Below are 143,762 nucleotides of genomic sequence, written 5' to 3'. Positions count from 1 at the left end.
CCTCCCCGTGTTCTGTCACTGTGTCACCCCCCCGTGTTCTGTCACTGTGTCACACCCCCCCCCCGTGTTCTGTCACTGTGTCACACCCCCCCGTGTTTTGTCACTGAGTCACACCCCCCCGTGTTCTGTCACTGTGTCACACCCCCCCCGTGTTCTGTCACTGTGTCACACCCCCCCGTGTTCTGTCACTGAGTCACACCCCCCCGTGTTCTGTCACTGTGTCACACCCCCCCGTGTTCTGTCACTGTGTCACCCCCCCGTGTTCTGTCACTGTGTCACACCCCCCCATGTTCTGTCACTATGTCACCCCCCCCCCGTGTTCTGTCACTGTGCCACCTCCCCGTGTTCTGTCACTGTGTCACACCCCCGTGTTCTGTCACTGTGTCACCCCCCCCCGTGTTCTGTCACTATGTCACACCCCCCGTGTTCTGTCACTGTGTCACACCCCCCCGTGTTCTGTCACTATGTCACACCCCCGTGTTCTGTCACTGTGTCACCCCCCCCGTATTCTGTCACTGTCACCTCCCCGTATTCTGTCACTGTCACCTCCCCGTGTTCTGTCACTGTGTCACACCCCCCATGTTCTGTCACTGTGTCACCCCCCGTGTTCTGTCACTATGTCACACCCCCCCGTGTTCTGTCACCCCCACCCTCCCCGTGTTCTTTCACTATGTCACACCCCCCATGTTCTGTCACCGTGTCACACATCCGTGTTCTGTAACTTTCACCCCCCCCTCCCCGTGTTCTGTCACCGTGTCACCCCCACCGTGTTCTGTCACCGTGTCACACCTTTCCCCAGGGGCCATAAGACACTGGATAATTTGCTTGCTGCACAATAATTATCCTAAATAATAAGAATTTACTTACCGATAATTCTATTTCTCGGAGTCCGTAGTGGATGCTGGGGTTCCTGAAAGGACCATGGGGAATAGCGGCTCCGCAGGAGACAGGGCACAAAAAGTAAAGCTTTAGGATCAGGTGGTGTGCACTGGCTCCCCTCCCCCCCCTATGACCCTCCTCCAAGCCTCAGTTAGGATACTGTGCCCGGACGAGCGTACACAATAAGGAAGGATTTTGAATCCCGGGTAAGACTCATACCAGCCACACCAATCACACTGTACAACCTGTGATCTGAACCCAGTTAACAGTATGATAACAGAGGAGCCTCTGAAAAGATGGCTCACAACAATAATAACCCGATTTTTGTAACTATGTACAAGTATTGCAGATAATCCGCACTAGGGATGGGCGCCCAGCATCCACTACGGACTCCGAGAAATAGAATTATCGGTAAGTAAATTCTTATTTTCTCTATCGTCCTAGTGGATGCTGGGGTTCCTGAAAGGACCATGGGGATAATACCAAAGCTCCCAAACGGGCGGGAGAGTGCGGATGACTCTGCAGCACCGAATGAGAGAACTCCAGGTCCTCCTTAGCCAGGGTATCAAATTTGTAGGATTTTACCAACGTGTTTGCCCCTGACTAAATAGCCGCTCGGCAAAGTTGTAAAGCCGAGACCCCTCGGGCAGCCGCCCAAGATAAGCCCACCTTCCTTGTGGAATGGGCATTTACATATTTTGGCTGTGGCAGGCCTGCCACAGAATGTGCAAGCTGAATTGTATTACACATCCAACTAGCAATAGTCTGCTTAGAAGCAAGAGCACCCAGTTTGTTGGGTGCATACAGGATAACAGCAAGTCAGTTTTCCTGACTCCAGCCGTCCTGGAACCTATATTTACAGGGCCCTGACAACATCTAGCAACCTGGAGTCCTCCAAGTCCCTAGTAGGCGCAAAGCACCAAAATAAGCTGGTTCAGGTGAAACACTGACACCACCTTAGGGAGAGAACTGGGGACGAGTCCGCAGCTCTGCCCTGTCCAAATGGACAACCAGATATGGGCTTTTTTGAGAAAAAAACCACCAATTTGACACTCGCCTGGTCCAGGCCAGGGCCAAGAGCATGGTCACTTTTCATGTGAGATGCTTCAAATCCACAGATTTGACTGGTTTTAAACCAATGTGATTTGAGGAATCCCAGAACTACGTTGAGATCCCACAGTGCCACTGGAGGCACAAAAGGGGGTTGTATATGCAATACTCCCTTGACAAACTTCTGGACTTCAGGAACTGAAGCCACTTCTTTCTGGAAGAAAATCGACAGGGCCGAAATTTGAACCTTAATGGACCCCAATTTGAGGCCCATAGACACTCCTGTTTGCAGGAAATGCAGGAATCGACCGAGTTGAAATTTCTTCGTGGGGCCTTTCTGGCCTCACACCACGCAACATATTTTTGCCACATGTGGTGATAATGTTGTGCGGTCACCTCCTTTCTGGCTTTGACCAGGGTAGGAATGACCTCTTCCGGAATGCCTTTTTCCCTTAGGATCCGGCGTTCCACCGCCATGCCGTCAAACGCAGCTGCGGTAAGTCTTGGAACAGACATGGTACTTGCTGAAACAAGTCCCTTCTTAGCGGCAGAGGCCATAAGTCCTCTGTGAGCATCTCTTGAAGTTCCGGGTACCAAGTCCTTCTTGGCCAATCCGGAGCCATGAGTATAGTTCTTACTCCTCTACGTCTTATAAGTCTCAGTACCTTAGGTATGAGAAGCAGAGGATGGAACACATACACCGACTGGTACATCCATGGTGTTACCAGAACGTCCACAGCTATTGCCTGAGGGTCTCTTAACCTGGCGCAATACCTGTCCCGTTTTTTGTTCAGACGGGACGCCATCATGTCCACCTTTGGTATTTCCCAACGGTTTACAATCATGTGGAAAACTTCCCGATGAAGTTTCCATTCTGCCGGGTGGAGGTCGTGCCTGCTGAGGAAGTCTGCTTCCCAGTTTCCATTCCCGGAATGAAACACTGCTGACAGTGCTATCACATGATTTTCCGCCCTGCGAAAAGTCCTTGCAGTTTTTGCCATTGCCCTCCTGCTTCTTGTGCCGCCCTGTCTATTTACGTGGGCGACTGCCGTGATGTTTTTCCCACTGGATCAATACCGGCTGACCTTGAAGCAGAGGTCTTGCTAAGCTTAGAGTATTATAAATTTACCCTTAGCTCCAGTATATTTATGTGGAGAAAAGTCTCCAGACTTGATCACACTCCCTGGAAATTTTTTCCTTGTGTGACTGCTCCCCAGCCTCTTGGGCTGGCCTCCGTGGTCACCAGCATCCAATCCTGAATGCCGAATCTGCGGCCCTCTAGAAGATGAGCACTCTGTAACCACCACAGGAGAGACACCCTTGTCCTTGGATATAGGGTTATCCGCTGATGCATCTGAAGATGCGATCCGGACCATTTGTCCAGCAGATCCCACTGAAAAATTCTTGCGTGAAATCTGCCGAATGGAATTGCTTCGTAGGAAGTCACCATCTTTACCAGGACCCTTGTGCAATGATGCACTGATTTTAGGAGGTTCCTGACTAGCTCGGATAACTCCCTGGCTTTCTCTTCCGGGAGAAACACCTTTTTCTGGACTGTGTCCAGAATCATCCCTAGGCACAGCAGACTTGTCGTCGGGATCAGCTGCGATTTTGGAATATTTAGAATCCACCCGTGCTGTTGTAGCAGTATCCGAGATAGTGCTACTCCGACCTCCAACTGTTCCCTGGACTTTGCCCTTATCAGGAGATCGTCCAAGTAAGGGATAATTAAGACGCCTTTTCTTCGAAGAAGAATCATCATTTCGGCCATTACCTTGGTAAAGACCCGGGGTGCCGTGGACAATCCAAACGGCAGCGTCTGAAACTGATAGTGACAGTTCTGTACCACGAACCTGAGGTACCCTTAGTGAGAAGGGCAAATTTTGGACATGGAGGTAAGCATCCCTGATGTCTCGGGACACTATATAGTCCCCTTCTTCATGGTTCGTTATCACTGCTCTGAGTGACTCCATCTTGATTTGAACCTTTGTAAGTGTTCAAATTTTTTTAGATTTAGAATAGGTCTCACCTAGCCTTCTGGCTTCAGTACCACAATATAATGTGGAATAATACCCCTTTTCTTGTTGTAGGAGGGGTAATTTGATTATCACCTGCTGGGAATACAGCTTGTGAATTGTTTCCCATACTGCCTCCTTGTCGGAGAGAGACCTTGGTAAACCAGACTTCAGGAGCCTGCGAAGGGGAAACGTCTCGACATTCCAATCTGTACCCCTGGGATACTACATGTAGGATCCAGGGGTCCTGTACGGTCCCAGCGTCATGCTGAGAGCTTGGCAGAAGCGGTGGAACGCTTCTGTTCCTGGGAATGGGCTGCCTGCTGCAGTCTTCTTCCCTTTCCTCTATCCCTGGGCAGATATGACTCTTATAGGGACGAAAGGACTGAGGCTGAAAAGACGGTGTCTTTTTCTGCAGAGATGTGACTTAGGGTAAAAACGGTGGATTTTCCAGCAGTTGCCGTGGCCACCAGGTCCGATGGACCGACCCCAAATAACTCCTCTTCCTTTATACGGCAATACACCTTTGTGCCGTTTGGAATCTGCATCACCTGACCACTGTCGTGTCCATAAACATCTTCTGGCAGATATGGACATCGCACTTACTCTTGATGCCAGAGTGCAAATATCCCTCTGTGCATCTCGCATATATAGAAAATGCATCCTTTAAATGCTCTATAGTCGATAAAATACTGTCCCTGTCAAGGGTATCAATATTTTTAGTCAGGGAATCCGACCAAGCCACCCCAGCTCTGCACATCCAGGCTGAGGCGATCGCTGGTCGCAGTATAACACCAGTATGTGTGTATATACTTTATGATATTTTCCAGCCTCCTGTCAGCTGGCTCCTTGAGGACGGCCCTATCTATAGACGGTACCGCCACTTGTTTTGATAAGCGTGTGAGCGCCTTATCCACCCTAAGGGGTGTTTCCCAACGCGCCCTAACTTCTGGCGGGAAAGGGTATACCGCCCATAATTTTCTATCGGGGGGAACCCACGCATCATCACACACTTCATTTAATTTATCTGATTCAGGAAAAACTACGGTAGTTTTTTCACATCCCACATAATACCCTCTTTTGTGGTACTTGTAGTATCAGAAATATGTAACACCTCCTTCATTGCCCTTAACGTGTGGCCCTAATAAGGAATACGTTTGTTTATTCACCGTCGACACTGGATTCAGTGTCCGTGTCTGTGTCGACCGACTAAAGTAAACGGGCGTTTTAAAACCCCTGACGGTGTTTCTGAGACGTCTGGACCGGTACTAATTGTTTGTCGGCCGTCTCATGTCGTCAACCGACCTTGCAGCGTGTTGACATTATCACGTAATTCCCTAAATAAGCCATCCATTCCGGTGTCGACTCCCTAGAGAGTGACATCACCATTACAGGCAATTGCTCCGCCTCCTCACCAACATCGTCCTCATACATGTCGACACACACGTACCGACACACAGCACACACAGAGGGAATGCTCTGATAGAGGACAGGACCCACTAGCCCTTTGGAGAGACAGAGGGAGAGTTTGCCAGCACACACCAAAAACGCTATAATTATATAGGGACAACCTTATATAAGTGTTTTCCCTTATAGCATCTTTTATATATTTCTAACGCCAAATTAGTGCCCCCCCTCTCTGTTTTAACCCTGTTTCTGTAGTGCAGTGCAGGGGAGAGCCTGGGAGCCTTCCCTCCAGTCTTTCTGTGAGGGAAAATGGCGCTGTGTGCTGAGGAGATAGGCCCCGCCCCTTTTTCGGCGGGCTCGTCTCCCGCTCTTTAATGGATTCTGGCAGGGGTTAAATATCTCCATATAGCCCCCGGAGGCTATATGTGAGGTATTTTTAGCCAAAAAAGGTTTTCATTTGCCTCCCAGGGCGCCCCCCTCCCAGCGCCCTGCACCCTCAGTGACTGCCGTGTGAAGTGTGCTGAGAGGAAATGGCGCACAGCTGCAGTGCTGTGCGCTACCTTAAGAAGACTGAGGAGTCTTCTGCCGCCGATTCTGGACCTCTTCTCGTTTCAGCATCTGCAAGGGGGCCGGCGGCGAGGCTCCGGTGACCATCCAGGCTGTACCTGTGATCGTCCCTCTGGAGCTAATGTCCAGTAGCCAAAGAAGCCAATCCATCCTGCACGCAGGTGAGTTCACTTCTTCTCCCCTAAGTCCCTCGTTGCAGTGATCCTGTTGCCAGCAGGACTCACTGTAAAATAAAAAACCTAAGCTAAACTTTTCTAAGCAGCTCTTTAGGAGAGCCACCTAGATTGCACCCTTCTCGGCCGGGCACAAAAATCTAACTGAGGCTTGGAGGAGGGTCATAGGGGGAGGAGCCAGTGCACACCACCTGATCCTAAAGCTTTACTTTTTGTGCCCTGTCTCCTGCGGAGCCGCTATTCCCCATGGTCCTTTCAGGAACCCCAGCATCCACTAGGACGATAGAGAAAATAAGACTTTACTCACCGGTAAATCTATTTCTCGTAGTTCGTAGTGGATGCTGGGAACTCCGTAAGGAACATGGAATAGCGGCTCCGCAGGAGACTGGGCACAACTAAAGAAAGCTTTAGGACTACCTGGTGTGCACTGGCTCCTCCCACCATGACCCTCCTCCAAGCCTCAGTTAGGATACTGTGCCCGGAAGAGTTGACACAATAAGGAAGGATTTAGAATCCCGGGTAAGACTCATACCAGCCACACCAATCACACCGTATAACTCGTGATACTATACCCAGTTACCAGTATGAAACATAACTGAGCCTCTCAATAGATGGCTCACAACAATAACCCTTTAGTTAGGCAATAACTATATACAAGTATTGCAGACAATCCGCACTTGGGATGGGCGCCCAGCATCCACTACGGACTACGAGAAATAGAATTACCGGTGAGTAAAATCTTATTTTCTCTGACGTCCTAGTGGATGCTGGGAACTCTGTAAGGACCATGGGGATTATACCAAAGCTCCCAAACGGGCGGGAGAGTGCGGATGACTCTGCAGCACCGAATGAGAGAACTCCAGGTCCTCCTCAGCCAGGGTATCAAATTTGTAGAATTTTGCAAACGTGTTTGACCCTGATCAAGTAGCAGATCGGAAAAGTTGTAAAGCCGAGACCCCTCGGGCAGCCGCTCAAGAAGAGCCCACCTTCCTCGTGGAATGGGCTTTTACCGATTTAGAATGCGGCATTCCAGCCGCAGAATGCGCAAGCTGAATTGTGCTACAAATCCAGCGAGCAATAGTCTGCTTTGAAGCAGGAGCACCCACCTCGTTGGGTGCATACAGAATAAACAGCGAGTCAGTTTTTCTAACTCCAGCCGTCCTGGAAACATACGTTTTCAAGGCCCTGAGTACATCCAGTAACTTGGAATCCTCCAAGTCCTTAGTAGCCGCAGGCACCACAATAGGGTGGTTCAAATGAAAAGCTGATACTACCTTAGGGAGGAATTTGGGACGAGTCCGCAATTCTGCCCTATCCACATGAAAAATCAGATAAGGGCTTTTACATAATAAAACCAAAAATTCTGACACACGCCTGGCCGAAACCAAGGCCAACAGCATGACCACTTTCCACATGAGATATTTTAAATCCACGGTTTTGAGTGGCTCAAACCAATGTGACTTTAGGAAACCCAACACCACGTTGAGATCCCAAGGTGCCACTGGAGGCACAAAAGGGGGCTGAATATTCAGTCCTCCCCTGACAAATGTCTGAACTTCAGGCAGTGAAGCCAGTTCTTTCTGGAAGAAAATCGACAGAGCCGAGATCTGTACCTTAATGGAACCCAATTTTAGTCCCATAGTCACTCCTGCCTGCAGGAAGTGCAGAAATCGACCCAGCTGAAATTCCTCTGTTGGGGCCTTCCTGGCCTCGCACCACGCAACATATTTTTGCCATATGCGGTGATAGTGTTTTGCAGTTACATCTTTCCTGGCTTTAATCAGCGTAGGAATGACTTTCTCCGGAATGCCCTTTTCCTTCAGGATCCGGCGTTCAACCGCCATGCCGTCAAACGCAGCCGCGGTAAGTCTTGGAACAGACAGGGAGCCTGCTGCAGCAGGACCTGTCTGAGCGGTAGAGGCCATGGGTCCTCTGAGATTATTTCTTGAAGTTCCGGGTACCAAGTTCTTCTTGGCCAATCCGGAACAATGAGTATAGTTCTTACTCCTCTTTTCCTTATTATCCTCAGTACCCTGGGTGTGAGAGGGAGAGGAAGAGGAGGGAACACATAAACCGACTGGTACACCCACGGTGTCACTAGAGCTTCCACAGCTATTGCCTGAGGGTCTCTCGACCTGGCGCAATATCTTTCTAGCTTTTTGTTTAGGCGGGACGCCATCATGTCCACCTGTGGCCTTTCCCAACGGTTTACAATCAGTTGAAAGACTTCTAGATGAAGTCCCCACTCTCCCGGGTGTAGGTCGAGTCTTCTGAGGAAGTCTGCTTCCCAGTTGTCCACTCCCGGAATGAACACTGCTAACACGTGATTTTCCGCCCATCGGAGAATCCTTGTGGCTTCTGCCATCGCCAACCTGCTTCTTGTGCCGCCCTGTCAGTTTACATGGGCGACTGCCGTGATGTTGTCTGATTGGATCAGTACCGGCTGGTTTTGAAGCAGGGATCTTGCCTGACTTAGGGCATTGTAAATGGCCCTCAGTTCCAATATTATGTAGGGAAATCTCCTGATTTGTCCCAGGAAGTTTCTTCCCTGTGTGACTGCCCCCCAGCCTCGAAGGCTGGCATCCGTGGTCGCCAGGATCCAGTCCTGTATGCCGAATCTGCGGCCCTCTTAGAGATGAGCACTCTGCAGCCACCACAGCAGAGACACCCCGGTCCTTGGAGACAGGGTTATCAGTCGATGCATCTGAAGATGCGATCCGGATCACTTGTCCAACAAGTTCCCACTGAAAAGTTCTTGCATGGAACCTGCCGAATGGAATTGCTTCGTAAGAAGCTACCATCTTTCCCAGGACTCGCGTGCAGTGATGCACCGAGACCTGTTTTGGTTTCAGGAGGCCTCTGACTAGAGATGACAACTCCTTGGCTTTCCCCTCCGGGAGAAACACTTATTTCTGGTCTGTGTCCAGAACCATACCCAGGAACAGTAGACGCGTCGTAGGAACCAGCTGTGACTTTGGAATATTCAGAATCCAGCCGTGCTGTCGTAGCACTTCCCAAGATAGTGCTACTCCGACCAACAACTGCTCCCTGGACCTCGCCTTTATAAGGAGATTGTCCAAGTACGGGATAATTATTTCCGGCCATTACGTTGGTAAATACCCTCGGTGCCGGGGACAGACCAACGGCAACGTCTGGAATTGGTAATGACAATCCTGTACCACAATTTTGAGGTACCCCTGGTGAGGAGGGTAGATAGGGACATGCAGGTAAGCATCCATGATGTCCAGTGATACCCTGAAATTCTCCAGGCTTGCAATAATCGCCCTGAGCGATTTCATCTTGAACTTGAACGTTCGTATATAAATGTTCAAGGATTTCAATTTTAGAATGGGTCTCACCGAACCGTCCGGTTTCGGTACCCCAAACATTTTGGAATAGTAACCCCGGCCTTGTTGAAGGAGGGGTACCTTGATTTCACCTGCTGGAAGTACAGCTTGTGATTTGCCGCCAGTACTACCTCCCTTTCACCGAGAGCAGCAGGCAAGGCTGATGTGAGGTAACGGCGAGGGGGAGTCGCCTCGAACTCCAGCTTGTATCCCTGTGATACTCCTTGGAGAACCTAGGGATCCACCTGTGGGCAAGCCCCCTGGTCCCCGAAGTTCCCGAGACGCGCCCCCACCGCACCTGTCTCAACCTGTGGAGCCCCAGCGTCATGCGGTGGACTGGAGGAAGCAGGGGAAGTTTTCGATCCTGGGAACTGGCTGTGCAGCTTTTTCCCACTTCCCTTGTCTCTGTGCAGAAAGGAAGCGCCTTTGGCCCGCTTGCTTTTCTGAAGCCGAAAGGACTGTACCTGATAATACAGTGCTTTCTTAGGCTGTGAGGAGACCTGAGGTAAAAAAAAAATTCTTCCCAGCTGTTGCTGTGGATACGAGGTCCCAGAGACCATCCCCAAACAATTCCTTACCCTTATAAGGCAGAATCTCCATGTGCCTTTTAAAGTCAGCATCACCTGTCCACTGCCGGGTCTCTAATACCCTCCTGGCAGAATGGACATTGCATTAATTCTGGATGCCAGCCGGCAAATATCCCTCTGTGCATCCCTCATATATAAGACGACGTCTTTAATATGCTCTATGTTAGCACAATATTATCCCTGTCTAGGGTATTAATATTATCTGACAGGGTAACAGACCCTGCTGCAGCAGCACTATTCATGCTGAGGCAATTGCAGGTCTCAGTATAGTACCTGAGTGTGTATATACAGACTTCAGGATAGCTTCCTGCTTTTTATCAGCAGGCTCCTTTAAAGTGGCCGTATCCTAAGACGGCAGTGCCACCTTTTTTGACAAGCGTGTGAGCGCCTTATCCACCCTAGTGGATATCTCCCAACGTGCCCTATCCTCTGGCGGGAAAGGGCACGCCAGCAGTAACTTTTTAGAAATTACCAGGTTCTTATCGGGGAAACCCACGCTTCTTCACACACTTCATTCACTCATCGGATGGGGGAACAAAACACTGGCTGCTTTTTCTCCCCAAACATAAAACCCTTTTTTAGTGGTACTTGGGTTAATGTCAGAAATGTGTAACACATTTTTTATTGCCGAGATCATGCTACGGATGGTCCTAGTGGATTGTGTATATGTCTCAACCTCGTCGACACTGGAGTCATACTTCGTGTCAACATCTGTGTCTGTCATCTGAGGTAGCGGGCGTTTTTGAGCCCCTGATGACTTTTGAGACGCCTGGACAGGCACGGGCTGAGAAGCCGGCTGTCCCACAGCTGTTACGTCATCCAGCCTTTTATGTAAGGAGTTGACACTGTCGGTTAATACCTTCCACCTAACCATCCACCCTGGTGTCGGCCCCACAGGGGGCGACAGCACATTTATCGGCATCTGCTCCGCCTCCGCATAACTTTTCTCCTCAAACATGTCGACACAGCCGTACCGACACACCGCACACACACAGGGAATGCTCTGACTGAGGACAGGACCCCACAAAGTCCTTTGGGGAGACAGAGAGAGAGTATGCCAGCACACACCAGAGCGCTATATAATGCAGGGATTAACACTATAACTGAGTGATTTTTCCCCCAATAGCTGCTTGTATACACATAATTGCGCCTAAATTTAGTGCCCCCCCTCTCTTTTTAACCCTTTGAGCCTGAAAACTACAGGGGGGAGCCTGGGGAGCTGTCTCCCAGCTGCACTGTGAAGAAAAAATGGCGCCAGTGTGCTGAGGGAGATAGCTCCGCCCCTTTTTCGTGGACTTTTCTCCCGCTTTTTTAAGGATTCTGGCAGGGGTAATTATCACATATATAGCCTCTGGGGCTATATATTGTGATTGTTTTGCCAGCCAAGGTGTTTTTATTGCTTCTCAGGGTGCCCCCCCCCCCCAGCGCCCTGCACCCTCAGTGACCGGAGTGTGAAGTATGTATGAGGAGCAATGGCGCACAGCTGCAGTGCTGTGCGCTACCTTGGTGAAGACTGAAGTCTTCTGCCGCTGATTTTCCGGACCTCTTCTTGCTTCTGGCTCTGTAAGGGGGGCGGCGGCGCGGCTCCGGGAACGAACACCAAGGCCAGTTCCATGCGGTCGATCCCTCTGGAGCTAATGGTGTCCAGTAGCCTAAGAAGCCCAAGCTAGCTGCAAGCAGGTAGGTTCGCTTCTTCTCCCCTTAGTCCCTCGGTGCAGTGAGCCTGTTGCCAGCAGGTCTCACAGTAAAATAAAAAACCTAAACTATACTTTCTTTCTAGGAGCTCAGGAGAGCCCCTAGTGTGCATCCAGCTCGGCCGGGCACAAAAATCTAACTGAGGTCTGGAGGAGGGTCATAGTGGGAGGAGCCAGTGCACACCAGGTAGTCCTAAAGCTTTCTTTAGTTGTGCCCAGTCTCCTGCGGAGCCGCTATTCCATGGTCCTTACGGAGTTCCCAGCATCCACTAGGACGTCAGAGAAAGAATGTTAATGTGTAAAAAGGCTCTCTACCTGCCGTAATGTGTGTAAAAGGGGCTCTACCTGGTGTAATGTGTGTAAGTGGCACTGTGTGGCGCAATTTGAATAATGGAGACTATTGTGCAGCCTAATATGAATCTGTATTATTTTTTGCCCACACCCCTTCCACATGAAGCCACTTCCCTATATTTTTGGCAAGTGGGGCGAGCTGCTATTTTGTATGTGGCCCTCGGATACTGACAGGAAATGTCAAGTGGCCCCTCAGCTGAAATAATTGCCCACCCCTGCTCTACGGACTACTAGAAAAAGATTTACCAGTAGCTAATTAAAATCATATTTTCTCTTACATCCTAGAGGATGCTGGGAAACCATTTAGTACCATTGGGATGTAATGGACCAAAGCTCCCAAACCGGGTGGGAGAGTGCTGAGGTTCCTGCAGAACTGATTGACCAAACTGAAGGTCCTCAGAAGCCAAGGTATCAAACTTGTAAAACTTGGCAAACGTGTTTGAACCCGACCAAGTAGCTGCTCGGCAGAGCTGTAAAGCCGAGACACCCCGTGCAGCCGCTCAGGCGTAACCCACCAACTTAGTAGAGTGGGCCTGTACAGATTTTGGATTCGGCAAACCTACCGTGGAATAAGCATGTTGGATAGTGAGCCAGATCCAGCGTGCAATCGACTGCTTTGAATCAGGACACCCATTCTTGTTGGCATCATAGAGAAGGACAGCGAGTCCAATTTCCTGGTACGAGCCATTCGCTTTACATATACCTTCAAAGCCCATACAACGCCCGAGGACTTTGAAACAGTAGAGGCGTCTGTAACAACCGGAACCACAATTGGCTGGTTGATGTGAAACGCCGACACCACCTTAGGAAGGAATTGCTGATGAGTCCTGAGTTCAGCTCTGTCCTCATGGAAAATCAAGTAGGGGCTCGTGCGACAACGCCCCCAGTTCAGATATGCGTCTTGCTGAAGCCAAGACCCTCAGCGTGACAGTCTTCCACATAAGATACTTTACGTCTACCTCCAGTAACGGTTCAAACCAGTCTGACTGGAGGAATCGTAGAACCAACCTGAGATCCCAGGGTTCTGTGGGAGGCACAAAGGGAGGTTGGATATGAAGGACACCCTTCAAGAACGTCTGTACTTCAGGCAGAGAAGCCAATTGTTTCTGAAAGAAAATAGACAAGGCCAAAACCTGAAACCTAGGCGTAGGCTCACATCCACTCCCGACTGCAGAAAAAGCAGGAAAACGTCCCAGATGAAATTCTACCGTAGAATAGTGTCTGCTCTCACACCAAGAGACATATTTCTTCCAGATATGATGGTAATGTTTTGACGTTACCCCCTTCCTGGCCTTGTCAGGAATCCCTCTCTGGCTAGAATCAGCAGTTCAACTTCCATGCCATCAAACGTAGCCGTGGTAAGTCTTGATAAACGAATGGGCCCTGCTGCAGAAGATCCTCTTGAAGAGGCAGAGGCCATGGATCTTCGATTAGCATATCGAGAAGATCCGCATACCAGGCCCTTCGTGGCGAGTCCGGAGCAATCAGGATTGCTTGAACTCTTTCCCTTTTTATTCTTTTGAGAACTCTTGGGATCAGAGGAACTGGAGGAAACAAGTACACCAGCTGGAAGACCCACAGAGTTGTCAGGGCGTCGATCGCTACAGCCTGTGGGTCCCTCAACCTGGAACAATACCGCTTGAACTTCTTGTTGAGTCGAGAGGCCATCATGTTGATTTTTGGATAACTCCACTGATGTGTCAGCCACTAGAACACCTCCGAGTGGAGGCCCCATTCCACCGGGTGCAGGTCGTGTCTGCTGAGGAAATCTGCTTCCCAGTTGTCTACTCCCGGAATGAAGACCGACAACAATGCCACAGCGTGTTTTTCCTCCCAGAAGAGAATTCTTGACACCTGACATTGCGGCACTGCTTTTCGTTCCGCCCTGACGGTTTATGTATGTCACCGCCGTCACATTGTCAGATTGGACCTGAATGGCCCGATTCTGAAGAAGATACGAGGCCTGCAGAAGAGCGTTGTAAATAGCCTTGAGTTCCAGGATGTTTATCGGAAGGACGGCTTCCAGATTTGACCATCTTCCCTGAAACTATACCCCAACCCCCTGGTGACTGCGCCCCAACCTCTGAGAATAGCATCTGTGGTTAGTAGAATCCAATTCTGAATACCGAACCTCCGACCCTTGACTAGGTGAGAAGTTTGTAGCCACCACAGGAGGGAGATCCTGGCTTTTGGCGACATACGAATCCTCTGGTGCATGTGAAGATGCAATCCGGACCATTCAACAGATCCAGCTGGAAGGGCCTCGCATGAAACCTTCCGTACTGAATTGATTCGTAATAAGCCACCATTTTTCCCAGAAGTCAGACCTGAGATTCTGGTCGGCTTCAACACGGCCCGAACCATCGACTGGATTACCATAGCCTTTTCCAAGAAAAGGAACACTTTCTGAGACTCTGTGTCCAGTATCATTCCCAGGAAATGAAGCCTCTAGGTGAGATTTTGGTAGGTTCAGAATCCACCCGTGATCCAGGAGTAGTCTGGTTGATAGACCAATGTTCTCCAACAACTGCTCCCTGGACGGTGCCTTTATCAGAAGATCGTCCAGGTGCAAATTATGTTCACTCCCTGTTTGCAAAAAGTAACATCATCTCAGCCATCACTTTGGTGAACACCCTCGATGCCGTGGAGAGACCAAATGGCAGGGCCTGGAACTGGTAGTGACAGTCCTGCAGTGCAAACCGTAGATAAGCCTGATGAGGCGGCCAGATCGGAATGTGAAGGTACACATCCTTGATATCCAGAGACACTAGGAATTCACCCTCTTCCAGACCTGAGATCCCTGCTCTCAGAGACTCCATCTTGAAATTGAACACTTGTAAGTGCGGGTTTAGTGACTTGAGGTTCAGAATCGGTTTTACTAAACCGTCCGGTTTCGGTACCACAAACAAGCTGGAATAGTAACCTTTGTTTTGTAGATGAGGTGGAACTGGAACAATGACCTGGGTCTGTACCAATTTTTGAATGGTGTCCTGTAAAGTTATACATGCCTCTTGTGAAACTGGTAAGCCTGATTTGAAGAATCTGTGAGGTGGGAGCTCCTGGAACTCCAGTCTGTATCCCTGGGATATAAGATCTATTACCCAGAGATCCTGGCACGATCTTGTCCAGATGTGACTGTAGAATTTTAGCCGGGCTCCCACCCGCCAGTCTTCCAGGCATCGTGGTCCACTGGTTCTGAGGAAGCAGAGCCTGACCCCAATTCCTGTGAACCAGCAAACGCCTGGTTTTCGTGGTTTTTCTCTAGCGCCTCTGGTGGCGGTAGAACCACCTCTGGCCTTGCCCCTAAACTTGGCAGTCTGAAAGGACTGTAATTTGGGTCCTGAGAAGGCCTTCCTAGTTGGAGGAGATGCAGAAGGTTGGTATGTGGACTTACCCACAGTAGCTTTGGAGATCCATTTGCCTAGTTCATCTCCAAATAAGGCCTCGCCTGCGAAGGGTAGGCATTCTACGCCTTTCGTGACGTCCGCAGTCCACTGGCGTAGCCACAAGCCCCTGAGTGCCGGCACTGCCACAGCCATAGTGCGTGTATTAAGCAATCCTTTTTCTTTTATGGCTTCCACCATATAGTTCGCAGAGTCCTGTATATGTTGCAGGAACAAGATTACCTCCTCTTGAGGTAAGGTGTCCAACCAGGTTACCCGACCATTTAGCAATGGCTTTTGTAATCCCCCCACATGCTATAGTGGGTCTGTGGGCGAACCCAGCAGCTGTATACAAAGATTTGAGGGTAGTCTCAATTTTACGTTCAGACGCATCTTTTAGGGAGGCTGCACCCGGGACAGGAAATACAATTTTCCGTGAAAGCCTGGATACTGATGCATCCACTATCTGTGAATTTTCCCATTTCTTCCTTTCCTAAGAAAAGGAAAAGAAGATACCAACCGGATTTTATTTTTTTGTTATCAGGATTAACCCACGGTTCTTCAAACAGGATATTTAGTTCCATTGACACAGGAAAAGTGGCTGAGGATTTCTTCTTTATATTAAAATAAGATTCCTCACACTCCTCTGTCACCATATCAGGGAGATGCAGAACCTCTCTGATAGCCTCTATGAGAGCTCCTATTCCTTGTGACAGAGTGCAGTCCCCCATCTCTGAGTCCACCTCCCCCTCCTCCATGTCTGACCCATCATCAGTCAGACTGCAGGATATGGCCAAAGTAAATTTTTGCGGACAAATAGCAGGGGACTGAGACGCTGGCTTGAGTACTGAGTCATTTTTCATCAACTCATCCATAGACTGCCTTAAGTATTGTGTCTCTTTCTCATTTCGCGATAACTTAGTAGAAATGGAGTAAATCATTCCCCTAATGGAGTCCAGCTGGTTCTGCCCCACTAGCCTGGGAAGGTACACTACCCAGAGTACACACTAGTGAGCCCCCTGGAGAAGTGGAACACTGTGACTTCCATGAAACACACTCTTTGCCTGACATACTGTAACAATGACAGCACACACAGGAAAAGGTGAAATGCACAATTAATCCACAAAGAGCCCTTCCAGGGAGACACAGAGTATGGAGGCAGCACACGGCACCCTTATCGCTAATGCCAAGCTTAGCCGGGTCGCAGACTAAGTACCAAGATTAGGGACTTAGGGGGTTTTCGCACAGCAGCAATCGGGTCTGAACTGCGCATGCGCCGGCACCGCAGTACAGCGGCGCATGCCAGTCAGCCGACGGCTGTCTTTAGCTAGTGATCGCCTTTGCCTGATTGACAGGCAGAGGCAGTCGCTGGGCGGGAGGTAGCGGGACGATGGCGTTAAACCACCGTTTAGGGGGCGCGGTCCAGCCAACGCAGGCGTGGCCAGACCGCTGGGGGGGGGGGGGGGGGGGGGCGGCGATTGCGTGACCTCACATGCAGCTGCTGCGACGAGTAGCTCACGGCCAGCATGCAGGAGCTGCGCTGGCTGGGAGCTACTCCTGAAGTACAAAAGCATCGCCGCTGTGTGATGCTTTTGTACTTCTGCGATGGGGTAGGGACTGACAAGCGGGGCGGATTAGCCCTGTGCTGGGCATCCACCCGCATGTCAGTGTGCCTGATCGTAGCAACTCTGAATCACCCCCTTAGTACACTAATAATCCAACCCCCCCCCTCCCCTCCCCCCACTATGACCCCCTGGTACCGCTGAGGTAATCTGGAGTCTCTCTGTCAGTCGACACCTGTGTCAGCTGCAGAGGGAAAATGGCGCTGGTGAGCTGCTGAATCAGCTCATAGTGAAGCCCCGCCCCTTCAATGGCGCGCGGTCTTCCCGCTCTTCTTATACTGGCTGTATGTGTCTATGTGCATAAAATAGCTATGTCTATGGCTATGTTGCCAGTCTGGTTACCTCTGTCCGCTGCTCAGCGCCTGTGTTCGTACACAGCGGGAGACGTAGTCCGCCCCGTTTAGAAGCCGTGCGTCTCCGTACCTCATAATCACCACTCTTCATTCTTCTGGCTCTGTTAGGGGAGGAGGTGGCATGCTGCGGGAATGTACACTCGCCGTGGTGGGGCTTGCAAATAGTTCCCCCAGGGCTGTCAGCGGGAAACGGGACAATTAACCATTCAAGAGGTTTGCCCCCCCCCCCCTAAGTTCCTCGAAGCAGACAGTCCGGTGCCATCCAGCCCTGCCTGAAAATAACAAACCTATAAAATAAATGCAGAAAACTCTTCAGGAGCGCCCCTAGTTGTGACCGACTCCTCCGGGCACATATTCTAAATGGAGTCTGGTGGAGGGGCACAGAGGGAGGAGCCAGCGTTCACTATATACAGCTCTTAATGCATTCCCATGGAGGGGGAGGGGGGTAAAACATGGGAAGATACCAGACATTACATACTTATTAGCTCATAAGCAGATGCATTTACCCTGTCATCACCTGTAATTAGGTATTGTGATACAGGATTATTATCTGCTGTGTCTCTGCCTAGCACTGTAGCTGCTCTCTGGGTGAACGTGCAGCAATGCAGCTGCATCCACTGTAGTGATTGGGAGTTCCTCCTTCCTGGCTGCACTGTAGCTGCTCTCTGGGTGAACGTGCAGCAATGCAGCTGCATCCACTGTAGTGATTGGGAGTTCCTCCTTCCTGGCTGCACTGTAGCTGCTCTCCGTGTGAACATGCAGCAATGCAGCTGCATCCACTGTAGTGATTAGGAGTTCCTCCTTCCTGGCTGCACTGTAGCTGCTCTCTGTGTGAACATGCAGCAATGCAGCTGCATCCACTGTAGTGATTGGGAGTTCCTCCTTCCTGGCTGCACTGTAGCTGCTCTCTGTGTGAACATGCAGCAATGCAGCTGCATCCACTGTAGTGATTGGGAGTTCCTCCTTCCTGGCTGCACTGTAGCTGCTCTCCGTGTGAACATGCAGCAATGCAGCTGCATCCACTGTAGTGATTGGGAGTTCCTCCTACCTGGCTGCACTGTAGCTGCTCTCTGGGTGAACGTGCAGCAATGCAGCTGCATCCACTGTAGTGATTAGGAGTTCCTCCTTCCTGGCTGCACTGTAGCTGCTCTCTGTGTGAACGTGCAGCAATGCAGCTGCATCCACTGTAGTGATTGGGAGTTCCTCCTACCTGGCTGCACTGTAGCTGCTCTCTGGGTGAACGTGCAGCAATGCAGCTGCATCCACTGTAGTGATTGGGAGTTCCTCCTTCCTGGCTGCACTGTAGCTGCTCTCCGTGTGAACGTGCAGCAATGCAGCTGCATCCACTGTAGTGATTGGGAGTTCCTCCTACCTGGCTGCACTGTAGCTGCTCTCTGGGTGAACGTGCAGCAATGCAGCTGCATCCACTGTAGTGATTAGGAGTTCCTCCTTCCTGGCTGCACTGTAGCTGCTCTCTGGGTGAACATGCAGCTATGCAGCTGCATCCACTTTAGTGATTAGGACAGTGATGACTAACCTTGACACTCCAGCTGTTGTTGAACTACACATACCAGCATGCCCTGCATCAGTTTTAGCATGGACAAATAGCAAAACTGTAACAGGGCATGCTGGGATGTTTAGTTCAACAACAGCTGGAGTGTCAAGGTTAGCCATCACTGGATTAGGAGTTCCTCCTTCCTGGATGCACCGATTGGTGCGCTCACCTGTTAAAAGGCCGTCAGCTCTGCACCACCCTGCCAGCCATAGCTTGTTCCTCGCCAGTATAAGCTGCTGGTCCCTGTCCTCAGATCCTGCAGATACTCTGCCCGTTTACCTGCCTGTCTGAACGCCTTGTGCTCAGCCTGCAAGTTATAAAATCTGCACAGTGCCTCACCTGCCCTGGCTGAGATCCTGGCCCAGCTTCTGACTTTAACCCTCTGTGCTCCAGTGTGTCTTGTACCCTTAGTTATTCTCCAGTTCAATATCCACTGGTGTCCAGCCCGTTGTGCACTAAGGGAACAGCGAGGATAGGGGGGGCTGTTATTGGCAGAAGACCCTCTCACCGGCTCTAGGTGTCTCACGCATATAGGGCCGGAGTTCCCTAACAGCCTCTCTCTCGCAGGAGCTCTATTTGGAGGGTTACACTGATACCGGTGTGTTTTTGCTCCGGAGGTGAAAAGGAGCAAATAGACATCCTGTATTACAATTGTTCATATTGGGTGGAATTCAATTGTTTGAAAGGTCAGCTGGGTGTGGTTTTTCCTGTCTATTAGATAGGGAAAAAACAGACTCCCAAATGACTTTTCAAACAATTGAATACCCCCATTGTGTGTATCTTGGCAAACCTAACGGAAGGTGATGACGGGTGAAATGTATCTGCTTATGGGCTAATTAGTATGCAATGTCTGATTATATCTACCCATGGGAATGCATTAAGAGCTGTATACTTATTGGCAGCAGATGACACACTTGTGTGACCACACAAATTGGCATCTATGTTGGTAATTATTCTATAGGAAAGGGCATATGTTTACACCAGCTAGTAACGGCATTTCACATATAATAAATTGTGACAGACTGTGCCAAGGCTCCCCAAGATTACACAGTGGTAACCAGTCACCATGCAAGATAAAGAAGCATCTGTAGTCCCACCAGCAGTACTGCCACCCAACCACATACATGACCATTCATCTTCACCTCAGGCTTTCATTCGCTGTGCCACCCAACCACACACAGGACCATTCATCTTCACCTCAGGCTTTCATCCGCTGTGCCACCCAACCACACACAGGACCATTCATCCTCACCTCAGGCTTTCATCCGCTGTGCCACCCAACCACACACAGGACCATTCATCCTCACCTCAGGCTTTCCTCCACTGTGCCACCCAACCACACACAGGACCATTCATCCTCACCTCAGGCTTTCATCCGCTGTGCCACCCAACCACACACAGGACCATTCATCTTCACCTCAGGCTTTCATCCGCTGTGCCACCCAACCACACACATGACCATTCATCTTCACCTCAGGCTTTCATCCGCTGTGCCACCCAACCACACACAGGACCATTCATCCTCACCTCAGGCTTTCGTCCGCTGTGCCACCCAACCACACACAGGACCATTCATCTTCACCTCATGCTTTCATCTGCTGTGCCACCCAACCACACACATGACCATTCATCCTCTCCTCAGGCTTTCATCCGTTGTGCCACCCAACCACACACATGACCATTCATCTTCACCTCAGGCTTTCATCCGCTGTGCCACCCAACCACACACAGGCCCATTCATCCTCACCTCAAGCTTTCATCCGCTGTGCCACCCAACCACACACATGACCATTCATCTTTACCTCAGGCTTTCATCCGCTGTGCCACCCAACCACACACACACACATGACCATTCATCCTCTCCTCAGGCTTTCATCCGCTGTGCCACCCAACCACACACATGACCATTCATCCTCTCCTCAGGCTTTCATCCGCTGTGCCACCCAACCACACACATGACCATTCATCCTCTCCTCGGGCTTTCATCCGCTGTGCCACCCAACCACACACAAAACCATTCATCTTCACCTCAGGCTTTCATCCGCTGTGCCACCCAACCACACACAGGCCCATTCATCCTCACCTCAGGCTTTCATCCGCTGTGCCACCCAACCACACACAAAACCATTCATCCTCTCCTCAGGCTTTCATCCGCTGTGCCACCCAACCACACACATGACCATTCATCCTCTCCTCAGGCTTTCATCCGCTGTGCCACCCAACCACACACAAAACCATTCATCTTCACCTCAGGCTTTCATCCGCTGTGCCACCGAACCACACACAGGCCCATTCATCCTCACCTCAGGCTTTCATCCGCTGTGCCACCCAACCACACACAAAACCATTCATCTTCACCTAAGGCTTTCATCCGCTGTGCCACCCAACCACACACAGGCCCATTCATCCCCACCTCAGGCTTTCATCCGCTGTGCCACCCAACCACACACAGGACCATTCATCTTCACCTCAGGCTTTCATTCGCTGTGCCACCCAACCACACACAGGACCATTCCTCCTCACCTCAGGCTTTCATCCGCTGTGCCACCCAACCACACACACGACCATTCATCCTCACCTCAGGCTTTCATTAGCTGTGCCACCTGACCACACACAGGACCATTCCTCCTCACCTCAGGCTTTCATCCGCTGTGCCACCCAACCACACACAAAACCATTCATCCTCTCCTCAGGCTTTCATCCGCTGTGCCACCCAACCACACACATGACCATTCATCCTCTCCTCAGGCTTTCATCCGCTGTGCCACCCAACCACACACAAAACCATTCATCTTCACCTCAGGCTTTCATCCGCTGTGCCACCGAACCACACACAGGCCCATTCATCCTCACCTCAGGCTTTCATCCGCTGTGCCACCCAACCACACACAAAACCATTCATCTTCACCTAAGGCTTTCATCCGCTGTGCCACCCAACCACACACAGGCCCATTCATCCCCACCTCAGGCTTTCATCCGCTGTGCCACCCAACCACACACAGGACCATTCATCTTCACCTCAGGCTTTCATTCGCTGTGCCACCCAACCACACACAGGACCATTCCTCCTCACCTCAGGCTTTCATCCGCTGTGCCACCCAACCACACACACGACCATTCATCCTCACCTCAGGCTTTCATCAGCTGTGCCACCTGACCACACACAGGACCATTCCTCCTCACCTCAGGCTTTCATCTGCTGTGCCACCCACTTCTCTTTTCTTTGTTGGTTCTGTAGGGAAATCGAAAGAGGCAGAATCTCTCTCCTCTTGTCCATCTTCTGCCATCCTCCAACTTTGCATGTCTCTCCTATCTTCAGCAGTCAAAGCCATCTCCTCTAACCTTTCAGCTAACAGGGTGGCCAGGCCTCCAGCACCTAGCAAGGCCAGGGCAGCAATGTCATGACAAAAGTACAGAAATGCTACAGTAATTCTGTGGTGAAAAGACTGATATTGGGGATTATGCAGCAGATCTAGAAGTATTTCTAATCCTCCAAGCTCCCGCACCCGGATACGATTGAGTGCTTCACGGCAGCAAAGACACAGGGCTCTCAGCAGTGGAAGGCAGCGTGTAGGAGCATCCTGTAACGCTTTGGCTTCTGCTATAAGGAGATGGATTGTGCCCGCATTACCAAGGATAGGCCGTAAAGCTCCTTGGTTACAAAGATTGCAAAGAGTACCAAGTGTAGCCTGACGCACGGCAACTTTTACTTCCTCTCCGCTGGCTAGTGCCACCAAGGTTGGTACAACAGGACTCAGCTGCTCTGCACAGTCCAGGGAACACCCGCGGCTCAGCTCACACACAGCACGTACAGCCGCACACACCAAGTTGGAGTCTGGAGATGTAAGCATTGGAACACAAGGGGCCAGTCCACCCTGCTGACAGATAGAAAGTCTGTGTGAGGCGGAATCCCCCAGGATACGGAGGGCTCGCAGGCAGCTGTGCAGACACCCAGCATCTTGAGAGCTTTGTAAGATTTGTACCAACGTGGAGACTGCACCTAAATGTGAGGAGAGAATGGGTGGAAATGGTGTCAGTATGTAGTGATCAGAGAGACCTATGTCATTCACTTCCTGTCCCAGCTCCCACATCAGTGTCCACACCCCCCAGCATGAAATTACACCCCCATCTCCTGTACCCAGCCTCGCACCTCATTCACTGTACCCAGCCTCGCACCTCATTCACTGTACCCAGCCTCACACCTCATTCACTGTACCCAGCCTCACACCTCATGTCATTCACTTCCTGTCCCAGCTCCCACATCCGTGTCCACACCCCCCAGCTCCTGTACCCAGCCTCACACCTCATTCACTGTACCCAGCCTCGCACCTCATGCACTGTACCCAGCCTCACACCTCATTCACTGTACCCAAACTCACACCTCATGTCATTCACTTCCTGTCCCTGCTCCCACATCCGTGTCCACACCCCCCAGCATGAAATTACACCCCCCCCTCAATCTCCTGTACCCAGCCTCACACCTCATTCACCGTACCCAGCCTTGCACCTCATTCACTGTACCCAGCCTCGCACCTCATTCACTGTACCCAGCCTCACACCTCATGTCATTCACTTCCTGTCCCAGCTCCCACATCCGTGTCCACACCCCCCAGCTCCTGTACCCAGCCTCACACCTCATTCACTTCCTGTCCCAGCTACCACATCCGTGTCCCCACCCCCCAGCTCCTGTACCCAGCCTCACACCTCATTCACTTCCTGTCCCAGCTACCACATCCGTGTCCACACCCCCCAGCATGAAATTACACCCCCATCTCCTGTACCCAGCCTCGCACCTCATTCACCGTACCCAGCCTCGCACCTCATTCACCGTACCCAGCCTCGCACCTCATTCACTGTACCCAGCCTCACACCTCATTCACTGTACCCAGCCTCACACCTCATGTCATTCACTTCCTGTCCCAGCTCCCACATCCGTGTCCACACCCCCCAGCATGAAATGACACCCCCATCTCCTGTACCCAGCCTCACACCTCATTCACTTCCTGTCCCAGCTACCACATCCGTGTCCACACCCCCCAGCATGAAATTACACCCCCATCTCCTGTACCCAGCCTCGCACCTCATTCACCGTACCCAGCCTCGCACCTCATTCACCGTACCCAGCCTCGCACCTCATTCACCGTACCCAGCCTCACACCTCATTCACTGTACCCAGCCTCACACCTCATTCACTGTACCCAGCCTCACACCTCATGTCATTCACTTCCTGTCCCAGCTCACACATCCGTGTCCACACCCCCCAGCTCCTGTACCCAGCCTCACACCTCATTCACTTCCTGTCCCAGCTACCACATCCGTATCCCCACCCCCCAGCTCATGTACCCAGCCTCACACCTCATTCACTTCCTGTCCCAGCTACCACATCCGTGTCCACACCCCCCAGCATGAAATTACACCCCCATCTCCTGTACCCAGCCTCGCACCTCATTCACCGTACCCAGCCTCGCACCTCATTCACCGTACCCAGCCTCGCATCTCATTCACTGTACCCAGCCTCACACCTCATTCACTGTACCCAGCCTCACACCTCATTCACTGTACCCAGCCTCACACCTCATTCACTGTACCCAGCCTCACACCTCATTCACTTCCTGCCCCAGCTCCCTCATCCGTATCCACACGCACCAGCATGAAATTACACCCCCATCTCCTGTACCCAGCCTCACACCTCATTCACTGTACCCAGCCTCGCACCTCATTCACTGTACCCAGCCTCGCACCTCATTCACTGTACCCAGCCTCGCACCTCATTCACTGTACCCAGCCTCGCACCTCATTCACCGTACCCAGCCTCACACCTCATTCACCGTACCCAGCCTCACACCTCATTCACCGTACCCAGCCTCACACCTCATTCACCGTACCCAGCCTCACACCTCATTCACTGTACCCAGCCTCACACCTCATTCACTTCCTGCCCCAGCTCCCTCATCCGTATCCACACGCACCAGCATGAAATTACACTCCCATCTCCTGTACCCAGCCTCGCACCTCATTCACCGTACCCAGCCTCGCACCTCATTCACCGTACCCAGCCTCGCACCTCATTCTCCGTACCCAGCCTCGCACCTCATTCTCCGTACCCAGCCTCACACCTCATTCACCGTACCCAGCCTCACACCTCATTCACCGTACCCAGCCTCACACCTCATTCACCGTACCCAGCCTCACACCTCATTCACCGTACCCAGCCTCACACCTCATTCACTGTACCCAGCCTCACACCTCATTCACTGTACCCAGCCTCACACCTCATTCACTTCCTGTCCCAGCTACCACATCCGTGTCCCCACCCACCAGCTCCTGTACCCAGCCTCACATCTCATTCACTTCCTGTCCCAGCTACCACATCCGTGTCCACACCCCCCAGCATGAAATTACACCCCCATCTCCTGTACCCAGCCTCGCACCTCATTCACCGTACCCAGCCTCGCACCTCATTCACCGTACCCAGCCTCGCACCTCATTCACCGTACCCAGCCTCGCATCTCATTCACCGTACCCAGCCTCGCATCTCATTCACCGTACCCAGCCTCACACCTCATTCACTGTACCCAGCCTCACACCTCATTCACTGTACCCAGCCTCACACCTCATTCACTGTACCCAGAATCACACCTCATTCACTGTACCCAGCCTCACACCTCATTCACTGTACCCAGAATCACACCTCATTCACTTCCTGTCCCAGCTACCACATCCGTGTCCACACCCCCCAGCATGAAATTACACCACCATCTCCTGTACCCAGCCTCGCACCTCATTCACCGTACCCAGCCTCGCACCTCATTCACCGTACCCAGCCTCGCACCTCATTCACTGTACCCAGCCTCACACCATATTCACTGTACCCAGCCTCACACCTCATTCACTGTACCCAGCCTCACATCTCATTCACTGTACCCAGCCTCGCACCTCATTCACTGTACCCAGCCTCGCACCTCATTCACTTCCTGTCCCAGCTCCCACATCCGTATCCACACGCACCAGCATGAAATTACACTCCCATCTCCTGTACCCAGCCTCGCACCTCATTCACTGCACCCAGCCTCACACCTCATTCACTGTACCCAGCCTCACACCTCATTCACTGTACCCAGCCTCGCACCTCATTCACTGTACCCAGCCTCGCACCTCATTCACTGTACCCAGCCTCGCACCTCATTCACTGTACCCAGCCTCGCATCTCATTCACTTCCTGTCCCAGCTCCCACATCCGTGTACACACCCACCAGCATGAAATGACACACCCCATCTCCTGTACCCAGCCTCGCACCTCATTCACTGTACCCAGCCTCGCACCTCATGTCATTCACTTCCTGTCCCAGCTCCCACATCCGTGTCCACACCCACCAGCATGAAATTACACACCCCATCTGCTGTACCCAGCCTCACACCTCATGTCATTCCAGTACCAGGCTGTGCCTCACCCCATCTCCTGTACCCTCAAGCCTCATGTCTCTCCACCCTATACTCTATGCCCTATACCACTCATGTTTCTCCACCCTATGCCCTGTACCCAGCCTCACGTTTCTCCACCCTATGCAATATACCCAGCCTCACGCCTCTCCACCCAATGCCCTATACCCAGCCTCGCGCCTCATGTTTCTCCACCCTATGCCCTATACCCAGCCTCACGCCTCATGTTTCTTCGCCCTATGCCCTGTACCCAGCTTCACGTTTCTCCACCCTATGCCCCGTACCCAGCCTAACGTTTCTCCACCCTATGCCCTGTACCCAGCCTCACGTTTCTCCACCCTATGCCCTGTACCCAGCCTCACGTTTCTCCACCCTATGCCCTGTACCCAGCCTCACGCTTCATGTTTCTCCACCCTATGCCCTGTACCCAGCCTCACATTTCTCCACCCTATGCCCTATACCCAGCCTCACGCCTCAGGTTTCTCCACACTATGCCCTATACCCAGCCTCACGTCTCAGGTTTCTCCACACTATGCCCTATACCCAGCCTCACGCCTCATGTTTCTCCACCCTATGCAATATACCCAGCCTTACGCCTCCACCCTATGCCCTATACCCAGCCTCACTCATGTTTCTCCACCCTATGCCCTGTACCCAGCTTCACGCCTCATGTTTCTCCACCCTATGCCCTGTACCCAGCCTCACGTTTCTCCACCCTATGCCCTGTACCCAGCCTCACGTTTCTCCACCCTATGCCCTGTACCCAGCCTCACGTTTCTCCACCCTATGCCCTGTACCCAGCCTCACGTTTCTCCACCCTATGCCCTGTACCCAGCCTCACGTTTCTCCACCCTATGCCCTGTACCCAGCCTCACGTTTCTCCACCCTATGCCCTGTACCCAGCCTCACGTTTCTCCACCCTATGCCCTGTACCCAGCCTCACGTTTCTCCACCCTATGCCCTGTACCCAGCCTCACGCCTCATGTTTCTCCACCCTATGCCCTATACCCAGCCTCACACCTCAGGTTTCTCCACCCTATGCCCTATACCCAGCCTCACGCCTCATGTTTCTCCACCCTATGCCCTGTACCCAGCCTCACGCCTCAGGTTTCTCCACACTATGCCCTATACCCAGCCTCACGTCTCAGGTTTCTCCACACTATGCCCTATACCCAGCCTCACGCCTCATGTTTCTCCACCCTATGCAATATACCCAGCCTTACGCCTCTCCACCCTATGCCCTATACCCAGCCTCACTCCTCATGTTTCTCCACCCTATGCCCTGTACCCAGCTTCACGCCTCATGTTTCTCCACCCTATGCCCTGTACCCAGCCTCACGCTTCATGTTTCTCCACCCTATGCCCTATACCCAGCCTCACTCCTCATGTTTCGCCACTCTATGCTCTGTACCCAGCTTCACGCCTCATGTTTCTCCACCCTATGCCCTCTACCCAGCCTCACGCCTCATGTTTCTCCACCCTATGCCCTGTACCCAGCCTCATGGTTTTTCCACCCTATGCCCTGTACCCAGCCTCACGCCTCAGGTTTCCCCACCCTATGCCCTATACCCAGCCTCACGCCTCATGTTTCATGTTTCTCCACCCTATGCCCTGTACCCAGCCTCACGCCTCATGTTTCTCCACCCTATGCCCTGTACCCAGCCTCATGGCTCATGGTTTTTCCACCCTATGCCCTATACCCAGCCTCACGCTTCATGTTTTTTCCACCCTATGCCTTGTACCCAGCCTCACGTTTCTCCACCCTATGTCCTATACCCAGCCTCACGCCTCTCCACCCTAAGCCCTATACCCAGCCTCACGTTTCTCCACCCTATGCCCTATACCCAGCCTCACTCCTCATGTTTCTCCACCCTATGCCCTGTACCCAGCCTCACGCCTCAGGTTTCCCCACCCTATGCCCTATACCCAGCCTCACGCCTCATGTTTCATGTTTCTCCACCCTATGCCCTGTACCCAGCCTCACGCCTCATGTTTCTCCACCCTATGCCCTGTACCCAGCCTCACGCCTCATGGTTTTTCCACCCTATGCCCTATACCCAGCCTCACGCTTCATGTTTTTTCCACCCTATGCCTTGTACCCAGCCTCACGTTTCTCCACCCTATGTCCTATACCCAGCCTCACGCCTCTCCACCCTATGCCCTATACCCAGCCTCACGTTTCTCCACCCTATGCCCTATACCCAGCCTCACTCCTCATGTTTCTCCACCCTATGCCCTGTACCCAGCCTCACGCCTCATGGTTTCTCCACCCTATGCCCTATACCCAGCCTCACACTTCATGTTTTTTCCACCCTATGCCCTGTACCAAGCCTCACGCCTCTCCACCCTATGCCCTATACCCAGCCTCACGTTTCTCCACCCTATGCCCTATACCCAGCCTCACGCCTCTCCACCCTATGCCCTATACCCAGCCTCACTCCTCAGGTTTCTCCACCCTATGCCCTATACCCAGCCTCACGCCTCTCCACCCTATGCCCTATACCCAGCCTCACGCCTCTCCACCCTATGCCCTATACCCAGCCTCACGCCTCATGGTTTTTCCACCCTATGCCCTGTACCCAGCCTCACTCCTCATGTTCACGCCTCATGTTTCTCCACACTATGCCCTGTACCCAGCCTCACGCCTCATGTTTCTCCACCCTATGCCCTGTACCCAGCCTCACGCCTCAGGTTTCTCCACCCTATGCCCTATACCCAGCCTCACGCCTCAGGTTTCTCCACCCTATGCCCTGTACCCAGCCTCACTCCTCATGTTTCTCCACCCTATGCCCTGTACCCAGCTTCATGCCTCATGTTTCTCCACCCTATGCCCTGTACCCAGCCTCACTCCTCATGTTTCTCCACCCTATGCCCTGTACCCAGCTTCACGCCTCATGTTTCTCCACCCTATGCCCTGTACCCAGCCTCACTCCTCATGTTTCTCCACCCTATGCCCTATACCCAGCCTCACGCCTCATGTTTCTCCACCCTATGCCCTGTACCCAGCCTCACGCCTCATGGTTTTTCCACCCTATGCCCTATACCCAGCCTCACGCTTCATGTTTTTTCCACCCTATGCCCTGTACCCAGCCTCACTCCTCAGGTTTCTCCACCCTATGCCCTATACCCAGCCTCACGCCTCTCCACCCTATGCCCTATACCCAGCCCCACGCCTCTCCACCCTATGCCCTATACCCAGCCTCACGCCTCTCCACCCTATGCCTTATACCCAGCCTCACGGTTTTTCCACCCTATGCCCTGTACCCAGCCTCACTCCTCATGTTCACGCCTCATGTTTCTCCACACTATGCCCTGTACCCAGCCTCACGCCTCATGTTTCTCCACCCTATGCCCTGTACCCAGCCTCACGCCTCAGGTTTCTCCACCCTATGCCCTATACCCAGCCTCACGCCTCAGGTTTCTCCACCCTATGCCCTGTACCCAGTCTCACTCATGTTTCTCCACCCTATGCCCTGTACCCAGCCTCACGCCTCATGTTTCTCCACCCTATGCCCTATACCCAGCCTCACGCTTCATGTTTCTCCACCCTATGCCCTGTACCCAGCCTCACTCCTCATGTTTCTCCACCCTATGCCCTGTACCCAGCCTCACGCCTCATGTTTCTCCACCCTATGCCCTGTACCCAGCCTCACTCCTCAGGTTTCTCCACCCTATGCCCTATACCCAGCCTCACGCCTCATGTTTCTCCACCCTATGCCCTGTACCCAGCCTCACACCTCATGGTTTTTCCACCCTATGCCCTATACCCAGCCTCACGCTTCATGTTTTTTCCACCCTATGCCCTGTACCCAGCCTCACGCCTCATGTTTCTCCACCCTATGCCCTGTACCCAGCCTCACTCCTCAGGTTTCTCCACCCTATGCCCTATACCCAGCCTCAAGCCTCTCCACCCTATGCCCTATACCCAGCATCACGCCTCTCCACCCTATGCCCTATATCCAGCCTCACGCCTCATGGTTTTTCCACCCTATGCCCTGTACCCAGCCTCACTCCTCATGTTCACGCCTCATGTTTCTCCACACTATGCCCTGTACCCAGCCTCACGCCTCATGTTTCTCCACCCTATGCCCTGTACCCAGCCTCACGCCTCAGGTTTCTCCACCCTATGCCCTATACCCAGCCTCACGCCTCAGGTTTCTCCACCCTATGCCCTGTACCCAGTCTCACGCCTCATGTTTCTCCACCCTATGCCCTGTACCCAGCCTCACTCCTCATGTTTCTCCACCCTATGCCCTGTACCCAGCTTCACGCCTCATGTTTCTCCACCCTATGCCCTGTACCCAGCCTCACTCCTCATGTTTCTCCACCCTATGCCCTATACCCAGCCTCACTCCTCATGTTTCTCCATCCTATGCCCTATAGCCAGCCTCACGCCTCATGTTTCTCCACCCTATGCCCTGTACCCAGCCTCACGCCTCATGGTTTTTCCACCCTATGCCCTATACCCAGCCTCACGCTTCATGTTTTTTCCACCCTATGCCCTGTACCCAGCCTCACGCGTCATGTTTCTCCACCCTATGCCCTGTACCCAGCCTCACGCCTCATGTTTCTCCACCCTATGCCCTGTACCCAGCCTCACTCCTCATGTTTCTCCACCCTATGCCCTGTACCCAGCCTCACTCCTCATGTTTCTCCACCCTATGCCCTGTACCCAGCTTCATGCCTCATGTTTCTCCACCCTATGCCCTGTACCCAGCCTCACTCCTCATGTTTCTCCACCCTATGCCCTGTACCCAGCTTCACGCCTCATGTTTCTCCACCCTATGCCCTGTACCCAGCCTCACTCCTCATGTTTCTTCACCCTATGCCCTGTACCCAGCCTCACGCCTCATGTTTCTTCACCCTATGCCCTGTACCCAGCCTCACGCATATTTCAGCACAGTGTTAGGCTGCATATTACTTTATGCCATGTACTCATCCTTTGCCTAATTTTTCAGCCCAGCCTCAGGTTGTACCTCACTTCTATCCCCAAGCCTTATGCCTCACCCTACTCCCTGTACCCGCAGACACTCATCTCATGCCCAGCACCTAGTAGCTAATGTTCCCTCTCTACCTGGCCCAATCATGCCTTCTCCACTGCGTAGGATTACTTCCACCATCTATAGCCATGTTCCTGCAGTACCACAACGCCCAGCTTACCGGAATCATGAATGATTACACTGTTCTGTGGGTCCAACGCCAAATTTCCCAGAGCCCGGGAGACCCTATTCCATATGGAGGCTACACACACAGACTGCAGGATACTGACTGGAAGAAAACACACAGCAATTACTACCCAGAGAGTGCAACAGTCACTGCACACCGTGTGTATAATAACCAGAGAGTGCAACAGTCACTGCACACCGTGTGTACAATAACCAGAGAGTACAACAGTCACTGCACACTGTGTATAATAACCAGAGAGTGCAACAGTCACTGCACACCGTGTGTATAATAACCAGAGAGTGCAACAGTCACTGCACACCGTGTGTATAAGAACCAGAGTACAACAGTCACTGCACACCGTGTGTATAATAACCAGAGAGTGCAACAGTCACTGCACACCGTGTGTATAATAACCAGAGAGTACAACAGTCAGTGCACACCGTGTGTATAATAACCAGAGAGTGCAACAGTCAGTGCACACCATGTGTATAATAACCAGAGTGCAACAGTCACTGCACAACGTGTGTATAATAACCAGAGTACAACAGTCACTGCACACCGTGTGTATAATAACCAGAGAGTGCAACAGTCACTGCACACCGTGTGTATAATAACCAGAGAGTACAACAATCACTGCACACCGTGTGTATAATAACCAGAGAGTGCAACAGTCACTGCACACCATGTGTATAATAACCAGAGAGTACAACAATCACTGCACACCGTGTGTATAATAACCAGAGAGTACAACAGTCACTGCACACTGTGTGTATAATAACCAGAGTACAACAGTCACAGCACACTGTATGTATAATAACCAAAGAGTACAACAGTCACTGCACACTGTGTATAATAACCAGAGAGTACAAGAGTCACTGCATACTGTGTATAATAACCAGAGAGTACAACAGTCACTGCACACTGTGTATAATAACCAGAGAGTACAAGAGTCACTGCACACTGTGTATAATAACCAGAGAGTACAACAGTCACTGCACACTGTGTATAATAACCAGAGAGTACAAGAGTCACTGCACACTGTGTATAATAACCAGAGAGTACAACAGTCACTGCACACTGTGTATAACAGGCCTGGCCAACCTGTGGCTCTCCTGCTGTTGTGAAACTACAAGTCCCATCATGTCCTGCCACACTTTTGCTATTAGGGAATGCTAAAACTGTGGCAGAGCATGCTGGGATATGTAGTTTCACAACAGCTGGAGAGCCACAGGTTGGCCAGGCCTGGTGTATAATAACCAGAGAGTACAAGAGTCACTGCATACTGTGTATAATAACCAGAGAGTACAACAGTCACTGCACACTGTGTATAATAACCAGAGAGTACAAGAGTCACTGCATACTGTGTATAATAACCAGAGAGTACAACAGTCACTGCACACTGTGTATAATAACCAGAGAGTACAACAGTCACTGCACACTGTATGTATAATAACCAGAGTACAACAGTCACAGCACACTGTATGTATAATAACCAGAGTACAACAGTCACTGCACACTGTGTATAATAACCAGAGAGTACAAGAGTCACTGCATACTGTGTATAATAACCAGAGAGTACAACAGTCACTGCACACTGTGTATAATAACCAGAGAGTACAACAGTCACTGCACACTGTATGTATAATAACCAGAGTACAACAGTCACCGCACACTGTATGTATAATAACCAGAGTACAACAGTCACTGCACACTGTGTGTATAATAACCAGAGTACAACAGTCACTGCACACTGTGTATAATGGCCCTCATTCCGAGTTGTTCGCTCGGTATTTTTCATCGCATCGCAGTGAAAATCCGCTTAGTACGCATGCGCAAAGTTCGCACTGCGACTGCGCCAAGTAACTTTACTATGAAGAAAGTATTTTTACTCACGGCTTTTTCTTCGCTCCGGCGAACGTAATGTGATTGACAGGAAATGGGTGTTACTGGGCGGAAACACGGAGTTTCAGGGGCGTGTGGCTGAAAACGCTACCGTTTCCGGAAAAAACGCAGGAGTGGCCGGAGAAACGGTGGGAGTGCCTGGGCGAACGCTGGGTGTGTTTGTGACGTCAACCAGGAACGACAAGCACTGAACTGATCGCACAGGCAGAGTAAGTCTGGAGCTACTCTGAAACTGCTAAGTAGTTAGTAATCGCAATATTGCGAATACATCGGTCGCAATTTTAAGAAGCTAAGATTCACTCCCAGTAGGCGGCGGCTTAGCGTGTGTAACTCTGCTAAATTCGCCTTGCGACCGATCAACTCGGAATGAGGGCCCATAATCAGAGAGTACAAGAGTCACTGCATACTGTGTATAATAACCAGAGAGTACAACTGTCACTGCACATTGGGGGTAATTCTGAGTTGATCGCAGCAGCAAGTTTGTTAGCAGTTGGGCAAAACCATGTGCACTGCAGGGGGGACAGATATAACATGTGCAGAGAGAGTTAGATTTGGGTGGGTTATTTCGTTTCTGTGCAAGGTAAATACTGGCTGCTTTATTTTTACTCTGCAATTTAGATTTCAATTTAAATACACCGCACCCAAATCTACCTCTCTCTGCACATGTTACATCTGCCCCTCCTGCAGTGCACATGGTTTTGTCCAATTGCTAACCAAAACTTGCTGCTGCGATCAACTCAGAATTAGGCCCACTGTGTATAATACCAGAGTACAACAGTCACTGCACACTGGCGGTAATTCCGAGTTGATTGCAGCAGGATTTTTGTTAGCAGTTGGGCAAAACCATGGCCCTCATTCCGAGTCGTTCGCTCGGTAAATTTCATCGCATCGCAGCGATTTTCCGCTTAGTGCGCATGTGCAATGTCCGCACTGCGACTGCGCCAAGTAAATTTGCTATGAAGTTTGGATTTTTACTCACGGCTTTTTCTTCGCTCCGGCGATTGTAGTGTGATTGACAGGAAATGGGTGTTACTGGGCGGAAACAGGCCGTTTTATGGGCGTGTGGGGAAAAACGCTACCGTTTCCGGGAAAAACGCGGGAGTGGCCGGAGAAACGGGGGAGTGTCTGGGCGAACGCTGGGTGTGTTTGTGACGTCAAACCAGGAACGACAAGCACTGAACTGATCGCAGATGCCGAGTAAGTCTGAAGCTACTCTGAAACTGCTAAGAAGATTGTAATCGCAATATTGCGAATACATCGTTCGCAATTTTAAGATGCTAAGATACACTCCCAGTAGGCGTAGGCTTAGCGTGAGCAACTCTGCTAAAATCGCCTTGCGAGCGAACAACTCGGAATGAGGGCCCATGTGCACTGCAGGGGAGGCAGATATAACATGTGCAGAGAGAGTTAGATTTGGGTGGGGTGTGTTCAAACTGAAATCTAAATTGCAGTGTAAAAATAAAGCAGCCAGTATTTACCCTGCACAGAAACAATATAACCCACCCAAATCTAACTCTCTCTGCACATGTTATATCTGCCCCCCCCCCCCCCCCCTCCAGTGCACATGGTTTTGCCCAATTACTAACAAACTTGCTGCTGCGATCAACTCAGAATTACCCCCACTGTGTATCTGGCTTTTGGCTACTACACTCCATCGAGACTGCCCTGGTGAAAGTCACCAATGACCTGCTTTCAGCCAAATCCAAGAGCCACTTATCTCTACTCATCCTTCTGGACCTCTCTGCTGCCTTTGACACCGTGGATCACCCTCTCCTCCTCTGCACACTCCAAAATGTTGGCCTCTCTAGCACCGTCCTTGGCTGGTTTACCTCTTACCTCACTAACCGCTCCATCTCCGTGTCTGCCTCCGGAAAGACCTCACACCCTTCCATCCTTCCTGTTGGTGTCCCTCAGGGTTCTGTTCTCCCTGTACACATCTTCCCTGCGTGCGATCATTAATTCCTTTGGCCTTTAATACCACCTCTATGCTGATGACACACAAGTCTACCTCTCATCTCCTGATCTTTCCTCCTCGGTTCTCTCAAAGGTCTCCTGCTGCCTTTCCGGCATCTCCTCCTGCATGTCTGAGTGCTCTCTGAAGCTCAACATGGACAAAACTGAACTCATTATCTTTCCCCCATCCAGAGCAACACCCCCTACCAATATCTCTATCACTGTTGACAACACAATCATCTCCCCCGTTCCCCAACTCCACTGCTTGGGCGTCACTCTTGACTTCTCCCTCTCCTTTGCACCCTACATCCAAGCTCTGGCGTAATCTTGTCGGTTCCAGCTACGCAACATTGCACGTATCAGGCCATTTCTCTCCCAGAGTGCAACTAAACTCATCAACCACTCACTGGTCATCTCACGACTTGACTACTGCAATGTTCTCCTCACTGGCCTCGCTTGCTCCCATCTCGCTCCCCTTCAATCTGTCCTCAACTCCGCAGCTAGGCTTATCTTCCTCTCCCGCCGCTCCACATCTGCCACTCCGCTTCAACAAAATCTACACTGGCTCCCATTCCCCTACAGCATCCTCTTCAAACTCCTCACCCTCACATACAAGGCCATCTCTAACCTCCTCTCCCTTCATACTCCCGCCCACTACGGTCAGCCGATGACCATCACCTCTACTCTGCCCTGGCCACTGCTTCCCATGCACAAGTTCAAGATTTTTGCCCGTGCTGCACCTCTTCAGTGGAACACGCTCCCCCACTCCTTTAGACTTTCCCCAACCTTGCAAAGCTTCAAACGGGCACTAAAAACCCACCTATTTATCAAAGCATACCCCTCCGATGCATAACCTAGTCCTGAGGCTGCTCCTCCATCCCCCTGCCTCATGCCTTGACATCTCTGCTTTGCTTGCATACTGCCATCAGGCTACCTTCCGCTTGCTTGCACCTCATGTCATCTGTCTGTCGCCCCTCCCCACCAGATTGGTAGCTCTTCGGAGCTGGGCCCTCTTTCCTCTTGTTGTCAAAGCCCTCTTCTCGACACATTTCACTCGCAGCTCTCTCCTACTCAGCGACTATCTTTACCGCTTTCTCTCCTACTGGTAAAGACTCATCTCTCTATGGCGCTAGCCCCAAGTAGTACAATGATTACTCCCTCACTACTGACATCTTAGCTCTATTATGTATGAGAATTGTGGTGCTCTTTGTTACCTGTACTCTCTTTTTGTTATTTACTGTAATGCTAAGTTTTGTCTCCCGGTACTGTCCTTTGTACGGCGCAGTGAAACACTTTTGGTGCCCTATAAATAAAAATAATAACCTACCTGCCTGTAATTCTATAACCTTGTACAGTTACCATACCAGTAAAAAGCACCGCCACCCCACCGTACGGCTCGGCCGCAAGAGACCAGCAAGAAGGCCCACGCCTCCTCTCTCTCTTCGCTTTGTGTAGGGCAGTGATGGCTAACCTTGACACTCCAGCTGTTGTTGAACTACACATCCTAGAATGCCCTGCATCAGTTTTAGCATGGCCAAATAACACAACTGTAGCAGGGCATGCTGGGATGTGTAGTTCAACAACAGCTGGAGTGTCAAGGTTAGCCATCACTGGTGTAGGGTGTCCAACTTAATTCTAGTCTCTTGCAAAAACAAAAAAAATCAAATCTCAATCGTATTGAAAAAAAATCAAAAAAGTTATAAAACGAGCTTGTTCGGAAACTACAGAAGCCACATTAATAGTGACACATCGTATGGGTTGGGGATCTATGTTTCTTTGGTTATAGAGGCAGGACCTTGCTCACTTTTACTTAACACACTTTGAAACCTCCATAGAGGATCCACACTCTTGATATACTACCTCCACAGAGATATTATCACCCTCCTCAATGACTGAAATCATTCCATCACCGTCCTCCCCCACCTGTCTAGAACTATCCTCTAAAGGATCAGGTGGCTTATGGGCAAATCTAATTACCTGCCATTGGTCACCCACTTTACTACTTTGTAATGTACTACTGGGGCCAACCACAGACCCTGAGGATACAACCTCCTCCTCCAAATTTTGGGTTTCTTCCACCACTATGGCCTCTACTTCCTCCTCTACCAAATCCGTCCCTACTGGGTCCCATTCTAGGCTTTCCTGTCTGTCCTCCTCTGTATCCCCCTCTTCTCTCAACTTTCTTGTCATCTTTTCTTTACTCTTTTTCCCTGGGACTCCAACTTCAATTAAACGTTTTGTCACTTTTCTTGTTTTTCTTCTGTTGACCCTGGGCACAAAAGAGAGGTCACCACCATTTCTTACAACTTCACCAACCTCCTCCTCATCTGTAGTAAAAGCATCGAACCGATTGCTAAATACTACTTTTATTTCTTCTCCTTTCCTTTTGTTTTTATTGCCTCTTCTTACCTCCTGAAAAGGAACTTCTCTACCCACTGAACCTTCTGTTACCATCACCTCACAGGCCTCCTTCTGACTTTCCACCCTCTGAACCTTAATCTGGTTTTCTTTCTCCTGGCCACCTTCCTTCTGCACTTCCTTTCTCCCTTTGGATGGCTCATCTCTCTTGATCTTTTTCTTCTCCCAAATTGTGGTTGGCCCATGGACATTGACTATAAGGGTGACCTTCTTCCCCACATAAATTGCAGGTAACTTTATTACAATCTTTGGAAATATGACCCACCTTCCCACATTTGATCACACTGCAATCACTACTTAGGTGTCTAAAATCCCCGCACCTGAAACAAGTTCTTGGTTGTCCTTGGTAAAAACACTGTACGCGATCCCTTCCTATGTATGCAGCGGAAGGAATGTGGAGGAAACCTCTATCAGTGTTTCTTATACCCCTTTTCCACTACTAAGCACAGGACACAGCCGGGAGCCTGACACGGGTGCTATCCGGCTGCGGCCCATGCTCAGCTCCCTTTCCCACTGCGCTCACCAACCCAGCATATTGCCGGGTTGGTGACGCTGCTAGTGACGCGGCAGGGGCGGCACTGGGAGATCACATGATCTCCCAGCGTCGCCCTTCCATACAGTGTAAACGGGAGCCATGTCGCATTGACACGCCTTCAGTTTACACTACAACCCTACCCGGATCATTCCCGTGTCCTACCCAGGTAGCTACCCGGGTAGGATTCACGAGTCACTTGATCTGGGTTTTTGCGGAGGGACCCTTTTCCACTAGCAAAAAACACGGGTAAATGCGCGCTCCCATGTATTTACCCGTGTTTTTTGAGCTAGTGGAAAAAGGGTATGTTTCACCATGCCAGCCCATGCACCGCCCCACACTGGGGGGTAAAACCGACTTTAATCAGGTCAGACTGCACATCACAAAACCTAGAAAGCCTATACAGAATATCTTGTAGTGGGATCGATTCATTTCTGACAAGGATTGTCACCTTCACTTTATCCTGTTTGGTTACTAAGACAGCTTTAAATGCATCATATGGTTTAGAAGATCTGCACGCCTGCCACTTCACCCAGAAAGCCTGAAGTCCCTGATTAGAAATAAAGCTTAAATCAAAATCTTGCGTACAGATCTGAGGCGTAGAAATCTAAACCGAAAACCATCTGTAAAAAAAACAAAAAAAACAAAAACTTTTAGCTAGTGTCTTGCCTACACCAACCCACTTATACTGAATCAAGTTCCTTCTCTTCCCTACTTGCCCTGACCCTACATTCATTTGGGGCATACTGGAACTTGTACTGGGTCTATTTACCATAGTTGCATAAGACATAACCCCTAGGACAGGCTGTCTGTTCACATCAGATGCTGCGTTTTCTGTACATTGTTGCACATTTCTACTTTCACCAGAAACAGTCACATTTTCCCTTCTTTCTCTTTCCTTATTTAGCAGTTCAGCAGCCACCTTTGCTCTGTTAGGAGCACCCATCTGACCATACACAATATTAATCACTTCTTGCTGACCTACTGACAGTGTACTTTTGTCCAAAGCCGGCATTCCCTGCACAGTGTGTTGCTGGGGCAGACCCTCTGCTGTCTCAGTTCCAACTGCACAGGAGAGAACACACACTTTTCCTCCCCTGCTGCAGAACTTGTATTAACCCAGGCAGCACTGGCAGAAGGGCCAGCAACAGTACCTTTATCTTTGTTCTCTGCTTTGGCCTTCAGCAGGAGTTCGGCTTTGATTATTTGCCTCTCCAATTGTAAATCTGACAATTCGTCCTCTTCACATCTCACAGCTGTTTCTACATGCTGGACAGGTTTATGCAGATTGGCTGTCAGTGCGGTAGGTACAGTACAGTGTTCGCAAATACGCGCTATAGCGCGTATTTTACCCTGATCTGTGGTCCGGGGACTCACTTTTCTAAACTGTGTGGGTCCCCGGGGACGCGCTTCGCTGAAGCTGGTTGTTTTGTATCAGCTTCCTGTAACAGACGACAGAAGCGGAGCCTTAGCAGTCCTCTAGCGGCGCCCTCCCCCCCTTCCCCCCCTCGATCACCTGCTGCAGCATCATGGGGGACGGACCGAGAGTGAGGACGGCTTCCTCCTCCCCCCCCACCCACCCCCCGGCCGATCACCTGCTGCAGCTCCACGGGGGATGGACAGCGAGAGAGTGAGGGCGGCTCACCCCCCCCCCCCCCCGATCACCTGCTGCAGCTTCACGGGGGACGGACAGCGAGAGAGAGTGAGGACGGCTTCCCCCCCCCCCCCCCCCCCCCCCCGCCGCAGATCACTTGCTGCAGCTTAACGGGGGACGGACAGCGAGAGAGTGAGGACGGCTTCTCCCCCCCCCCCCCTGATCACCTGCTGCAGCTTAACGGGGGACGGACAGCGAGTGAGTGAGGACGGCTTCCCCCCCCCCCCCCGATCACCTGCTGCTGCTTCACGGGGGCTGGACAGAGAGCAGGGATGGCTCTGCAGCGCGCTACACACTGTGTTGCGGGTGGAGTTGAACGCCGGTGACCGCGTCCTGTGCGGAAGGGTGAGCTGGACTTGGGGTGGCGGCTGGGGGGCTGCTCATATCGGTGGGAAGGCAGAGATGGGGGATGCATGGCGCCGGCAAGCAGGTGTTAAACACCACAAAAATGTTGCATGGGGTGGGGGTGAGTGCTGCCTGTAATTTATGTGCTGACTGATCAACTTCAGTGACACTCACTGTGCTGGCTGTCTTTGTTGGTTGCCATTTGTTACTGTAAAGACAGCCAGCACAGTGAGTGTCACTGAAGTTGATCAGTCAGCACATAAATTACAGGCAGCATGACTCGAATCCAGTGGTTGCACCAAGTGTCCGAAGTCGGCGGTCAGGATGTTGGCATTTAGTATACCGACACCAGCATCCCGATCGCAGCAAAGCAGACAAGAGTGACGAGTGCAGAGGGTACCTTAACCTCCCACCCCTAACCCTCCGTTTCCCACAGCCTAAACCTAACCCACCCCCTTAGTGCCTAACACTTATACCCCCCCTCTGCAGCCTAACCCTGACCTCCCCAACACCATATACTAAACCCCCCCCCCCCCGACCCGCACGCTAAACCAGTGGCGGCATTGCATACTTACCTTCAGGATCCTGACTATCGGGATATCGTTGGTGGGATCCTAATCTTCTCGGGATGTCAGCGTTGGTATTCTGGCGGCTGGCGGGATTCCGGCATCGGTATTACGGCTCCTGGGATCCCGACAGCCAGGATTCTGAACGCATACTTCCGATATGATAACAGCATTGTCACCCTCCCTCCTCCACAACACTTCTGTAGTGTCTAAATCCAGTCTGAGGCTCCTATTATAGCGGCACCATAAAGCCATTACATATAGAAAATAAGAATTTACTTACCGATAATTCTATTTCTCGTAGTCCGTAGTGGATGCTGGGGACTCCGTAAGGACCATGGGGAATAGCGGCTCCGCAGGAGACTGGGCACATCTAAAGAAAGCTTTAGGACTAACTGGTGTGCACTGGCTCCTCCCCCTATGACCCTCCTCCAAGCCTCAGTTAGGAAACTGTGCCCAGACGAGCGTACACAATAAGGAAGGATTTTGAATCCCGGGTAAGACTCATACCAGCCACACCAATCACACCGTATAACTTGTGATCTGAACCCAGTTAACAGTATGATAACAGAGGAGCCTCTGAAAAGATGGCTCCCAACAATTATAACCCGATTTTTGTTAACAATAACTATGTACAAGTATTGCAGACAATCCGCACTTGGGATGGGCGCCCAGCATCCACTACGGACTACGAGAAATAGAATTATCGGTAAGTAAATTCTTATTTTCTCTGACGTCCTAAGTGGATGCTGGGGACTCCGTAAGGACCATGGGGATTATACCAAAGCTCCCAAACGGGCGGGAGAGTGCGGATGACTCTGCAGCACCGAATGAGAGAACTCCAGGTCCTCCTCAGCCAGGGTATCAAATTTGTAGAATTTAGCAAACGTGTTTGCCCCTGACCAAGTAGCTGCTCGGCAAAGTTGTAAAGCCGAGACCCCTCGGGCAGCCGCCCAAGATGAGCCCACTTTCCTTGTGGAACGGGCTTTTACAGATTTTAGCTGTGGCAGGCCTGCCACAGAATGTGCAAGCTGAATTGTACTACAAATCCAACGAGCAATAGTCTGCTTAGAAGCAGGAGCACCCAGCATGTTGGGTGCATACAGGATAAACAGCGAGTCAGATTTCCTGACTCCAGCCGTCCTGGAACATATTTTCAGGGCCCTGACAACATCCAGCAACTTGGATTCCTCCAAGGGGTATATGCAATTGCGGTCGAATTCCCGAAATTGTCGAATTTCGGGTCATTTTCGACCAAAAAAAAAAATCACCTATGCAATTCAGTGCTTTCCGACCAAAAAACGGACTTTCAAAATTCGACTTTTTGAAATTCGACTTTTTGCAAATTCGACTTTTCTGCAATGATACAAGTGCTGCAATTCGACCAAAGCATATTCAATTCAAGTTTGGAAATTCGACAGCAGTGCTTTTAGACAGCAAATTCGTCATTTTCAATCCGCCACACTTTGGAGGGTGAAAACAAAGAAAAAATTTTTAAACATGTTTTTTTTTGTGTTTTTTTGGGGGGGAATAGCAGATCTATTTATATTAGAAGGGATTAGGTACTTTTTTTTTTTTTTTTTTGGAGGCACAAATATTATTTATATATTTTTTAAAATATTATTATTATTTTTTTTTTTTTTTAATGCTGGAACGGTGAAATCATAAAAAAAAATGGCGTGGGGTCCCCCCTCCAAAGCATAACCAGCCTCGGGCTCTTCAAGCTGGTCCTGGTTCTAAAAATGCGGGGAAAAAATTGACAGGGGATCCCCCGTATTTTTAAAACCAGCACCGGGCTCTGCGCCTGGTGCTGGTGCCAAAAATACGGGGGACAAAAAGAGTAGGGGTCCCCCGTATTTTTAACACCAGCATCGGGCTCCACTAGCTGGACAGATAATGCCACAGCCGGGGGTCACTTTTATGCCGTGCCCTGCGGCCGTGGCATTTAATATCCAACTAGTCACCCCTGGCCGGGGTACCCTGGGGGAGTGGGGACTCCTTCAATCAAGGGGTCCCCCCCCCCAGCCACCCAAGGGCCAGGGGTGAAGCCCGAGGCTGTCCCCCCCCATCCAATGGGCTGCGGATGGGGGGGCTGATAGCCTTTTGTGATAATAAAAAGATATTGTTTTTTCCAGTAGTACTACAAGTCCCAGCAAGCCTCCCCCGCAAGCTGGTACTTGGAGAACCACAAGTACCAGCATGCGGGAGAAAAACGGGCCCGCTGGTACCTGTAGTACTACTGGGAAAAAAATACCCAAATAAAAACAGGACACACACACCGTCGACAGTAAAACTTTATTTCATACGTCGACACACACATACTTACCTATGTTCACAAGCCGACATCGGTCCTCTTCTCCATGTAGAATCCACGGATACCTGAAAAGAAAAGATCAATATACTCACCTCAGCCATGGTCCAGAGATAAATCCACGTACTTGGCAAAAAAACAAACCGAACACCCGCTCCATGCCGGACTGAAAGGGGTCCCATGCTGACACATGGGACACCTTTCCACGAATGAGACCTGTCAGTGACAGCTGTCACAGAAAGGTCTCTAAGCCAATCAGGAAGCGCAACTTCGTTGCGCTCACCTGATTGGCTGTGCGCTGTCTGTACTGTGACAGCACATCGCAAAGCCGCTCCATTACTTTCAATGGTGGGAACTTAGCGGCTAGCGGTAAGGTCACCCGCCGGTCAGCGGCTGCGCCGTCAAACGCAGCCGCGGTAAGTCTTGGAACAGACAGGGTCCTTGCTGGAGCAGGTCCCTTCTTAGAGGTAGAGGCCACGGATCCTCCGTGAGCCTCTCTTGAAGTTCCGGTTACCAAGTCCTTTTTGGCCCATCCGGAGCCACGAATATAGTGCTTACTCCTCTCCATCTTATCAATCTCAGTACCTTGGGTATGAGAGGCAGAGGAGGGAACACATACACTGACTGGTACACCCACGGTGTTACCAGAGCGTCTACAACTATTGCCTGAGGGTCTCTTGACCTGGCGCAATACCCGTCGAGTTTTTTAATCATGTGGACGACTTCTGGGTGAAGTCCCCACTCTCCCGGGTGGAGGTCGTGCTGAGGAAGTCTGCTTCCCAGTTGTCCACTCCCGGAATGAATACTGTTGACAGTGCTATCACATGATTTTTCCAGCGGAGAATCCTTGCAGCTTCTGCCATTGCCCTCCTGCTTCTTGTGCCACCCTGTCTGTTTACGTGGGTGACTGCCATGATGTTGTCCGACTGGATCAACACCGGCTGACCTTGAAGCAGAGGTCTCGCTAAGCTTAGAGCATTGTAAATGGCCCTTAGCTTCAGGATATTTATGTGAAGTGATGTATCCAGGCTTGACCCTAAGCCCTGGATATTCCTTCCCTGTGTGACTGCTCCCCAGCCTCGCAGGCTGGCATCCGTGGTCACCAGGACCCAGTCCTGAATGCCGAATCTGCGGCCCTCTAGAAGATGAGCACTCTGCAACCACCACAGGATGGATACCCTTGTCCTTGGTGACAGGGTTATCCGCTGATGCATCTGAAGATGTGACCCGGACCATTTGTCCAGTAGGTTCCACTGGAAAGTTCTTGCGTGGAATCTAACGAATGGGATTGCTTCGTAGGAAGCCACCATTTTTTCCCAGAACCCTTGTGCAATGATGCACTGAGACTTGGTTCGGTTTTAGGAGGTTCCTGATTAGCTCGGATAACTCCCTGGCTTTCTCTTCCGGGAGAAACACCTTTTTTCTGGACTGTGTCCAGGATCATCCCTAGGAAACAGAAGACAAGTCGTCGGAACCAGCTGCGATTTTGGAATATTGAGAACCCAATCGTGCTGCCGCAACACTACCTGAGATAGTGCTACACCGACCTCCAACTGTTCCCTGGATCTTACCCTTATCAGGGAATCGTCCAAGTAAGGGATAACTAAAATTTCCTTCCTTCGAAGGGATATCATTTCGTCCATTACCTTGGTAAAGACCGGGGGTGCCGTGGACCATCCCTACGGCAGCGTCTGAACTGATAGTGACAGTTCTGTACCATAACCTGAGGTACCCTTGGTGAGAAGGGTAAATTTTGACATGAAGGTAAGCATCCTTGATGTCCCGAGACATCATGTAGTCCCCTTCTTCCAGGTTCGCAATCACTGCTCTGAGTGACTCAATCTTGAATTTGAACCTCTGTATGTAAGTGTTCAAAGATTTTAGATTTTAGAATCGGTCTCACCGAGCCGTCTGGCTTCGGTACCACAATAGTGTGGAATAATACCCCGTTCCCTGTTGCAGGAGGGGTACCTTGATTATCACCTGCTGGGAATACAGCTTGTGAATGGCTTCCAAAACTGGCTCCCTGTCAGAGGGAGACGTCGGTAAAGCCGACTTTTGGAAACGGCGAGGGGGAGACGTCTCGAATTCCAATATGTACCTGTGACAGGACGGTACCGTACGGAAGCACTCGCCGCTTGCCGCGTCCCGTCGACTGCGCACAGTATGGAAGGTCAAGCCGCACGAGGCCTGACCACATAGGGGATTCCCGCTTACCGTCAGTAACCGCCTGTTACTGACTCCACCCACTGCGTTGTGGGCGGGTTCTTGCTGCCACCACCAAACTCCTAACCTGCCGTGGCGTTTGGAACCACGGTTCTGCTCTGTATGTGCCGACGCACTGCCTTACCACAGCTGTGTGGTGCTGACGAATCCCCACTAGCCACTTGCTAGGCCTCTACCGGTAGCTGGCGGAAGGCGGAGCTTGGAGACGCTAGGTACTTCCCTGGACAGCCGGAGGACGGGGCTAGGTTTGGCCTAACCCTGTTGGTCACAAGATGAAGCAGTCTTCTTGAGGCAAAGATGTTTATTTGCTCAATAGTTCTAAAGAGAACCCTTCCCTATTGCTAGGGGCAACAGCATACAGCAAGATGTTCCAGCAGAGCAGAATAAAGATGGTACAACTACAACCTGGAGGCACGCAGGTCTCCTTTTTATGTCAGTTTTCCACACAGTATCACAGGGAGGTAAGCCCTCCCTGTCTTCTCCAACCAATCAGGTTATTTTACAAAATACCAATAAATCACATTTTACAAGGATATAAGTGCAATAAAACAATATCCTCCTTCCTCTGACACAGGCGTTTGGTATCAGATTAACATTCACTATTGATAAATTTATCACATAGCTTCAAAACACAATGTTTCTGTCTCATTCACATCTCCAGGCAAACCCAGAGTCTGAGACCACAACAGGAAGGCTACAATACAAACAGTCTTCCTTCCTGCATAGGTCGCTCGCATGTCAATTAAATCAGGTACATGAAACAAGTTCCAAGCCCATAAACCCAGTGATTAGCATCTCTATCTAAAGAACTTACACATCAAAAGGTATTGTCCTTCACACCTCTCTGCTAGGAAGTGGCATGCTAAGGGCCCTGTCCCATTCCCAAAGGATAAGACATGATTATTCAGACATCTATAATAGTAAGTGCATTTTCCTCTTTAAATATACAGATGACCACATCTTGAATATAAAATACAGTTAAACATGCATTCCTGCAATTGTGCATAGAGCACTACATATGACATGTTAAAACACATCATTAAACAAACTTTTAAACAGTCCGTACCCAGCGCCGTAAGTACGTTTAACAGTGACGCCCAGCGCCCATTGTCCCTTAATATGGCGCCAGGCACAAGGGTTAACACCTTCAGTGCCGCAGCCGCCATTACACGTGTGGCTGGTTGGTCTCTCCGGCCACAGTACCCCTGAGATATTACCTGAAGGATCCAGGGGTCTACTTGCGAGTGAGCCCACTGCGCACTGAAATTCATTGAGAACGGGCCCCCACCGTGCCTGAGCTTGTAAAGCCCTAGCGTCATACTGAGGGCTTGGCAGAGGCGGGAAAGGGTTTCTGTTCCTGGGAACTGGCTGATCTCTGCAGCCTTTTTCCTCTCCCTCTGTCACGAGCAGAAAAGAGGAACCTTTTGTCCGCTTGCCAACAAAGGACTGCGCCTGATAATACGGCGTCTTATTTGAGAGGCGACCTGGGGTACAAACGTGGATTTCCCAGCTGTTGCCGTGGCCACCAGGTCTAAAAGACCGACCCCAAATGTCCCCTTTCAAAGGCAATACTTCCAAATGCCGTTTGGAATCCGCATCACCTGACCATTTTACTGGTAGAATTGGACAACGCACTTATACTTGATGCCAGTCGGCAATTATTCCGCTGTGCATCATGCATATATAGAAATGCATCTTTTAATGCTCTATAGGCAATAATAAACTATCCTTATCTAGGATATCAATATTTCCAGTCAGGGAATCCGACCATGCCAACCCAGCACTGCACCTCCAGGCTGAGGCGATAGCTGGTCGCAGTATAACACCAGTATGTGTGTAAATACCTTTTTTTGGATACCCTCCTGCTTTCTATCAGCAGGATCCTTAAGGGCGGCCATCTCATGAGAGGGTAGAGCCCTTGTTCTTACAAGCGTGTGAGCGCCTTATCCCCCCTAGGGGGTGTTTCCCAACGCATCCTAACCTCTGGCGGGAAAGGGTATGCAGCCAATACTTTTTAAGAAATTATTAATTGTTATCGGGGGGAAACCCACGCATCATCACACACCTCATTTTATTTCTCAGATTCAGGAAAACTACAGGTAGTTTTTCCCTCACCGAACATAATACCCCTTTTTTTTTGGTGGTACTCGTATTATCAGAAATGTATAAAAACATTTTCCATTGTCTCAATCATGTAACGTGTGGCCCTACTGGAAATCACGGTTGTCTCTTCACCGTCGACACAGGAGTCAGTATCCGTGTCGGCGTCTGTATCTGCCATCTGAGGTAACGGCCGCTTTAGAGCCCCTGACGGCCTATGAGACGTCTGGACAGGCACAAGCTGAGTAGCCGGCTGTCTCATGTCAACCACTGTTTTTTTATATAGAGCTGACACTGTCACGTAATTTTCAACAGTACATCCACTCAGGTGTCGACCCCTTAGGGGGTGACATCACTGTTACAGACACTCTGCTCCGTCTCCACATCATTTTTCTCCTCATAGATGTCGACACAAACGTACCGACACACAGCACACACACACAGGGAATGCTCTGATAGAGGACAGGACCCCACTAGCCCTTTGGGGAGACAGAGGGAGAGTATGCCAGCACACACCAGAGCGCTATATATATATACAGGGATAACCTTATATAAGTGTTTTTCCCCTTATAGCTGCTGTATGTTTTAATACTGCGCCTAATTAGTGCCCCCCTCTCTTTTTTTTAACCCTTTCTGTCTGCAGGGAAGAGCCAGGGAGCTTCCCTCCAACTGAGTTGTGAGGGAAAATGGCGCCAGTGTGCTGAGGAGATAGGCTCCGCCCCCTTTTCGGCGGCCTTATCTCCCGGTTTTTTGTATATTCTGGCAGGGGTTAAATGCATCCATATAGCCCAGGAGCTATATGTGATGCATTTTTTGCCATGTAAGGTATTTCTGTCATGTTTTATTGCGTCTCAGGGCGCCCCCCCCCAGCGCCCTGCACCCTCAGTGACCGGAGTATGAAGTGTGCTGAGAGCAATGGCGCACAGCTGCAGTGCTGTGCGCTACCTTATTGAAGACAGGAACGTCTTCTGCCGACGATTTTTCCGGACCTCTTCGCTCTTCTGGCTCTGTAAGGGGGCCGGCGGCGCGGCTCCGGGACCCATCCAGGCTGGACCTGTGATCGTCCCTCTGGAGCTAATGTCCAGTAGCCAAGAAGCCCAATCCACTCTGCACGCAGGTGAGTTCGCTTCTTCTCCCCTTAGTCCCTCGATGCAGTGAGTCTGTTGCCAGCAGGTCTCACTGAAAATAACAAACCTAAACTAAAACTTTCACTAAGAAGCTCAGGAGAGCCCCTAGTGTGCACCCCTCTCATCGGGCACAGAAATCTAACTGAGGCTTGGAGGAGGGTCATAGGGGGAGGAGCCAGTGCACACCAGTTAGTCCTAAAGCTTTCTTTAGATGTGCCCAGTCTCCTGCGGAGCCGCTATTCCCCATGGTCCTTACGGAGTCCCCAGCATCCACTTAGGACGTTAGAGAAAATGTATTATTTAATAATGTTGTACTGGTTTTTAATCATATAATTAAGTGCTCTGCCTGGCGCAATGTGTATAATGTGCTCTACCTGTGCAATATGTATAACGTGCTCTACCTGGTGCAATGTGTATAACATGCTCTACCTGGTGCAATGTGTATAACGTGCTCAACCTGGCGCAATGTGCATAATGTGCTCTGCCTGGCGCAATATGTATAACGTGCTCTACCTGGTGCAATGTGTATAACATGCTCTACCTGGTGCAATGTGTATAACGTGCTCAACCTGGTGCAACGTGTGGCGCAATGTGTATAACGTGCTCTACCTGGTGCAACGTGTGGCGCAATGTGTATAACGTGCTCTACCTGGTGCAACGTGTGGTGCAATGTGTATAACGTGCTCTACCTGGTGCAACGTGTGGCGCAATGTGTATAACGTGCTCTGCCTGGCGCAATGTGTATAACGTGCTCTCCTTTGCTCAGTGTGTATAGGAGGTTCTACCTGGTGCAATGTGTATAAGTGGCACTACTGTGTTGAGTAATGTGAATTGGTACTATTATGTGACCACGCCCATTCACCACGAAGCCATGCCCCTAAAAAATAAGAATTTACTTACCGATAATTCTATTTCTCGTAGTCCGTAGTGGATGCTGGGGACTCCGTCAGGACCATGGGGATTAGCGGCTCCGCAGGAGACAGGGCACAAAAATAAAAGCTTTAGGACTAGGTGGTGTGCACTGGCTCCTCCCCCTATGACCCTCCTCCAAGCCTCAGTTAGGATACTGTGCCCGGACGAGCGTGCATAATAAGGAAGGATTTTGAATCCCGGGTAAGACTCATACCAGCCACACCAATCACACCGTACAACTTGTGATCTGAACCCAGTTAACAGCATGATAATAGAGAAGCCTCTGAAAAGATGGCTCACAACAATAATAACCCGATTTTTGTAACAATAACTATGTACAAGTATTGCAGACAATCCGCACTTGGGATGGGCGCCCAGCATCCACTACGGACTACGAGAAATAGAATTATCGGTAAGTAAATTCTTATTTTCTCTGACGTCCTAAGTGGATGCTGGGGACTCCGTCAGGACCATGGGGATTATACCAAAGCTCCCAAACGGGCGGGAGAGAGCGGATGACTCTGCAGCACCGAATGAGAGAACTCCAGGTCCTCCTCAGCCAGGGTATCAAATTTGTAGAATTTTGCAAACGTGTTTGCCCCTGACCAAGTAGCAGCTCGGCAAAGTTGTAAAGCCGAGACCCCTCGGGCAGCCGCCCAAGATGAGCCCACCTTCCTTGTGGAATGGGCATTTACAGATTTTGGCTGTGGCAGGCCTGCCACAGAATGTGCAAGCTGAATTGTACTACAAATCCAACGAGCAATAGTCTGCTTAGAAGCAGGAGCACCCAGCTTGTTGGGTGCATACAGGATAAACAGCGAGTCAGTTTTCCTGACTCCAGCCGTCCTGGAAACATATGTTTTCAGGGCCCTGACAACGTCTAGCAACTTGGAGTCCTCCAAGTCCCTAGTAGCCGCAGGCACCACAATAGGTTGGTTCAGGTGAAACGCTGACACCACCTTAGGGGGAAACTGAGGACGAGTCAGATATGGGCTTTTGTGAGACAAAGCCGCCAATTCTGACACTCGCCTGGCCGAGGCCAGGGCCAACAGCATGGTCACTTTCCATGTGAGATATTTCAAATCCACAGATTTGAGCGGTTCAAACCAATGTGATTTGAGGAATCCCAGAACTACGTTGAGATCCCACGGTGCCACTGGAGGCACAAAAGGGGGTTGTATATGCAATACTCCCTTGACGAATGTCTGGACTTCAGGAACTGAAGCCAATTCTTTCTGGAAGAAAATAGACAGGGCCGAAATTTGAACCTTAATGGACCCCAATTTGAGGCCCATAGACACTCCTGTTTGCAGGAAATGCAGGAATCGACCGAGTTGAAATTCCTCCGTGGGGGCCTTCCTGGCCTCACACCACACAACATATTTTCGCCAAATGCGGTGATAATGTTGTGCGGTCACCTCCTTCCTGGCTTTGACCAGGGTAGGTATGACTTCTTCCGGAATGCCTTTTTCCCTTAGAATCCGGCGTTCAACCGCCATGCCGTCAAATGCAGCCGCGGTAAGTCTTGGAACAGACAGGGTCCTTGCTGAAGCAAGTCCCTTCTTAGCGGCAGAGGCCATGGGTCCTCTGTGAGCATCTCTTGAAATTCTGGGAACCAAGTCCTTCTTGGCCAATCCGGAGCCACAAGTATAGTTCTTACTCCTCTCCGTCTTATAATTCTCAGTACCTTGGGTATGAGAGGCAGAGGAGGGAACACATACACTGACTGGTACACCCACGGTGTTACCAGAGCGTCCACAGCTATTGCCTGAGGGTCCCTTGACCTGGCGCAATAAGTGTCCAGTTTTTTGTTGAGGCGGGACGCCATCATGTCCACCTTTGGTCTTTCCCAACGGTTCACAATCATGTGGAAGACTTCCGGATGAAGTCCCCACTCTTCCGGGTGGAGATCGTGAACACTGCTGACAGTGCTATCACATGATTTTCCGCCCAGCGGAAAATCCTTGCAGCTTCTGCCATTGCCCTCCTGCTTCTTGTGCCGCCCTGTCTGTTTACGTGGGCAACTGCCGTGATGTTGTCCGACTGGATCAGCACCGGTTGACCTTGAAGCAGAGGTCTTGCTAGGCTTAGAGCATTGTAAATTGCCCTTAACTCCAGTATGTTTATGTGAAGTGAAGTCTCCAGACTTGACCACACTCCCTGGAAATTTTTTCCCTGTGTGACTGCTCCCCAGCCCCTCAGGCTGGCATCCGTGGTCACCAGGACCCAGTCCTGAATGCCGAATCTGCGGCCCTCTAGTAGATGAGCACTCTGCAGCCACCACAGAAGAGACACCCTTGTCCTTGGAGACAGGGTTATCCGCTGATGCATCTGAAGATGCGATCCGGACCATTTGTCCAGCAGATCCCACTGAAAAGTTCTTGCGTGAAATCTGCCGAATGGAATCGCTTCGTAGGAAGCCACCATTTTTCCCAGGACCCTTGTGCAATAATGCACTGACACTTTTCCTGGTTTTAGGAGGTTCCTGACTAGCTCGGATAACTCCCTGGCTTTCTCCTCCGGGAGAAACACCTTTTTCTGGACTGTGTCCAGAATCATCCCTAGGAACAGCAGACGTGTCGTCGGGATCAGCTGCGATTTTGGAATATTTAGAATCCACCCGTGCTGTTGTAGCAGTATCCAAGATAGTGCTACTCCGACCTCCAACTGTTCCCTGGACTTTGCCCTTATCAGGAGATCGTCCAAGTAAGGGATAATTAAGACGCCTTTTCTTCGAAGAAGAATCATCATTTCGGCCATTACCTTGGTAAAGACCCGGGGTGCCGTGGACAATCCAAACGGCAGCGTCTGAAACTGATAGTGACAGTTCTGTACTACGAACCTGAGGTACCCTTGGTGAGAAGGGCACATTTGGACATGGAGGAAAGCATCCTTGATGTCCAGGGACACCATATAGTCCCCTTCTTCCAGGTTCGCTATCACTGCTCTGAGTGACTCCATCTTGAATTTGAACCTTTGTATGTAAGTGTTCAAAGATTTCGGATTTAAAATAGGTCTCACCGAGCCGTCTGGCTGTGGAATAATACCCCTTTCCCTGTCGTAGGAGGGGTACTCTTATTATCACCTGCTGGGAATACAGCTTGTGAATTGCTTCCAATACTGCCTCCCTGTCGGAGGGAGACGTTGGTAAAGCAGACTTCAGGAACCTGCGAGGGGGAGACGTCTCGAATTCCAATCTGTACCCCTGGGATACTACCTGTAGGATCCAGGGGTCCACTTGCGAGTGAGCCCACTGCGCGCTGAAACTCTTGAGACGACCCCCCACCGTACCCGAGTCCGCTTGTAAGGCCCCAGCGTCATGCTGAGGCCTTGGCAGAAGCGGTGGAGGGCTTCTATTCCTGGGAAGGGGCTGCCTGCTGCAGTCTTTTTCCCTTTCCTCTACCCCGGGGCAGATATGACTGGCCTTTTGCCCGCTTGCCCTTATGGGGACGAAGGACTGAGGCTGAAAAGACGGTGTCTTTTTCTGCTGAGAGGTGACTTGGGATTTTCCAGCTGTTGCCGTGGCCACCAGGTCCGATAGACCGACCCCAAATAACTCCTCCCCTTTATACGGCAATATTTCCATGTGCCGTTTTCGCATCACCTGACCACTGTCGTGTCCATAAACATCTTCTGGCAGAAATGGACATCGCACTTACTCTTGATGCCAGAGTGCAAATATCCCTCTGTGCATCACGCATATATAGAAATGCATCCTTTAAATGCTCTATAGTCAATAAAATACTGTCCCTGTCAAGGGTATCAATATTTTCAGTCAGAGATTCCGACCAAACGCCCCCCAGCACTGCACATCCATGCTGGGGCGATGCTGGTCGCAGTATAACATCAGTATGTGTGTATATACTTTTTAGAGTATTTTCCAGCCTCCTATCAGCTGGATCTTTGAGGGCGGCCGTATCAGGAGACGGTAACGCCACTTGTTTTGATAAGCGTGTGAGCGCCTTATCTACCCTAGGGGGTGTTTCCCAGCGCGCCCTAACCTCTGGCGGGAAAGGGTATAATGCCAATAACTTCTTTGAAATTAGCACTTCCTATCGGGGGTAACCCACGCTTCATCACACACTTCAATCAATTTATCTGATTCAGGAAAAACTACAGGTAGTTTTTTTTCCACCCCACATAATACCCATTTTTTTTGGTACTTGTAGTATCAGAATATGTAACGCCTCCTTCATTGCCGTGATTATGTAACGTGTGGCCCTACTGGAAAATACGTTTGTTTCTTCACCGTCGACACTGGAGTCAGTGTCCGTGTCTGTGTCTATGTCGACCGACTGAGGTAATGGGCGTTTTAAAGCCCCTGACGGTGTTTGAGACGCCTGGACAGGTACTAATTGGTTTGCCGGCCGTCTCATATCGTCAACCGACCTTGTAGCGTGTTGACACTATCACGTAATTCCATAAATAAAGCCATCCATTCCGGTGTCGACTCCCTAGGGGGTGACATCCCATTACAGGCAATTGCTCCGCCTCCACTAACATCGTCCTCATACCTGTCGACACACATGTACCGACACACAGCACACACACAGGGAATGCTCTGATAGAGGACAGGACCCCACTAGCCCTTTGGGGAGACAGAGGGAGAGTTTGCCAGCACACACCAAGGCGCTATAATTATACAGGGACAACCTTATAGTAAGTGTTTTCCCTTATAGCAGCTTAATAATAAGATTTTACTTACCGATAAATCTATTTCTCGTAGTCCGTAGTGGAAGCTGGGGACTCCGTCAGGACCATGGGGATATAGCGGCCCTCCTCCAAGCCTCAGTTAGGATACTGTGCCCGGACGAGCGTGCATAATAAGGAAGGATATTGAATCCCGGGTAAGACTCATACCAGCCACACCAATCACACCGTACAACCTGTGATCTGAACCCAGTTAACAGTATGATAACAACGAAGGAGCCTCTGAAAAGATGGCTCACAACAAGAATAACCCGATTTTTGTAACAATAACTATGTACAAGTATTGCAGACAATCCGCACTTGGGATGGGCGCCCAGCATCCACTACGGACTACGAGAAATAGATTTATCGGTAAGTAAAATCTTATTTTCTCTGACGTCCTAGTGGATGCTGGGGACTCCGTCAGGACCATGGGGATTATACCAAAGCTCCCAAACGGGCGGGAGAGTGCGGATGACCCTGCAGCACCGAATGAGAGAACTCCATGTCCTCCTCAGCCAGGGTATCAAATTTGTAGAATTTAGCAAACGTGTTTTCCCCTGACCAAGTAACTGCTCGGCAAAGTTGTAAAGCCGAGACCCCTCGGGCAGTCGCCCAAGATGAGCCCCCTTCCTTTTGGAATGGGCTTTTACCGATTTTGGCTGTGGCAGGCCTGCCACAGAATGTGCAAGCTGAATTGTACTACACATCCAACTAGCAATCGTCTGCTTAGAAGCAGGAGCACCCATCTTGTTGGGTGCATACAGGCTAAACAGCGAGTCAGATTTTCTGACTCCAGCCTTCCTGGAAACATATTTTTCAGGGCCCTGACAATGTCAAGTAACTTGGAGTCCTCCAAGTCCCTAGTACCCGCAGGTACCACAATAGGTTGGTTCATGTGAAAAACAGAACACACCTTAAGGAGAAATTGAGGACGAGTCCTCAATTCTGCCCTGTCAGAATGAAAAATTAAGTAAGGGCTTTATATATGATAAAGCCGCCAATTCTGACACACGCCTGGCTGAAGCCAGGGCTAATAGCATCGTCACCTTCCATGTGAGATATTTTAAGTCCACAGTGGTGAGTGGTTCAAACCAATGTGACTTTAGGAAACTCAAAACAACATTGAGATCCCAAGGTGCCACTGGGGCACAAAAGGAGGCTGTATATGCAGTACCCCTTTTACAAACATCTGAACGTCAGGCACTAAAGCCAGTTCTTTCTGGAAGAAATTCGACAGGGCCGAAATTTGAACCTTAATGGACCCTAATTTTAGGCCCATAGACAGTCCTGTTTTCAGGAAATGTAGGAAACGACCCAGTTGGAATTCCTCTGTAGGGGCCTTCTTGGCCTCACACCACGCAACATATCTTCGCCAAATGCGGTGAAAATGTTTTGCGGTTACATCCTTCCTGTCTTCGACCAGGGTAGGGATGACTTCATCTGGAATGCCCTTTCAGGATCCGGCGTTCAACCGCCATGCCGTCAAACGCGGCCGCGGTAAGTCTTGGAACAGACAAGGCCCCTGCTGGAGCAGGTCCTTTCTTAAAGGTAGAGGCCACGGGTCTTCCGTGAACATCTCTTGAAGTTTCGGGTACCAAGTCCTTCTTGGCCAATCCTGAACCACGAGTATCATTCTTACTCATCTCCCTCTTATGATTCTCAGTACTTTTTGTATGAGAGGCATAGGAGGGAACACATACTCTGACTGGTACATCCACAGTGTTACCAGAGCGTCCACCGCTATTGCCTGAGGGTCCCTTGACCTGGCGCAATATCTAGTTTTTTGTTCAGGCGGGACGCCATCATGTCCACCTTTGGTTTTTCACAACGGTTTACAATCATGTGGAAGACTTCCCGATGAAGTCCCCACTCTCCCGGGTGGAGGTCATGCCTGCTGAGGAAGTCTGCTTCCCAGTTTTCCACTCCCGGAATGAACACTGCTGAGAGTGTTATCACATGATTTTTCGCCCAGCGAAGAATCCTTGCAGTTTCTGCCATTTCCCTCCTGCTTCTTGTGCCGCCCTGTCTGTTTACGTGGGCGACTGCCGTGATGTTGTCCCACTGGATCAATACCGGCTGACCTTGAAGCAGAGGTCTTGCTAAGCTTAGAGCATTGTAAATTGCCCTTAGCTCCAGTATATTTATGTGGAGAGAAGTCTCCAGACTCGATCACACTCTCTGGAAATTTTTTCCTTGTGTGACTGCTCCCCAGCCACTCAGGCTGGCATCCGTGGTCACCAGGACCCAGTCCTGAATGCCGAATCTGCGGCCCTTTCATAGATGAGCACTCTGCAGCCACCGCAGAAGAAACACCCTTGTCCTTGGAGACAGGGTTATCCGCTGATGCATCTGAAGATGCGATCCGGACCATTTTTCCAGCAGATCCCACGTAAAGGTTCTTGCGTGAAATCTACCGAATGGGATCGCTTTGTAAGAAACCACCATTTTTCACAGGATCCTTGTGCAATGATGCACTGATACTTTTCCTGGTTTTAGGAGGTTCCTGACTAGCTCGGATAACTCCCTGGCTTTCTTCTCCGGGAGAAAACATCCTTTTCTGGACTGTGACCAGAATCATCCCTAGGAACAGTAGACGTGTCGTCGGAAAAAAATGCGATTTTGGAATATTTAGAATCCACTCGTGCTGTCGTAGAACTACTTAAGATAGTGCTACTCCGACCTCCAACTGTTCTCTGGACCTTGCCCTTATCAGGAAAGCGTCCATATTTCTTTTAAGAAGAATTATCATTTCGGCCATTACCGTGGTAAAGACCCGGGGTGCCGTGGACAATCCAAACGGCAGCGTCTGAACTGATAGTGACAGTTCTGTACCACGAACCTGAGGTACCCTTGGTGAGAAGGGCAAATTTGGACATGTAGGTAAGCGTCCCTGATATCCAGTGACACCATATCGTCCCCTTCTTCCTGGTTCGCTATCACTGCTCTGAGTGACTCCATCTTGATTTGAACGCTTGTATGTAAGTGTTCAAATATTTCAGATCTCACCTAGCCGTCTGGCTTCAGTACCACAATATAGTGTGGAATAATACCCCTTCCCTTGTTGTAGAAGGGGTACTTTGATTATCACCTGCTGGGAATACAGCCTGTGAATTGTTCCCAATACTGCCTCCCTGTCGGAGGGAGACGTTGGTAAAGCAGACTTCAGGAACTTGTGAGGGGGAGACGTCTCGAATTTCCAATGTACACCTGGGATACTACGTGTAGGATCCAGGAGTCCACTTGTGAGTGAGCCCACTGCGTGCTGAAACTCTTGAGATGACCCCCTACCGCACCTGAGTCCGCTTGTACGGCCCCAGCGTCATGCTGCGGACTTGGCAGAAGCTGTGGAGGGCTTCTGTTCCTGGTGATGGGCTGCCTGCTGCAGTCTTCTTCCCTTTCCTCTACCCCTGGGCAGATATGACTGGCCCTTTTGCCCGCCTGCCCTTATGGGGACGAAAGGACTGAGACTGAAAAGACCGTGTCCTTTTCTGCTGAGATGTGACTTGGGGTAACAAAAGGTGGATTTTTCAGCTGTTGCCATGGCCACCAGGTCCGATGGACCGCCCCTTTATACGGCAATACTTCCATGTGCCGTCTGGAATCTGCATCACCTGACCACTGTCGTCTGGCAGATATGGACATCACATTTACTCTTGATGCCAGAATGCAAATATCCCTCTGCGCATCTCGCATATATAGAAATGCATCCTTAAAATGCTCTATAGTCAATAAAATCTTGTCCCTGTCAAGGGTATCAATATTTTCAGTCAGGAAATCCGACCAAGCCCCCTCAGCGCTGCACATCCAGGCTGAGGCGATTGCTGGTCGTAGTATAACACCAGTATATGTGTATATACTTTTAGGATATTTTTCAGCTTCCTATCAGCTGGCTCCTTGAGGGCTGCCGTATCTGGAGACGGTAACGCCACTTGTTTTTATAAGCGTGTGAGCGCCTTATTCACCCTAAGGTGTGTTTCCCAACTCGCCCTAACTTCTGGCGGGAAAGGGTATACCGCCAATAATTTTCTATCGGAGGAAACCCACGTATCATCACACACTTCATTTAATTTATCTGATTCAGGAAAAACTACAAGTAGTTTATTCACACCCTACATAATACCCTTATTTGTGGTACTTGTAGTATCAGAAATATGTAACACCTCCTTCATTGCCCTTAACATGAAACGTGTGGCCCTAAAGGAAAATACGTTTGTTTCTTCACCGTCGACACTGGAGTCAGTGTCCGTGTCTGTGTCGACCGACTGAGGTAAATGGGCGTTTTTACAAGCCCCTGACGGTGTCTGAGACGCCTGGACAGGTACTAATTTGTTTGCCGGCCGTCTCATGTCGTCAACCGACCTTGCAGCGTGTTGACATTATCACGTAATTCCTAAATAAGCCATCCATTCCAGTGTCGACTCCCTAGAGAGTGACATCACCAATACAGGCAATTTGCTCCGCCTCCTCACCAACATCGTCCTCCTACATGTCGACACACACGTACCGACACACAGCACACACACAGGGAATGCTCTGACAGAGGACAGGACCCCACTAGCCCTTTGGGGAGACAGAGGGAGAGTTTGCCAGCACACACCAAAAACGCTATAATTATACAGGGACAACCCCTTATACAAGTGTTTTCCCTTATAGCATTTTTATATATGTAATCATATCGCCAAATAAGTGCCCCCCCTCTCTGTTTTAACCCTGTTTCTGTAGTGCAGTGCAGGGGAGAGCCTGGGAGCCTTCCTCACAGCAGAGCTGAGCAGGAAAATGGCGCCGTGTGCTGAGGAGAATAGGCCCCGCCCCCTTTTCGGCGGGCTCTTCTCCCGGAGTTTGTGAGATCTGGCAGGGGTTAAATACCTCCATTTAGCCTCAAGGGCTATATGTGATGTATTTTAGCCATAAAATAAGATTTTACTTACCGATAAATCTATTTCTCGTAGTCCGTAGTGGATGCTGGGGACTCCGTCAGGACCATGGGGAATAGCGGCTCCGCAGGAGACAGGGCACAAAAGCAAGCTTTTAGGATCACATGGTGTGTACTGGCTCCTCCCCCTATGACCCTCCTCCAAGCCTCAGTTAGGTACTGTGCCCGGACGAGCGTACACAATAAGGAAGGATCTTGAATCCCGGGTAAGACCCAAACCAGCCACACCAATCACACCGTACAACTTGTGATCTGAACCCAGTTAACAGTATGATAACAATGAAGTAGCCTCTAAAAAAGATGGCTCACAACAATAATAACCCGATTTTTGTAACAATAACTATGTACAAGTAATGCAGACAATCCGCACTTGGGATGGGCGCCCAGCATCCACTACGGACTACGAGAAATAGATTTATCGGTAAGTAAAATCTTATTTTCTCTATCGTCCTAGTGGATGCTGGGGTTCCTGAAAGGACCATGGGGATTATACCAAAGCTCCCAAACGGGCGGGAGAGTGCGGGTGACTCTGCAGCACCGAATGAGAGAACTCCAGGTCCTCCTCAGCCAGGGTATCAAATTTGTAGAATTTTACAAACGTGTTCCCCCCTGACCACGTAGCTGCTCGGCAAAATTTTAAAGCCGAGACCCCCTCGGGCATCCGCCCAAGATGAGCCCACCTTCCTTGTGGAATGGGCATTGACAGATTTTGGCTGTGGCAGGCCTGCCACAGACTGTGCAAGCTGAATTGTACTACAAATCCAACGAGCAATAGTCTGCTTAGAAGCAGGAGCACCCATCTTTTGGGGTGCATACAATATAAACAGCAAGTCAGACTTTCTGACTCCAGCCGTCCTGGAAATTATATATATATATATATATATATATATATATATATATATATATATATATATATATATATATATATATACTTGTGCTTTAACCCCGGCACTCGCTTGATCCACAGCGGGATATAGCTTGCTCCTGTGCCTTCCCCATCCGCAGGTTCCCCTCCGGTGTAAATAAACCAGATAAATAAGAGGCGGCACTCGGAGACTTGTAGCAAGAAGTGTATTCACAGTGACATCTACGTTTCGGGGACCAAACTCCCCTTCGTCAGGGGAGTTTGGTCCCCGAAACGTAGATGTCACTGTGAATACACTTCTTGCTACAAGTCTCCGAGTGCCGCCTCTTATTTATCTGGTTTATATATATATATATATATATTTTTAGGGCCCCGACAACGTCTAGCAACTTGGAGTCCTCCAAGTCCCTAGTAGCCGCAGGCACCACAATATGTTGTTTCAGGCGAAACGCTGACACCACCCTAGGAAGAAACTGGGGACGAGTCCGCAGTTCTGCCCTGTTCGAATGGAAAAACAAATATGAGCTTTTTTTTAAGACAAAGCCCCCAATTCTGACAATCGCCTGGCCGAGGCCAGGGCCACAACATGGTCCCTTTCCATGTGAGATATTTCAAATCCACAGATTTGATCGGTTCAAACCAATATGATTTGAGGAATCCCAACACTACGTTGAGATCCCACGGTGCCACTGGAGGCACACAAGGGGCTGTATATGCAATACTCCCTTGACAAACGTCTGGACTTCAGGAATTGAAGCCAATTTTTTTTTCTGGAAGAAAATCTACAGGGCCGAAACTTGAACCTTAATGGACCCCAATTTGAGGCTCATAGACACTCCTGTTTTCAGGAAGTGCAGAAATCGACCTAGTTGAAATTTTTTCGTGGGGCCTTCCTGGCCTCACCCACGCAACATATTTTCACCACATGTGGTGATAACGTTGTGCGGTCACCTCCTTCCTGGCTTTGACCAGGGTAGGTATGACCTCTTCCGGAATGCCTTTTCCCTTAGGATCCGGCGTTCAACCGCCATGCCGTCAAACGCAGTCGCGGTAAGTCTTGGAACAGACAAGGTCCCTGCTGGAGCAGGCCCTTTCTTAGAGGCAGATGCCACGGTTCCTCTTGGAACAGACATGGTTCTTGCTGAAAGCAAATCCCATCTTAGCTCCCGAGGCCATTAGTCCTCTGTGAGCATCTCTTGAAGTTCCGGGTACCAAGTCCCTCTTGGCCAATCCGGAGCCACGAGTATAGTTCTTACTCCTCTACGTCTTATAATTCTCAATACCTTGGTTATGAGAAGCAGAAGAGGGAACACATACACCGACTGTTACACCCACGGTGTTACCAGGACGTCCACAGCTATCGCCTGAAGGTCTCGTGACCTGGCGCAATACCTGTCCCGTTTTTTGTTCGGGCGGGACGCCATCATTTCCACCTTTGGTCTTTCCCAACGGTTCACAATCATGCGGAAAACTTCCCGATGAAGTTCCCACTCTCCCGGGTGGAGGTCGTGCCTGCTGAGGAAGTCTGCTTCCCAGTCGTCCACTCCCGGAATGAACACTGCTGACAGTGCTATCACATGATTTTCCGTCTAGCGAAAAATCCTTGCAGTTTTGACCACTGCCCTCCTGCTTCTTGTGCCGCCCTATCTGTTTACGTGGGCGACTGCCGTGATGTTATCCCACTGGATCAATACCGGATGACCTTGAAGCAGAGGCCTTGCTAAGCTTATAGCATTACAAATTTGCTCTTAGCTCCAGTATATTTATGTGGAGAGAATTCTCCAGACTTGATCACACTCCCTGGAAATTTTTTCCCTGTGTGACTGCTCCCCAGCCTCTCAGGCTGGCCTCCGTGGATACCAGCATCCAATCCTGAATGCCGAATCTGCGGCCCTCTAGAAGATGAGCACTCTGTAATCACCACAGGAGAGACACCCTTGTCCTTGGATATAGGGTTATCCGCTGATGCATCTGAAGATGCGATCCGGACCATTTGTCCAGCAGATCCCACTGAAGAGTTCTTGCGTGAAATCTGCCGAATGGAAGCGCTTCGTAATAAGCCACCATTTTTTACCAGGACTCTTGTGCAATGATGCACTGACACTTTTCCTGGTTTTAGGAGGATCCCGATTAGCTCGGATAACTCCCTGGCTTTCTCCTCTGGGAGAAACACCCTTTTCCTGGACTGTGTCCAGAATCATCCCTAGGACCAGCAGACGTGTCGTCGGAACAACTGCGGTTTTGGAATATTTAGAATCCACCCGTGCTGTCGTAGAACTACTTGAGATAGTGCTACTCCGACCTCCAACTGTTCTCTGGACCTTGTTCTTATCAGGAGGTCGTCCATTTTCTTTGAAGACGAATCCTCATTTCGGTCATTACCTTGGTAAAGACCCGGGGTGCCTTGGACACTCCAACGGCATCGTCTGAAACTGATAGTGACAGTTCTGTACCACGAACCTGAGGTACCCTTGGTGAGAAAAGCAAATTTTGGGACATGGAGGTAAGCATCCCTGATGTCCCGGGACACCATATAGTCCCCTTGTTCCCAGTTCGCTATCACTGCTCTGAGTGACTCCATCTGGATTTGAACCCTTGTAAGTGTTCAAATTTTTTAGATTTAGAATCGGTCTCACCTAGCCTTCTGGCTTCAGTACCACCCTATAGTGTGGAACAATACCCCTTTCCTTGTTGTAGGAGGGGTAATTTTATTATCACCTGCTGGGAATACAGCTTGTGAATTGTTTTCAATACTGCCTCCCTGTCGGAGGGGGACATTGGTACAGCAGACTACAGGAACCTGCGAGGGGGGAAACGCCTCGACATTCCAATCTGTGCCCCTTTGATACTACTTGTAGGATCCAGGGGTCCTGTACGGTCTCAGCGTCATGCTGAGAACTTAGTAGAAGCGGTGGAGGGCTTCTGTTACTGGGAATGGGCTGCCTGCTGCAGTCTTCTTCCCTTTCCTCTATCCCTGGGCAGATATCTTATAGGGACGAAAAGACTGAGGCTGAAAAGACGGTGTCTTTTTCTGCAGAGATGTGACTTAGGGTAAAAAACGGTGGATCTTCCAGCAGTTGCCGTGGCCACCAGGTCCCATGGACCGACCCCAAATAACTCCTCCCCTTTTATACGGCAATACATCTTTGTGCCGTTTGGAATCTGCATCCCCTGACCACTGTCGTGTCCATAAACATCTTCTTGCAGATATGGACATCGCATTTACTCTTGATGCCAGAGTGCAAATATCCCTCTGCGCATCTCGTATATATAGAAATGCATCCTTTAAATGCTCTATAGTCAATAAAATACTGTCCCTGTCAAGGGTATCAATATTTTTAGTCAGGGAATCCGACCAAGCCACCTCAGCTCTGCACATCCAGGCTGAGGCGATCGCTGGTCACAGTATAACACCAGCATGTGTGTGTATACTTTTTAGGATATTTTTCTGATAAGCATGTGAGCGCCTTATCCACCCTGAGGGGTGTTTCCCAATGCGCCTTAACTTCTGGCGGGAAAGGGTATACCGCCAATAATTTTCTATCGGGGGAAACCCACGCATCATCACACACTTCATTTAATTTATCTGATTCAGGAAAAACTACAGGTAGTTTTTTCACCTCACACATAATACCCTTCTTTGTGGTACTTGGAGTATCAGAAATCTGTAACACCTCCTTCATTGCCCTTAACGTGTGGCCCTAAAGGAAAATACGTTTGTTTCTTCACCGTCGACACTGAAATCAGTGTCCGTGTCTGGGTCTATGTCGACCGACTGAGGTAAATGGGCGTTTTTACAAGCCCCTGACGGTGTCTGAGACGCCTGGACCGGTACTAATTTGTTCGCCGGCCGTCTGATGTCGTCAACCCACTTGCAGCGTGTTGACATTATCACGTAATTCCATAAGTAAGCCATCCATTCCGGTGTCGACTCCCTAGAGAGTGACATCACCATTACAGGCAATTTGCTCCGCCTCCTCACCAACATTTTCCTCATACATGTCGACACACACGTACCGACATACAGCACACACATAGGGAATGCTCTGATAGAGGACAGGACCCACTAGCCCTTTGGGGAGACAGAGGGAGAGTTTGCCAGCACACACCAAAATGCTATAATTATACAGGGACAACCCTTATATAAGTGTTCCTCCCATATAGCATTTAATATATATATGTATATCGCCAAATCAGTGCCCCCCCTCTCTGTTTTAACCCTGTTTCTGTAGTGCAGTGCAGGGGAGAGCCTGGGAGCCTTCCCCTCAGCCTTTCTGTGAGGGAAAATGGCGCTGTGTGCTGAGGAGAATAGGCCCCGCCCCCTTTTCGGCGGGCTTCTTCTCCGGAGATTGTGAAGTCTGGCAGGGGTTAAATACATCCATATAGCCTCAAGGGCTATATGTGATGTATTTTTCGCCATACAGGTATTCTACATTGCTGCCAGGGCGCCCCCCCCCGCGCCCTGCACCCTCCGTGACCGCTGTGGGAAGTGTGCTGACAGACAATGGCGCACAGCTGCAGTGCTGTGCGCTACCTGAGGAAGACTGAAAGTCTTCTGCCGCCTGGTTCCGGACCTCTTCAATCTTCAGCATCTGCAAGGGGGTCGGCGGCGCGGCTCCGGGACGAACCCCAGGGCGAGACCTGTGTTCCGACTCCCTCTGAAGCTAATGGTGTCCAGTAGCCTAAGAATCCAATCCATCCTGCACGCAGGTGAGTTGAAATTCTCTCCCCTAAGTCCCTCGATGCAGTGAGCCTGTTGCCAGCAGGACTCACTGAAAATAAAGAACCTAAAAACTTTTTCTAAGCAACTCTTTAAGAGAGCCACCTAGATTGCACCCTTCTCGGACGGGCACAAAAACCTAACTGAGGCTTGGAGGAGGGTCATAGGGGGAGGAGCCAGTACACACCATGTGATCCTAAAAGCTTGCTTTTGTGCCCTGTCTCCTGCGGAGCCGCTATTCCCCATGGTCCTGACGGAGTCCCCAGCATCCACTAGGACGTTAGAGAAAAAGGTATTATACATTGCTGCCCAGGGCGCCCCCCCCAGCGCCCTGCACCCTCAGTGACAGTTGGTGACTGTTGGTGTGAAGTGTGCTGACAACAATGGCGCACAGCTGCAGTGCTGTGCGCTACCTTATGAAGACTGAAAGTCTTCTGCCGCCTGTTTCTGGACCTCTTCAACTTCGGCATCTGCAAGGGGGGTCGGCGGCACGGCTCCGGGACGAACCCCAGGGTGAGACCTGTGTTCCGACTCCCTCTGGAGCTAATGGTGTCCAGTAGCCTAAGAAGCAAATCCATCCTGCACGCAGGTGAGTTTTCTTCTCTCCCCTAAGTCCCTCGTAGCAGTGAGCCTGTTGCCAGCAGGACTCACTGAAAATAAAAAACCTAACTTAAACTTTTATTCTAAGCAGCTCTTTAGGAGAGCCACCTAGATTGCACCCTTCTCGTCGGGCACAAAAATCTAACTGAGGCTTGGAGGAGGGTCATAGGGGGAGGAGCCAGTGCACACCACCTGATCCTAAAGCTTTTATTATTGTGCCCTGTCTCCTGCGGAGCCGCTATATCCCCATGGTCCTGACGGAGTCCCCAGCATCCACTAGGACGTCAGAGAAATATATTTATATCGCCAAAATATGCCCCCCCTCTCTGTTTTAACCCTGTTTCTGTAGTGCAGTGCAGGGGAGAGCATGGGAGCCTTCCCACCAGCGGATCTGTGTGGGAAAAATGGCGCTGTGTGCTGAGGAGATAGGCCCCGCCCCCTTCACGGCGGGCTCTTCTCCCGTTTTTTTCTGTAATCCTGGCAGGGGTTAAATACATCCATATAGCCCAGGGGCTATATGTGATGTATTTTTAGCCAGTAAAGGTAATTACATTGCTGCCCAGGGCGCCCCCCCCCAGCGCCCTGCACCCTCAGTGACCGCGGTGTGAAGTGTGCTGAGAGCAATGGCGCACAGCTGCAGTGCTGTGCGCTTCCTTAAGAAGACTGGGAAGTCTTCAGCCGCCGATTTCTGGACCTCTTCTCTCTTCAGCATCTGTAAGGGGGCCGGCGGCGCGGCTCCGGTGACCCATCCAGGCTGTACCTGTGATCGTCCCTCTGGAGCTAGTGTCCAGTAGCCTAAGAAGCCAATCCATCCTGCACGCAGGTGAGTTCACTTCTTCTCCCCTAAGTCCCTCGATGCAGTGAGCCTGTTGCCAGCAGGACTCACTGAAAATAAAAAACCTAATAACTTTTTCTAAGCAGCTCTTTAGGAGAGCCACCTAGATTGCACCCTGCTCGGACGGGCACAAAAACCTAACTGAGGCTTGGAGGAGGGTCATAGGGGGAGGAGCCAGTGCACACCACCTAGTCCTAAAGCTTTTATTTTTGTGCCCTGTCTCCTGCGGAGCCGCTAATCCCCATGGTCCTGACGGAGTCCCCAGCATCCACTTAGGACGTCAGAGAAATTGTAGCGCGCCTTCGGCACGCACTGTCAGTCTTCTGTATAGGTGAGGGAGAACCAGTTCTCTTTCTGCCACAAGGTCACCAAAATGTCTAGTTACATCTATAGTGCGGGGTGTGCTGTATGTTACACAGCCCAGCAGCATCGTCACCCCATCCTCCCCCTTGCACCACTTTTGTAGTGTCCAAATCAAGTTTGTCTTTTTATATTTGAATCATTAATAAGACTAATTAAAACCTTCACTCCGATGGGACCCAGAAAAGGACCGGTAGGACCCCAATTTTTAAAAGTGAGGGGTCCCTGGGACCCACTTTTTTTTGGTCTCAGCGCGATCACTGACAGTATCAGCAACCGTTGCCCCTACAGCACCTGCAGTGCCCTGCACACCCTCCACAGCTTGCAGCACAGCCGGATAATGGGGAGACACCTCCCCAACCCCAAACTCTGCAACAGAATCACCTCTGTCCGACTGACAGACCTCAGGCTCCTGGGCTTCCATCACTGCAGCCCCCTCCGCAAGCTGATCACTGGATATAGCAGATGCAGTGCTTTCACTTTCAGCTTTAACTTTGTTCCTCTCCTGCAGCCTCAGCACCACTAGCTGCGCTTTAACCCTTTCCATAGCGGAAGTCAGTGACAGGATCGCCTCTCTCAGAACCAGTCTCTGTCCCATTTGTAGCACTTGTTTCTCTTCCTTTTTCAGTATCTATTCTTTGGTTAAGTCGCTGGGCTTCACGTTGCAGTTCTTTTACTGTAATGCTGGTATGTCTCCTCTGTCTCTTCTTCATCCTCAGTCCCTCTTGGGGATACTGGATCATTTTTCCCAGCATCTAATGGTCGGGACACCCCTGCTTCACTGATTGTCGGGCACGCAGCTTCTGCCGCCGCTCTACCTGGAGTTGATTCACTCGAGGGAGCACCCTCATTCAGTTTGGGATTGTCTGCTTGCAGATCCGATTGCCTTGGGGCACCATTAGAACAGCTGGTTCCCACTACCTCTGGCTGGTCACCTGCCGATATTGCCGTGGCTCCAGGGTTAGCTATAGCAGCAAATTCAGTGCTCTAATTAATGTCCATACACAGGGAGCTTTCTCCCCCGGGGGGATCCATCCCGACCAGGGGGAAGCCAGTAAGGAAACCACCTGTAAACTGCACCTGTGGCAGTTGGAGCTCACCACCAAACCACCTGCTCACAGCACACCCAGCTCCTTCTGCAAAGTCTTCACCCCAATAATTACCTCCAGGTGAGACCCAGGCACAGATACTACTGTTCTCTCCTGGCATTACCCGGGCATATACTGTATACTACTGCTATCTCCTGGTGTAACCCAGGCATATACACTACAGCTCTCTCCTGGCACTGCCCAGGTATATACTGTATACTACTGCTATCTCCTGGTGTAACCCAACCATATACTGTATACTACTGCTCTCTCCTGGTGTAACCCAACCATATACTGTATACTACTGCTCTCTCCTGGTGTAACCCAACCATATACTGTATACTACTGCTATCACCTGGTGTAACCCAACCATATACTGTATACTACTGCTATCACCTGGTGTAACCCAGGCATATACACTACAGCTCTCTCCTGGCACTGCCCAGGTATATACTGTATACTACTGCTATCTCCTGGTGTAACCCAGGCACATATACTACTGCTATCGCCTGGTGTAACCCAACCATATACTGTATACTACTGCTCTCTCCTGGTGTAACCCAACCATATACTGTATACTACTGCTCTCTCCTGGTGTAACCCAACCATATACTGTATACTACTGCTATCACCTGGTGTAACCCAACCATATACTGTATACTACTGCTCTCTCCTGGTCTAACCCAACCATATACTGTATACTACTGCTCTCTCCAGGTGTAACCCAACCCTATACTGTATACTACTGCTCTCACCTGGTGTAACCCAACCATATACTGTATACTACTGCTCTCTCCTGGTCTAACCCAACCATATACTGTATACTACTGCTCTCTCCTGGTGTAACCCAACCATATACTGTATACTACTGCTCTCTCCTGGTGTAACCCAACCATATACTGTATACTACTGCTCTCTCCTGGTGTAACCCAACCATATACTGTATACTACTGCTCTCTCCTGGTGTAACCCAACCATATACTGTATACTACTGCTATCACCTGGTGTAACCCAACCATATACTGTATACTACTGCTCTCTCCTGGTCTAACCCAACCATATACTGTATACTACTGCTCTCTCCTGGTCTAACCCAACCATATACTGTATACTACTGCTCTCTCCTGGTGTAACCCAACCATATACTGTATACTACTGCTCTCTCCTGGTGTAACCCAACCATATACTGTATACTACTGCTCTCTCCTGGTGTAACCCAACCATATACTGTATACTACTGCTCTCTCCTGGTGTAACCCAACCATATACTGTATACTACTGCTCTCTCCTGGTGTAACCCAACCATATACTGTATACTACTGCTATCACCTGGTGTAACCCAACCATATACTGTATACTACTGCTATCACCTGGTGTAACCCAACCATATACTGTATACTACTGCTCTCTCCTGGTGTAACCCTAACATATACTGTATACTACTGCTCTCTCCTGGTGTAACCCAACCATATACTGTATACTACTGCTCTCTCCTGGTGTAACCCAACCATATACTGTATACTACTGCTCTCTCCTGGTGTAACCCAACCATATACTGTATACTACTGCTATCACCTGGTGTAACCCAACCATATACTGTATACTACTGCTATCACCTGGTGTAACCCAACCATATACTGTATACTACTGCTATCACCTGGTGTAACCCAACCATATACTGTATACTACTGCTCTCTCCTGGTGTAACCCAACCATATACTGTATACTACTGCTATCACCTGGTGTAACCCAACCATATACTGTATACTACTGCTATCACCTGGTGTAACCCAACCCTATACTGTATACTACTGCTCTCTCCTGGTGTAACCCAACCCTATACTGTATACTACTGCTCTCTCCTGGTGTAACCCAACCATATACTGTATACTACTGCTCTCTCCTGGTGTAACCCAACCCTATACTGTATACTACTGCTATCACCTGGTGTAACCCAACCATATACTGTATACTACTGCTATCACCTGGTGTAACCCAACCATATACTGTATACTACTGCTCTCTCCTGGTCTAACCCAACCATATACTGTATACTACTGCTCTCTCCTGGTGTAACCCAACCATATACTGTATACTACTGCTATCACCTGGTGTAACCCAACCATATACTGTATACTACTGCTCTCACCTGGTGTAACCCAACCATATACTGTATACTACTGCTCTCTCCTGGTGTAACCCAACCATATACTGTATACTACTGCTCTCTCCTGGTGTAACCCAACCCTATACTGTATACTACTGCTCTCTCCTGGTGTAACCCAACCATATACTGTATACTACTGCTCTCTCCTGGTCTAACCCAACCATATACTGTATACTACTGCTCTTTCCTGGTCTAACCCAACCATATACTGTATACTACTGCTCTCTCCTGGTCTAACCCAACCATATACTGTATACTACTGCTCTCTCCTGGTGTAACCCAACCCTATACTGTATACTACTGCTCTCTCCTGGTGTAACCCAACCATATACTGTATACTACTGCTATCACCTGGTGTAACCCAACCATATACTGTATACTACTGCTCTCTCCTGGTGTAACCCAACCATATACTGTATACTACTGCTCTCTCCTGGTCTAACCCAACCATATACTGTATACTACTGCTCTCTCCTGGTGTAACCCAACCATATACTGTATACTACTGCTCTCTCCTGGTGTAACCCAACCATATACTGTATACTACTGCTATCACCTGGTGTAACCCAACCATATACTGTATACTACTGCTCTCTCCTGGTGTAACCCAACCATATACTGTATACTACTGCTCTCTCCTGGTCTAACCCAACCATATACTGTATACTACTGCTCTCTCCTGGTCTCTCCTGGTGTAACCCAACCATATACTGTATACTACTGCTCTCTCCTGGTGTAACCCAACGATATACTGTATACTACTGCTCTCTCCTGGTGTTACCCAACCATATACTGTATACTACTGCTCTCTCCTGGTGTAACCCAACCCTATACTGTATACTACTGCTCTCTCCTGGTGTAACCCAACCATATACTGTATACTACTGCTCTCTCCTGGTGTAACCCAACCATATACTGTATACTACTGCTCTCTCCTGGTCTAACCCAACCATATACTGTATACTACTGCTATCACCTGGTGTAACCCAACCATATACTGTATACTACTGCTATCACCTGGTGTAACCCAACCATATACTGTATACTACTGCTCTCTCCTGGTGTAACCCAACCATATACTGTATACTACTGCTCTCTCCTGGTGTAACCCAACCATATACTGTATACTACTGCTCTCTCCTGGTGTAACCCAACCATATACTGTATACTACTGCTCTCTCCTGGTGTAACCCAACCATATACTGTATACTACTGCTCTCTCCTGGTGTAACCCAACCATATACTGTATACTACTGCTATCACCTGGTGTAACCCAACCATATACTGTATACTACTGCTATCACCTGGTGTAACCCAACCATATACTGTATACTACTGCTCTCTCCTGGTGTAACCCAACCATATACTGTATACTACTGCTCTCTCCTGGTGTAACCCAACCATATACTTGATAGTGTAGGAGCTTCCGCAGTATAGTATATATATATATATATTGATTCACGTTTTTCGCATTTATTAAGATAATAAGAATTTACTTACCGATAATTCTATTTCTCGGAGTCCGTAGTGGATGCTGGGGTTCCTGAAAGGACCATGGGGAATAGCGGCTCCGCAGGAGACAGGGCACAAAAAAGTAAAGCTTTACTAGGTCAGGTGGTGTGCACTGGCTCCTCCCCCTATGACCCTCCTCCAGACTCCAGTTAGGTACTGTGCCCGGACGAGCATACACAATAAGGGAGGCATTTTGAATCCCGGGTAAGACTCATACCAGCCACACCAATCACACCGTACAACTTGTGATCTAAACCCAGTTAACAGTATGACAACAGAAAGGGCCTCTTAAAGATGGCTCCTTAACAATAACCCGAATTAGTTAACAATAACTATGTACAAGTATTGCAGATAATCCGCACTTGGGATGGGCGCCCAGCATCCACTACGGACTCCGAGAAATAGAATTATCGGTAAGTAAATTCTTATTTTCTCTATCGTCCTAAGTGGATGCTGGGGTTCCTGAAAGGACCATGGGGATTATACCAAAGCTCCCAAACGGGCGGGAGAGTGCGGATGACTCTGCAGCACCGAATGAGAGAACTCCAGGTCCTCCTTTGCCAGGGTATCAAATTTGTAAAATTTTACAAACGTGTTCTCCCCCGACCACGTAGCTGCTCGGCAGAGTTGTAATGCCGAGACCCCTCGGGCAGCCGCCCAAGATGAGCCCACCTTCCTTGTGGAGTGGGCTTTTACAGTTTTAGGCTGTGGCAGGCCTGCCACAGAATGTGCAAGTTGAATTGTGTTACAAATCCAACGAGCAATCGACTGCTTAGAAGCAGGTGCGCCCAACTTGTTGGGTGCATACAATATAAACAGCGAGTCAGATTTTCTGACTCCAGCCGTCCTTGCAATGTATATTTTTAAGGCTCTGACAACGTCCAACAACTTGGAGTCCTCCAAGTCGCTAGTGGCCGCAGGCACCACAATAGGTTGGTTCAGATGAAATGCTGATACCACTTTAGGGAGAAAATGCGGACGAGTCCGCAGTTCTGCCCTATCCGAATGGAAGATTAGATAAGGACTTTTATAAGATAAAGCCGCCAATTCAGATACTCTCCTGGCAGAGGCCAGGGCTAGTAACATAGTCACTTTCAATGTGAGATATTTCAAATCCACCTTTTTCAATGGTTCAAACCAATGGGATTTGAGGAAATCTAAAACTACATTTAGATCCCACGGTGCCACCGGAGGCACCACAGGAGGCTGTATATGCAGTACTCCCTTGACAAAAGTCTGGACCTCAGGGACAGAGGCCAATTCTTTTTGGAAGAATATTGACAGGGCCGAAATTTGAACCTTAATGGATCCCAATTTGAGACCCATAGATAATCCTGATTGCAGGAAATGTAGGAAACGACCCAGTTGGAATTCCTCCGTCGGAACCCTCCGATCCTCGCACCACGCTACATATTTTCGCCAAATGCGGTGATAATGTTTCACGGTGACTTCCTTCCGTGCCTTAATCAAGGTAGGAATGACTTCTTCTGGAATGCCTTTCCCTTTTAGGATCTGGCGTTCAACCGCCATGCCGTCAAACGCAGCCGCGGTAAGTCTTGAAAAAGACAGGGACCCTGCTGTAGCAGGTCCCTTCTCAGAGGTAGAGGCCACGGTTCGTCCGTGAGCATCTCTTGAAGTTCCGGATACCAAGTCCTTCTCGGCCAATCCGGAACCACTAGTATTGTTCTTACTCTTCTTTGCCGTATGATCTTCAATACCTTTGGTATGAGCGGCAGAGGAGGAAACACATACACTGACTGGTACACCCAAGGAGTTACCAGTGCGTCCACAGCTATTGCCTGTGGATCTCTTGACCTGGCGCAATATTTGTCCAGTTTCTTGTTGAGGCGAGACGCCATCATGTCTACAATTGGTCTTTCCCAACGGTCTATTAACATGTTGAAGACTTCTGGATGTAGACCCCACTCTCCCGGATGAAGATCGTGTCTGCTGAGGAAGTCTGCTTCCCAGTTGTCCACGCCCGGGATGAACACTGCTGACAGTGCTATCACGTGATTCTCCGCCCAGCGAAGAATCTTGGCAGCTTCTGCCATTGCACTCCTGCTTCTTGTGCCGCCCTGCCTGTTTACATAGGCGACCGCCGTGATGTTGTCCGACTGAATCAACACCGGCTTTCCTTGCAGGAGAAGTTCCGCCTGGCTTAGAGCATTGTAGATTGCTCTTAGTTCCAGAATGTTTATGTGAAGAGACTTTTCCAGACTCGTCCATACTCCCTGGAAGTTTCTTCCTTGTGTGACTGCTCCCCAGCCTCTCAGGCTGGCGTCCGTGGTCACCAGGATCCAATCCTGAATGCCGAATCTGCGGCCTTCTAATAGGTGAGCCTTCTGCAACCACCACAGAAGTGACACCCTTGTCTTTGGTGACAGGGTTATTCGCAGGTGCATCTGCAGATGCGACCCTGACCATTTGTCCAACAGATCCCTTTGGAATATTCTTGCATGGAATCTGCCGAATGGAATTGCTTCGTAAGAAGCCACCATTTTTCCCAGGACTCTTGTGCATTGATGTACTGACACTTTTCCTGGTTTTAGGAGGTTCCTGACCAGATCGGATAACTCCTTGGCTTTTTCCTCTGGAAGGAAAACCTTTTTCTGAACCGTGTCCAGAATCATTCCTAGGAACAGCAGACGAGTTGTCGGGATTAAATGGGATTTTGGAATATTCAGAATCCACCCGTGTTGTCTTAGCACCTCTTGAGATAGTGCTAAAGCTGTCTCCAGCTGTTCTCTGGACCTTGCCCTTATTAGGAGATCGTCCAAGTATGGGATAACTAATACGCCTTTTCTTCGAAGAAGAATCATCATCTCGGCCATTACCTTGGTAAAGACCCGAGGCGCCGTGGACAATCCGAACGGCAGCGTCTGAAACTGATAGTGACAGTTTTGAACAATGAACCTGAGGTACCCCTGGTGTGCGGGGTAAATCGGAACGTGTAGATACGCATCCTTGATGTCCAAGGATACCATAAAGTCCCCTTCTTCCAGGTTCGCTATCACTGCTCTGAGTGACTCCATCTTGAACTTGAACTTTTTTATGTAGAGGTTCAAGGACTTCAGATTTAGAATAGGCCTTACCGAGCCATCCGGCTTCGGTACCACAAATAGAGTGGAATAATACCCCTTTCCTTGTTGTAATAGGGGTACTTTGACTATCACCTGCTGAGCGTACAGCTTGTGAATGGCTTCCAACACCCTCTCCCTTTCGGAAGAGACGGTTGGTAAGGCAGACTTCAGGAAACGATGAGGAGGATCCGTCTCTAATTCCAACCTGTACCCCTGAGATATTATCTGCAGGATCCAGGGGTCTACCTGCGAGTGAGCCCACTGCGCGCTGTAATTTTTGAGACGGCCCCCCACTGTCCCCGAGTCCGCTTGAGAGGCCCCAGCGTCATGCTGAGGTTTTTGCAGGAGCCGGGGAGGGCTTCTGTTCCTGGGAAGGAGCTGTCTGTTGGTGTCTCTTCCCTCTTCCTCTGCCTCGTGGCAGGTACGACAAGCCCTTTGCTCTCTTATTTTTGTAGGAGCGAAAAGGCTGCGGTTGAAAGGTCGGTGCCTTTCTCTGTTGGGGAGTGACTTGAGGTAAAAAAGTGGATTTCCCGGCAGTAGCCGTGGCCACCAAGTCTGATAGACCAACTCCAAATAACTCCTCCCCTTTATACGGCAAAACCTCCATGTGACGTTTTGAATCCGCATCGCCTGTCCACTGTCGTGTCCATAAGGCTCTTCTGGCTGAAATGGACATAGCACTCATCCGAGATGCCAGTGTGCAAATATCCCTCTGTGCATCACGCATATAGATAAATGCATCCTTTATTTGTTCTAACGACAGTAAAACATTGTCCCTATCTAGGGTATCAATATTTTCAATCAGGGATTCTGACCAAACTACTCCAGCACTGCACATCCAGGCAGTTGCTATAGCTGGTCGTAGTATAACACCTGCATGTGTGTATATATTCTTTTGAATAACTTCCATCTTTCTATCTGATGGATCCTTAAGTGCGGCCGTCTCAGGAGAGGGTAACGCCACTTGTTTGGATAAGCGTGTGAGCGCCTTGTCCACCTTAGGGGGTGTTTCCCAGCGCGCCCTAACCTCTGGCGGGAAAGGGTATAATGCCAATAACTTTTTTGAAATTATCAACTTTTTATCAGGAGCAACCCACGCTTCATCACACACGTCATTTAATTCTTCTGATTCAGGAAAAACTGTTTGTAGTTTTTTCACACCATACATAATACCCTGTTTTACGGTATCTGTAGTATCAGCTAAATGTAACGTCTCCTTCATTGCCAAAATCATATAACGTGTGGCCCTACTGGAAAATACGTTTGAATTTCTACCGTCGTCACTGGAATCAGTGCCCGTGTCTGGGTCTGTGTCGACCGACTGAGGCAAAGGGCGTTTTACAGCCCCTGACGGTGTTTGAGGCGCCTGGACAGGCATTAATTGATTGTCCGGCCGCCTCATGTCCTCAACTGACTGTTTAAGGGAAGATAAACCATCACGTAATTCCACAAATAAAGGCATCCATTCTGGTGTCGACCCCCTGGGGGGTGACATCTGCATATTTGGCAATTGCTCCGCCTCCACACCAATATCGTCCTCATACATGTCGACACCACGTACCGACACACACCGCAAACTCACAGGGAATGCTCTAATGAAGACAGGACCCACTAGCCCTTTTGGGGAGACAGAGGGAGAGTCTGCCAGCACACACCACAAAGCGCTATATATACAAGGGATATCCTTATATTAAGTGCTCCCTTATAGCTGCTTTAATATATATATAGCCATTAATGTGCCCCCCCTCTCTGTTTTACCCTGTTTCTGTAGTGCAGTGCAGGGGAGAGACCTGGGAGCCGTTCTGACCAGCGGAGCTGTGACAGAAAATGGCGCCGTGTGCTGAGGAGATAGGCCCCGCCCCTTTTTCGGCGGGTTCTTCTCCCGCTATTTTTCCAGTCAGGCAGGGGTTAAATATCTCCATATAGCCCCTATGGGCTATATGTGAGGTATTTTTAGCCTTGTATAAGGTTTATATTTGCCTCTCAGAGCGCCCCCCCCCAGCGCTCTGCACCCTCAGTGACTGCCCAGTGAAGTGTGCTGAGAGGAAAATGGCGCACAGCTGCAGTGCTGTGCGCTACCTTATGAAGACTGAGGAGTCTTCAGCCGCCGGTTTCCGGACCTCTTCACGCTTCAGCATCTGCAAGGGGGTCGGCGGCGCGGCTCCGGGACCGGACTCCACGGCTGGGCCTGTGTTCGATCCCTCTGGAGCTAATGGTGTCCAGTAGCCAAGCAGCAAATCCACTCTGCATGCAGGTGAGTTTACTACTTTCCCCCTAAGTCCCACGTTGCAGTGATCCTGTTGCCAGCAGGACTCACTGTAAAGAAAAAAACCTAAACTAAACTTTCTCTAAGCAGCTCTTTAGGAGAGCCACCTAGATTGCACCCTTCTCGTTCGGGCACAAAATCTAACTGGAGTCTGGAGGAGGGTCATAGGGGGAGGAGCCAGTGCACACCACCTGACCTAGTAAAGCTTTACTTTTTTGTGCCCTGTCTCCTGCGGAGCCGCTATTCCCCATGGTCCTTTCAGGAACCCCAGCATCCACTTAGGACGATAGAGAAATTTACTGTTAATCACAAAATGAGTTGATATGTCCTTAAGAAAAATGTGCAGAGCTGGTCAGAATACTATATTTGCTGAATAATCTTGTTTTAAGGCATGACTTGTACAAGACAAATGCAACATTAAATGTATTGGAAATGTATCCAAGACGGACAAAGCAACACCAGATATATCCAAGGCTAATTGAGAAGAATAAAGAAAGAAATCTTTTGAGTTTATGTCCGAAAGACTGATAAACGAAATAATAACCATTTTCAAGGCTGTCCTAGTTGCCACTTCTAACATTGTATGACAATCGATGTATTCAAGACATACATGGTGTATTCTGATTGGCTAAAATGTATTGGCAAGCATAAACCCTTTGTGTTCAAGCTATAAATAATAAAGCCATGACGGCCCCCGAGCGGGTCACTTATGATTTGCTTTGGTTACGCATAAATTTGTGTCATCTTATCATTCATTGACCTCCAACCGGTTGCTAAAGGGGAACAGCATTCTGACTGATGACTGAAGAGAGTTCATAATCAGACCTGAATAGGTTAATATACCCTAACATTTGGGGGCTCGTCCGGGATATTCCAGCATCTCCTCCACTGGCAATAAATCCTCTGATCTTTCAGGAACCGCTGATAACAAAAAAAACCGGTAAGTGAGATTTATTGTGTAGATTTCTACCTGCTCACTTGAACTCAGCGCTTCCTGTGTAAATCAAGGGGAGAGTCCAGTCGGGAAGGTCAGAGGATATCTTAAAGAGCCCAGCGTCAGTCAAAAGAAATTTTTTTTAAGGTACCATACATGTATGTTATATTGTTGAATTGTGTTATATTGTTGAATTATGTTATATTGTTGAATTGTGTTATATTGTTGAATTGTGTTATATTGTTGAATTGTGGGTAAATAATTTCAGATAATTTGTCACAAGTGCACAGGGGGAATTAATCAAGTATGCAGAAAACTTTTAAATTGTGCAAGTACTAATGCATGTTTATTAAGAAAATAGAGCCGTTTTATAAAGGTGGCGCATGGCCAAGATATGTTCTAATGCTGATAACCAGTTTGAATTGATAAATAACCAAAGAGGTATATGCAAATCTTGTACCTGTGTTGTTGTGTTAAGAAAATACAAAGGGTCTGTAGCACCAAGATTGCTGGCAATTACAAGCACTGAAGACTCATTTGGTTATGTGGAAAATGATGATGAATTTTATTGTACAAAAGGTTGTCATTTTAAAAAGAGAATTGTTGGAACATTACATTAAAAATGATTGATTTAACATCATAACCTATTGGCCTAGGAACCACATAATTCCAGGTCTAAGACCCATGTGCCGTGCAGTCTCAAACAGCTGCCGTGCACGCAGATAACAGATATAGGATTTACTGTCATCTTTGTTTTTGTATCCTTGCACTGTTATATGTACTCTGTCAATATGCTTTTGAAAAGGTGGGGGGGAGTCGGGTTGTCTGCTGAATAATGAAACTAGATTCTCCTACACACACTGATAGGTATTTCTCACATCCAAGCATTCCCGGTGTTAGCTGTTACTTTCTGAAGAGAAACAAGCATTAAACTACAACAGGGATACTGATACAAGCAGGAGTCCATATAGGCAGGGGGATAGACCCTTGGAGTAACTTAACAATAATATTAGGGACGCATCTCAGTGATCCAGAAGAAATAATCTATTATGCAGGTCTCACTTGGGGAGCAGTACTAACAAATTCTCCACCAACACAGGGAGGAAGGGGCAACACTACAACCCCAGTCATTTGTCCACAGACGGATTGAAGAAGCTCTTTTGGAGATTCTTTAACAGGAGATTTTAATTCCCTCATAAGGAGTTATTAAAATACCACATCAGGATGGGTTCAAACCCGTGGATATTGTTAATAACAAGGAGGGAAGCAAAGCTTTAAAAGGAGATTTTAAGTCCCTCATAAGGAGTTACTAAAATACCACATCAGGAGGGGTTCCGCGCACGTTCACCCAGGCATGGGAGCGCGGTCTGTAAAGATGTCAGGGCCCGACAAACCCGTGGATATTGTTAGTAACAGGGAGGGGAGGAAAGCTTTGAAAGGAATAAGTAAAATTTTTAAAAGAGCAGGTTTTCCATCAGAAGGGACACCAGACTTAGAGAAATGGGAAAAATTTGCCTCCTGTAACAAGAGTTGGATAATTAAGCATAATAGTAGAGATCAAGCATCCATCTGGATCACTGTAACAAAAGAATTAGGAGCAGAGAATAGAAGAAGAGATGAGGAAAATGATTTCCCCATTGTACCAGAGTACTCAATAGCACCACAACCAGCGTTAAACTCACTGCCTGTAATTGCAGCAACAGCACCTGCACACTATACCCCACCCCTATACCCAGACATGCATGCACACCAAGGTACCCTTAGTATGAACAGAATGCAATTACCTACAAGCTCACTAACAGTGAGATTACAAAGATACGAGCAAGGAAAAGAGTGACAAATAATCAGCCCTATCTTAGAAGGATTTGTGGTTGAAAATCCGAATGATTTACCTGAGCTATGTGTACAGAGTATGCCCCAGTGTCCTGATACTTAATCACAAGAAACCCCAACAAGGTTAAAGCAAAGAAATTTTCTACCTAATGCTTCCCTCATGTTTAAACGAGTGGTAGACACCTGCAATCAAGCAGAGTCCAGTAAACAATTGTCCACAATCAGGAACTATAGGCGAAAGGGTGCAAATCAGGTGAAGAGGAGAAGCAAGGGGTCAAGACACAGCCTCTACAGCTTTTCATGCCCAGGTGCATAATGTACAGAATAAACTGACATATTTTCCAGAAAGATTGTGTCCGGTATGTCAGTTTTGCGTTCCAGAAGGATATGAACATTGCCCAAATTGTGGAAACTGGATTTCACACCATGAACCACCATTCCAAGATATCTATGCGACTAGAAATACTGAAAGACGGTCATCATTGCCTATTTCTCTGTATCCAGCACAAGTACAGGGAATACGCAACCCAGATAATGCAGCCAGGACGAACGAACCATACATCGTACAGAGCCAACACCACAAACCATGGTATGGCAATGACCTCGCAAATATAGTTGCAGAGTCCCCAGATCCTAGAAAAGAAAAAAAAAAGAAAAAAAAACCCAACAGCAGTTTATGCCTATATGGAAAGAATTCAAACCATATGGACACCGGCATGGGTCGACTACCACCAGTTGTGTGAGGCTATACTAAGACCAGCAACTGCCCAAACAGTAAGCACCATGTTAAAAGCAGATGCAGTAGATGATTGCCCAGCCATAACGGACGTTCCGACAGAGAAAAATAGAACAACGTTTGAAAGTGGAAAGATGTACATGACAAGACTTAAGAGATGGTGTCATGCACAGACACTCAGGGCACCAGCAGCCCCAGACTTGAAACAGGAAAAGACTGAGTCCATCAGAACTTACTATGATAAAGTCACTATACGACACACAAGATGATAGAATATGAAGGTGTGCAACTCCTGTGTCGACAACAGTGTACTCAGTCACCACTGGCAGTTCGATAAAAGTGACTTTACCCACAGGAGACCCAAGGGTTTCAAGAGCTGTTTTTTTTTTTTATGCACAACCAGATTCCTCTGCGTTTACTTACAGATCAAGCCATTGCAACGACTGGATTGGGAGGTTAAGCCCTACCCTTGCAAGAAAGCAAAGATGTAACCTGAAATACAAGCTGCTATACAAGACTATCTCTCACAGGAAAAGTAAGACAAAGAGGAACAACAACTCCCAGCATAAACATCATTATGTTAAACACCAGCCTGGGTGGACTTGGACTAAGAAAATGACATGCCAGCAGCAGTGAGAAAGAATATGCAAGTAAAGAAAGAACAAAGTATGAAGAATAATGAATGAATCATAAAGAGAGGTGATTGGAAAAAAAAATGAAAAGTTGAGAAACAATATGAAGGTTGCATGAAAGTTTGGAGACTAAAGGAAGTCTGCTTTAAGAAGGACAAAGAAAGACATCTGACAAGTGGTCAGTACTACCTGGCAAGATTACAGAGATAATGCCATGATTTAAAGCAACAGAAGCTCCGGGGTTTAAAGCAAATAATAAGGAACAAGACAGAAAAAGTTCCAGAAGACAAATGAATGATGCTTCTTCTGCCAATATGAAGTACAAGCTTCTTTAGGTACTCCCCAGTGAACATAATGTCTCCAGAGGAAACAGCAGAAGGTATGATTACAGTCACCTTGCCCACTGGAGAAATACGTCTGTGCCTAATGAATACTGGAGCCAGCACACGCAGAAGACAGCAGAGGGAGATACCACAAGAACTGATGATATCAGAAATTCTTAAAAGGACAGGAGATGCAAGAACTACAGTCACCAATACCAGCCCAGTTCTGAACCTCGGAGTACATGTCCAGTGACTTTGCTGAAGCACAATGTACTAAAGCTTATCCAAGGAGAATACAGTACACACCAGCAGAAGTTTAACTTTCCAGCAACTTATCAAAGGAAAGAACAAAAAGCCATTTAGAAGCAAGTTAAAACAGAAGTTCAGTATTGGCTCATTCCCGCAGTACCAGTTGTAGAAGAAAGGAAGCAATACTACTGGACCGGAATAGCCCTGTGGAGGGGCTATATCACCAAGTGATATATCCACAAAACACACAGCTAAATACAGGATGTGAATGAACTGCTGATTGCCACCACTACTAAAAGAAGCACCAAGAAGGGGCAGTGTCCTTAGTGAAGTTTCTGAAAGACCAAGACTGCAGAGCCTCAGAAGGAGAAATTGCAGCTAGTCAAGCAAGAGTTAATCTTCCTAGGACACTCAAGGTACCAGACATCTAACAAAAGTGAAAAGGAAAAGATTCAGACTGCAAGCTAAGATGCCAACTAGTGTCAAGCAAGTCAGATGATCATTCCTGGGCCTAGTAGGACACTACAGAACACGGATACCTCTAGCACCAGTCTACATGCAAGCATTGTATGACAACACTGAAAGGGAGGAGGGTCCGCATCCTACATACAGCAACAGATGAATTAGGCTATTGAACAGTTGGAAACAGCAGTTGCCTCATCTCAAGCCCTAGAACTACCTGACTATTAAAGAAGGAGGCCATACATAGAAGTCCTTATGCAAAATCATGGACTGAGGTGAAGACCAGTGGCCTACAACTTAAGCAAGCTTGACAGCGGTAATCAAAGAGCAACTACCGGCATCAGAGCAGTGATAGCAGCAACAGCCCTAGAAGAGTATAAGAGCACAGACACAGTGATGAATCAGAAGTCCTAGAAGAGGACAAGAGCACAGGCATAGTGCTGAATCATGAACTTATCATCCAGGGTCCACATGCAGGTACAGAGAAGCTTCAACAAGCAAGAACCAAACACCTGTCAGTGGCAAGGCTGACCATGTATGAAGTAGCACTGCCAAAATGTGACAAGTAACCATCAGAAGATGTATTACCCTCAACGCAGCAACCCTTTTCCAACATTAATCAATAAAGGTGTTGAATCTCAAGATTCAAAAGGAGGGAAAATCAGATTATCTACTGATGAATGGGAAAGCCAGAAGTTTCTAATATTCACTCACGAAGGTAAACAATATGGTGGGACACAATTACCCCAAGGGGGAGCCACTAGTCCATCAGATTTCTCAGAGGCAATGGCATTAATCCTGCAGAAATGGAGACCACACTTTACAGACACCCAGTTAGTTCAATATGTCGATGATCTGCTTATTGCTGCACAGACAGAAGAGAAGTGCAAAAAGGAAACAGTATCACTACTCATCTTTTTGGCAGAAGAAGATTGCAGAGTGTCAAAAGACAAGCTTCAGCTAGTACAGAAAAAAGTTGTCTTCTTAGGACACTGCATATCTCAAGGAACAAGGCATCTTACTGATAAAAGACCAAAGGCAATAACTCAAGCAAAAACCCCAAGAACATTAAAAAGGAGGCGTCAGCAGAAAACAGGGACACCATTGAAGAAGCAGTAAGACAACTAAAGCAAACCATAATAACAGCCCCAGCATTGGGATTGCTTGATCATCCACTGTGTATACAAGTACCTCACGCTGTAACAAGAATATTAAGTCAAGCAAAAACTAAGCATCTTTCTGCAGCCAGACTTACCAAATATGAAGTAGCACTGTTCAGCGCCTCCCATGTCACCATCACAAGATGCACTGTACTAAACCCAGCCACACTCCTTCCCATCAACGATTCAAAAGAGGGGAGGACAGGGGAAGATGGTAATGATGGTGAATCGTCAGATGAAGAGGAAATTGCTGCTACAGACGCAGAGAATACAACACAATCATCTCCACACGATTGCTTAGCCCTCATGGAATTAGAGACTTTACCTCTCCCTAATGTCCAAGATACACCATTGGACAATCCAGACATGAACCTGTTCGTCGATGGATCAAGATAATAAGATTTTACTTACCGATAAATCTATTTCTCATAGTCCGTAGTGGATGCTGGGGACTCCGTCAGGACCATGGGGAATAGCGGCTCCGCAGGAGACAGGGCACAAAAGCAAGCTTTTAGGATCACATGGTGTGTACTGGCTCCTCCCCCTATGACCCTCCTCCAAGCCTCAGTTAGGTACTGTGCCCGGACGAGCGTACACAATAAGGAAGGATCTTGAATCCCGGGTAAGACTCATACCAGCCACACCAATCACACTGTACAACTTGTGATCTGAACCCAGTTAACAGCATGATAACAGCGGAGCCTCTAAAAAAGATGGCTCACAACAATAATAACCCGATTTTTGTAACAATAACTATGTACAAGTAATGCAGACAATCCGCACTTGGGATGGGCGCCCAGCATCCACTACGGACTATGAGAAATAGATTTATCGGTAAGTAAAATCTTATTTTCTCTAACGTCCTAGTGGATGCTGGGGACTCCGTCAGGACCATGGGGATTATACCAAAGCTCCCAAACGGGCGGGAGAGTGCGGATGACTCTGCAGCACCGAATGAGAGAACTCCAGGTCCTCCTCAGCCAGGGTATCAAATTTGTAGAATTTTGCAAACGTGTTTGCCCCTGACCAAGTAGCTGCTCGGCAAAGTTGTAAAGCCGAGACCCCTCGGGCAGCCGCCCAAGATGAGCCCACCTTCCTTGTGGAATGGGCATTTACAGATTTTGGCTGTGGCAGGCCTGCCACAGAATGTGCAAGCTGAATTGTACTACAAATCCAACGAGCAATAGTCTGCTTAGAAGCAGGAGCACCCAGCTTTTTGGGTGCCTACAATATAAACAGCAAGTCAGACTTTCTGACTCCAGCCGTCCTGGAATTATATATATATATATTTATTTTCAGGGCCCTGACAACGTCTAGCAACTTGGAGTCCTCCAAGTCCCTAGTAGCCGCAGGCACCACAATAATAAGAATTTACTTACCGATAATTCTATTTCTCGGAGTCCGTAGTGGATGCTGGGGTTCCTGAAAGGACCATGGGGAATAGCGGCTCCGCAGGAGACAGGGCACAAAAAGTAAAGCTTTCCGATCAGGTGGTGTGCACTGGCTCCTCCCCCCATGACCCTCCTCCAAGCCTCAGTTAGGTACTGTGCCCGGACGAGCGTACACAATAAGGGAGGAATTTTGAATCCCGGGTAAGACTCATACCAGCCACACCAATCACACCGTACAACTTGTGATCAAAACCCAGTTAACAGTATGATAACAGAGGAGCCTCTGAAAGATGGCTTCCTAAACAATAACCCGAATTAGTTAACAATAACTATGTACAATTATTGCAGATAATCCGCACTTGGGATGGGCGCCCAGCATCCACTACGGACTCCGAGAAATAGAATTATCGGTAAGTAAATTCTTATTTTCTCTATCGTCCTAGTGGATGCTGGGGTTCCTGAAAGGACCATGGGGATTATACCAAAGCTCCCAAACGGGCGGGAGAGTGCGGATGACTCTGCAGCACCGAATGAGAGAACTCCAGGTCCTCCTTAGCCAGAGTATCAAATTTGTAAAATTTTACAAACGTGTTCTCCCCTGACCACGTAGCTGCTCGGCAAAGTTGTAATGCCGAGACCCCTCGGGCAGCTGCCCAAGATGAGCCCACCTTCCTTGTGGAGTGGGCCTTAACAGATTTAGGCTGTGGCAGGCCTGCCACAGAATGTGCAAGTTGGATTGTGCTACAGATCCAACGAGCAATCGTCTGCTTAGACGCAGGAGCACCCATCTTGTTGGGTGCATACAATATAAACAACGAGTCAGATTTTCTGACTCCAGCTGTCCTTGCAATATATATTTTTAATGCTCTGACAACGTCCAGTAACTTGGAGTCCTCCAAGTCACTTGTAGCTGCAGGCACTACAATAGGCTGGTTCAGATGAAATGCTGACACCACCTTAGGGAGAAAATGCGGACGAGTCCGCAGTTCTGCCCTGTCCGAATGGAAAATCAGATATGGGCTTTTGTAAGATAAAGCTGCCAGTTCTGACACTCTCCTGGCCGAAGCCAGGGCTAGTAACATGGTCACTTTCCATGTGAGATATTTTAAATCCACCTTTTTTAGTGGTTCAAACCAATGAGATTTTAGAAATTCCAAAACCACATTGAGATCCCACGGTGCCACTGGAGGCACCACAGGAGGCTGTATATGCAGCACTCCCTTAACAAAAGTCTGGACTTCAGGAACTGAAGCCAATTCTTTTTGAAAGAAAATCGACAGGGCCGAAATTTGAACCTTAATAGATCCCAATTTGAGACCCATAGACAATCCTGATTGCAGGAAATGTAGGAATCGACCCAGTTGAAATTCCTCCGTCGGAGCACTCCGATCCTCGCACCACGCAACATATCTTCGCCAAATGCGGTGATAGTGTTGCACGGTTACTTCCTTCCTTGCTTTAATCAAAGTAGGAATGACTTCTTCCGGCATGCCTTTTTCCTTTAGGATCCGGCGTTCAACCGCCATGCCGTCAAACGCAGCCGCGGTAAGTCTTGAAACAGACAGGGACCCTGCTGAAGCAAGTCCCTCCTTAGAGGTAGAGGCCACGGATCTTCCGTGATCATCTCTTGAAGTTCCGGGTACCAAGTCCTTCTTGGCCAATCCGGAACCACTAGTATCGTTCTTACGCCTCTTTGCCGTATAATTCTCAATACTTTTGGTATGAGAGGCAGAGGAGGAAACACATACACCGACTGGTACACCCAAGGCGTTACCAGCGCGTCCACAGCTATTGCCTGCGGATCTCTTGACCTGGCGCAATACCTGTCCAGTTTTTTGTTGAGGCGAGACGCCATCATGTCCACCATTGGTCTTTCCCAACGGGTTACCAGCATGTGGAAGACTTCTGGATGAAGTCCCCACTCTCCCGGGTGAAGGTCGTGTCTGCTGAGGAAGTCTGCTTCCCAGTTGTCCACTCCCGGGATGAACACTGCTGACAGTGCTATCACATGATTCTCTGCCCAGCGAAGAATCCGTGCAGCTTCTGCCATTGCACTCCTGCTTCTTGTGCCGCCCTGTCTGTTTACATGGGCGACTGCCGTGATGTTGTCCGACTGGATCAACACCGGTTTTCCTTGAAGCAGAGGTTCTGCCTGGCTTAGAGCATTGTAGATTGCTCTTAGTTCCAGAATGTTTATGTGAAGAGACGTTTCCAGGCTCGTCCACACTCCCTGGAAGTTTCTTCCTTGTGTGACTGCTCCCCAGCCTCTCAGGCTGGCGTCCGTGGTCACCAGGATCCAATCCTGTATGCCGAATCTGCGGCCCTCCAATAGATGAGCACTCTGCAACCACCACAGAAGAGATACCCTTGTCCTTGGAGACAGGGTTATCCGCTGGTGCATCTGAAGATGCGACCCTGACCATTTGTCCAACAGATCCCTCTGAAAAATTCGTGCATGGAATCTGCCGAATGGAATTGCTTCGTAAGAAGCCACCATTTTTCCCAGGACTCTTGTGCATTGATGTACAGACACCTTTCCTGGTTTTAGGAGGTTCCTGACAAGCTCGGATAACTCCTTGGCTTTTTCCTCCGGGAGAAAAACCTTTTTCTGAACCGTGTCCAGAATCATCCCTAGGAACAGCAGACGAGTTGTCGGCATTAACTGGGATTTTGGAATATTCAGAATCCAGCCGTGCTGTTTTAGCACTTCTTGAGACAGTGCTAATCCCATCTCTAGCTGTTCTCTGGATCTTGCCCTTATTAGGAGATCGTCCAAGTATGGGATAATTAATACGCCTTTTCTTCAAAGAAGAATCATCATCTCGGCCATTACCTTTGTAAAGACCCGAGGTGCCGTGGACAATCCGAACGGCAGCGTCTGAAACTGATAGTGACAGTTTTGTACAACGAACCTGAGGTACCCCTGGTGTGAGGGGTAAATTGGAACGTGGAGGTACGCATCCTTGATGTCCAAGGACACCATAAAGTCCCCTTCTTCCAGGTTCGCTATCACTGCTCTGAGTGACTCCATTTTGAACTTGAACTTCTTTATGTACAGGTTCAAGGACTTCAGATTTAGAATAGGTCTTACCGAGCCGTCCGGCTTCGGTACCACAAATAGAGTGGAATAATACCCCTTTCCCTGTTGTAGAAGAGGTACCTTGACTATCACCTGCTGAGAGTACAGCTTGTGAATGGCTTCCAAAACCGTCTCCCTTTCGGAGGGGGACGTTGGTAAAGCAGACTTCAGGAAACGGCGAGGCGGATCTGTCTCTAGTTCCAACCTGTACCCCTGAGATATTATCTGCAGGATCCAGGGATCTACCTGCGAGTGAGCCCACTGCGCGCTGAAATTCTTGAGACGACCGCCCACCGCCCCCGAGTCCGCTTGAGAAGCCCCAGCGTCATGCTGAGGCTTTTGTAGAAGCGGGGGAGGGCTTCTGTTCCTGGGAAGGAGCTGCCTGTTGGTGTCTATTCCCCCTTCCTCTGCCTCGTGGCAGATATGAATATCCCTTTGCTCTCTTGTTTTTAAAGGAACGAAAGGGCTGCGGTTGAAAAGTCGGTGTCTTTTTCTGTTGGGGAGTAGCTTGAGGTAAAAAGGTGGATTTCCCGGCTGTAGCCGTGGCCACCAAATCTGATAGACCGACTCCAAATAACTCCTCCCCTTTATACGGCAAAACTTCCATATGCCGTTTTGAGTCCGCATCGCCTGACCACTGTCGCGTCCATAAACTTCTTCTGGCCGAAATGGACATAGCACTTACCCGTGATGCCAGTGTGCAGATATCCCTCTGTGCATCACGCATATAAAGAAATGCATCCTTTATTTGCTCTAAAGACAGTAAAACATTGTCCCTATCCAGGGTATCAATATTTTCAATCAGGGACTCTGACCAAGCTACTCCAGCACTGCATATCCAGGCTGTCGCTATAGCTGGTCGTAGTATAACACCTGTATGTGTGTATATACTTTTTTGGATATTTTCCATCCTCCTATCTGCTGGATCTTTAAGTGCGGCCGTCTCAGGAGAGGGTAACGCCACTTGTTTAGATAAGCGTGTGAGCGCCTTGTCCACCCTAGGAGGTGTTTCCCAGCGCGCCCTAACCTCTGGCGGGAAAGGGTATAAAGCCAATAACTTCTTTGAAATTAGCATCTTTTTATCGGGGGCAACCCACGCTTCATCACATACATCATTTAGTTCTTCTGATTCAGGAAAAACTATAGGTAGTTTTTTCACACCCCACATAATACCCTGTTTAGTGGTACCTGTAGTATCAGCTAAATGTAACGCCTCCTTCATTGCCAAAATCATATAACGTGTGGCCCTACTGGAAAATACGGTTGATTCGTCACCGTCGCCACTGGAATCAGTGCCTGTGTCTGGGTCTGTGTCGACCGACTGAGGCAAAGGGCGTTTTACAGCCCCTGACGGTGTTTGAGGCGCCTGGACAGGCACTAACTGATTGTCCGGCCGTCTCATGTCGTCAAACGACTGCTTTAGCGTGTTGACACTATCCCGTAATTCCATAAATAAAGGCATCCATTCTGGTGTCGACCCCCTAGGAGGTGACATCCCCATATTTGGCAATTGCTCCGCCTCCACACCAATATCGTCCTCATACATGTCGACACACACGTACCGACACACAGCAGACACACAGGGAATGCTCTTAACGAAGACAGGACCCCACTAGCCCTTTGGGGAGACAGAGGGAGAGTTTGCCAGCACACACCAAAAGCGCTATATATGACAGGGATAGCCTTATAATAAGTGCTCCCTGTATAGCTGCTTTTATAATATAATTTTTGCCACTATTTTGCCCCCCCTCTCTTGTTTTACCCTGTTTCTGTAGTGCAGTGCAGGGGAGAGACCTGGGAGCCGTCCTGACCAGCGGAGCTGTGTAAGGAAAATGGCGCTGTGTGCTGAGGAGATAGGCCCCGCCCCTTTTCCGGCGGGCTCGTCTCCCGCTCTTTAGTGTATTCTGGCAGGGGTTAAATATCTCCATATAGCCCCCGGAGGCTATATGTGAGGTATTTTTTAGCCAAATAGGTTTTCATTTGCCTCCCAGGGCGCTCCCCTCCCAGCGCCCTGCACCCTCAGTGACTGCCGTGTGAAGTGTGCTGAGAGGAAAATGGCGCACAGCTGCAGTGCTGTGCGCTACCTTTAGAAGACTGAGGAGTCTTCTGCCGCCGATTCTGGACCTCTTCATGTTTCAGCATCTGCAAGGGGGCCGGCGGCGAGGCTCCGGTGACCATCCAGGCTGTACCTGTGATCGTCCCTCTGGAGCTGATGTCCAGTAGCCAAGAAGCCAATCCATCCTGCACGCAGGTGAGTTCACTTCTTCTCCCCTAAGTCCCTCGTTGCAGTGATCCTGTTGCCAGCAGGACTCACTGTAAAATAAAAAACCTAAGCTAAACTTTCTCTAAGCAGCTCTTTAGGAGAGCCACCTAGATTGCACCCTTCTCGGCCGGGCACAAAAATCTAACTGAGGCTTGGAGGAGGGTCATGGGGGGAGGAGCCAGTGCACACCACCTGATCGGAAAGCTTTACTTTTTGTGCCCTGTCTCCTGCGGAGCCGCTATTCCCCATGGTCCTTTCAGGAACCCCAGCATCCACTAGGACGATAGAGAAAGGTTGTTTCAGGTGAAACGCTGACACCACCTTAGGAAGAAACTGGGGACGAGTCCGCAGTTCTGCCCTGTCCGAATGGAAAATCAAATATGGGCTTTTGTAAGACAAAGCCGCCAATTTTGACAATCGCCTGGCCGAGGCCAGGGCTAACAGCATGGTCACTTTCCATGTGAGATATTTCAAATCCACAGATTTGAGTGGTTCAAACCAATATGATTTGAGGAATCCCAACACTACGTTGAGATCCCACGGTGCCACTGGAGGCACACAAGGGCTGTATATGCAATACTCCCTTGACAAACGTCTGGACTTCAGGAACTGAAGCCAATTCTTTCTGGAAGAAAATCTATAGGGCCGAAACTTGAACCTTAATGGACCCCAATTTGAGGCTCATAGACACTCCTGTTTTCAGGAAGTGCAGAAATCGACCTAGTTGAAATTTTTTCGTGGGGCCTTCCTGGCCTCACCCACGCAACATATTTTTACCACATGTGGTGATAACGTTGTGCGGTCACCTCCTTCCTGGCTTTGACCAGGGTAGGTATGACCTCTTCCGGAATGCCTTTTCCCTTAGGATCCGGCGTTCAAACCGCCATGCCGTCAAACGCAGTCGCGGTAAGTCTTGGAACAGACAAGGTCCCTGCTGGAGCAGGTCCTTTCTTAAAGGCCGATGCCACGGTTCCTCTTGGAACAGACATGGTACTTGCTGAAAGCAAATCCCTTCTTAGCTCCCGAGGCCATTAGTCCTCTGTGAGCATCTCTTGAAGTTCCGGTTACCAAGTCCCTCTTGGCCAATCCGGAGCCACGAGTATAGTTCTTACTCCTCTATGTCTTATAATTCTCAATACCTTGGTTATGAGAAGCAGAGGAGGGAACACATACACCGACTGTTACACCCACGGTGTTACCAGGACGTCCACAGCTATCGCCTGAAGGTCTCGTGACCTGGCGCAATACCTGTCCCATTTTTTGTTCGGGCGGGACGCCATCATGTCCACCTTTGGTCTTTCCCAACGGTTCACAATCATGCGGAAAACTTCCCGATGAAGTTCCCACTCTCCCGGGTGGAGGTCGTGCCTGCTGAGGAAGTCTGCTTCCCAGTCGTCCACTCCCGGAATGAACACTGCTGACAGTGCTATCACATGATTTTCCGCCTAGCGAAAAATCCTTGCAGTTTTGCCACTGCCCTCCTGCTTCTTGTGCCGCCCTTTCTGTTTACGTGGGCGACTGCCGTGATGTTATCCCACTGGATCAATACCGGCTGACCTTGAAGCAGAGGTCTTGCTAAGCTTAGAGCATTATAAATTTGCTCTTAGCTCCAGTATATTTATGTGGAGAGAATTCTCCAGACTTGATCACACTCCTTGTGTGACTGCTCCCCAGCCTCTCAGGCTGGCCTCCGTGGTCACGAGCATCCAATCCTGAATGCCGAATCTGCGGCCCTCTAGAAGATGAGCACTCTGTAATCACCACAGGAGAGACACCCTTGTCCTTGGATATAGGGTTATCCGCTGATGCATCTGAAGATGCGATCCGGACCATTTGTCCAGCAGATCCCACTGAAGAGTTCTTGCGTGAAATCTGCCGAATGGAAGCGCTTCGTAATAAGCCACCATTTTTTTACCAGGACTCTTGTGCAATGATGCACTGACACTTTTCCTGGTTTTAGGAGGATCCCGATTAGCTCGGATAACTCCCTGGCTTTCTCCTCTGGGAGAAACACCTTTTCCTGGACTGTGTCCAAAATCATCCCTAGGACCAGCAGACGTGTCGTCGGAACAACTGCGGTTTTGGAATATTTAGAATCCACCCGTGCTGTCGTAGAACTACTTGAGATAGTGCTACTCCGACCTCCAACTGTTCTCTGGACCTTGTTCTTATCAGGAGGTCGTCCATTTTCTTTGAAGACGAATCCTCCTTTCGGTCATTACCTTGGTAAGGACCCCGGGGTGCCTTGGACAATCCAACGGCATCGTCTTGAAACTGATAGTGACAGTTCTGTACCACGAACTTGAGGTACCCTTGGTGAGAAAAGGCAAATTTTGGGACATGGAGGTAAGCATCCCTGATGTCCCGGGACACCATATAGTCCCCTTGCTATCACTGCTCTGAGTGACTCTATCTGGATTTGAACCCTTGTAAGTGTTCAAATTTTTCAGATTTAGAATAGGTCTCACCTAGCCTTCAGTACCACCATATAGTGTGGAGTAATACCCCTTTCCTTGTTGTCGGAGGGGTAATTTTATTATCACCTGCTGGGAATACAGCTTGTGAATTGTTTTCAATACTGCCTCCCTGTCGGAGGGAGACATTGGTACAGCAGACTACAGGAACCTGCGAGGGGGGAAACCTCTCGACATTCCAATCTGTACCCCTTGGATACTACTTGTAGGATCCAGGGGTCCTGTACGGTCCCAGCGTCATGCTGAGAACTTGGTAGAAGCGGTGGAGGGCTTCTGTTCCTGGGAATGGGCTGCCTGCTGCAGTCTTCTTCCCTTTCCTCTATCCCTGGGCAGATATGACTCTTATAGGGACGAAAGGACTGAGGCTGAAAAGACGGTGTCTTTTTCTGCAGAGATGTGACTTAGGGTAAAAAACGGTGGATTTTCCAGCAGTTGCTCTGGCCACCAGGTCCCATGGACCGACCCCAAATAACTCCTCCCCTTTATACGGCAATACATCTTTGTGCCGTTTGGAATCTGCATCACCTGACCACTGTCGTGTCCATAAACATCTTCTTGCAGATATGGACATCGCATTTACTCTTGATGCCAGAGTGCAAATATCCCTCTGCGCATCTCGCATATATAGAAATGCATCCTTTAAATGCTCTATAGTCAATAAAATACTGTCCCTGTCAAAGGTATCAATATTTTTAGTCAGGGAATCCGACCAAGCCACCTCAGCTCTGCACATCCAGGCTGAGGCGATCGCTGGTCGCAGTATAACACCAGCATGTGTGTGTATACTTTTTAGGATATTTTTCAGCCTCCTATCAGCTGGCTCCTTAAGTACGGCCCTATCCGTAGATGGTACCGCCACTTGTTCTGATAAGCGTGTGAGCGCCTTATCCACCCTGAGGGGTGTTTTCCACCGCGCCTTAACTTCTGGCGGGAAAAGGTATACCGCCAATAATTTTCTATAGGGGGAAACCCACGCATCATCACACACTTCATTTAATTTATCCGATTCAGGAAAAACTACAGGTAGTTTTTTCACCTCACACATAATACCCTTTTTTGTGGTACTTGGAGTATCAGAAATATGTAACACCTCCTTCATTGCCCTTAACGTGTGGCCCTAAAAGAAAATACGTTTGTTTCTTCACCGTCGACACTGAAATCAGTGTCCGTGTCTGGGTCTGTGTCGACCGACTGAGGTAAATGGGCATTTTACAGCCCCTGACGGTGTTTGAGACGCCTGGACAGATACTAATTTGTTCGCCGGCCCTCTCATGTCGTCAACCGGCTTGCAGCGTGTTGACATTGTCACGTAATTTCCATAAATAAGCCATCCATTCCGGTGTCGACTCCCTAGAGAGTGACATCACCATTACAGGCAATTTGCTCCGCCTCCTCACCAATATTTTCCTCATACATGTCGACACACACGTACCGACATACAGCACACACATAGGGAATGCTCTGATAGAGGACAGGACCCACTAGCCCTTTGGGGAGACAGAGGGAGAGTTTGCCAGCACACACCAAAACGCTATAATTATCCAGGGACAACCTTTATATAAAAGTGTTCCTTTTATAGCATTTTAATATATATACATATCGCCAAATCAGTGCCCCCCCTCTCTGTTTTAACCCTGTTTCTGTAGTGCAGTGCAGGGGAGATCATGGGAGCCTTCCCACCAGCCTTTCTGTGAGGGAAAATGGCGCTGTGTGCTGAGGAGAATAGGCCCCGCCCCCTTTTCGGCGGGCTTCTTCTCCGGAGTTTTAGATATCTGGCAGGGGTTAAATACATCCATATAGCCTCAAGGGCTATATGTGATGTATTTTTCGCCATACAGGTATTACACATTGCTGCCCAGGGCGCCCCCCCCCAGCGCCCTGCACCCTCCGTGACCGCTGTGTGAAGTGTGCTGACAACAATGGCGCACAGCTGCAGTGCTGTGCGCTACCTGATGAAGACAGAGTCTTCTGCCGCCTGGTTCCGGACCTCTTCATCTTCAGCATCTGCAAGGGGGGTCGGCGGCGCGGCTCCGGGACGAACCCCAGGGCGAGCCCTGTGTTCCGACTCCCTCTGGAGCTATGTCCAGTAGCCTAAGAATCCAATCCATCCTGCACGCAGGTGAGTTGAAAATCTCTCCCCTAAGTCCCTCGATGCAGTGAGCCTGTTGCCAGCAGGACTCACTGAAAATAAAGAACCTAAAAACTTTTTCTAAGCAACTCTTTAAGAGAGCCACCTAGATTGCACCCTTCTCGGCCGGGCACAAAAACCTAACTGAGGCTTGGAGGAGGGTCATAGGGGGAGGAGCCAGTACACACCATGTGATCCTAAAAGCTTGCTTTTGTGCCCTGTCTCCTGCGGAGCCGCTATTCCCCATGGTCCTGACGGAGTCCCCAGCATCCACTAGGACGTTAGAGAAATTATGATAATGGATCCCCAAAGACAGGATATGCAGTAACAACTGAAACTGAAGTCATAGACTCTGGAGCATTGCTACCAAGTATGTCAGCACAAGAAGCAGAACTCATAGCAATGACCAAAGCCTGCATACATGCTGAAAACATGACAGCTAACATCTAGTCCCAAGATTACGCTGTTATATGGAAAAGTAGGGACTTCAAAAGTGCAAACGGAAAACCCATCAAACATGCCAGTTTGATTATGGAACTCTTCAGAGCATTGGAACTACCTAAAAGAATTGGAATAATCAAGGTACAAGCACATACTAAGAGCCAAACCATGGAAGCTAAAGGAAATGCATTTGCAGATGCAGAAGCCAAGAGAATTGCCTTACAATCAAAAGAACTTGAGCAAGTCTTAGTAGCTCAAGACGTGAAGCAAATGCCTAGTGAACAGGAGCTGATCAAAATTCAACAACAAGCATCACAAGGAGAAAAGGAGAAATGGAGACGATTGGGGGCAGAAGAAGATGAACATGGACTTTGGAAGTCAAGAGAATTGAAGTACTGTCTACCAGCAGCTCTATTTCCACCTATGTTACAAGTAGCTCATGGACAAGTACACCATTCAAAGGAAGCCATGGTGAATAGAGTACAAGAGCATTGGATAGCTCCTGGCTTCAATAAAGCTGCAACAAACTTTGTAGCAGGATGCTGGATCTGTGGAATTAGCAATCCAGGACAAAGAACCAAGACACCTCTAGGAACTATTCCCAAAGCCTCTTACCCATTTGAAAGACTACAAATTGACTATATACAGTGGCCACGAAGCAGTCCATATGAATATGTACTAGTAGCAACGGACATGTTTAGTCACTGGGCCGAAGCCTGGCCAGTAAGCAAAAACCACTGCAAAGAAACTGATAGCAGAAGTAGTATGTAGATTTGGGATACCTGAGGTTATAGAATCAGATAGAGGTACACATTTCACGGGAGAAGTCATGCAGCATATAATGAAAGATTTGGGGGTACAGCAGGCCTTCCACGTGCCTTACCAGCCCCAGGCGAGTGGGAGGGGGGACATCTGAACTTTGACCTTAAACTAAAACTACAGAAAATGATGACATCTTCATAGAAGTGGCACCACAAATAGTCTGTATGATTACATATGACAAACAGATCAGTCAGCTATATCAGTTACCAAACCCTTTTTCAGGATGCCTGTTTAATGTAACTCATTTAATATGGAAAAATCAGACTATTATTTTCTATAAGGATCAAACTGACTACCTAGATCAGGCTTTTAAGCCATTAACTCTTCCCCCCCATAACATAACTGTAAGCATACAGGATATCATTAACATAATCAACAATACAGAAAAATTGGAAGAGCATCTAAGGGAAGTTAATTACTCTACAAGACATGCGCAGATGCAAACAATAGTAGAAGCTGGGGAATTGAAACACATGGCCACACAGTTAAAGAATAACTTACAGCATCACTGGTGGGATATTTTCACAGGAAAATCCCCATCAGCTACAGGATTAATGAAAACTGTCCTACACCCACTACTGGCAATAGTCATAGTATTGATAGGACTGGTTGCTTGGAATTGTTATTTTCCTGCAGGTTCAGTAAACATGTGAACAAGATAAACGCAATCAGAAATGCCCAAGAGGTTCTTCTGTAGAATAGGGAGAAAAAGTGGAATCAAAAAGAGGGGAAATGATAGTGTAGGAGCTTCCGCAGTATAGTATATATATATATTGATTCACGTTTTTCGCATTTATTAAGATATTTACTGTTAATCACAAAATGAGTTGATATGTCCTTAAGAAAAATGTGCAGAGCTGGTCAGAATACTATATTTGCTGAATAATCTTGTTTTAAGGCATGACTTGTACAAGACAAATGCAACATTAAATGTATTGGAAATGTATCCAAGACGGACAAAAGCAACACCAGATATATCCAAGGCTAATTGAGAAGAATAAAGAAAGAAATCTTTTGAGTTTATGTCCGAAAGACTGATAAACGAAACAATAACCATTTTCAAGGCTGTCCTAGTTGCCACTTCTAACATTGTATGACAATCGATGTATTCAAGACATACATGGTGTATTCTGATTGGCTAAAATGTATTGGCAAGCATAAACCCTTTGTGTTCAAGCTATAAATAATAAAGCCATGACGGCCCTCAAGCGGGTCACTTATGATTTGCTTCGGTTACGCATAAATATGTGTCATCTTATCATTCATTGGGGTCGATTCTATTCGGCAACTAATGAATAGCGCCGGGAATTAGCTCCCGACGCTATTCAATTCAGCAACTAGTTACGTCGGCGATGGCCCGTTCTCGCCGACAAAACAGGTTGAATTGTCGGGAGAACGGGCATTCTCCGACTTAACTCCCCGGCGCGAGGCTGATTCCCGACAGAATCAGCCTCGCGCCGGCCGCGAGGCAGCACTTTTGTCGGGTTTCTCTTCTCATCCCCCGGGGATGAGAGAAGAATTCCCGACAATTGCAGGTAATTAGTTGCTGAATTGAATAGCGTCGGGAGCTAATTCCCGGCGCTATTCATTAGTTGCCGAATAGAATCGACCCCATTGACCTCCAACCGGTTGCTAAAGGGGAACAGCATTCTGACTGATGACTGAAGAGAGTTCATAATCAGACCTGAATAGGTTAATATACCCTAACATTCTGTATACTACTGCTCTCTCCTGGTGTAACCCAACCCTATACTTTATACTACTGCTCTCTCCTGGCATTACCCGGGCACATACTGTATAATACGGCTATCTCCTGGTGAGGAAAATGTTGACAACTAGTATTATTATGGGGTAACTCGGCTCCCCTTCTGGGGAAGGGGTTGGGGGGAAAGAGAGAATGGCCAGACACAGGCAGCGGAGGAGTGGTGCAAATTGTCAATCAAATCAATGTACAGCAATGGTTCTTAAACTGTGAACCACCTGATGTGCCTCAGGACACTTGCAGAGGTGATTTGGTTTGGTGATCCAGTACTAACAAATGTGCACAAACAGAATCAAATCCCGTCTTATCACCATATCACTAACCATGGCCCTCATTCCGAGTTGTTCACTCGCAAGCCGCTTTTAGCAGCTTTGCACACGCTAGGCCGCCGCCTACTGGGAGTGAATCTTAGCTTATCAAAATTGCGAACGAAAGATTTGCAATATTGCGAAAAGACTTCGCTGTGCAGTTTCTGAGTAGCTCCAGACTTACTCTGCCAGTGCGATCAGTTCAGTGCTTGTCATTCCTGGTTTGACGTCACAAACACACCCAGCGTTCGCCCAGACACTCCCACGTTTTTCCACACACTCCCATAAAACACCCAGTTTTCGCCCAGAAACACCCACTTCCTGTCAATCACATTACGATCACCAGAACGAAGAAAAAACATTCTAATGCCGTGAGTAAAATACCTAACTGCATAGCAAATTTACTTGGCGCAGTCGCTGCGATGTGAAGAAAATTACCGAGCGAACAACTCGGAATGACCCCCCCATAAGGATGACAGATAAACACAATTTACTTCATGTCATTCTTTCTAAATTCCTCAGTAAGAAAATGTCGGCCTAGGGGTTCCGTGAAACAAATTCTTACACTCGAGGGCGCCGTGACACCAAAAAGTTTGGGAACCACAGACGTACAGTAGCTCTTACTGTTCTGTATATTACAGGTCACATGCGCTTTACCGGTGGCCGGGATACCATACCGACAGCGGCATCTCGCCCACCAGTATGCCGGCAGCGGGGCGAACGCTAGAAATCCCCTTGTGAGCTCGCTGCACTCACCTCACTGCGGGCAAGGTTATACTCTCGCTCCCTGGGTGCCATGGACACCCACAGAGGGAGAAACGCCTGTGGCGCCAGTATTCCGGCGTCGGCATTTCACCGCCTGTCGGGAATCAGGCGTCGGCATTGTGACCGCCGGTCTCATGATTGCCTCCCGTAAATGGTATTATCAATAACTTATCACAAAGTAAGTGACAGACTGAAACAATGAGAAATATAGGGAGTGTGACTTACCCAGGGCCGGAATCCCCCCGAGCTCCCGCACCTGAAACACACAGCAACAAGAGGTTTCTACACAGTGCAGCTCACACACCTGTAACACACAGCACCAAGAGGTGTCTACACAGTGCAGCTCACACACAGCACCAAGAGGTGTCTACACAGTGCAGCTCACACACCTGTAACACACAGCACCAAGAGGTGTCTACACAGTGCAGCTCACACACAGCACCAAGAGGTGTCTACACAGTGCAGCTCACACACAGCACCAAGAGGTGTCTACACAGTGCAGCTCACACACAGCACCAAGAGGTGTCTACACAGTGCAGCTCACACACCTGTAACACACAGCAACAAGAGGTTTCTACACAGTGCAGCTCACACACAGCACCAAGAGGTGTCTACACAGTGCAGCTCACACACAGCACCAAGAGGTGTCTACACAGTGCAGCTCACACACCTGTAACACACAGCACCAAGGTGTCTACACAGTGCAGCTCACACACAGCACCAAGAGGTGTCTACACAGTGCAGCTCACACACCTGTAACACACAGCACCAAGGTGTCTACACAGTGCAGCTCACACACAGCACCAAGAGGTGTCTACACAGTGCAGCTCACACACCTGTAACACACAGCACCAAGAGGTGTCTACACAGTGCAGCTCACACACAGCACCAAGAGGTGTCTACACAGTGCAGCTCACACACCTGTAACACACAGCACCAAGGTGTCTACACAGTGCAGCTCACACACAGCACCAAGAGGTGTCTACACAGTGCAGCTCACACACAGCACCAAGAGGTGTCTACACAGTGCAGCTCACACACCTGTAACACACAGCACCAAGGTGTCTACACAGTGCAGCTCACACACAGCACCAAGAGGTGTCTACACAGTGCAGCTCACACACCTGTAACACACAGCACCAAGAGGATTCTACACAGTGCAGCACACACACCTCAAACACACAGTGCCAAGAGGATTCTACACAGTGCAGCTCACACACAGCGCCAAGAGGTGTCTACAAAGTGCAGCTCACACACAGCGCCAAGAGGTGTCTACACAGTGCAGCTTACACACCTGTAACACACAGCACCAAGAGGATTCTACACAGTGCAGCTCACACACCTGTAACACACAGCACCAAGAGGTGTCTACACAGTGCAGCTCACACACAGCACCAAGAGGTGTCTAAACAGTGCAGCTCACACACCTGTAACACACAGCACCAAGGTGTCTACACAGTGCAGCTCGCACACAGCACCAAGAGGTGTCTACACAGTGCAGCTCACACACCTGTAACACACAGCACCAAGGTGTCTACACAGTGCAGCTCACACACAGCACCAAGAGGTGTCTACACAGTGCAGCTCACACACAGCACCAAGAGGTGTCTACACAGTGCAGCTCACACACCTGTAACACACAGCACCAAGGTGTCTACACAGTGCAGCTCACACACAGCGCCAAGAGGTGTCTACACAGTGCAGCTCACACACCTGTAACACACAGCACCAAGAGGATTCTACACAGTGCAGCACACACACCTCAAACACACAGTGCCAAGAGGATTCTACACAGTGCAGCTCACACACAGCGCCAAGAGGCGTCTACAAAGTGCAGCTCACACACCTGTAACACACAGCACCAAGAGGATTCTACACAGTGCAGCTCACACACCTGTAACACACAGCACCATGAGGCGTCTACACAGTGCAGCTCACACCTGTAACACACAGCACCATGAGGCGTCTACACAGTGCAGCTCACACACCTGTAACACACAGCAACAAGAGGTGTCTACACAGTGCAGCTCACACACCTGTAACACACAGCACCAAGAGGTGTCTACACAGTGCAGCTCACACACCTGTAACACACAGCAACAAGAGGTGTCTACACAGTGCAGCTCACACACCTGTAACACACAGCACCAAGAGGTGTCTACACAGTGCAGCTCACACACCTGTAACACACAGTACCAAGAGGCATCTACACAGTGCAGCTCCAACACCTGTAACACACAGCACCAAGAAGATTCTACACAGTGCAGCTCCCACACATGTAACACACAGCGCCAAGAGGTGTCTACACAGTGCAGCTCACACACAGCACCAAGAGGTGTCTACACAGTGCAGCTCACACACCTGTAACACACAGCACCAAGGTGTCTACACAGTGCAGCTCACACACAGCACCAAGAGGTGTCTACACAGTGCAGCTCACACACCTGTAACACACAGCACCAAGGTGTCTACACAGTGCAGCTCACACACAGCACCAAGAGGTGTCTACACAGTGCAGCTCCCGCACCTGAAACACACAGCACCAAGAGGTTCCTACACAGTGAAGCACACGCACCTGAAACACACAGGACCAAGAGGTTTCTACACAGTGCAGCTCCCGCACCTGTAACACACAGGACCAAGAGGTTTCTACACAGTGCAGCTCACACACATGCTGGAATAACAATTATACACACTGATCACAGATTCATTCACTCACTCCAATAAGTGCAACAACACAAGAAATACACAGGTAACTATCTGCACAGTGCAGATATGAGCAAATAGGACTCCTACATAACTACTATGTTACGGTTAACAGATCTGGGAACACCAAATACAGCATTTGTTATAGACACAAACCGCTATTTATGCCCAGTGATATACAGTGATAACACTACTAATAACCATTCTACTGGTGGCCGTTCCTACAGCGCTAGCACTACTGGGGGCCGTTCCTACAGCGCTAGCACTACTGGGGGCCGTTCCTACAGCGCTAGCGCTACTGAGGGCAGTTCCTACAGCACTAGCACTACTGGGGGCAGTTCCTACAGCACTAGCGCTACTGGGGGCCGTTCCTACAGCACTAGCGCTACTGGGGGCCGTTCCTACAGCACTAGCGCTACTGGGGGCCGTTCCTACAGCACTAGCGCTACTGGGGGCCGTTCCTACAGCACTAGCGCTACTGGGGGCCGTTCCTACAGCACTAGCGCTACTGGGGGCCGTTCCTACAGCACTAGCGCTACTGGGGGCCGTTCCTACAGCACTAGCGCTACTGGGGGCCGTTCCTACAGCACTAGCGCTACTGGGGGCCGTTCCTACAGCACTAGCGCTACTGGGGGCCGTTCCTACAGCACTAGCGCTACTGGGGGGGGGGGGGGGGCGTCCCTACAGCGACACTGGGGGGGGGGGCGTCCCTACAGCGACACTGGGGGGGGGGGGGGGCGTCCCTACAGCGCCACTGGGGGGGGGGCGTCCCTATAGCGCCACTGGGGGGCCGTCCCTACAGCGCCACTGGGGGGGGGGCCGTCCCTACAGCGCCACTGGGGGGGCCGTCCCTACAGCGCCACTGGGGGGGGGGGGGGCCGTCCCTACAGCGCCACTGGGGGGGGGGCCGTCCCAACAGCGCCACTGGGGGGGCGTCCCTACAGCGCCACTGGGGGGGGGGGCGTCCCTACAGCGCCACTGGGGGGGGGCGTCCCTACAGCGCCACTGGGGGGGGCCGTCCCTACAGCGCCACTGGGGGGGGGCGTCCCTACAGCGCCACGGGGGGGGGGGGGGGCGTCCCTACAGCGCCACTGGGGGGGGCCGTCCCTACAGCGCCACTGGGGGGGGGGGGGGCGTCCCTACAGCGCCACTGGGGGGGGGGGGGGGGGCCGTCCCTACAGCGCCACTGGGGGGGCCGTCCCTACAGCGCCACTGGGGGGGCCGTCCCTACAGCGCCACTGGGGGGGGCCGTCCCTACAGCGCCACTGGGGGGGCGTCCCTACAGCGCCACTGGGGGGGCGTCCCTACAGCGCCACTTGGGGGGGCGCGTCCCTACAGCGCCACTGGGGGGGGGCGTCCCTACAGCGCCACTGGGGGGGGGGCGTCCCTACAGCGCCACTGGGGGGGGCCGTCCCTACAGCGCCACTGGGGGGGGGCCGTCCCTACAGCGCCACTGGGGGGGCCGTTCCAACAGCACCACTGGGGGGGGGGCGTCCCTACAGCGCCACTGCTAATGGGGGATATTCCTACCTGCGCAAATCTATATACAATCCCATGACTTGCACACACCATGGTGGGTAATATAACACTATTATATGGGGGGGGGGGGGGATATAACACTATTGTATGGGGGGATATAACTATTATATGGGGTGATATAACACTATTGTATGGGGGAGTATAACACTATTATATGGGGGGGATATAACACTATTATACTGGGGGTGTATAACACTATTATATGGGGGGGATATAACACTATTATATGGGGGAGTATAACACTATTATATGGGGGGGATATAAAACTATTATATGGGGGGGGGGATATAACACTATTATATGGAGGGGATATAACACTATTATATGGGGGGATATAACACTATTATATGGGGGAGTATAACACTATTATATGGGGGAGTATAACACTATTATATGGGGGGGGGTATAACACTATTATATGGGGGGGGATATAACACTATTATATGGGGGGGATATAACACTATTATATGGGGGGGGATATAACACTATTATATGGGGGGATATAACACTATTATATGGGGGGGGATATAACACTATTATATGGGGGAGTATAACACTATTATATGGGGGAGTATAACACTATTATATGGGGGGATATAACACTATTATATTGGGGGGGGATATAACACTATTATATGGGGGGGATATAAGACTATTATATGGGGGGGATGTAAGACTATTATATGGGGGAGTATAACACTATTATATGGGGGGGATATAACACTATTATATGGGGGGGGATATAACACTATTATATGGGGGGGATATAAGACTATTATATGGGGGAGTATAACACTATTATATGGGGGGGGGGATATAACACTATTATATGGGGGGGGGATATAACACTATTATATGGGGGGGATATAACACTATTATATGGGGGAGTATAACACTATCAAATGGGGGGAGTATAACACTATTATATTGGGGGGGATATAACACTATTATATTGGGGGGGGATATAACACTATTATATGGGGGGGATATAACACTATTATATGGGGGGGATATAACACTATTATATAGGGGGATATAACACTATTATATGGGGGGATATAACACTATTATATGGGGGGGATATAACACTATTATATGGGGGGATATAACACTATTATATGGGGGGATATAACACTATTACATGGGGGAGTATAACACTATTACATGGGGGAGTATAACACTATTATATTGGGGAGGATAACACTATTATATGGGGGGGATATAAATAAGATTTTACTTACCGATAAATCTATTTCTCGTAGTCCGTAGTGGATGCTGGGGACTCCGTCAGGACCATGGGGAATAGCGGCTCCGCAGGAGACAGGGCACAAAAAGTAAGCTTTTAGGATCACATGGTGTGTACTGGCTCCTCCCCCTATGACCCTCCTCCAAGCCTCAGTTAGGTACTGTGCCCGGACAAGCGTACACAATAAGGAAGGATCTTGAATCCCGGGTAAGACTCATACCAGCCACACCAATCACACCGTACAACCTGTGATTTGAACCCAGTTAACAGTATGATAACAACGAAGGAGCCTCTGAAAAGATGGCCCACAACAATAACAACCCGATTTTTGTAACAATAATTATGTACAAGTAATGCAGACAATCCGCACTTGGGATGGGCGCCCAGCATCCACTACGGACTACGAGAAATAGATTTATCGGTAAGTAAAATCTTATTTTCTCTAACGTCCTAGTGGATGCTGGGGACTCCGTCAGGACCATGGGGATTATACCAAAGCTCCCAAACGGGCGGGAGAGTGCGGATGACTCTGCAGCACCGAATGAGAGAAACTCCAGGTCCTCCTCAGCCAGGGTATCAAATTTGTAGAATTTTACAAACGTGTTCCCCCCTGACCACGTAGCTGCTCGGCAAAGTTGTAAAGCCGAGACCCCTCGGGCAGCCGCCCAAGATGAGCCCACCTTCCTTGTGGAATGGGCATTTACAGATTTTGGCTGTGGCAGGCCTGCCACAGAATGTGCAAGCTGAATTGTACTACAAATCCAACGAGCAATAGTCTGCTTAGAAGCAGGAGCACCCAGCTTTTTGGGTGCATACAATATAAACAGCAAGTCAGACTTTCTGACTCCAGCCGTCCTGGAATTATAATATATATATATATATATATATATATATATATATATATATATATATATATATATATATATATATATATATATATATATATATATATATATATATATATATATATATATATATATATATATATATATATATATATATTTTCAGGGCCCTGACAACGTCTAGCAACTTGGAGTCCTCCAAGTCCCTAGTAGCCGCAGGCACCACAATAGGTTGTTTCAGGTGAAACGCTGACACCACCTTAGGAAGAAACTGGGGACAAGTCCGCAGTTCTGCCCTGTCCGAATGGAAAATTAAATATGGGCTTTTGTAAGACAAAGCCGCCAATTCTGACAATCGCCTGGCCGAGGCCAGGGCCAACAGCATGGTCACTTTCCATGTGAGATATTTCAAATCCACAGATTTGAGCGGTTCAAACCAATATGATTTGAGGAATCCCAACACTACGTTGAGATCCCACGGTGCCACTGGAGGCACAAAAGGGGCTGTATATGCAATACTCCCTTGACAAACGTCTGGACTTCAGGAACCGAAGCCAATTCTTTCTGGAAGAAAATCTACAGGGCCGAAACTTGAACCTTAATGGACCCCAATTTGAGGCTCATAGACACTCCTGTTTGCAGGAAGTGCAGAAATCGACCCAGTTGAAATTTCTTCGTGGGGCCTTCCTGGCCTCACCCACGCAACATATTTTCACCACATGTGGTGATAACGTTGCGCGGTCACCTCCTTCCTGGCTTTGACCAGGGTAGGTATGACCTCTTCCGAAATGCCTTTTCCCTTAGGATCCGGTGTTCAACCGCCATGCCGTCAAACGCAGCCGCGGTAAGTCTTGGAACAGACATGGTACTTGCTGAAGCAAGTCCCTTCTTAGCTCCCGAGGCCATTAGTCCTCTGTGAGCATCTCTTGAAGTTCCGGGTACCAAGTCCCTCTTGGCCAATCCGGAGCCACGAGTATAGTTCTTACTCCTCTACGTCTTATAATTCTCAATACCTTGGTTATGAGAAGCAGAGGAGGGAACACATACACCGACTGTTACACCCACGGTGTTACCAGGACGTCCACAGCTATCGCCTGAAGGTCTCGTGACCTGGCGCAATACCTGTCCCGTTTTTTGTTCGGGCGGGACGCCATCATGTCCACCTTTGGTCTTTCCCAACGGTTCACAATCATGCGGAAAACTTCCCGATGAAGTTCCCACTCTCCCGGGTGGAGGTCTGGCCTGCTGAGGAAGTCTGCTTCCCAGTCGTCCACTCCCGGAATGAACACTGCTGACAGTGCTATCACATGATTTTCCGCCTAGCGAAAAATCCTTGCAGTTTTGCCACTGCCCTCCTGCTTCTTGTGCCGCCCTTTCTGTTTTCGTGGGCGACTACCGTGATGTTATCCCACTGGATCAATACCGGCTGACCTTGAAGCAGAGGTCTTGCTAAGCTTAGAGCATTATAAATTTGCTCTTAGCTCCAGTATATTTATGTGGAGAGAATTCTCCAGACTTGATCACACTCCCTGGAAATTTTTTCCCTGTGTGACTGCTCCCCAGCCTCTCAGGCTGGCCTCCGTGGTCACCAGCATCCAATCCTGAATGCCGAATCTGCGGCCCTCTAGAAGATGAGCACTCTGTAATCACCACAGGAGAGACACCCTTGTCCTTGGATATAGGGTTATCCGCTGATGCATCTGAAGATGCGATCCGGACCATTTGTCCAGCAGATCCCACTGAAGAGTTCTTGCGTGAAATCTGCCGAATGGAATCGCTTCGTAATAAGCCACCATTTTTACCAGGACTCTTGTGCAATGATGCACTGACACTTTTCCTGGTTTTAGGAGGATCCCGATTAGCTCGGATAACTCCCTGGCTTTCTCCTCTGGGAGAAACACCTTTTTCTGGACTGTGTCCAAAATCATCCCTAGGACCAGCAGACGTGTCGTCGAAACAACTGCGGTTTTGGAATATTTAGAATCCACCCGTGCTGTCGTAGAACTACTTGAGATAGTGCTACTCCGACCTCCAACTGTTCACTGGACCTTGTTCTTATCAGGAGGTCGTCCATTTTCTTTGAAGACGAATCCTCATTTCGGTCATTACCTTGGTAAGGACCCGGGGTGCCTTGGACAATCCAACGGCATCGTCTGAAACTGATAGTGACAGTTCTGTACCACGAACCTGAGGTACCCTTGGTGAGAAAGGCAAATTTTGGGACATGGAGGTAAGCATCCCTGATGTCCCGGGACACCATATAGTCCCCTTCTTCCCGGTTCGCTATCACTGCTCTGAGTGACTGCATCTGGATTTGAACCTTTGTAAGTGTTCAAATATTTCAGATTTAGAATAGGTCTCACCTAGCCTTCTGGCTTCAGTACCACCATATAGTGTGGAATAATACCCCTTTCCTTGTTGTAGGAGGGGTAATTTTATTATCACCTGCTGGGAATACAGCTTGTGAATTGTTTTCAATACTGCCTCCCTGTCGGAGGGAGACATTGGTACAGCAGATTACAGGAACCTGCGAGGGGGAAACGTCTCGACATTCCAATCTGTACCCCTTGGATACTACTTGTAGGATCCAGGGGTCCTGTACGGTCCCAGCGTCATGCTGAGAACTTGGTAGAAGCGGTGGAGGGCTTCTGTTCCTGGGAATGGGCTGCCTGCTGCAGTCTTCTTCCCTTTCCTCTATCCCTGGGCAGATATGACTCTTATAGGGACGAAAGGACTGAGGCTGAAAAGACGGTGTCTTTTTCTGCAGAGATGTGACTTAGGGTAAAAAACGGTGGATTTTCCAGCAGTTGCCGTGGCCACCAGGTCCCATGGACCGACCCCAAATAATTCCTCCCCTTTATACGGCAATACATCTTTGTGCCGTTTGGAATCTGCATCACCTGACCACTGTCGTGTCCATAAACATCTTCTTGCAGATATGGACATCGCATTTACTCTTGATGCCAGAGTGCAAATATCCCTCTGCGCATCTCGCATATATAGAAATGCATCCTTTAAATGCTCTATAGTCAATAAAATACTGTCCCTGACAAGGGTATCAATATTTTTAGTCAGGGAATCCGACCAAGCCACCTCAGCTCTGCACATCCAGGCTGAGGCGATCGCTGGTCGCAGTATAACACCAGCATGTGTGTGTATACTTTTTAGGATATTTTTCAGCCTCCTATCAGCTGGCTCCTTAAGTACGGCCCTATCTGTAGATGGTACCGCCACTTGTTCTGATAAGCATGTGAGCGCCTTATCCACCCTAAGGGGTGTTTCCCAACGCGCCCTAACTTCTGGCGGGAAAGGGTATACCGCCAATAATTTTCTATCGGGGGAAACCCACGCATCATCACACACTTCATTTAATTTATCTGATTCAGGAAAAACTACAGGTAGTTTTTTCACATCCCACATAATACCCTTTTTTGTGGTACTTGTAGTATCAGAAATATGTAACACCTCCTACATTGCCCTTAACGTGTGGCCCTAAAGGAAAATACGTTTGTTTCTTCACCGTCGACACTGAAATCAGTGTCCGTGTCTGGGTCTGTGTCGACCGACTGAGGTAAATGGGCGTTTTACAGCCCCTGACGGTGTTTGAGACGCCTGGACAGGTACTAATTTGTTCGCCGGCCGTCTCATGTCGTCAACCGGCTTGCAGCGTGTTGACATTATCACGTAATTCCATAAATAAGCCATCCATTCCGGTGTCGACTCCCTAGAGAGTGACATCACCATTACAGGCAATTTGCTCCGCCTCCTCACCAACATTTTCCTCATACATGTCGACACACACGTACCGACATACAGCACACACATAGGGAATGCTCTGATAGAGGACAGGACCCACTAGCCCTTTGGGGAGACAGAGGGAGAGTTTGCCAGCACACACCAAAACGCTATAATTATACAGGGACAACCTTTATATAAGTGTTCCTCCCTTATAGCATTTTAATATATATTCATATCGCCAAATCAGTGCCCCCCCTCTCTGTTTTAACCCTGTTTCTGTAGTGCAGTGCAGGGGAGAGCATGGGAGCCTTCCCACCAGCATTTCTGTGAGGGAAAATGGCGCTGTGTGCTGAGGAGAATAGGCCCCGCCCCCTTTTCGGCGGGCTTCTTCTCCGGAGTCTGTGATATCTGGCAGGGGTTAAATACATCCATATAGCCTCAAGGGCTATATGTGATGTATTTTTCGCCATACAGGTATTATACATTGCTGCCCAGGGCGCCCCCCCCCCGCGCCCTGCACCCTCCGTGACCGCTGTGTGAAGTGTGCTGACAACAATGGCGCACAGCTGCAGTGCTGTGCGCTACCTGATGAAGACTGAAAGTCTTCTGCCGCCTGGTTCCGGACCTCTTCAATCTTCAGCATCTGCAAGGGGGGTCGGCGGCGCGGCTCCGGGACGAACCCCAGGGCGAGACCTGTGTTCCGACTCCCTCTGGAGCTAATGGTGTCCAGTAGCCTAAGAAGCAAATCCATCCTGCACGCAGGTGAGTTCACTTCTCTCCCCTAAGTCCCTCGATGCAGTGAGCCTGTTGCCAGCAGGACTCACTGAAAATAAAGAACCTAAAAACTTTTTCTAAGCAACTCTTTAAGAGAGCCACCTAGATTGCACCCTGCACGGACGGGCACAAAAACCTAACTGAGGCTTGGAGGAGGGTCATAGGGGGAGGAGCCAGTACACACCATGTGATCCTAAAAGCTTACTTTTTGTGCCCTGTCTCCTGCGGAGCCGCTATTCCCCATGGTCCTGACGGAGTCCCCAGCATCCACTAGGACGTTAGAGAAAAACTATTATATGGGGGAGAATAACACTATTATATGGGAGAGTATAACACTATTATATAGGGGAGTATAACACTATTATATGGGGGAGTATAACACTATTATTTGGGGGAGTATAACACTATTATTTGGGGGAGTATAACACTATTATATGGAGGAAGGGGTGTATAACACTATTATATGGGGGGAGTATAACACTATTACATGGGGGGATATAACACTATTATATGGGGGGGATATAACACTATTATATGGGGGGGATATAACACTATTATATGGGGGGGATATAACACTATTATATGGGGGGGGATATAACACTATTATATGGGGGGGATATAACACTATTATATGGGGGGGATATAACACTATTATATGGGGGGGAATATAACACTATTATATGGGGGGGAATATAACACTATTATATGGGGGGGGTATAACACTATTATATGGGGGGGATATAACACTATTATATGGGGGGATATAACACTATTATATGGGGGGATATAACACTATTATAGGGGGAGGGGGAGTATAACACTATTATATGGGGGGATATAACACTATTATAGGGGAAGGGGGAGTATAACACTATTATATGGGGGCATATAACACTATTATAGGGGGAGGGGGAGTATAACACTATTATAGGGGGAGGGGGAGTATAACACTATTATATGGGGGCATATAACACTATTATATGGGGGGGAATATAACACTATTATATGGGGGGATATATAACTATTATATGGGGGGGAATATAACACTATTATAGGGGGAGGGGGGAGTATAACTCTATTATAAGGGGGGATATATGACTATAATAGGGGGAAGGGGGAGTATAACACTATTATATGGGGGCATATAACACTATTATAGGGGGAGGGGTAGTATAACACTATTATATGGGGGGATATAACACTATTATAGGGGGAGGGGCAGTATAACACTATTATATGGGGGCATATAACACTATTATATGGGGGGGAATAGAACACTATTATATGGGGGAATATAACACTATTATATGGGGGGGGAATATAACACTATTATAGGGGGAGGGGGGAGTATAACTCTATTATAAGGGGGGATATATGACTATAATAGGGGGAGGGGGGAGTATAACTCTATTATATGGGGGGATATAACACTATTATAGGGGGAGGTGGAGTATAACACTATTATATGAGGGGATATAACACTATTATAGGAGAAGGGGGAGTATAACACTATTATATGGGGGCATATAACACTATTATAGGAGGAGGGGGAGTATAACACTATTATATGGGGGGATATAACACTATTATATGGGGGGATATAACACTATTATATGGGGGGATATAACACTATTATATGGGGGGGAATATAACACTATTATATGGGGAGGGGGGAGTATAACACTATTATAGGGGGAGGGGGGAGTATAACACTATTATAGGGGGAGGGGGAGTATAACACTATTATAGGGGGAGGGTGGAGTATAACACTATTATATGGGGGGATATAACACTATTATAGGGGGAGGGGGAGTATAACACTATTATATGGGGGATATAACACTATTATAGGGGGAGGGGGGGAGTATAACTATTAAATGGGGGGATATAACACTATTATAGGGGGAGGGGGGGGAGTATAACACTATTATATGGGGGGATATAACACTATTATAGGGGGAGGGGGAGTATAACACTATTATATGGGGGGATATAACACTAATATAGGAGGAGGAGTATAACACTATTATATGGGGGCATATAACACTATTATAGGGGAAGGGGGGAGTATAACACTATTATATGGGGGGATATAACACTATTATAGGGGGAGGGGGAGTATAACACTATTATATGGGGGGATATAACACTATTATAGGAGGAGGGGGAGTATAACACTATTATATGGGGGGATATAACACTATTATAGGGGGAGGGGGAGTATAACACTATTATATGGGGGGATATAACACTATTATAGGAGGAGGGGGAGTATAACACTATTATATGGGGGGAAATAACACTATTATAGGAGGAGGGGGGAGTATAACACTATTATATGGGGGCATATAACACTATTATATGGGGGATATAACACTATTATAGGAGGAGGGGGGAGTATAACACTATTATATGGGGGGATATAACACTATTATAGGGGGAGGGGGGAGTATAACACTATTATATGGGGGCATATAACACTATTATAGGGGAAGGGGGGAGTATAACACTATTATAGGGGGGGGGGGGGGAGTATAACACTATTATATGGGGGGATATAACACTATTATAGGAGGAGGGGGGAGTATAACACTATTATATGGGGGCATATAACACTATTATAGGGGAAGGGGGGAGTATAACACTATTATATGGGGGGGATATAACACTATTATAGGGGGAGGGGGGAGTATAACACTATTATATGGGGGGATATAACACTATTATAGGAGGAGGGGGAGTATAACACTATTATATGGGGGGATATAACACTATTATAGGGGGAGGGGGAGTATAACACTATTATAGGGGGAGGCGGAGTTTAACACTATTATATGGGGGGATATAACACTATTATATGGGGGGATATAACACTATTATAGGGGGGGGGGGAGTATAACACTATTATATGGGGGGATATAACACTATTATGGGGGGGGGGGGTATAACACTATTATATGGGGGGATATAACACTATTATAGGAGGAGGGGGGAGTATAACACTATTATATGGGGGCATATAACACTATTATAGGGGAAGGGGGGAGTATAACACTATTATATGGGGGGGATATAACACTATTATAGGGGGAGGGGGAGTATAACACTATTATATGGGGGGATATAACACTATTATAGGAGGAGGGGGGGAGTATAACACTATTATATGGGGGGATATAACACTATTATAGGGGGTGGGGGAGTATAACACTATTATAGGAGGAGGGGGAGTATAACACTATTATATGGGGGGCATATAACACTATTATAGGGGGGAGGGGGAGTATAAACACTATTATATGGGGGCATATAACACTATTATAGGGGGGAGGGGGAGTATAACACTATTATATGGGGGCATATAACACTATTATAGGGGGAGGGGGGAGTATAACACTATTATATGGGGGCATATAACACTATTATAGGGGGAGGGGGAGTATAACACTATTATATGGGGGGCATATAACACTATTATAGGGGGAGGGGGAGTATAACACTATTATATGGGGGCATATAACACTATTATAGGGGGAGGGGGAGTATAACACTATTATATGGGGGCATATAACACTATTATAGGGGGAGGGGGGAGTATAACACTATTATATGGGGGGGGAACACACTCACATCACACATGGTTAGTGACGTATATACAACGGATGCTAAAATAAAAGTTGGGCGGATCTCAGGCTTGACTGACAGACCATCCCGCCAATGAAAAGAGAAACCTTCTGCTAAGCTAGGTGGGCGTGCTCTCACCTGCACGCGGCTCCCCGATTCCGTGCAGCTATTGGCCAGTAGACTAAGCGCGAGCTCTAGGTTTCGGCGCGAACTTCCCAGATACACTGCCCTCGCGGGCACCGTCAGCAGCTCCAGCAGCAGCGTGAGACCCCCTCTTCTGCGGAACAGCCCCGCCCCTCCGGCCCTGGTCACGTGACGGCTCCGCAGCTCACTCAGGGCTCGGCCCAAAGCTACCGGGTCCTCCGCGGCCTCCGCCAGTCGCGACAAACATGAAGACAACGTCTCGCATGACATCGGTGCGAAAACCGGAAGGGCCTCTGTGAATTAAACTGCGCATGCGTTATGGAGTCTGCAGCCACTGTGCATGCCGGGACTTGTAGTCTCAGCTCTGGGAGTCACGCATGAGGTCTCGCGTTAGTTGGTTCCTGCTGAGTCATCCTGGGCAAAGAGATGCATTGTAGTGAGGCGAGGCACGTGACTCCTGTACAGCGAGGAGAGACACGTGAACCCCGTGTAATTCATTGCAGTGAGGCGAGACATGTGACAGACTCCAGTGTAATGCATTGCAGTGAGGCGAGACATGTGACTCCAGTGTAATGCATTGCTGGAGGAGAGACACGTGACACCCGTGTAATGCATTGTAGTGAGGCGAGACACGTGACTCCAGTGTAATGCATTGCTGGAGGAGAGACACGTGACACCCGTGTAATGCATTGTAGTGAGGCGAGACACGTGACTCCCGTGTAATGCATTGTAGTGAGGAGAGACACGTGACTCCCGTGTAATGCATTGCAGTGAGGAGAGACACGTGACTCCCGTGTAATACATTGTAGTGAGGCGAGACACGTCACTCCCGTGTAATGCATTGTAGTGAGGCGAGACACGTGACTCCCGTGTAATACATTGTAGTGAGGCGAGACACGTCACTCCCGTGTAATGCATTGTAGTGAGGCGAGACACGTGACTCCCGTGTAATACATTGCAGTGAGGCAAGACATGTGACTCCAGTGTAATGCATTGCTGGAGGAGAGACACGTGACTCCCGTGTAATGCATTGCGGGAGGAGAGACACGTGACTCCCGTGTAATGCATTGTAGTGAGGCGAGACACGTCACTCCCGTGTAATGCATTGTAGTGAGGCGAGACGTGACTCCCGTGTAATGCATTGCAGTGAGGCGAGACACGTCACTCCCGTGTAATGCATTGCAGTGAGGCGAGACACGTCACTCCCATGTAATGCATTGTAGTGAGGAGAGACACGTGACTCCAGTGTAATGCATTGCAGTGAGGCGAGACATGTGACTCCAGTGTAATGCATTGCAGTGAGGCGAGACATGTGACTCCAGTGTAATGCATTGCAGTGAGGCGAGACATGTGACTCCAGTGTAATGCATTGCTGGAGGAGAGACACGTGACACCCGTGTAATGCATTGTAGTGAGGCGAGACACGTGACTCCCGTGTAATGCATTGTAGTGAGGAGAGACACGTGACTCCCGTGTAATGCATTGTAGTGAGGAGAGACACGTGACTCCCGTGTAATACATTGTAGTGAGGCGAGACACGTCACTCCCGTGTAATGCATTGTAGTGAGGCGAGACACGTGACTCCCGTGTAATACATTGTGTAAGGATTATATCTCTGAACCACCTCGATTTGATGACCCCTTAGGTACCCGTGAGAGTAACTCTTAACACAAAGAGTAAGCACGCAGCTGTAGTTAAGAATCACTCTGTTTATTGTAAAAATTACAGCGTACTATATAGCTAAGAAACATGGGTGTATACAATATGTGCAAGCATATGATTGGATAAATAGAAGTAGCATACGACATTACATGCAGGATATTTAGTAACACACAGAAGTAGAAGTAACAGGTTTGATCTGGTATGTAACTGTCCTTGAAGATAAGACACAAACAAGCCTTATATTGTATGAACAGACAAGGGCATCCTGTAGAAAGTGCGTACGTGTCTATTCAAGCACATAACAGTTCATATAGCATGTTTAACCCTTCACATTGCAGTGAGGCAAGACATGTGACTCCAGTGTAATGCATTGCTGGAGGAGAGACACGTGACTCCCGTGTAATGCATTGCGGGAGGAGAGACACGTGACTCCCGTGTAATGCATTGTAGTGAGGCGAGACACGTCACTCCCGTGTAATGCATTGTAGTGAGGCGAGACACGTCACTACCGTGTAATGCATTGTAGTGAGGCGAGACGTGACTCCCGTGTAATGCATTGCAGTGAGGCGAGACACGTCACTCCCGTGTAATGCATTGCAGTGAGGCGAGACACGTCACTCCCGTGTAATGCATTGTAGTGAGGCGAGACACGTCACTACCGTGTAATGCATTGTAGTGAGGCGAGACGTGACTCCCGTGTAATGCATTGCTGGAGGAGAGACACGTGACTCCCGTGTAATGCATTGTAGTGAGGCGAGACGTGACTCCCGTGTAATGCATTGCAGTGAGGCGAGACACGTCACTCCCGTGTAATGCATTGTAGTGAGGCGAGACACGTGACTCCCGTGTAATGCACTGTAGTGAGGCGAGACACGTCACTCCCGTGTAATGCATTGTAGTGAGGCGAGACGTGACTCCCGTGTAATGCATTGTAGTGAGGCGAGACACGTGACTCCCGTGTAATGCATTGTAGTGAGGCGAGACCTGTCACTCCCGTGTAATGCATTACAGAGAGGAGAGACACGTGACTCCCGTGTAATGCATTGCAGTGAGGAGAGACACGTGACTCCTGTGTAATACATTGTAGTGAGACGAGACACGTGACTCCCGTGTAACGCATTGCAGTGAGGCGAGACACGTCACTCCCGTGTTATACATTGTAGTGAGGCGAGACACGTGACTCCCGTGTAATGCACTACAGAGAGGAGAGACATGTGACTCCAGTGTAATGCATTGCTGGAGGAGAGACACTTGACTCCCGTGTAATGCATTGCTGGAGGAGAGACACGTGACTCCCGTGTAATGCATTGTAGTGAGGCGAGACACGTCACTCCCGTGTAATGCATTGTAGTGAGGCGAGACACGTCACTACCGTGTAATGCATTGCAGTGAGCCGAGACACGTCACTTCCGTGTAATGCATTGTAGTGAGGCGAGACACGTGACTCACGTGTAATGCATTACAGAGAGGAGAGACATGTGACTCCAGTGTAATGCATTGCTGGAGGAGAGACACTTGACTCCCGTGTAATGCATTGCTGGAGGAGAGACACGTGACTCCCGTGTAATGCATTGTAGTGAGGCGAGACACGTCACTCCCGTGTAATACATTGTAGTGAGGCGAGACACGTGACTCCCGTGTAATGCATTGTAGTGAGGCGAGACAGGTGACTCCCGTGTAATACATTGCAGTGAGGCGAGACATGTGACTCCAGTGTAATGCATTGCTGGAGGAGAGACGTGACTCCCGTGTAATGCATTGCTGGAGGAGAGACACGTGACTCCCGTGTAATGCATTGTAGTGAGGCGAGACACGTCACTCCCGTGTAATGCATTGTAGTGAGGCGAGACATGTCACTACCGTGTAATGCATTGTAGTGAGGCGAGACGTGACTCCCGTGTAATGCATTGCAGTGAGGCGAGACACGTGACTCCTGTGTAATGCATTGTAGTGAGGCGAGACACGTCACTACCGTGTAATGCATTGTAGTGAGGCGAGACGTGACTCCCGTGTAATGCATTGCTGGAGGAGAGACACGTGACTCCCATGTAATGCATTGTAGTGAGGCGACACGTGACTCCCGTGTAATGCATTGCAGTGAGGTGAGACACGTCACTTCCGTGTAATACATTGTAGTGAGGCGAGACATGTGACTCCCGTGTAATGCTTTGTAGTGAGGCGAGACACGTGACTTCCGTGTAATACATTGCAGTGAGGCGAGAGATGTGACTCCAGTGTAATGCATTGCTGGAGGAGAGACACGTGACTCCCGTGTAATGCATTGCTGGAGGAGAGACACGTGACTCCCGAAAAATGCATTGTAGTGAGGCGAGACACGTCACTCCCGTGTAATGCATTGTAGTGAGGCGAGACACGTCACTACCGTGTAATGCATTGTAGTGAGGCGAGACGTGACTCCCGTGTAATGCATTGCAGTGAGGCGAGACACGTGACTCCCGTGTAATGCATTGTAGTGAGGCGAGACACGTCACTACCGTGTAATGCATTGTAGTGAGGCGAGACGTGACTCCCGTGTAATGCATTGCTGGAGGAGAGACACGTGACTCCCGTGTAATGCATTGTAGTGAGGCGAGACGTGACTCCCGTGTAATGCATTGCAGTGAGGCGAGACACGTCACTCCCGTGTAATGCATTGTAGTGAGGCGAGACACGTGACTCCCGTGTAATACACTGTAGTGAGGCGAGACACGTCACTCCCGTGTAATGCATTGTAGTGAGGCGAGACGTGACTCCCGTGTAATACATTGTAGTGAGGCGAGACACGTGACTCCCGTGTAATGCATTGTAGTGAGGCGAGACCTGTCACTCCCGTGTAATGCATTACAGAGAGGAGAGACACGTGACTCCCGTGTAATGCATTGCAGTGAGGAGAGACACGTGACTCCTGTGTAATACATTGTAGTGAGACGAGACACGTGACTCCCGTGTAATGCATTGCAGTGAGGCGAGACACGTCACTCCCGTGTTATACATTGTAGTGAGGCGAGACACGTCACCCCCGTGTTATACATTGTAGTGAGGCGAGACACGTGACTCCCGTGTAATACTCTGTAGTGAGGCGACACGTGACTCCCGTGTAATGCATTGCAGTGAGGCGAGTGAAAGGATTGCCCCTCTATTCTTTAACCCTCGATGTGATTGTCTCATAGACGTCCGTGAGTGTAAACCTTTAGCCACAAGTAACATGCAAAACACACGTAGTAAAGATTCACACTGGTTTATTATGAGGTTAACAAAAGTATAAAAGACAACGTATATGGGTGTAACTGACATGTTGTTACACTCTTATTGGCTCGTTAGCAGTTACCAGGCAGAATATATAAGGCGGATGTCCAAATATGGGTTTTCTACAAGTTTCTCAAAACATTTATCAAAGTCTGTAACACAGGATATTTGGTAACACACAGAAGTAGAAATAACAGGTTTGATCTGGTATGGAACTGCCCTTGAATACCAGGCTCATACAAGCCTGGTATCTGTATGAGCAGACAAAGGTACCCGGCACAGGGTAGTACGTATCTATGCAAACACATAACAGTTCATATAGCATGTTTTAACCCTTCATTAGGGAAGTAGAAATATTCACTTTTACACTGTAACTATTATAAGGAAATTGATCATATAAAAAGTAATATTTACAAAGCACAGAAGAGTTAACCCTTCAATCCCCTCTTAGAATCATGATTGTTATATAACATGATTCTTGGGTGAGGCTCCTTTCTTGTTCCTCCAGTTCTTGAGATATTGGACATAATCGTCGGGTCCCTTACTATCAGAGGAGGTGACAGGACTGGTGGTTATATCATAGTACATCAGGGCCTTATCAATGCCTTTGGAGGTAAGTTTCTTTCCACAGGGAATTACACAATAAACTATAATGCCTACAAGAATTAAAGTTACAAGTATGAATATGCTTATTTGCACAAGAGCCTGTTTCCAATTTTCAAACCACCCAAAATATTGGCTCCATGGGTTGGGATTTTTTGACAATATGGGATATTCCCTTTTCCACATTTCGCACTGACTGTCATTTGTTTTGGTGTCATTAAAAAGGCTGAAAAAACAATTTTCCTGTTCTAGGGGTATATTAAGGGGCACTGTACCTAGGTGGGGCCTAGATTTGCCACAGACATAACAGTTGCTTTTATTGTGTTTGTTAGCACTATACTTCATCCATTCCAACCAAAAATTAATGTCAGAGAAACCAGTTTCAATAGCTAGGGTGTCTTCAAAGGTAGGGTTAGTAATAGCCACCATATCTTTAGAAGTGGCAATATGGGGCTTTAAAGGTTTGTTTTGGGGAGCAATTTTAGGCTGGTATTTTGGGTTTTTATACATGTCCCACAAATAAAACATTTGCCTTGCACTATAGTACCCTGCTTGCCACCATATACCAAGTACATAAGTCTCATTGTCGCTTCTGCTAGGGTTCACTATGTTTAGTCTAAACCTGTATGAATTTGGGCCTTCATCCATCTTATGAATGGATAGTCTAGAAAGTAGGGGTACTCCATATTTGCTCCATCTATTTTTTGCAAATGATGGGCCATATTTCCAATCTGCTCCTGTATTCCACCCCACAGATTCCCAGTAATCACAGTTGGATCCATGATAGGATATTTCCATCCACCATTCATCAGTGACACAAATGTACATTGTCTCAGACATCCCTGATTTTCTTTTCTGCTGTATGAAATGTTTGTTGTCAGCAAGTTTAGGGAACATGAAATAATCAAGGATGTATGTGGCTACGTGTGTATTGGAGTAATTGTACCACAAGGTGGGGACCCCATCTGTTTGTGTGATGTCGACTTCACATATTGTGAGGTGAATGAGGGCCAGTAGGGCTATCGAGATAGTCCCCAGGATAGAGATAGGGGGCAGGTTCTTCATCGTTTTCTGTTCTTCTGTCTTCGCTAGGTGGGAGGTCAGGGCTGTCTGCCCCGGTTCGTACCTCACTGGAATCACTTGCTTCCCTCTCTAGGTCTGGTCTAGGAACCTTTTTTACTCGGGATGCATGGATCCAGGTAGGACTTTCCTCTGTCAGGACTGCTGTTCGGGTAACTGCTACGACTTCCGCCTCTGGGCCATAGGTGAAGTCTCCTGGGCTCTTGCTGCGGGGGAGGATCTTCACCACTACTCTGTCTCCGACCTTAAAAGGGTGTGTTGGTTCCTGTGGATTCAGAGGGTTTTTTACAAGCGACATCATGTTCAATCTCATCAAGTTTGGTTATGAGGGCCCTGACATACTCTTCCCTTATAAGTTCTAGATCTCCTTCCTGTATCATCAACGGTTTCTTAGCCCAGGGTGTGGGGAAGGGTCTACCCATTAGTATTTCAAAGGGTGAGTATCCTAGAGTTTTCTGTGGGGTCATTCTGATTTCTGCTAGGATAATGGGAAGGACCTGCTTCCATTTGTGGAAGGTACCTCCTGTGGCCTTCCTTAGTTTGTCTTTGAGGGTCCTATTCATTCTTCCTATGACCCCTGAACTCTGCAGGTGGTACGGGATGTGAAACTTCCACTCCACCTGCAGAGCTTTTACTAAGGCCTGTGTGATTTTGGCTGTAAAGGCTGAGCCTTTATCACTATTTATTTGCAGGGGGCACCCCCATCTAGGGATGATTTTCTGTGTTAGGATTCTTGCTACTGTCTTGGCATCCTCTGACTTAGTTAGGAATATTTCTGGCCAGCGAGAGAACATATCTACAATGACCAGGGCATATTCTTGTTTGCCTATGCCAGGGATATGGGTAAAATCAATTTGTAAGTGTGTAAAAGGGGTGGTGGGGTATTCAAGATGCTGGTGTTTAGCTTTATTAGGGTTGTTAGGGTTGTTCCTGAGGCAAGTGATGCATCTGCTAACATACTGGTCCACAAGTGATTTGGCATTAGTAACATAAAAATCATTGGTTAGTAGGAGGAGTGTTGTGGCTTCACCACGGTGACCAACACCACGGCAATGGGCAACGAGCAAAGGGGCACTGGACTGGGGTATACAGGGTTTCCCCTCTTTGCAGATTAATCCTGATTTAGGATTTTTTTGCAGAATTGGGTAAGTCCAGTCGGAGAGATCAGTATTAGTCGCAGCAGCTTGAAGTTTGAGTGAGCAGATGGACGTTGTCAAGGGAGGGACATGCTCTAGTGAGTGCAATGAGTTCTGCAGCTTGCGCGGACTGATAAGGTATTGGTAGGGCTTCCAACACAGTGTCAGGGAGGGTGACAATGGCATAGCCAGCCTGGTATGTATTGTCATTGGGTCTACTACAGGAGCCGTCAACAAAAACTATGTCTGCGCCTGGTATGGGAACGGGAGACATGTCAAGTCTGGGAGAAGTTTCAGCTTCAATGGAAGCAGCACAGTCATGTAGGTCGGGTGGTTCATCCTCGGGACCTTTCAAGCCTAAAAGGGCATTGAGAATGGGTGCAGGGCCAGAAGAACTAGCAGTGTACTTAATGGTAAGGGTAGGGTTACTCAAAAGGAGTACTTCATATCCACTAAGGCGTTGTGCTGACATGTGCTGTGTGTGTAAGCCTTTAAGTATTGCCAAGACATCATGTGTGGTGTGGAGTACTGTGATGTGGCCTAAAGTGAGGGTAGGGGCCATTTCTGCAACCATTGCACAGGCTGCCAAAGCCCTGAGGCAGGCAGGCATACCTTGCACAGACACTGGCATGACTTTGGAAAAAAAATGCCACGGGGCGCAACTTCCCTCCATAAAACTGTGTGAGCACCCCCGCCATGGTTTTACAATTGTCCCTTGCATATAGATGGAAAGGTAGTACATAATTGGGGAGGCCAAGTGCCGGACTTTTCATCAACATACATTTTAAACTTTCATATGCAGTTAACATTTCTTGTGACCATTGTACAGTTTTAGGTTTGTCCTTCAGTGTGGCTTGTCTCAAAATGTTATCATAATAAGAGCAATCAGAAATCCACTGTCTGCAGTAATTTACCATACCCAGGAAGGACAGTAGTTCCTTCTGGGTAGTTGGGGTGACCAGGCCCAATACAGACTGTATGCGTTGTGGACTGATTTTCCTCTCTCCCTGAGTGAGCACAAAACCTAAGTAATCAACATGCTTTTTACACCATTGCATTTTTGTTTTGGACACCTTGTGTCCACATTCACAAAGCCAGTTTAGTAATGAAACACCATCCTCTCGGCAGGCCTCCTCAGTTTGACTACAGAGCAGCAGATCATCTGCATACTGTAGCAGGACTGAACCATGGTGAGGTTGCCAGGGCCCCAATGTGGCCTGGAGACAACAGGTGCGTCAATAATCTGCACCAGGTAAGTTGTTTACCCTCAAAAGAAAAGGCAAAAAGTAATTGTGTCTGTGAATCTACAGGTATGCTGAAAAAGGCATTCTTCAAATCAATTACAGAGAAGAACGCAGCATCTGCAGGGATTGCAGAAATGAGTGAGTTTACATCTGGAACAATTGGTGCAATTGGGACAATTAACTGATTGATCGCTCTGAGATCCTGTACAAATCTTATACTGCCATCGAGGGTAATAGTGGGCTTGGGACAGTGTTTTACTATTATCTAAACTCTGGGTTACTGGTGCGTTAGGGATAGGGCTAGTGGACGCACCCTCCAGCAGTGGAGTTGGAGGCGATCCCATCTGGTGTGAAAGGGTTACTGCTGCCAAGAGATCTGTGTCCTCAAGCGCAGGATACATTGGAATGCAAGGGGGAGGCGAGAGGGATTTCAAAGATTTACAGTTTCTCACTTCTTCGCTTCTGTGCTGTTGGGAACTGATTTTTTTTTTTAATCCTCCATATAGAAAGGGTAATTACTGCCTTCCCGTAGGAATGGGTCCTGTCCTGCTTTCTCTGTCTACCCTGCTAAATTATCCACCCAGGGATCAATCAAACAATAATCAGAGGTAGAACTGCGGGCCACGCATTCTTTACATGTCTCGGAGGGGGGTATACAGTTTTCTTACGCTGACCAGAGTCCATAGTAAAAACACAATTTCCAACAACTTTCTATGCATGCATCAGCTAACAAGTTAATTAGTTATTGACAATATCACAATATCATATGCATAGTACTTTAACAAGCAATCGATAGTAATAATCTGTACGTTTACTCACCACTCGTACAGGGACTTGGAAATGCAGCGTATTGTGATAGGAAGCAAGAAAGTTATAAGGGTATTCAACAGACGTATACTTACCACCCGTCAAGCTGAATACATGAAACTTATACTCTAATATCTGTTATGGCCATAACATAATAAATAGACAATCAAATCGAGGTATAATCTACGTTATGTATAGACCCCAGGTCTATTTTAAGTATCCCAGATACTAACGTCTCGTTATGTATAGACTCCCAGGTCTATTTTAAGTATCCCAGATACTAACGTCTTTGGAGAATTGCGCTTGGACCCCTGGTCCCTTCTCAGACGTATCTTTAAGTCCCAGACATTAAAGATGTTTGGTCACGTGTTCCCAGAACACTGACACGGATTCAGCTTCAGTGTATGACCGCAATCCCGTATGGCAAAGACAGACAATAAATTCTCTATCTTACCATCCGGGGACGACCAACTGAATCCCGGACGAGCCCCCACTTGAAAGGATTGCCCCTCTATTCTTTAACCCTCGATGTGATTGTCTCATAGACGTCCGTGAGTGTAAACCTTTAGCCACAAGTAACATGCAAAACACACGTAGTAAAGATTCACACTGGTTTATTATGAGGTTAACAAAAGTATAAAAGACAACGTATATGGGTGTAACTGACATGTTGTTACACTCTTATTGGCTCGTTAGCAGTTACCAGGCAGAATATATAAGGCGGATGTCCAAATATGGGTTTTCTACAAGTTTCTCAAAACATTTATCAAAGTCTGTAACACAGGATATTTGGTAACACACAGAAGTAGAAATAACAGGTTTGATCTGGTATGGAACTGCCCTTGAATACCAGGCTCATACAAGCCTGGTATCTGTATGAGCAGACAAAGGTACCCGGCACAGGGTAGTACGTATCTATGCAAACACATAACAGTTCATATAGCATGTTTTAACCCTTCATTAGGGAAGTAGAAATATTCACTTTTACACTGTAACTATTATAAGGAAATTGATCATATAAAACGAGACACGTCACTTCCGTGTAATACATTGTAGTGAGGCAAGACACGTGACTCCCGTGTAATGCATTGTAGTGAGGCGAGACACGTCACTCCCGTGTAATGCATTACAGAGAGGAGAGACATGTGACTCCAGTGTAATGCATTGCTGGAGGAGAGACACTTGACTCCCGTGTAATGCATTGCTGGAGGAGAGACACGTGACTCCCGTGTAATGCATTGTGTGAGGCGAGACACGTCACTCCCGTGTAATGCATTGTAGTGAGGCGAGACACGTCACTACCGTGTAATGCATTGTAGTGAGGCGAGACGTGACTCCCGTGTAATGCATTGCAGTGAGGCGAGACACGTGACTCCCGTGTAATGCATTGTAGTGAGGCGAGACACGTCACTACCGTGTAATGCATTGTAGTGAGGCGAGACGTGACTCCCGTGTAATGCATTGCTGGAGGAGAGACACGTGACTCCCGTGTAATGCATTGTAGTGAGGCGACACGTGACTCCCGTGTAATGCATTGCAGTGAGGCGAGACACGTCACTTCCGTGTAATACATTGTAGTGAGGCGAGACACGTGACTCCCGTGTAATGCATTGTAGTGAGGCGAGACACGTGACTCCCGTGTAATACATTGCAGTGAGGCGAGACATGTGACTCCAGTGTAATGCATTGCTGGAGGAGAGACACGTGACTCCCGTGTAATGCATTGCTGGAGGAGAGACACGTGACTCCCGTGTAATGCATTGTAGTGAGGCGAGACGTGACTCCCGTGTAATGCATTGTAGTGAGGCGAGACACGTCACTACCGTGTAATGCATTGTAGTGATGCGAGACGTGACTCCCGTGTAATGCATTGCTGGAGGAGAGACACGTGACTCCCGTGTAATGCATTGTAGTGAGGCGAGACGTGACTCCCGTGTAATGCATTGCAGTGAGGCGAGACTCGTCACTCCCGTGTAATGCATTGTAGTGAGGCGAGACACGTGACTCCCGTGTAATGCACTGTAGTGAGGCGAGACACGTCACTCCCGTGTAATGCATTGTAGTGAGGCGAGACGTGACTCCCGTGTAATACATTGTAGTGAGGCGAGACACGTGACTCCCGTGTAATGCATTGTAGTGAGGCGAGACCTGTCACTCCCGTGTAATGCATTACAGAGAGGAGAGACACGTGACTCCCGTGTAATGCATTGCAGTGAGGAGAGACACGTGACTCCTGTGTAATACATTGTAGTGAGACGAAACACGTGACTCCCGTGTAATGCATTGCAGTGAGGCGAGACACGTCACTCCCGTGTTATACATTGTAGTGAGGCGAGACCCATGACTCCCGTGTAATACTTTGTAGTGAGGCGACACGTGACTCCCGTGTAATGCATTGCAGTGAGGCGAGACATGTCACTTCCGTGTAATACATTGTAGTGAGGCGAGACACGTGACTCCCGTGTAATGCATTGTAGTGAGGCGAGACACGTCACTCCCGTGTAATGCATTACAGAGAGGAGAGACACGTGACTCCCGTGTAATGCATTGCAGTGAGGAGATACACGTGACTCCTGTGTAATACATTGTAGTGAGACGAGACACGTGACTCCCGTGTAATGCATTGCAGTGAGGCGAGACACGTGACTCCCGTGTAATACATTGTAGTGAGGCGAAACACGTGACTCCCGTGTAATGCATTGTAGTGAGGCGAGACACGTGACTCCTGTGTAATGCATTGCAGTGAGGCGAGACACGTGACTCCCGTGTAATGCATTGCAGTGAGGCGAGACAGGTCACTCCCGTGTAATGCACTGTAGTGAGGAGAGACACGTAACCCCCGTGTAATGCATTGTAGTGAGGCGAGACACGTGACTACCGTGTAATGGGTTGCAGTGAGGCGAGACACGTCACTCCCGTGTAATGCATTGTAGTGAGGCGAGACACGTCACTCCCGTGTAATGCACTGTAGTGAGGCGAGACGCGTGACTCCCGTGCAATGTATTGTAGTGAGGATAGACACGTTACTCCCGTGTAATGCATTGTAGTGAGGCAAGACACGTGACTCCCGTGTCATGCATTGTAGTGAGGCGAGACACGTGACTCCCGTGTAATGCATTGCAGTGAGGCGAGACGCGTGACTCCCGTGTAATGCATTGCAGTATGGAGAGACGCGTGACTCCCATGCAATGCATTGCAGTGACACGAGACGCGTGACTCCCGTGTAATGCATTGCAGTGAAGCGAGACGCGTGACTCCCGTGTAATGCATTGCAGAGAGGTGAGACGCGTGACTCCCATGTAATGCATTGCAGAGAGGCGAGATGCGTGACTCCTGTGTAATGCATTGCAGAGAGGCGAGACGCGTGACTCCCGTGTAATGCATTGCAGAGAGGCGAGACGCGTGACTCCCGTGTAATGCATTGCAGAGAGGCGAGACGCGTGACTCCCGTGTAATGCATTGCAGAGAGACGAGACGCCTGTCTCCCATGTAATGCATTGCAGAGAGGTGAGACGCGTGACTCCCGTGTAATGCATTGCAGTGAAGCGAGACGCGTGATTACCTACTGGTAAATCCTTTTCTATTAGTCCGTAGAGGATGCTAGGCGCCCACCCAACGCTTTGTTTTCCTGCAGTGGTTATTTAGTTCATGATAATGTCAGTTATTATCTTAAACCATAAAGCTATACAATTAAACACACCTTTACCATGGAGCTGCTGCGGTCACTAGCTCACGCTACGTACTTCGTACGCTATTTGCGCACAGAGTCCCGTACCATGTACGCACTTAGCGTACAAACGCCGCACCGCAGGTACAAAGCACATGCAGTGCGTTCGCACCGAATTAATACACCTTAAAACCTTGGCCCTCATTCCGAGTTGTTCGCACGCAAGCTGCTTTTAGCAGATTTACTCACGCTAAGCCGCCGCCTACTGGGAGTGAATCTTAGCTTCTTAAAATTGCGAACGACGTATTCGCAATATTGTGATTACACCTCTCTTAGCAGTTTCTGAGTAGCTCCAGACTTACTCGGCATCTGCGATCAGTTCAGTGCTTGTCGTTCCTGGTTTGACGTCACAAACACACCCAGCGTTCGCCCAGACACTCCCCCGTTTCTCCAGCCACTCCCGCGTTTTTCCCAGAAACGGTGGCGTTTTTCCGCACACACCCATAAAACGGCCAGTTTCCGCCCAGTAACACCCACTTCCTGTCAATCACATTACGATCACCAGAACGATGAAAAAGCCGTGAGTAAAAATCCTAACTGCATAGCAAATTTACTTGGCGCAGTCGCACTGCGGACATTGCGCATTAAGCGGAAAATCGCTGCGATGCGATAAAAAATACAGAGCGATCAACTCGGAATGACCCCCCTTATACAGTTATACAATGCAATGATATGATTACACCTTAAACCTTATGCAGCAAAGCACTGCAATGATGTTACACCTTAAACCTTATGCAGCAAAGCACTGCAATGATGTTACACCTTAAACCTTATGCAGCAAAGCACTGCAATGATGTTACACCTTAAACCTTATGCAGCAAAGCACTGCAATGATGTTACACCTTAAACCTTATGCAGCAAAGCACTGCAATGATGTTACACCTTAAACCTTATGCAGCAAAGCACTGCAATGATGTTACACCTAATCAATACACTTTTGAAACCTTATACAGTTTGGTAATGTTTAGTGATAAGCGGGTTCGGTTTCTCGGAAACCGAACCCACCCGAACTTCACCCATTTTACACGGGTCCGAGGCAGGTTCGAACCTTCCCGCCTTGCTCGGCTAACCCGAGCGCGCCCGAACGTCATCATCCCGCTGTCGGATTCTCGCGAGATTCGGATTCTATATAAGCAGCCGCGCGTCGCTGCCATTTTCACTCGTGCATTGGAGATGATAGGGAGAGGACGTGGGTGGCGTCCTCTCCGTTTATTTTGATGCATTGCAAATATTTTGTGCTTGCTTATTACTTAATTGTGGGGACTGGGGAGCAGCTGTATATAGGAGGAGTACAGTGCAGAGTTTTGCTGACAGTGACCACCAGTATACGTTGTCTTCCTGAAAAACACTCCATATCTGTGCTCAGTGTGCTGCATAATATATCTGTGCTCACACTGCTTAATTGTGGGGACTGGGGAGCAGCTGTATTATATAGCAGGAGTACAGTGCAGAGTTTTGCTGACAGTGACCACCAGTATATGTTGTCTGCCTGAAAAACACTCCATATCTGTGCTCAGTGTGCTGCTTTATTGTGGGGACTGGGGATCACCAGTATAATATTATATAGGAGGAGTACAGTGCAGAGTCACCACCAGTATACTATATATAGCAGTACGATACGGAAGGCCACTGCTGTGCCTACCTCTGTGTCGTCATTAAGTATACTATCCATCTACATTCTATACCTGTGGTGCATTTTAGTTTTTCAGTTTGCCGACACAGTGACCACCAGTATACTATATATAGCAGTACGATACGGATGGCCACTGCTGTGCCTACCTCTGTGTCATTAAGTATACTATCCATCTTCATTCTATACCTGTGGTGCATTTTAGTTTTGCAGTTTGCCGACACAGTGACCACCAGTATACTATATATAGCAGTACGATACGGATGGCCACTGCTGTGCCTACCTCTGTGTCATTAAGTATACTATCCATCTTCATTCTATACCTGTGGTGCATTTTAGTTTTGCAGTTTGCCGACACAGTGACCACCAGTATACTATATATAGCAGTACGATACGGAAAGGCCACTGCTGTGCCTACCTCTGTGTCGTCATTAAGTATACTATCCATCTACATTCTATACCTGTGGTGCATTTTAGTTTTGCAGTTTGCCGACACAGTGACCACCAGTATACTATATATATCAGTACGATACGGAAGGCCACTGCTGTGCCTACCTCTGTGTCGTCATTAAGTATACTATCCATCTACATTCTATACCTGTGGTGCATTTTAGTTTTGCAGTTTGCAGACACAGTGACCACCAGTATACTATATATAGCAGTACGTCACGGAAGGCCACTGCTGTGCCTACCTCTGTGTCGTCAATAAGTATACTATACATCTACATTCTATACCTATGGTGCATTTTAGTTGTGCGCAGTATATATAGTAGTAGGCCATTGCTATTGATACTGGCATATAATTCCACACATTAAAAAATGGAGAACAAAAATGTGGAGGGTAAAATAGGGAAAGATCAAGATCCACTTCCACCTCGTGCTGAAGCTGCTGCCACTAGTCATGGCCGAGACGATGAAATGCCATCAACGTCGTCTGCCAAGGCCGATTCCCAATGTCATAGTAGAGAGCATGTAAAATCCAAAAAACAAAAGTTCAGTAAAATGACCCAAAAATCTAAATTGAAAGCGTCTGATGAGAAGCGTAAACTTGCCAATATGCCATTTACCACACGGAGTGGCAAGGAACGGCTGAGGCCCTGGCCTATGTTCATGGCTAGTGGTTCAGATTCACATGAGGATGTAAGCACTCATCCTCTCGCTAATAAAATGAAAAGACTCAAGCTGGCAAAAGCACAGCAAAGAACTGTGCGTTCTTCTAAATCACAAATCCCCAAGGAGAGTCCAATTGTGTCGGTAGCGATGCCTGACCTTCCCAACACTGGACGGGAAGAGCTTGCGCCTTCCACCATTTGCACGCCCTCTGCAAGTGCTGGAAGGAGCACCCGCAGTCCAGTTCCTGATAGTCAAATTGAAGATGTCAGTGTTGAAGTACACCAGGATGAGGATATGGGTGTTGCTGGCGCTGGGGAGGAAATTGACAAGGAGGATTCTGATGGTGAGGTGGTTTGTTTAAGTCAGGCACCCGGGGAGACACCTGTTGTCCGTGGGAGGAATATGGCCATTGACAGCTCTTCGGTGTGGAATTATTTCAACACAAATGCAGACAACAGGTGTCAAGCCGTGTGTTGCCTTTGTCAAGCTGTAATAAGTAGGGGTAAGGACGTTAACCACCTCGGAACATCCTCCCTTATACGTCACCTGCAGCGCATTCATCATGTCAGTGACAAGTTCAAAAACTTTGGGTGACAGCGGAAGTAGTCCACTGACCAGTAAATCCCTTCCTCTTGTAACCAAGCTCACGCAAACCACACCACCAACTCCCTCAGTGTCAATTTCCTCCTTACCCAGGAAAGCCAATAGTCCTGCAGGCCATGTCACTGGCAAGTCTGACGAGTCCTCTCCTGCCTGGGATTCTTCCGATGCATCCTTGAGTGTAACGCCTACTGCTGCTGGCGCTGCTGTGAGTCGATCGTCATCCCAGAGGGGAAGTCGGAAGACCACTTGTACTACTTCCAGTAAGCAATTGACTGTCCAACAGTCCTTTGCGAGGAAGATGAAATATCACAGCAGTCATCCTGCTGCAAAGCAGATAACTCAGGCCTTGGCAGCCTGGGCGGTAAGAAACGTGGTTCCGGTATCCATCGTTAATTCAGAGGCAACTATAGACTTGATTGAGGTACTGTGTCCCCGGTACCAAATACCATCTAGGTTCCATTTCTCTAGGCAGGCGATACCGAAAATTTACACAGACCTCAGAAAAAGACTCACCAGTGTCCTAAAAAATGCAGTTGTACCCAATGTCCACTTAACCACGGACATGTGGACAAGTGGAGCAGGGCAGACTCAGGACTATATGACTGTGACAGCCCACTGGGTAGATGTATTTCCTCCCGCAGCAAGAACAGCAGCGGCGGCACCAGTAGCAGCATCTCGCAAATGCCAACTCGTTCCTAGGCAGGCTACACTTTGTATCACCGCTTTCCATAAGAGGCACACAGCTGAAAACCTCTTACGGGAACTGAGGAAGATCATCGCAGAATGGCTTACCCCAATTGGACTCTCCTGGGGATTTGTGACATCGGACAACGCCAGCAATATTGTGCGTGCATTACATCTGGGCAAATTCCAGCACGTCCCATGTTTTGCACATACATTGAATTTGGTGGTGCAGAATTATTTAAAAAACGACAGGGGCGTGCAAGAGATGCTGTCGGTAGCCAGAAGAATTGCGGGCCACTTCCGGCATTCAGGCACCGCGTACAGAAGACTGGAGCACCACCAAACATCCCTGAACCTGCCCTGCCATCATATGAAGCAAGAGGTTGTAACGAGGTGGAATTCAACCCTCTATATGCTTCAGAGGATGGAGGAGCAGCAAAAGGCCATTCAAGCCTATACATCTGGCCACGATATAGGCAAAGGAGGGGGAATGCACCTGACTCAAGCGCAGTGGAGAATGATTTCAACGTTGTGCAAGGTTCTGCAACCCTTTGAACTTGCCACACGTGAAGTCAGTTCAGACACTACCAGCCTGAGTCAGGTCATTCCCCTCATCAGGCTTTTGCAGAAGAAGCTGGAGACATTGAAGGAGGAGCTAAAACAGAGCGATTCCGCTAGGCATGTGGGACTTGTGGATGGAGCCCTTAATTCGCTTAACCAGGATTCACGGGTGGTCAATCTGTTGAAATCAGAGCACTACATTTTGGCCACCGTGCTCGATCCTAGATTTAAAACCTACATTGTATCTCTCTTTTCGGCAGACACAAGTCTGCAGAGGTTCAAAGACCTGCTGGTGAGAAAATTGTCAAGTCAAGCGGAACGTGACCCGTCAACATCTCCTCCTTCACATTCTCCCGCAACTGGGGGTGCAAGGAAAAGGCTACGAATTCCGTGCCCACCCGCTGGCGGTGATGCAGGGCAGTCTGGAACGAGTGCTGACATCTGGTCCGGACTGAAGGACCTGCCAACGATTACTGACATGTCATCTACTGTCACTGCATATGATTCTGTCACTATTGAAAGAATGGTGGAGGATTATATGAGTGACCGCATCCAAGTAGGCACGTCGGACAGTCCGTACGTATACTGGCAGGAAAAAGAGGCAATTTGGAGGCCCTTGCAGAAACTGGCTTTATTCTACCTAAGTTGCCCTTCCTCCAGTGTGTACTCCGAAAGAGTGTTTAGTGCAGCCGCTCACCTTGTCAGCAATCGGCGTACGAGGTTACTTCCAGAAAATGTGGAGAAGATGATGTTCATTAAAATGAATTATAATCAGTTTCTCCGTGGAGACATTCACCAGCAGCAATTGCCTCCAGAAAGTACACGGGGACCTGAGATGGTGTATGTGAGGACCCCGGGTTCATGTGTGCATTATTCTCGCCTATCGCTCATCTCCGCCTTGAGAAAGGCAGTGTTTACAGTTCTGCACGGCGCCCCAGGGTCACTACCGAGTTCCCAGATCACACAGTAAGAACGCAATAGCAAGGTACAATGGCACCTTTATTTTCATACACACTAATTATACAGGAAAATCCGTAACACACTTTGTACAATATATACAGGTAGCATTAATAATGATTACGATTAAGATTATATAAGAGAAAAGAACCACACAAAGCAACAACTCCTGCCCCTACACAGTCACTAGCCACCTCAGGGAATACTTGCGTTTGGCGACTCCTCTTACGGATACTGGTTTGCTGATCCCGGCCGCATGGCCTGATGGTCCTCTACCATGCAGAGGTAGGGTGTGCTGACCAGTCACCCGGCTCCAGCCGGCACACCAGTCACACACCTGGGACAGCTCCCGATGGAGCTAACGCTTAACTGTGTAGACGGGACCCTCTCCACAAAGCCAGGTCTCCAGACAAACGGGCTGACAGGATCTCACGACTCCTGGCAACAGCCTGCGTTTCCTTAGTCAGAATCCCCTTCCCATCTCTCTGCGGGCCCTTTTGAAACCTCCTAAATTCCCATGATGCTTTGCTCACCTGGTGATGCGGCAGAGTGTCCTGATTGGAGGGATTTTCAATCCTCATATGTAAAAGTGTCTAGGGGCACCAGGTGGCCCCCTGTGGCTTTGGAGTCCCTAAGTCTACTGGAAGGCCCTCCTGGAGAATAGGCACTAATTATGGAGATAGGAAGGTTGGCTGCCCTCTGGCCATAACCTGAGTGGAAGTTAACCCTGTATAGTAATTTGTGATGTCACAGCCTCCTCAGCTAAGTGATGCTTCCTGTGAAGGGGGGGCTGTGACAGAGGGGGGGGGTCAGCCCTGCACTTCCTATACATCACATAGCCAGATGTCTCTGACCGTTTACCTGGCTGGGCACCCACCTGACACCAAGCACTTACCCCCATTAGTGCAATCCAATACAATCACACATACATTTCATAGGCATTGTGTAGAGAGCAAATCAGGGCTAGAAAGATATTCCCTGAGAGTCACAACCATATAAAGAAAAGGGACAATTACCTAAATACCTATGTCCACTGCATACAGTAGTATGGGGTATACAGCTCAGATACGAATAACAGTTGGGTGTTATACAGGATAAAATACAGTTATCTCTGGCATTCTGCCATCACTACTGAAGCGCAGGACCAGGCTGGCCAAAAAATATGCGACGCGACGCTGGCATGGCCACGTTCCGTCACACACCTCTCCATTTTTTTTCAGCCACTGCGATTCAGCGACCACAGCCACCCAGTGGCCCTGGGTAAGGTTTACACCTGGAACTCCTACGTTCAGCAACCGTGGGCTCAAAGTGTCCTCTGGGTCTGGAGCTCCGCAGTTCACAGTTCTTAGCACAACCTCCAGTATCCCAGGTACTGGGTTTGTCTCCTTCCTGGGGAAATTGTCTTTCCTTTATGGGTGATTGCCCTCCATTCGCCTCTGGCGCAACCGGGAGGGGCCCAATCTGCGCAGGCAGACCAGCATCAGGGAACCTGGCCGGGGACTCTCCTTCTGCTCTTAACGACAGTGCAGACGTCGGCTGCAGGGGAGCAGTGGGTATTAACAATGCGTCTCCCCATGCTCCCCCCTCAAAAGCCTCTACTCCCTTCCAGGGGCTTACAACATTTTCTAACCCTTTTGTCACAACTGAGGGCCTGAGCTGACGGGAGGCAGCCTCAGTTGTAGGGGCTGAGATGTAACGGAACCTGGGAGGTTGTATCAGACCCCTAGACATGTAAGTAACATGTAGAAGAACTGCCCGAAGGCGTGACCACGACAACCAGGGTAAAAGTCAATGATGTTTATTATGACATACTCCGTAACACAGCAGCAGTAAAAAGAAAACATAAAATCAGCAGAGGATAAATACAGTTCCTGGGTACTACAGGGTGGCAAGGGCCACAGGACTCTGGTAGTGTGAGATAGTTCTTATAATCTTTTAGGTGGAAAGTCCTTACCAGGCCCGACTGTAGCAATGGAGATAGCCCAGGATCGTACCAGCTGGTGTTCCAATAAAAGCTGGGCTGCTGTGGATAAAACGGCTGCTGTGGATACTGGCTGGAACCAGACTGATGTTGGCACGGAGTGAATACTGGCTGGAACCAGTTAAATAATAAAATGTAGCTTGAGAGCGATGAAATATAGAATGATGTGTGGAGCTTGAGAGCGGTGAAATAATACCAATGGTGAACGGTAATCTGCAGAAAAGGGTACCGGCACTTTAAGAAGAGCTGACCTCTGCTGAAAGCTGGATGCTGTAAGCAGGTGGATCTGTAGCTGGAAGCAGATGAATCCAAAAGGATAGGAGAGTCAGGCTACACCGCAGGTGTAATGCTGGTGCGGGTCTCTTTAGTGGAGGTTTGGAGATAGGAACTGGAACCTGAAAAACAACCACAGGAGAGAGACAAACTGGAACTAGGTTTGACAACCAAAGCACTGACGCCTTCCTTGCTCAGGCACAACATACTTATACCTGCAGCAAGGAAGGGATTGGCTAGGCAATTATGCAGATTACAAATGCAAACAACAGATTGGTAGAAATGATCAGGTGACAGAATCCAACATGGCTGCGCCCATGCAGACACTTGGAGGGAATATGGTTTGAAATCCATGTGGGAATTAAAACAGTAATGGCAGCACCGGCCACAGGAGACGCCAGACTGATAAGTGCACATTCAAACCATGCGGGCACAGCGGAGGCCGCGGCTGAGGTAATCGCCACTCTGACATCCTGCATGCAGAAACTCAGGGACGGCGGCGGAGGCCGAGGGAGACGCCAATCCAGATGTAACATGGCGCCGCGATGACAGCGTCTCAGGGTGACAGGAGAGGAGGCAGGAATGTGGACATCAGTATAACAGATGGGATCCGGTCCTGGAACGCTGAGCCAGCCTTAGGAGGCATCTGAAGAGTAAGTAATGGCGTCCAGATGCCCGGATCGTGACAGCACCCCCCCCTTTAGGAGTGGCCCCAGGACACTTCTTTGGCTTTTGAGGAAACTTGGAATGGAATTTCCGGACCAAGGCAGGAGCATGGACATCAGAAGCATTGGTCCATGAGCGTTCCTCAGGGCCGTAACCCTTCCAGTCAATAAGATACTGTAATTGACCATAACGGTGACGTGAGTCCAGAATCTTGGCCACTTCATACTCAACTCCTCGTTGAGTTTGGACTTTCGGAGCTGAAGGGAGTGTAGAATGAAACCGATTCAAGATCAGCGGTTTCAACAGGGAAACATGGAATGTCCTGGGTATTTTTAAGAAGGGAGGCAACTGGAGTCTGTAAGCAACAGGATTGATGACTTGTTCAATTTTAAAAGGACCGATGTAGCGAGGTGCAAACTTCATACTGGGAACTCTTAACCTCAAATTCTTCGTGGATAACCAAACCCGATCACCCACCTTGAGAGCAGGAACCGCTCTAAGCTTCTTATCCGCAAACGTCTTATACCTGAATGAGGCTTTAAGCAGGGCTGCGCGGACGTTCTTCCAGTTATTTGAAAACTGACGCAAGGTGACATCCACTGCTGGAACAGAAGTTGCGGGAAGCGGTTGGAATTCTGGGACTTTAGGGTGGAATCCATAATTGATGAAGAATGGTGTCGAAGAAGATGAGGAATGGTATTGATTGTTGTGGCTGAACTCGGCCCAAGGAAGGAGTTGAACCCAGTCATCTTGAGAGGAAGACACATAGATGCGGAGGAAGGCCTCCAAGTCCTGATTTACCCTCTCAGTTTGACCATTGGTCTGAGGATGGTAGGCCGTGGAAAACTTTAGCTTGACTTGGAGGACTTGACATAAACTTTGCCAAAATTTGGCTGTGAATTGGACTCCTCGATCTGAGATAATTTCTTCAGGAAGACCGTGGAGTCGGAAGATCTCTTGTATGAACACTTGAGCCAACTTGGAAGCTGACGGAAGACCGGTGAGAGGAATGAAGTGTGCCATCTTGGTGAACCGGTCAACTACCACCCAGATGGTATTAAACTTGTTGCACATGGGTAAGTCTGTAATGAAATCCATCGACAAATGGGTCCATGGTCGACGGGGAACGGATAGTGGAACCAGTTGCCCCGCAGGCGACTGGCGGGATACCTTATGTTGGGCACACTTTGGGCAAGATGCAATAAACTCCATGACGTCCTTTTTCAGAGTTGGCCACCAATAGGACCTAGAGATAAACTCCAGGGTTTTTTGGATACCTGTATGTCTGGCAAAACGGGAAGCATGGGCCCAATGCATGAGCTTCTTCCTTAGCACCCGCTTCACAAAACTTTTCCCTGGTGGGGGCGTAGAGTCCATCCCTACCGTGGAGAATGCCAACGGATTGATAATATGATGCTTGTCTGAAGACTCTGACTCATTTTCTTGCTCCCATGAGCGGGAAAGAGCATCGGCCTTGCGATTCTGAGAGCCCGGACAGAACTGGATTTTAAAGTCGAACCTGGAAAAGAAAAGTGCCCATCTGGCCTGACGAGGGTTGAGACATTGTGCGCCTTTCAGATATAAAAGGTTTTTGTGGTCTGTAAGTATGGTGATTGAATGAGAAGCTCCCTCCACCAGATACCTCCACTCTTCTAGAGCGAGCTTGATGGCTAGCAACTCCTGGTCGCCAATGGCATAGTTGCGCTCAGCTGGGGAGAACTTCCGGGAGAAGAAACTGCAAGGGTGTAAATGACCATCTTTAGCTCTCTGAGATAACACTGCTCCTACTCCAACGGAGGAGGCATCTACCTCTAAGATGAAAGAAGAGTCGATGTCGGGCTGTTTTAGAACTGGTGCAGAGATGAACCGTTGTTTTAAGAAATTAAAAGCTTGCGTAGCTTCTTCGGACCACTTGGATGGGTTAGCACCCTTCTTAGTTAATGCAGTAATAGGCGCTACAATGGTGGAAAAGTCTTGTATAAACTTTCTGTAATAATTGGCGAACCCTAAGAACCTCTGGACCCCTTTGAGGGTTAAGGGTATCGGCCAATTCTGGATTGGTTGTAGTTTCACAGGATCCATCTCTAGTCCGGAACCGGACACAATGTAACCTAGAAACGGAATGGACTTGACTTCAAAGACGCATTTCTCTAATTTGCAATAGAGATGATTGACACGGAGACGGGACAGAACCTCTTTTACCCAAAAACGATGTTCCTCTAAATTGTTGGCAAAAATGAGGATATCATCTAGATAGACCACGACATGGCGATATAAGATGTCTCTGAAAATCTCATTGACGAAATGTTGGAAGACAGCTGGAGCATTGCTCAATCCGAAGGGCATGACGAGGTACTCATAATGTCCGTCACGGGTGTTAAAAGCGGTCTTCCACTCGTCACCCTCACGGATCCGGATGAGATTGTATGCACCTCTCAAGTCCAGCTTTGTGAAGATGGTAGCTCCACTAACTCTATCAAAGAGCTCAGTAATCAGGGGTAAAGGATAACGGTTCTGGATGGTAATGTCGTTCAAACCTCTGTAGTCGATGCACGGCCGCAGACCACCATATTTTTTCTTTACGAAAAAGAAACCTGCGCCGGCTGGAGAAGAGGAAGGTCGAATGAACCCCTTTGCTAGGTTCTCTTTAATGTATTCCTCCATAGAATGCGTCTCAGGCAGAGACAACGGATAAGTTCGGCCTCGAGGTGGAACCTTCCCTGGAACGAGATCAATCAGGCAGTCCCATTCTCTATGAGGAGGAAGGATATCAGCAGAAGCTTTACTGAACACATCCGTGAAATCTTGATATGGAGGAGGTGGAACATCAGACGACCTAGGGGAGGAAGAACAGACAGGCAATACTTTAAACAAACATGTCTCAGCACAGGAGGGACCCCATGCCAGAATCTGCGTAGTCGTCCAATCAATAGATGGATTGTGAAGACGGAGCCATGGAAGGCCCAGGACCACAGGATGTGTGGCTCTTGGAATCACTAAAAAAGAAATAAATTCAGAATGAAGAACTCCCACTCTCAGACGAACTGGTAGAGTCCTTAGAGAAATAACTGCATCAAAAATCTTGCTGCCATCCATGGCAGTTAAGGAAATAGACGAAGGAAGTCTCTCGGTGGGTAGGGACCACCGTTTAACATAGGCTTCGGTAATAAAGTTCCCAGCTGCTCCGGAATCAAGGAGGGCAATGACGTTCCGGTAACGTTGAGCAACTTGAAGCGAGACTGGGAGATTACAATCATGAGGAGATGGAGAGGAGATCATTACTCCTAGCCGGCCCTCTCCTTGGCGAGCTAGGATTTGGAGTTTCCCGGACGTTTGGGACAGGCATTAATGGTGTGAGACGGAGCTGCACAATAAAGACAGAGAGACTCAGAGAGACGTCTTCGGCGCTCAGCAGGAGTTAAACGGGAACGGCCAATTTGCATGGGCTCATCTTTAGATGGTGACAGTTGGCGAGGAGGAGGAGCAGAAGATTTTGGAGCAGATGATCTTCCACGCTCAGTTGCTCTTTCTCTGAAACGTAAATCAACTTTCGTGCAGAGTGAGATTAGCTCATCTAACTTGGAAGGTAACTCATCTTTAATACGCTCAGATAAGCCATGCCAGAATGCAGCATACAGGGCCTCGTCGTTCCATGCCAGTTTGGATGCCAGGATCTGGAACTGTATAAGATATTGTCCTACGTGATCCTTGGCGTAAACTGAGAATCTCAGATGAGGCTGAAGTTACCCGACCTGGCTCGTCGAAGATACGCCTGAATGTGGACACAAATGCAGTGTAGGAGGATAGCAGGGTGTCAGACCTCTCCCATAACGGTGATGCCCAATCAAGGGCTGAGCCACTGAGAAGAGAGATAATGTAGGCAATTTTTGTATGGTCACTGGGAAAATTGCCAGGTTGTAGCTCAAACTGAATCTCACACTGGTTGAGAAATCCCCTGCAGAATTTTAGAGATCCGTCAAATTTTGCTGGCGTTGGAAGATGAAGACGTGGAGCAGAAATGGGTAAGGTGGGTGGGGTTATAGCTGGAGTCACTGTGGTTTCCGCCCAGAAACACCCATTTCCTGTCAATCACACTACGATCGCCTGAGCAATGAAAAAGCCGTGAGTAAAAATACTAACTTCATAGCAAATTTACTTGGCGCAGTCGCAGTGCGGGCATTGCGCATGCGTACTAAGCGGAAAATCGCTGCGATGCAAAGAAATTTACTGAGCGAACAACTCGGAATGAGGGCCACAATCCGGAGAGATCTATTAAGCGTCTCTGTTTTAGGCGGACTACAAGAGTCATGTGATGTGAATGACCTGACTGCTGGGGGACCAGCGTGGTGAGATTGTACCAGCCTCAATATAACTTTAGTGTAGGTTTCCTCTCAGGGGGTGAGGCATGAGATATGAAGTGCCTCAGTAATATGAAAAAAAAAAAAACCAAGAAGTCCCGCACCAGCTTAATTGGATAGTAGATAATATTTGTAGGAGTATGGGGGGTAATTCCAAGTTGATCGCAGCAGGATTTTTGATAACAATTGGGCAAAACCATGTGCACTGCAGGGTGACAGATATAACATGTGCAGAGAGAGTTAGATTTGGGTGGGGTGCAGGGCCGGATTAAGGCTTCAGGGGGCCCGGGGTACTTTAGACAAGGGGGGCCCCAGAGGACTAAATATAGTGTATATAGGAAGGGGATGTACCTTACATGTGTGTGCGCGTATAACTATATATATATATATATATATATATATATATATATATAGGATAGATAAAAGTATAAGAAGACAGCTGTTAGAGGCAGTAACAACATACAGCACATATTATTCAACAGAAAATTAGCGTATGTATACACTGTAAAAACAATATGATATCACACTGTAGTGCTCAGCTAGACTCAGAGGATTGGACGTTGTGGCTAGTCTGCGAGGCACAGGGTCACCGCAAACCTGTCACACAGTAGGTGGTGATAGTATTATGTGGAGGCATGATCTGCTTGCGTCTAGGGATAGGCAAGCTGATGGTTACAGCAGTGCAGGATTGTATAATCTGCCTGTCACAAAATGAAGTATATCAACTAATCCTAAACCCTATAGTACTACAACAAGAAACCTGTTAACATACACACACAGTATACCTACATCCACACAGCATACATCCACACAAAACATCCACACACATACAGTACATACACACACACACACACACACACACACAATGCATACAGTACATACACACACACAATCAGCATACACACACACACTACACACCTACACACAATCAGAATGCATACACACTACACACCTACAAACACACACACACACACACACTACACACCTACAAACACACACACACTACACACCTACAAACACACACACACACCATACCTACATAAACACACATAGCATACATACAGTACACACACACACACACACACACACAATCAGCATGCATACACACCTACAAACACACACACCCACACACACACACTACATACCTACAAATAAACAGCATATCCACAGAAACACACACACACAGCACTAACCAATGTAAGAGAAGAGAAGGAGATTGTGACGGAGTTAGTTAAGCACAGGAGCTGCTGCTGCACATGCTCAGCAGCTCCTTCCACTGTGACTCATGTGTCCAGTACAGAGAGCTCTGCTGATCAGAGCTCTCTGTGAGGAGAGTTCTCGGCAGCTCTTAGTGCCTGTGGGTGGTCCCGCCGGGTGCAGAGACGGAGATAAGGCTTTCTCCGTCTCTGAAACAGTTTGCTGAACTTCAGAAAAAAAAAAAAAAACATGCAAAACTGCCAGTGCTTCACGGCAGGCATGGGGGGCCCTTAAATTTGGGGGGCCCAGGGTAATGTGTCCCCTGGGCTCCCCCCTTAATCCGGCTCTGGTGGGGTGTGTTCAATCTGCAATCTAAATTGCAGTGTAAAATAAAGCAGCCAGTATTTACCCTGCACAGAAACAAAATCACCCACCTAAATCTAACTCTCTGCACAGGTTACATCTGCCACCCCTGCAATGCACATGGTTTTGCCCAACTGCTATAAAAATTCCTGCTGCGATCAACATGGAATTACCCCCATAGTCTCTTGATAACTGTATATAATACAGATATGAAATTATAGACTGGTGCTACCCACTGATCCTGAAACATGTACAGAAAGGGTGAAGAAGAAGGGATCAGTTTCTCTGGGTGCACTCACTCCCAGAACCAACAAAAATTCCTGATAGTGGATCTGTGTCCTTATACACTTTTCTCTAACGTCCTAGTGGATGCTGGGGACTCCGTCAGGACCATGGGGAATAGCGGCTCCGCAGGAGACAGGGCACAAAAGCAAGCTTTTAGGATCACATGGTGTGTACTGGCTCCTCCCCCTATGACCCTCCTCCAAGCCTCAGTTAGGTTTTTGTGCCCGTCCGAGAGGGTGCAATCTAGGTGGCTCTCCTAAAGAGCTGTTTAGAAAAGTTTTTTTTTAGGTTTCAATCTCAGTGATTCCTGCTGGCAACAGGATCACTGCATCGAGGGACTTAGGGGAGAGATTTCCAACTCACCTGCGTGCAGGATGGATTGGAGTCTTAGGCTACTGGACACTTAGCTCCAGAGGGAGTCGGAACACAGGTCAGCCTGGGGTTCGTCCCGGAGCCGCGCCGCCGATCCCCCTTACAGACGCTGAAGAGACGGCAGAACGGAGGTCCGGAAAACAGGCGGCAGAAGACTCCACAGTCTTCATGAAGGTAGCGCACAGCACTGCAGCTGTGCGCCATTGTTGTCACACGGCTCACTGACTCAGTCACGGAGGGTGCAGGGCGCTGCTGGGGGCGCCCTGGGCAGCAATATAATTACCTTTAGTGGCAAAATAAATACATCACATATAGCCATTAAGGCTATATGTATGTATTTTAACCCAGGCCAGTTTATTAAAAACCGGGAGAAGAAGCCCGCCGGAAAGGGGGCGGAGCTTATTCTCCTCAGCACTCAGCGCCATTTTCCTGCTCAGCTCCGCTGGTGAGGAAGGCTCCCAGGACTCTCCCCTGCACTGCACTACAGAAACAGGGTAACAAAGAGAAGGGGGGCATAAATTGGCGATATTTATATATTAAGAGCGCATATATAGTAAACAACACCTTCTAGGGTTGTTTATATACATTTATAGCGCTTTTGGTGTGTGCTGGCAAACTCTCCCTCTGTCTCCCCAAAGGGCTAGTGGGTCCTGTCCTCTATCAGAGCATTCCCTATGTGTGTGCTGTATGTCGGTACGTGTGTGTCGACATGTATGAGGAAAATATTGGTGAGGAGGCGGAGCAAATTGCCTGTAATGGTGATGTCACTCTCTAGGGAGTCGACACCGGAATGGATGGCTTATTTATGGAAATTACGTGACAATGTCAACACGCTGCAAGCCGGTTGACGACATGAGAGGGCCGGCGAACAAATTAGTATCTGTCCAGGCGTCTCAAACACCGTCAGGGGCTGTAAAATGCCCATTTACCTCAGTCGGTCGACACAGACCCAGACACGGACACTGATTTCAGTGTCGACGGTGAAGAAACAAACGTATTTTCTTTTAGGGCCACACGTTAAGGGCAATGAAGGAGGTGTTACATATTTCTGATACTCCAAGTACCACAAAAAAGGGTATTATGTGTGAGGTGAAAAAACTACCTGTAGTTTTTCCTGAATCAGATAAATTAAATGAAGTGTGTGATGATGCGTGGGTTTCCCCCTATAGAAAATTATTGGCGGTATACCTTTTCCCGCCAGAAGTTAAGGCGCGGTGGAAAACACCCCTCAGGGTGGATAAGGCGCTCACACGCTTATCAGAACAAGTGGCGGTACCATCTACGGATAGGGCCGTACTTAAGGAGCCAGCTGATAGGAGGCTGAAAAATATCCTAAAAAGTATACACACACATGCTGGTGTTATACTGCGACCAGCGATCGCCTCAGCCTGGATGTGCAGAGCTGAGGTGGCTTGGTCGGATTCCCTGACTAAAAATATTGATACCTTTGACAGGGACAGTATTTTATTGACTATAGAGCATTTAAAGGATGCATTTCTATATATGCGAGATGCGCAGAGGGATATTTGCACTCTGGCATCAAGAGTAAATGCGATGTCCATATCTGCAAGAAGATGTTTATGGACACGACAGTGGTCAGGTGATGCAGATTCCAAACGGCACAAAGATGTATTGCCGTATAAAGGGGAGGAGTTATTTGGGGTCGGTCCATGGGACCTGGTGGCCAGAGCAACTGCTGGAAAATCCACCGTTTTTTACCCTAAGTCACATCTCTGCAGAAAAAGACACCGTCTTTTCAGCCTCAGTCCTTTCGTCCCTATAAGAGTCATATCTGCCCAGGGATAGAGGAAAGGGAAGAAGACTGCAGCAGGCAGCCCATTCCCAGGAACAGAAGCCCTCCACCGCTTCTACCAAGTTCTCAGCATGACGCTGGGACCGTACAGGACCCCTGGATCCTACAAGTAGTATCCAAGGGGTACAGATTGGAATGTCGAGAGGTTTCCCCCCTCGCAGGTTCCTGTAGTCTGCTGTACCAATGTCTCCCTCCGACAGGGAGGCAGTATTGAAAACAATTCACAAGCTGTATTCCCAGCAGGTGATAATAAAATTACCCCTCCGACAA

The 143,762-nt window shown here is 48.8% G+C and overlaps 1 protein-coding gene across 1 annotated transcript; it reads right to left on the bottom strand.

Moving 5' to 3' along the window:
* Window positions 1-22,147: 22,147 nt before the first annotated feature.
* Window positions 22,148-113,476, bottom strand: ARMC5 (armadillo repeat containing 5). Its single transcript, XM_063950541.1, has 4 exons — window positions 113,126-113,476; window positions 98,744-98,774; window positions 31,584-31,691; window positions 22,148-22,983 (listed from the first exon to the last, which is right to left on the bottom strand). Exons 1-4 carry the CDS (start codon window positions 113,399-113,401, stop codon window positions 22,163-22,165), a joined length of 1,236 nt encoding a protein of 411 aa, XP_063806611.1. The 5' UTR covers window positions 113,402-113,476; the 3' UTR covers window positions 22,148-22,162.
* Window positions 113,477-143,762: the final 30,286 nt, after the last annotated feature.

The sequence above is a fragment of the Pseudophryne corroboree genome, unplaced genomic scaffold (genome assembly GCF_028390025.1).
Source record: "Pseudophryne corroboree isolate aPseCor3 unplaced genomic scaffold, aPseCor3.hap2 scaffold_1048, whole genome shotgun sequence".
Lineage (NCBI taxonomy): Eukaryota > Metazoa > Chordata > Amphibia > Anura > Myobatrachidae > Pseudophryne > Pseudophryne corroboree.
This window is presented reverse-complemented; position numbering and strand designations above follow the sequence as displayed.

What these genes read in the sequence shown, in the direction of transcription:
- ARMC5 (XM_063950541.1), bottom strand. Translation starts at nt 113,401, where the DNA reads ATGTCATGCGAGACGTTGTCTTCATGTTTGTCGCGACTGGCGGAGGCC. An exon ending in AATCGGGGAGCCGCGTGCAG is followed by an intron (nt 98,775 to 113,125) that starts GTGAGAGCACGC and finishes TGTGTGTTTCAG; the next exon opens with GTGCGGGAGCTCGGGGGGAT. An exon ending in CGGGGGGATTCCGGCCCTGG is followed by an intron (nt 31,692 to 98,743) that starts GTAAGTCACACT and finishes GTTTTCTTCCAG; the next exon opens with TCAGTATCCTGCAGTCTGTG.